Source organism: Pteronotus mesoamericanus, unplaced genomic scaffold, assembly GCF_021234165.1.
Source record: "Pteronotus mesoamericanus isolate MK-2021 breed Mesoamerican mustached bat unplaced genomic scaffold, CSHL_Meso_final contig_64, whole genome shotgun sequence".
Taxonomy (NCBI): domain Eukaryota; kingdom Metazoa; phylum Chordata; class Mammalia; order Chiroptera; family Mormoopidae; genus Pteronotus; species Pteronotus mesoamericanus.
Window position 1 is genome coordinate 5767811 of NW_026555224.1, and position 144179 is coordinate 5911989.

The following is a 144179-nucleotide window of genomic DNA, read 5'->3' on the forward strand; positions in this document are numbered from 1 at the left end:
AAATCTATAACTTAAAAAAAATAAGGCCTAAAAATATTCTGAGGAAGGTATATTGTTTGATGGCAGTCATCAGAACTCCCTGAGAGTAGGTAACTTCAAGTCAGCTGACATGTTTGGCGATGGCATTTTCATGAGAAACCCTGTCATTCTTCAGTCTTCCTCCCACAGGCCTTAGTCTTGTTTCCAAATGATGCTTCAGGGAGGATGTAAAGTCTGTGACCTCAAGGATTAGCGTTGTCTACCCAGGCACGATGGTACATATCATGTGGTGAATACCAATATTTTGAAGGTTTTTAAGAAGATAATTTGAATTTTTGCCTTAATCAAGGAGAAAGGTTTTGTCATCTGATTTACATTCAAGACCTAGTTGGCTCACCATTCTGAGAAACTTTCTTTTGGATTAGGAAACCTCATCATGAGACTTGAGATATACTGGTTTGGAAAGTTTCCTTAGTTTTTCCAGGCTCCGAAGTCACTGGCCTTGTAGTTGGGTAAGCTCCACTGGAGGCAGATGAACCTGAGTAAGAAGAATAAGAATAATGATAATATTAGGAATTACAACCATTGCAGCTACTTATTATTTATTGAAGATTTACTAAATACCACGCTCTCTCCTAAGCACTAAATCTACACTAAGTCATTAATCTTTACAATCCTTACAATCATCTCATAAGGAATTTTATCAACATTTATAGATGAGAAAATGGAGGCTCAGAAGTTACAACTTGCTCAAGATTATACAGTAAGTGGTGGAGCTGGGATTTGAACACAGATCTGTCTGATGCCTGAATTTGTGCTCTTCACCACATAGCCTGTATGGAGGAAAAAAGGGCAACAAACCATGCAGTGTGATGAAAATGCAAAGAAGGTGAGGAAAAAAGCATGTACACAAAGATGTGTGCATAGTGGCAAACTGAGACCTACTTAAATATTTGTCTACCAAAGGGCGCTGGCTGAACGACAGCGCATCTTCACAATGGGACTCAAGGCAACCACATGAAAAGATAGGGGCAGACTTGCCAGAACATGATGTAAGACATGCAGGCAATAACAGCACACTAGGGTTCCACGTACTTAAGTGAAGAAAGTGTATGTCCATGAGTGTAGGAAAAAGACTACAAGGATAGATTGTCAAACTGTTAGGTTGAGCCAATACCATAAAAATTTACTGTTTTTGTAGGTCAAGTGTAGAAAATTGGCAATTACATATGGTCAACTCTACAGTTATAGGCATTACTTCCACAGGGTGTGAATTTGTGACAAATTTTACTTTCTAACTGATGCATTCCTTTAATGTTGGAACTTCATTCTTTTATTAAAAAAACCTGTCTTTTGTAATAAGAAAATCTTTCCATAAAAAAGTGAAAGGAAAGAGAAAGCTATGTAAATGTGAACTGGCTTTCCCTTCTATATGTAGGAAAGTTGTGCAAGTAGGAGAAATCAGGCATTCATTGACATTTTGGTTGGCTGTGATAGGTTAGTAGCATACAAGTATACCTGTTTTCAATGCCTCCTTACAATGGTTCTAGGCTTCTCGGCAAAGGATAAGTACCCACCATGTATTCACTGGGGTCACACTTACTGGCCTTGGATAAGGAATCTGGTAATGCAGTCCTATTTCAATCCTGGCTGTGCATTCATCTACATACTGCTTAATAAGGTCTGAATCTATGAGCTAGTAAAAGAGAAACACAGGCATCTTTCTAATACTACACAGAATATAGGTGCATGTTTTCTGAAACTTTTTCAGTTCGTCAGCTAATACATTAAATATTAATAATTTGAAAACTCAAAAGCAATTTAATATAATATTTACTGTGGATTAAATTTTTAAAATAAAGTCTACCTCTTCCCTCTACCTTCTAGTTCCTCTCTCAAAGACAACAATTACCAGTAGTTTTTTGTTTGTCCTTCCAGTGGTATTCTCTGAATATATCAGCATATATTTATACACTTAGGGGTTTGTTTGTTTTTTTTTTTTGTACGCAAACGACAGCTCACTTTGTTCTGAACCTTGCTTTTCACGAATAAACTGAAGCTCCTTCTATGTTTACACATATAAAACTGCCCCCTGCCCCATTCTTTTTAACAGCTGCATCAAATTCCAACATAATTCAACCAATCTTCTATTGGACATTTAGGTTATCTCCAGGCTTTGCCATTATAAATAATTCTGTTAATGGATACCTCAAATTTTTTATTTTTGGCTCATATGCCAAATTATCTAAAAGATAATTTCCTAAAGAAAGAACTGTGGGTCAAAGGTTATATGTTCATGCATTTTTAATTCTCATCAAATGAAATTAATTCTCTAGATTCAAATTGCCCTGTAAGACAGTGACTTTCAACCTTTTCCATCTCATGGCACACATAAACTAATTTCTAAAATTCTGAGGCACACTAAATAATATATTTTTTTCCCATCTGACAAAAAAATAGGTGTAAGTTTCATTCATTCACACCAATGGCTGTTGTTATGTTCGCTGTTGTAATTTTTATTTGACAATCTAAGGGAAAAGAAGTCAGTGTCCAACTGAATAGTCAGGTAGTGTATGTTTTACAAATTCTTGTGGCACACCAGTTGAAAATTGCTGTTTTAAGAGATTGACCACTTTATATTCCTACAAGCAAGCTATAAATTATATTCCCAAAACACTGACAGTCTTCTTCATATCCTCCCCATGTTGCCCAAATTTTAAAGTTACCCAACTGTCTCAGCAAGTGCTGTCTAGACACCCCTGAAATATTGGAGAATGATTCATCTCTCATTTTGAACTGTGAACTGCCTTGCTCATTAGTAAGGGGAAGAAATGGCTTTTGAAATTCCAAAGTAGTCAAATCATGGTAATTCTATTTCAAGTAAAAGAATGACAAGTACATTCTGAAAAACAGAAATAGGGAAAGACGGGAGACCCTCTCATCCTGAGGATGCCACGAGTTTGTAAGTGGCCTCAAAGCTGAGCTGGGACACATCAGTCCCACATGATACACACAAGGAAGTCTGGGCCACATGGCTTGGAAAACTCCAAGGTGTTCTATGGCACCTCTTGAAATAGAGGAGTTCCAGGAATTGCAATGCACAGAACTCAGTTGAGTCCCTTGAGGGAGAGGCTCAGCTTTCCAACCTCTGTGCTTCTCTGAAGCTGCTGTTTTGATGTCCACCTTGGGAACATGTCCATGCTCCTTCCCATTTGCCTCTTAGGATTCAGAGCAATTCAAGAGATACCCCTGGAGTATTATCAAGCTCTTACAGACAGTGAGGTTATGAGAAACCACTTTTGTCTGCTTGCATGAAGGATGGGGGAGAAAGAAGCCCCTGACAAAGCTATAGTTAAAGGAGTTAAGGGCTCTTGGGGCTCCATCTGATCAAACCTCGGTTAGAGTTCTCCAAATTCCATCTCTCAGAGGCTGCCTGCATGATTTTTATCTACATCCCACTTATACCAACATTAAACTTTTTATTTAAATGGGCTTTCCTAAACATAGTATTTCTGAAATGACCTGATACTCTATTTTCTTTCTAATACATAGTGAAACAAGCACACATGCTAAAATTAAAAGCCCATATACCTGCCCCAACACAACAAAATCTCACTCATGTACCATCACTGGCTCATATGTGGCCTCTGGCTCACACCCCATTAGGCCAATTCAAGGAGAGGCAAATGAATGATTCATTATTGCCATAACTGAAAACTCAATGGATCTTGAGCAGTCCTCAGATGTGTGAGCCAGCAGGGGTTTACTGGGCATACAGTACTGTGATATCCCCAGTAGCAGGCCAGACATTGTGAGGCCACGGTCCCTGCCTTTATTACCTGGGCAGAACAACTCTGACACATGAAGCTACAGAAAAGGCATAGTGGTATATAATCACCTAGAATATAGGAATTCAAAACAGGGTTCATCCTGAGTTTGGGTGAGGGCAAACTGAGAAGGCATCCTGAAGGTCACTTGAATCAAAGTATTTGTAAATGCTTGTTAATTTATGACAACCGCAAGGCAAGGCCCATTGGATATTCTGGGAGAGTACGAATCACGGTCTGTGCATTTAAGGAAATGACAACCTGGTTGGGGAGGCCATACCAATATAAGTGAAACAAACAAGAAAGAGAGACTATAACCATCTCCTCAGAAGTAGACATGTCAGTGGTATGCAAACTTTTTTAATCACCAACTCCTTTCAATAAATACTTTTGAACCCACAGATCCCATATAGGTATATATATTGATTTATATAAGTTCATTATAAACATATACAAAATAGACACTGTGAAAGGATGCAATAAAAACAGAAACAGCACTTGCAATATTTGATTTCTGTTCCTCCAAGGACAGTTTTAAGATCTCAGGGCTACATATACTCTAGTGTGGCATGCAGGATGGCACTAGAAGCAGAAAGTGGAGGAGCAGGAGGAGGGTGAGAGGATAGCGAAGCTTCACATGCAGGTTGGCTTTATAAAGCAGGGAGCTTCAGGGGTTCCAAGAAGGGAAGGTACTGAAGATTGGGTTTCTTTTGTAGCACTTATTCCAACTGTAATTTTACCTTTCTTTCCCTAACTCTGACACATGTTTAAGGGACCATGTCTTGGTTTTGCTTATTTTATATCTCCAATGTCTAGTCTGGTGTTAGGTACATGGTGGACACTCAAATACCTAATGAATGAAGTAATGAGAGCCAAGCATTGTGGAGTGCTGAGAGGAGCCACAACAAAAATGGACAAACCCGGAAGGGGAGGGGAGGCAGTCTTGTGGAAAGAGGAGTTCTACCTTAACCATTATGCTTGGGGTGGAAGTGGGGTCCTTCAAGTGAGTGGTGAAAGACCAAGGCTGAGTTTTCTGATATGGGAGCTGGAACCATAAGGTGGCTGCCGGCTCCTTGGGCCTCAGAGCACAGGGCTGACCTTCAGAGGACCCCTACAGCTGGCAGCAAGGTATGTAGAGAAGACATGGCCAAAAAGGAGATAGTGACAGCGGTCAGAGAGGGTAAAATAGAGAGTAGATGTTAGGAAGTTCATGAGGGAAAAGGAACAGCATTGAATCCATGAGATCCATGCAGCAGAGGGAAGAAAGGTCAGGAGCTGGAAGCCTCTTTCTGGGCTCTGTGCCAGGCAGTCTTCCTAAAGAGCTACCAGATAATGTTTAAGGGTTTACTTGGATGAGTCAAATCGAGCCTCTTAGAAATGGTTTTTGGCTCCCTAGTGTCTGTCTGGGTGTGCATTTCCATTAAACTATTTCACAGGAGCACTATTTCACTCAATTCTGTGGTCCCAGAGGGCAAACTCACCATGCTAGCCAAAGAGGCTTGAGTTCAAAGCTAAGTTATGAAGGAAAGCCTGTGTCTTAATTCTGTTCTCCTCCCTCAGAATGGGTTTACACTTGGAGGCTTTGAATAGTTTACGAATGGAAAAAAAAAAAAATAACTGTGTACCTCCTGTGGGAGTGGCCTGCAACAGGCACAGCATGTGAGGGACTGCTCTTCCCTTGAAAACTTTCACTGGTCTGAGTCATCTCACCTGGCTCAGTAGTCTCAGGACACTGGGATGCCGAGCCAGTAACTAGCTGGACTGAGACCTGAGACAAGTGCAGAGAGACACCAGGGCTGGTCTGTTTTCTGGTGGCGGGGCAGGCTAACCAGGCTGCGCCTCTGGCCCCTGCCTGCCCATGCTCTGCCACTGTGACCATTCAGTCCTCCAGATTTTAGGACAGAAATGAACAAATACAAACAACTGCTCTCCTTGCAATCTCCAATTGAGGCTACTTACGTTTTTGTTTTTCTGGAACAGCATCCTGGCTTCATTTAATATGTACTGTTTTTCTTTAATGGTGTCCTCCATCTGCCCTGATGCTGCCTGCCATTTCCTTGTAAGCCTGAAAATTTGGTGGTAGAGGCCAAGAACTTCTTGTCATGTTGCTGTTGTCATACTCAGGCCCACCAAAATAGGGAAAATTTGCATAAAAATCCAACTTTAGAGTAGGCAGCTAAGAGATGTACACTTTTTTAAAACAATCAAGTTCTTCAATTAGACTAAAAATAATTGTTCTTTCTCAAGCAGTCTGTTTGGTAGTATTGCTGGATCATTGTGGGAGGAATACCAACTATCTCTCAGCTGGCCTGGGCGTCACTGCACAGTTGAGGGCTGCTCAACCATACCATTGCCAAGACAGACATTTTTGTAAACCAAAACCAAATGGCAAAACCAAAATACACATTTACTATTCATTAAATTGCTAAATGCTGGAGAATCTGAGGAATGATGGTTTCAGAGTGTGTTCTGGTAAAATTACATCACTGATCTGAATGCCTAGGAGAAGACACATTTTGAATAACTGAATTTAATACAGGGGTTGCAAACTTAAGTTCCTCTAAGGCTGTCCTGGCAGGAAACCTTGCTGGGTGAGGACAGTGGCCAACTGTAGAAGACATGCCTCCTTAAAAAGGGATAGTTGCTACTCAGCCCCAGCCAGCTGCTGCCATGTAGAAATGAGGGCCTAGTGATGCCAGATTTCCTGATAGCTTAATAGGGGGCCACCCTGGTTTTTAAAATATGAAATTTCAAGGGATATTATTTCATGTCTTTTGGAAATGTGAGTGCCATGAAGGCTAAACAAATTTTGTCTGCAGACACAGTTCTACCTCTTAGTTTATCATAACCCTGTTGAAAATATTTCTTAAAATTGTTGGTCTATTTTCTTGTCCGCATAAGAACTGTGCAATCAATGTAACTGAAAATCTTTATGTTGAATGAAATCCTGTGGCTCCTCTGGGTTTTTACTCTGAAACATCAACATTTTATATTCAAAGGAATTGTGTAAGACTCAACCTAAGTGCACTCCCTAAAGTTAACTGCATTTTTAAAATTAAATTCCTGTTACATTTATTTTTATTATAAAATATTTCAGATATACAAAATGATAGAGTAATACAATTAACAGCCATATATTCACAATGAAACTTAAAGAATAAATTATAAAGTTGAAAACCCCATTGTACCTCTTCCAAATCAAATTCCCTTTTTTCTCTACCAGAAGGAAACATTATCCTAAATTTATCTTTCTCACACATATCTTTACATTTAACATTATATAGTGTTGCTTAGCAAGTTTAAAAACTATATATATGTATGTATGTATACATACATATATATACAGGTATTATGTCTTTCCACAATTTGATTTTTTTTTGCCCATATTTATAAGATTCATCAGTATTGTTCCAAGTAGCTCTAGTGCATATATTCTCACTACTGCAATTCAGTGCATTGTATGAAATTATCCTGTGCATAATCATCTGGTGATGGACATTAGGCAAAAACTTCAGCCTATTTCTTCACTATTAAATTTAAATTCAGGAAAGAGAAAAGAAAGTTCCACCAATGGAAGACTCTGATTGGTCAGACTTAGGAGAATGAATCCTATCCTGCCTTTAACAAGTAGGAGGCAGAGAAGATGACTGGAAGACAGATTTGGAGTGAGCGCAGGGCCAGGCACCAGGACACCTCATCACGAGTTCTTGGTTCTCCTCAAACAAGCTCATCAGGATCAGGAAGTAGACTGTTTATACCCTTTGGGAACATGACCTCTATCCAACCCAAATGGGAGGGGTAACACATGCAGATAGTATGCTTTAGAGTAGTAATGAGTTTATGAGAATTTGGGCAACTAAGGAATGTAGATGGGAGCTGGAAGGAGGTGTGTTCACCCAGAAATTCTAAATACCTACAAGGAATTCACCTGACAGAGAATCTCTTTCGAATATGACTATCTGTCCTGATCCTGGTGAGTTTTCTTAAGCAATGAAATATGAACCAAAGCTTAATCATTTGATGAAAAGCCAGAAAGCACTACTTCCCCCAATTCAAAAGTTAATAGGACTAAAGTTATATTTAACACCAATTCTGATGTCCACGATGCTTCAGAGAAAATGCTTAAAAGAATTCATAAAAACCAGGAGAGAACATCATGCTTTGTGGCTATTTGTTAATAAAAACCCAGATGAGATGATGACATTTTTCCTGTTAAGGAAAGAGGTTTTTGCATTTCTGGCTTGCCCTAAAGTTCCATGGTTTCATATGAAAACCTGTGAGTCAGTTCCTGTGAGAGGCAGGGAGTCTATAACTAACTTCTAGTAATGACTGCCCCACTTCCCTGTTATTACCAAAGGAATGGCCCTGACTCTATTATGACCCAGGAAGAAAGGGAAGTTCTGACATATTAAAACAGCAGCAATCCTCTGCTAAGTCTGACATTAATTGGTTTCCTGCTACTCTTAAGAACCTTAGCTTCAATCTGTAACTGATAATATACCAGAATCTGACACAGGAGCCCTGTAATTAACGTACTCAAGAAAACAAGCAGAACTAACAATTGGTACTTAATAGGCCTATTTTCAAAAACACTTTAATAAATATTTAAGTATTTAGAAAACTAATCCTGAAAGGGAGTTAAGTAATGTCTCCCTCTCCAAATTCAGCTGACCCAGAAAATCTAAATCTGTTACTGGACTAAAGGAATCCATTCGCCTGCATGCACCAAAGCCCAATGAAACGGGAACAGAGATTTGCAGCAAAAGTGGAGGTTTTTTAGTCGAGGAAATGCTGCCAACCCCAAAGTCACAGGTAAGCTAGTGCTCAAAGACCTGGCTCCCGGATGGCTTCCAGGGAATGGGTTATACAGGGGGAAATCATTATACATGGTGGCTAAGGGGGATGGAGTAATGGGCTCTATTGATTGGTTGGACTGAGGTAGTAGTTGGTCATTGTGACAGGTCCTGATGTCAGCCAACGCAGTGTTCTGCCTGGTTTTGTGAGGATGTGGTCTGTAGGGTCATTCTGTGTTCATTGGCCTGGGGCTGAAACACAACTGAAATCAAGGTGTTATCATTAGCTTGACCAAAACTGTTTCTGTGGTTAATAGGTTTGAGGCTTTGTTGTTAAGACAGTTTACTACTGAAAAAATCCAATGTCCTAAGGGCTTAATGATTAAGGAAAGGAGTGGATGGACAGAAAGAAGAGAGACTTCTGTTAAAGAAATGGAGTTTCTGCATGGTTACAAATTTTGTAGATTTCCAGAGAGAATGGCCTAAAGTAGTTTTCCCATGCATGGTATACTATCTATAAGCCTGGCCTTCTACTTCCTTCTAATTCTTGTGCAAAAAGGCAAGGAAAAAATGTTTCTTTTTGTTATTAGAATCTTTCAGTTCTTTGAGGAAATCCTGTTCTTCCTTACTTTTTAGGGGTACGTGCCCATCTATTTCCCCTTTCTAAAAGGGTCTCCCCTGACCCCCTTCCATGTACCTAACCAGCCCCTAGTTATCCTTGAGTTCTCAGTGAAAATATGAATGTCTCAAATGATCCTCTCCCCACTGCCCGAGCCTCACTATATGCACCAGATCGGTTCTCTCTGTTGAACCATCCCTTGGCCCCTTGTATTTCTTCTTTGTAGCACTCATCACTCAAGAAATGGTTTGTTAATGTCTATCTTCGCCAGTAGACTCTAACCTTTATGGGGCAGCAATAACATCCATTTTATTTACTGCTGAATTCTCAGCACCTAGCAAGGTACAAAATCAGTAGTCAATAAATGTTCGCTGAATAAATGAAAATATTTCAGGCTACAGAAAGCTTATGGTTGTGGAAACAAAATCAGTCATATATAGCCCTGACTGGGTGGATCATTTGGTTGGAGAATCACCTGTGCACCAAAGGGTTGCAGGTTTGATCCCTGGTTGGGGCACATATAGGAGGCAACCAATTGATGTTTCTCTGTCTCTCTCAAATCAAGTAACTGTATCTTCAGATGAGGATTAAAAAAAAATCAGCTATATATGAAAGAATTTAAAAAGCTCTTTCTATTTGGTTTATATTTGCCTCTATTCCTAGGAATCTTCCTTCTTATGGATTTAATGGCTTGAAACCAACATTTATTCCTCAAATTATCAGTGACCTCTCATTGATACAGAACTGGGGCAGCCCTTTTCATTCTCCACTAGTTTCAGGGGTTGATTTGATGCAATGGGGTCTGCTAGGATTTTCCCATAGGTGACCCCAGAGATAGGAAGTTGCTTAGAGGACCCCTGTTAAACTGCAGTCTTAAGTGCCTGAGAAGTCTTACAGAACTTTTACAGTAAAAATTTTTATACCTCTCATTCTGAGACTGACATTTCTTTAAACTCTGCTTCCTTTCACCTCCTTAACCCCAAAATCCCAGAATGAGGGAAGATGAGAGAGAGACATAAAGCATGAATGGAAGAAATTGTAACAGGAAAGAAGCCTCTTTTCTTAAAATCGTATCCCATATATAAATAGTCCTAAGCTAAAATTTGTTACCAAGCACCTGCCCTGTGCAACCTGTGCCAGTAAAAACAGGATGACAAGGCTTGCTGCTAGTGCACCTTGGCCTCTGGCCACAGTTGGGAAAAGTTTCCTCTATAGCGGGTGTCCCAAAAATTGGTTGGTGAGGTGATTATTGATGTACAATACAAATATTTATCTTACTGTGATTCTTTTAGTAGCCCAACAAAACCATGATTTAAAGTAACTGATTTTGTAGTGATACAGCTTCCTTTAAATAAATGTATTACAACATATTTTAGGTTAGTTTAATATATAGGTAAATTAATAGTAAAAACTGTGATCGCGGAGTCTGAAAAAGAGAAATTTGGGAGCTGCTGCTTTAAGGGACCTGCTGTGTCCTGTCTTGTGTTTGTCTTGGGCTGAGCCACCCACTTAGAATGACTATTGTCAGCTAACCACCCCACCCATCTAGTATAAACCTATTCACAGTACTAAAGTTTTTCTGGAGCACCCTTTCACAGCCAGCTGCTGCTCTTTTGCAATTTCAATGGGTCCTTTTTTTCCTTCTGAATTTCTGGAGAGCAGGGACTGTTTTGCTGACTGGAACAACAACAATAATAATAATAACTACATTTGCTTTGCACTTACTCTGTGCCAAGGCTTTGCTAGGTACTTTATATATGTAACTCTCATAATCATCACAAAAATTCTGTAAGGTAAGATATTATACCACCAATCCATTTTTACAAAGAAGGACCCCAATGCAAAGAGATCAAGTAACTAGTCCAAGGTCACACAGCTAAAAAGCAGTGGGGCCAGAATTCAAAACCTGACAGTCTGGAGTCAGCCTGAATTTTTTATAACTCAATCTCCGTAGCTATTCTGAATGTCTGTTGAGCAGGGGTGTCCAACGCGTGGACCATGGGCTGCATCTGGCCCAGAATGACTATGAATACAGCCCAACACAAAATCGTAAATTTACTTAAAACCCTTTCTTTGCTTACCAGTTTTTGTTAGTGCTTGTGTATTTAATATGTGGCCCAAGACAACTCTTCTTCCAGCGTGGCCCAGAGACGCCAAAATGCTGGACACCCAAAAGTTTAAACAGTTGCAACAAAGTGAACTAAACAAATCTATTCCCTTCCCACAAAGAGCAAAAGACAATTTTTTGCACCTTGATAAAAACTGCAATTACGTTTTTATAAGATTTCTCATACACCATCTGCCCTTTCCCCTTCTCTGGAGCTGCCTGCCCTCCCTCAATTACATTTCACACCAGTACCTTCAAAGGAGGTGGATATTTGGCTGGACTGTTCTGCTCTTCCATTCCCTGCAGCAATTAAAGGGAGCTGACATCACAGAAGAGATACCAGGGCTCGTTAAGTGTTACCAGCCTGCAGACCTCACAATATTGTAGATGGAAAAGGGATTCTACAGAAAATAACCTCATAGGTGATCTTATCATAAATTCCTAACTGGGCAAGTTATGGCTTGTAGTCATGCCCCAGGTAAATAACTTATTTAGTAGAACACTAGCGCCTTTGAAATACTTTTCAGATCCCTCAAGGGAAACCACCCTCAAAAGAGAGCACATATTTTAACTATCCTATAATCTGATCTCCACCTTACTTTCTTCCACCTCCATGTGATCTTATGTTCCCTCCGTAATTCCAAATGCAAAGAAGGAAACACAAACTGTTATTCTCCTGAGTATTTAGCTTCCCAACAAGAATTGTCACTTTTTCTCAAACTGAGAAAAATTCTCTAAGCTTTGGACATTTATGTTGGCCCTTGCCTCCCAGGCACCCACCCACCCATACATTCAACACTTATTCAGTGCCCATCACATGCCAGGCATGTGCGGTCCTAGGGATAGTGATAAACAAGCAGACATGGTCTGTGCCCTCCTATGCTTATATCCTAGTGGCAGATGATATACAAGAAAAAATTTCTGATAGTGAAATGTGCTCTCCAGGGATGAAATAGTAATATATGAGCGAGCAGAGGTGGGGATTATTTTGAATAGTGACATCTGAGCCACCCCTGAATGCTATCAAAGAGCCTATTAACGGGAAGAGTTAAGAGGAAGGTGGATTAAGAAGAGGAAAGGGCAGGAACAAAGGCTGAAGTGGGAACCAACCTCCATGTTGATGTAGTGAGAGTTTATGGATGAGGTTAGGCCACAGATGGCCAGAACTGCGCACAAGTTGGGAGGGTAGGGCCCTGAAAAGGAGTTTGATTTATAGCCTAAGAGCAAAAGGAAGACACGTTGATTTTGAGCAAGTCGGAGCATCATGGTCTGATTTATATATTTTAAAGTGTGCTGAATTTCAAACTATATCATAAGTACTTAATCTTGCAGATGGTGAAGTCTTGCTGTCAATGTAAGAAATGTACAAACCTGTGAGAATTTGAATTTGAGCCAAACTGATGACAATCACTGGGAAGCAAATCCCCATGGACTGAAAATTGGCAGTTTTGCACCTTATTTTACACATCTGAATCAAAGGAAAAGACATAAGGAGGTTACATGAAATCCTCTGCTGGTAGATTAGGGAGGTGGGAAAAGCAAAGCAGGGAAATCTCTGAGATTGGATAAAAACTAAAACAGATACACACTTCCTTTACATTGATGAGTAAAGCATAGTTAACATTTACAGCACACAGAGATGGCAGGGGGGGAACAAGATAACAATGAGGGGGTTCTGTGGTCTCTGCTCTGGTGGGAGATTGTGCCCTGAACGGTGTGGAAAAGATTACTCTTACATTCCAAAGGCACGTTGCCATAGATGCAAAAAGACAATAGAAGACACTGGCCTAGCACATAACTATCTGCCAAAGCTTGCTTTTAGTGAGATGTTTTAATTTCAGACCATCACGTTGTTACTTTAGGTCTCTTGAGTTTGTAAGGCCACCGAACAGGCCTCCCCTTGAGCTTATCAGGTTTAGTATGTGAACCCTTTTTCATCCACATTGCCTAATGCCACTTAGCTGACAGGTGAGCTGGGATCAGGAGCCAAAAAAGCTGGATGATTGCTTCCCTGACCACAAGTAAACTTTTCCGTTTTTAATTTGGAGTCATTCATGGGAACTTGTAATGGGCAGGGATGAGTCTCCTAAAAAGTACAGAGCCCTGGCTGGATGGCTCGGTTCGCTGGAGTGTTGTACTGTGCCCCAAAAGGTTACAGGTTCGATTCCCAGTCAGGGTGCATACCTAGGTTGAGTTCAATGACCCCCTCATATGGGAGGTAACCAGTATGTTTCCCTCCCTTCCTTTCTAAAATCAATAAATCCTCAAGTGAGGACTAAATAAATAGATAGGAAAGAGTACCAACCACTTACCCTCCCACCCACTATTGAGTGTTGGTACTACAGTGAAAGGGTCTGGGGAGGCTGTGAGAACTCTCTTTCTCCAGCACATGTAGGCACTGGACATATCTAGATCCAGTTTTACAGGAGGCCTAGGGGAGATTTGCTAATACTAGGGGCTTTATCCACTTCACCTTCCCCTCACCTTTAGAAAGATTATTGCAGAATGAATACTGGGAATTTAAGAGCAGAGATGAAAATTCACTTTCTCATGATGAAATTTATAGAAGCATGACTCTGTTCTCAGGAATGCCAAAATTTCAAATGTTGAACTCACAAGGCTTTGCCTTCTATTGAAGAAAAACTGTTACAGTACAAACAAGGAACAGAAAAGGCAAGTTCCAGAATCCCTCACTTTCAAGCCCCAGATGGAAGGAGTTCTTTCCCATTCTTTCAAGATCTGCCCTGGTAGGCTTTTTTCTCATGACTAATGAATGTAATATAGTCAAATTTCTCTCCCAAGTACTTTATGGTTTGGAGAAACAGGTGGAAGGTGGAGATTGTGAAATGTGCCTAATGTGTTCAGTCTTACATGTTCATTGTGTACTAGTAGTGGCTGGTCCTAGGTCCTGCAGCCCTATCTCCTTTGATCTGGGACTCTTTTTGACAAGGGAAGGTCCCAACTCACACAACTTCTTTGCCTAGCTGCTGATTCTCACCCTTTGGCTCCCATCACTTTTAATGATGCCTTCTTCATGCTGAGACTGGGTCAGCATTCTGGCTGTGCATACCTCTGGCACCTCTAGCACACTGCCATCATAATGTTCATTCTACTCAATTGTAATTTTCTGTCTGACTTACCTTTCTTCCTTAACTGTGTCTGTTTTGGAGGGAGAGGGATGAGAATTGGGATTATGTGTCATTCACTACACTCGTAGGTCTGGCACATAGTGGGGCTTGAAATATAGGGTGGGACAAAAGTAGGTTTACAATTGTGAATATGTAAAAGTTTATTCTTGTATCATTATTTATTATTTTATTATTTTCCATACAAACTGTAAACCTACTTTTGCCCCACCCTGTTTGTTAGAATAAAATACACATGGAGAATAATACCCACTAATGTCCATTCTCATCTTGAGATATATGCGGTGATATTTGAACCAAGTTTTCCAACTGAAGATCCCAGAGCATTTAAAAATACTAATTAACCCTCACAATGATGTATTTCAGAGTGGTGCTGTGCATGTCAGGACAAAGAACTGAAGACTCAGTGGTATTTGGGGAGGAGGCCTTATCTGTTCCATCCAGGGCAGCAGAAGATATTTAATACACAGCTATAAAGGAAACCTCAGTCTTCAGTTCACATAAGACCAGTTAGGGTTTATCCACTGGACTAAAGTGATTTACGATGTTTCTGTTAAGCTTAGAATCAAGCACATAGGAAAATGGGTTGTGATTTTTTTTTTTTAAACCAATCCATCTGGGGAATAAGGTTCATTGCACCCAAATGATCAGAGGTCAAAGCTAACCCAGAAAATTTTAAGTTTGTTTTTGGAGAATCTCTAGGTAACTGAAATGCTCATATAATACCAAAGCAAACAGATTTTGGGGCCCTGATACAAGAGTAGAGAATGACACTTAGTTTTGGAGTTTTTCCACATATGTAAGGAAGAGGAGATCTAATGCGAAAAAGGAACTAATAGGCTCTGCAGTAGTCAAACCTGGGCTTGAACCTTGTCTTTATCACATTGGGCAAGTTTTCCTGAGCCTCACTTTCTTAAAATGTGCAATGGGGCAACACCAGAACTTCTTCAAAGAGTTCTTGTAAGGATCATCCATGAGATAATCCATGCAAATTACTAAGCCTAGGGGAGATAACAAAGGCAAATGTTACCTGAATAGAAGGGAATGAAGGCCTCTTTTATCTATGCTATGCTTTGTCTGGTGGGGGGGGGCAGAGGGGTGGAGAATGGATGGCCTGTTGGCAAATTTATTGCTTTGTGTTAGTAATGGATTTTCCTAAAGCTGTTTCCCTTTGATCATTAATAATCTTTGTACATTAAAGGGCTATTGTTCTTTGGTATGTGTAAATAACAATGTTGAAGGCAGTGCTTATCTTTAGACCACAGAGCATCCTTCTTACTGAAAATGTAATGCAAGTGCCAACACTACAGGCACAATCAGGATCACTTCTTATTTTTCTTCCTTCATCTCTTACTCCTCACATGCCCTTTTCTGCATTTTTTACTGGATCCACTACTCTCCGTACTTTCTGACGTACACTCACATCCTATATAGGATCATCTTTATTCAAATACGGTACCCTTCAAGCTAAATTGTGCTCCACACTTTTCTGTCTTCCCTCCCCTACATCAAAAAACATACTCACCCCATGGACTTGTTTCCTGTCCTGGGTTCAGCTTTTGGTTACTAGAATCCAAAAAGGGAAGTGTCTGCCCTGGCTGATATGGCTCAGTGGATTGAGCGCTGGCCTGTGAATGAAAATCTTGCCGGAGTCTATTAGGGTTTTCTATGTAAACTATCATGTCGTCCTCACACAGTGACAGTTTTACTTCTTCCTTTCTGATTTGTATGCCTTTTATTTTTTTCTTGTCTGATCACTGTGGCTAGAACTTCTAATACTATATTGAATAGAAGTGGTGAAAGCAGACACCCTTATCTTATGCCTGATTATAGGGGGAAAGCTTTTTTTAGTTTTTGCCTTTTGGGTATGATGTTGGCTGTAGGTTTCTTGTATATTGCCTTTACTATAGACTCCACCAAAGAACTACTGGACCTAATAAGTGAATTTGGCAAAACTGCAGGATATAAAGTCAATATTCAGAAATTGAAGGCATTTTTGTACTCCAACAATGAAATGTCAGAAAAAGAAATTAGGGGAAAAATCCCATTTACTATAGCAAGAAGAAAATTCAAGTATCTAGAAATAAACAAGGAGGAAAAAGACCTATACTTAAAAAACTACAGAACACTGAAGAAAGAAACTAAGGATGACACAAAGAAATGGAAGCATACACCGTGTTCACGGATTGGAAGAATTAACATCATCAAAACGTCCTTACAACCCAAAGCAATTTATAGATTTAGCTCAACCACTATTAAAATGCCAATGACATATTTCAAAGATATGGAACAAACATATCTGACAAAGGGGGCAGGAACATAAAATGGAGAAAAAATAGCTTTTTCAATAAATGGTGTTAGGAGATACAGACAAGTACATGGAAAAAATGAAACTAGACCACCAACTTATACCATACACAAAAACAAACTCAACATGGATAAAAGACTTAAATATAAACCGTGACACCATAAAAGTCCTAGAGGAGAACATAGGCAGGAAACTCTCAGGTATCCCACAGAGCAGTATTTTTACTGGTATGTCCTCTAGAGCCAGGGATATAATGTAAAGAATAAACAAATGGGACTACATCAAATTAAAAAGCTTCTGCATGTCTAAAGAAAACATCAGCAAAATGAAAAGGGAAACAACCATATGGGAAAATATATTTGTCAATAATACTTTGGACAACGGTTTGATCTCCCAAATAGATAAAGAACTCACAGGACTCCACTCAAGGAAGACAAACAATCCAATTAAAAAATGGGCGAAGGACCTGAATAGACACTTCTCCGAGGAGGACACAGTGAGGGTCCAGAGACAAATGAAAGGATGCTCAGCATCACTAGCCATCAAAGAGATGCAAATAAAAGCACAATGAGATACCACTTCACACTGGTCAGAATGGTGATCATAAACAAATCAACAAACAAGTGCTGGCGAGGTTGTGGAAAAAAGGGAACCCTACTACACTGTTGCTGGGAATGCACTCGTGCAGCCATTGTGGAAAACAGTATGGAAATTCCTCAAAAAACTAAAAATGGAACTATCTTTTGACCCGGCAATTCCACTGCTGGGACTATACCCTAAGAATCCTGCAACACCAATTCAAAAGAACCTACGCACCCCGAGGTTCACAGCAGCACAATGTACACTAGCTGAATACTGGAAACAGCCTAAATGCCCATCAGTAAATGAGTGGATCAAAAAACTGTGGTACATTTACACAATGGAACACTACACAGCATAAAGAAAGAAGGAAATCCTACCCTTTAAGACAGCATGGATGGAACTGGAGAGTATTATGCTAAGTGAAATAAGCCAGGTGGTGAAAGACAAATACCATATGATCTCACTAATCAACAAAACAAACGAGAGCAAAACAGAACCAGAGACATGGACATAAAGAACAAACTGACAGGGACCAGGGGTGAGGGGGGAAGGGGGAAGGGAATGATGGGGGAATGAAGCAGAAGCAGAATACGTACAAAGGACCCATGGACAAGGACAATGGGAAGGGGATTGTCTCTGGGAGTGTGAGTTGGACAGGGCGGTGGGGGGCGAATGAGGGGGGGGAGGAAATGGGGACAACTGTAACTAAACAACAATTAAAAAACAAAAGTAAAGAAAAAAGGAAAGGTCTCTGGTTCCATTCCCGGTCAGGGCACATGCCTGGATTGTAGGCCAGGTCCCAGTTGGGGGTGAGAAGAAACCAACTGCATACCAATGTTTCTCCCCCTCTCTTGCTCTCTCCCTTCTCCTTTTTCTCTCTCTAAAATAACATCTTTTTTTAAAAAGGGGGATGTATAACACTACACTCTTGCAAATCTCAGGATACTGTGGCATACTTAATCATACCACAGCTATTTTCTGAACAGTGTATTTTTACACAGAAAGTGACAATATGGTATGTCAAATAGGGGGCAGGGATTAGGGGACAAAATGTATTTTTATTTTACCCACAGGAAAAGGAATTAATTAGGTTAGGCCCTGTAATATGGGAAATCTTCAGAACACAGGGAAAAATAAAAAATACTGCCATCTGAAAGACTTGAAACTCTTCCAAACAAGATCTTATGGGTTAAGTATACTCATTCTAAATTTTTTTTTTAAAGATTTTATTTATTTTTAGGAGGGAAAGGGAGGAGAAAGAGGGAGGGAAACATCAATGTGTGGTTGCCTCTTGTACACCCCTCCACTAGGGACCTGGCCTGCAACCCAGGCATGTACCCTAGACTGGGAATCAAACCAGTGACCCTTTGATTTGCAGGCTGGCACCCAATCCACTAAGCCACACCAGCCAGGGAAGTACACTCATTCTAAATATACCAACACTGGGGAACACACAAGATTGTATTGGTAAGGGGATCCAAACAGGTTATTGTAAGCATGAAATTTTAGCTGTTCTTCCCATCAGGGATAACAAATCTAAATGAAAACCAACTTTCTAACCTCAAGTCAAAAGAAATGGAATTATTAGGCTCCTTCTCTGCATATTTTGAGACAAAGACAAGGTAAGGGGTCAGAGGAGTTGGGAACCAGTAACCGCAAATAGGAGGAGGTGTTATAGGTGTGTGTGCTAGAAATAAATGGAAACCAGGTTAGGTCCATGCTAAAGATCAATCCTAGTCATTCATTCATAATTACCCAGGATTTCAACCCTTCATAGAAATTAGGCAAGTTGGAGAACACAAAACACTTAAATTTACATTGACATTTAGATCCCTCCTTTAGGATTATTTCTTAAGGAGCTTTGGTTGTAAACATTAGATACGGCTGGAGCTTTCTAGCACCTGAGAATTGATCCAACCATCTGATAAATAACTTCACTGTGCCCAGGGGTTCCTGCCTTCATGGCAGTTCCCAGGTACCCTCCAACTATCAAATAACTATCAAAGAAGCAACTTTTCTTATTTACAGAGGTACCAAGCTCCTTACTACACAAAATTCCTTGAGAGTAGGAACAATGATTAGCACCCAGAGTACCTTCTAGCTTCATTTTCAATGATGGAAGTATTCTGTATGCGAGCTGTTCAAGAGGGAGACCGCTGGCCACATGCAGCTTTTGGGCACTTGAAATATGGTTAGTGTACCTGAGGAACTGAATTTTAAATTTAATTTTACTTAAATTTAAGTAGTTGCATGTGGCTAGTAGCTGCATGTGGCTAGTTGCTACATATGGAGAGCACAGCTCTAGACTGAGAATTGCAAATCGAGTGCCCACAAGGGTCAGGTAAAGTGCAGGGGAAAGACCTTTGGCAAACTAGAGCAGAGCCACAAAGAGGGAAGCAGTCTTTGGCTCCAGGTGACTGTTGCCATGTAGGAACCTCAAGTTGCTGCTGCCAGACTGTCTCATTTTTCAAGTGAAGCCAAAAATCTGGATTTTGATACCAAATTTTATTTATTTAAATTTTTATGAGTTTATTTGAGCCAAACTGACAACATGCCAGGAAACAAGATATGAAAAGCCTCTAACGTCCAATTTTTAAATGTTGGCAAGTAAATTAGAAAATAATTTAAATCACCCTGGCTGGGTGACTCAGTTGGTTGGAATGTCATCCCGTACACCAAAAGGCTGTGGGTTCAAATCCCTGGTCAGGGCTTGTATCTTGGTTACGGTTTGATACCTGGTTGGGAGGTAACAGATCTTTGTTTCTTTCTTATATAAGATGTTTTTCTCTTGCTCCCTCCCCCTCCCTTCCTTTCTCTCTAAAAATCAATAAACACATCCTTGATGAGGATTAAAAAAAAATTCAAATCACTTTGTGAGCTGAACAAAATGTTTACAGGCAACATCTTTCTTTCCAGTTTGCAACCTCCATCCAGGCCAGTCCCTTCTACCCAAAAAGAGCCTTATCCAAGGCCACTCTGCTGGTCAATAGCAGATTCAAGACTGAAACCCAGGTCTTCTGATTCTTCTGATACTCTTTCTCAACTTTATGACATTGATCATATCTATATTGTGTGGCAGTGGTGGCAGCAACAGGGACAACATCCCCTTTGTCAGAAGTCTATGGCTACTATGTTATGAATGCTGTTTGTACCTGGCTATAACCACATGTTGAGCCCTATGGGTAAGGCTCTACACTAGGAGCCAGCACGTTACAAAGAAATAGTCTGTGGGGGAGACAGACATACAAACAATTAGCAACCAAAGTCTGGTTTGCTATAATGGGCCCAAATCACATAGGCACAAGTCCAGAAGCACTGCTCTCAGGAGAGGGAAAGATTTAAGCCAGATCTTAAAGGATGACTAGAAGCCGGCTAGTGGGTGGATGAGTCTCACTGATTATAAGGCATCTTTGAGGACGTGTCTGTGTTGTTAAGTTTCCTTTTCAGGTTTCTCCTTCTCTAGGTAATCTCTAAATATAAAGAGCCCCCCGAAGTTGAGAGGCCTAGGAGATCTAGAAATAAACCCCAACCTACATTTATTATCTCCATGACCTTTCCCCTCATTTGCATATCTAACTTCTCAACATCTTCACCTGGATGGTTAACAGACTTACCAAACTTACATTTACAAGAGCATTTATGGTAATTCGTTCCAGTTTTCCCTTAGGAGCCATCCTTGGTTCATCCTTCTCCTATTCACTGCATGTACAATTCTGCAGCAAGTCCTACAAGCTCTACTTCCAAAATATACTGAGGGTGAGCTCTCCCTCCCAGAGGCACACTCGCGCTTTTCGCCGTCCCCAGCCTCTACATTAAGCGCATTACCTTTGCCATTCTCTATCCTATACTCCCAGGGCCCTTATTTTGCCTCTGTTGATTTCTAACTAAACTTTCTCTTATAACACTGTGAATGTAACTCTCTCGTTTAATTTAATCCACTGCTACTGCAACACTGCCTTCATCTCTCCTTGGTTACTGCAGCAGCCTCCTAACAGGTCTGACAACTTCCACCCTTCTCCATCCAGCAGCAACGAATGATTTTTTTTTTTTTTTGAACCTAAGTCAGATCACGTCGCTTCCCTTCTTAAAACCGTCCTATACAACCAAACCCTTACCTTGGGCTAAAAGGCTCTGCTTGATCAGGCCCTGCCACTTCTCCATCACAAACCACTGTTCCACCCACCTGGCCGCCTCGCATTTTCCTCCTCAGAACACTTCCTGCTGGCTTCTTTTTCCGTCTATAAAGTTCTTTAGCCAGTCCCCCTTTTCTTGGATCTCCGTAAAACCTGGCCTTCTCGGAACAGCCTTACCCGATTTAGAGTGGCGCTCGCCAACCTCCCCCCCCTGCCGCCCCCGCCTAGTCTTTTACGAGTTCACCTGGTGTTATTGTCTTTGGGGGCATTTCTCACTTGCTGATATCTTCCTCATTGATCCACTTTTTAATTTTCTCCTGAACTCGAATAAAAAGTCATGGAGCGAAGCCTCCTTTAGTGGACCGAGGGGATTATCCCTATCCTAGAAAGTCTCTATATTTTGTACGGGCCTTCGTTTGGGTCAACCTTCACAGACTAACTGTTCTCGCCTCTGGAATTGCTCCTGCTATACAGTCGGGGATCCAAAGGATTCAGAATAGTTTCAGATGGGCCGCAATCCGGCACCCCGGTGTCCCCCAACCAGGCCTCCCCTTCCTGGCCCTCCGGCCGCTTCGCTCCGAAGGTTCTTCGGGCCAGAGGCGCTGACCCGGAGCCGCCCTCGCGAGGCTGGCCGGGGGGGGGGGGGTCACACAAAAGCGTCTCCTAGCAACGTCCCAGCCCTCCACTCCCACCCTATCCCTGCCCCAGGGGAGCCAACCCATTCCCCCAGTCTTCCGCGCCAGGAGTCCGCCTCTCCATCCTGTACACTCACGCAGCGTTACTCCTGCCTTCCCCCACCCACAGAAGCGCTACAGCCCTAGGCAGGCTGGGAGGAGGTGGCGCCAGGAGCCTTAGCTGAGCCGCGGCGGCCGACGGAGCTCCGGCCGGTCTTGCAGGCCAGACCAGACCAAACCACTGAGCGGACCTCTGTGGGAGAACTGCCCCAGGTCTGAGGTAGTCTCGAGCCTCCCTCAAACCTCAAACTCTAGCCCACCCTCCTCCCAACAGTATAGCCAACTTCATCCTCTCTCCCTGTTTTCCCTTTATCCCTTTCGCTATCTTTTCCCCTCTTCCAGCCTCCCAAATGGTTCAGTCCAGCTCCTCCTAGCCCTTCCTCCACGGTGCTAGGTCTTTGCCCTTACTTGGTGACGGCTTCGTACGTCTTTGCGTACGTCGTGATGCAATCTTCCCCATTCCCTCCCCGCCTGTCTTCCATTCTTACTCTCGGAGCCGGCTGCCTGCGGGGTTACCGGAAGTGATGATGCAGGAGGGATGGAGGGGCGGGGCTCCGGGGCGGCTGCGGCCGGTGGGCCGCAGATGAAGACGAGGCGGCAGCAGTGGTGGAGGAAGAGGCGGCGGCGGGGACGCCGGCGGCAGGGGTAGGGAGCCTGGAAACGCGAGCGGGGATGGTAGGTGGTTTGGACCCGCCGGGCCGCCGTCGTTTCCAGAAAGGGTTTGACTGGAGGAACCTCTGGAGCAACTGTGAGTTGGGGGGAGGGGTCGAGCAAAAGGGGGGAACATTTAGTGCTGAAGGGGCGGGGGTTGGGTACCTCGGAGAAAGGGGGGGAAGGGGAGGAGTGGAAGTCAGCGCCTTGTCTGGACTGGTTCCTCTGGAAGGAGAGGAGGTGAGGGGAGCCTGTGGCGTGTCAGCCGCAGGTCTCAGAAAACTTAACCTACTGTCCCTGCCTCCTCACCGCCAGCACCCCTCAACCCAGGGTTTGGGGGCTGGAGCTGCCCTGGAAGGGGTGCAGACTCTGGTCCTGTGCCCCGGGTAAGCGCTGGAAGGTGGGAGCCCAGGCGGGAGGTGAACCCCGGGCGGGAAGTGGTGGGTGAATCTCCAACTCCCTCCGCTCTCATTTCCTTCCCCACCCCCATCCTTCTCTATAATCATTAACAGCCCTGGAATTGAGGGGCTCAGACCTGAAGGCCTTTCTCTGCACCTTTGCTATAAACGATAACCATCAGTGCCCGAAGTAGTGGAGCTGGAGGCTTTGCCTGTATCCTGTGTAGGAAGTGGGACGAGGTGACAAATGTATTGTCTTTTTTCCCCATTGACTCTCACTCCTCATCCCCCTCCCCAACACACCCCTTATTTTCACGACAGTTTTCTCTGGTTAGGTGGTAATCGAGAGGGTTTCCTCCCACCCCCCTCTTTGTGGCACTTGATACCTTGGTCCCCCCTTTTGAATTTGGTGTTCAGCCTCCATCCAGATCTTAAATGCAAGCTTTGTAAATACTTCCGTTACAGGCTGTGTCATGTTGAGGGTACCTCTCACAGCCTGGTAACTCCTGCTTCAGATGAACATTTTCTCCAGTGAATACTGGAATTCCAGGGCCCTTGCAAGGATTTCTATATAGCATCATAACCCAGGAATCAAGATCTCTTGCTCTAAATACTTTCATTGTGAGGAATTTATATTTTGTCTACTCTTTTCAAAATGATTTGAAGTTAGACTAATTGTGGATTTCTGTGTTTCTACTTCCACCCACACTTCATGATGTACTTCAGAGAACAGAAAACCCCATGTTAATTTTTTGATTCTACACTTGGACAATAGTTCTTTTATGTATTTCTACATTTGTGTGTCTGGCACTGGAGTCTTCAGTGACACATTCAGCTTGTACTGATTACCATCTTATTTTGCTGATTCTTTTGTATAGGTGGTTTTAAATGGGAAAATGTGATCTGTTCAGTTTCGTTATAAAGAAGAACACAAACTAATAACGTGAAAAAATTATTTGAAGAAAGCAAAGAATGATTGAAAAGGTCTGTTTATTGATGTTCTGTTGGCTAAAAAAAAATCTCCAAGTAGCGTGCTTGCTCCTTCATCCTGTCACAGGGATTTCACAGTGAAATGTGAAGTGTGATGACTCATATTTCGTTGTTGATACTTTCTTTCGAAACCCTCTTTTGAATTTGGAACTCTGTTTTCTGAAGAACTTTAAGAAATAGCTTTGGGATCCTTTGGTTATGAAGAATGCATGAATCCTGACCCTCTGTGACTCGAGTGTAAATGCTTTGATTGTTACTAGTGACAGCATGTTTAGGTGTTTCACAGAAATGCAACAAAAGAATAACTGCTGCTCTCACCTGGAATTACTGATCTGGATCACCTGGAATAATTGATCTGGAATTACTGAATAAAAGGTCCAGAATTATTCATTCAATAGGCATTTGTGAATGGCTACATAGCCGGTTTCGGGCACTGGGGTGCAAAGATGAACATAAGCATAATCTCCATTCTTAGGCAGCTTACATTGGGGTGGTGACACACAATAAAGAAACAAATCATATTTTGATAAGTGCCAAAGAAAACAAGAGTCATGTGATAGAAAATGATGGGGATGCAGTCAAAGAACTTTCTGAGGAGGTGACTAAAAAGTAGCCAGCATGGGGAGGAGCCTCCTGGGTTGGAGTGATTTTGGCAAGTTTCTGGGGACTGGGAGGAAAGGGACAGGGTGGAGATGGGGTGGAAGGTCCAGGGAAGACAGGGAAGGGGCATCAGTAGTAACCAGAGCCTAGTAAGCAAAAGGGAGAGTGAAAAGAACCCAAGTCAAAGAGGTGGAGGCTTGGCAAATAAGGTGGAAAAGGGATAGAGAATGATGTTCCTTTTGAATCTTTCTATTGTTTTTCGTAGAGTCTTATCACTTACTGTTTTGTAGGTACTGATGGGCTATTGTAATCAAAAAAAGAGTCATCCTGCTGAGAGTGGGAGAGGAGTTGGCTATGGTCACCCGAGTCTTTTCTGGCAGCTAAAGCTCAAGTTCTGTGTTCATAATTCAGTGGATGTTCAATTGAGAATATATCTTTTTTCCTTGCAGGATTTTTGTCCTATATACCGCTATTTAAAACTGCTTAACGAGTACCCTGAATGTGTTTTAATATTCTCCTTTGATTCCAGTTGTGTATGAAGTTAAGGTAGAAGGTTGGGCAAGTGATAATAATACGCCCCTGTTGGTCTGTAAAGATGACCAGCAACATCTAAGTTGAAGTTGGTTTTAATAGGGAGGTAGGTTTTATGTTGCAATATTTCCACTCGTGTCTGGTCCACTGATGACCAGTAATACTCAGCTGAGATGTGGGTTGGTGCTAAAAGTTCACTCAGTGGATTACATTAGGTAAATGGCCATTGTGGGCCCATTCCCACTGTATCTGCGTCTTTGGACTGGCATGTAACCATTTTTGCTTTTTGTTGGGGTCATTCATCTCCAATAGTCAGCTACTCTTCAGCATCACCTTGACAAGATTGTCTGCTTGAAAGGACCAGTCTGGACTCCTTGATTTGGTTCTCTTGAACCGTGTTAAAGTGGGCTAAAACAGAATAAGCTGTTTTCTTCTTTTAAACCCCACAACAGTGATTAGTGTGTTCTTTGAGTGAATTGGTTTTTGAGTTGGGGTTAAAAGACTTAAATGTTGCTTGGTCTACTTGTATTAAAGTCAGTATTAGAAATGCTAACTAAAACCTTTTAGTGTTTGGAGAAAACAGTCAGAAATTGAGGACTTGTCACCTGTTGTAGGTTCTAGTGATTCAGTAGCATGGGTAGGTGGATTGTCAGAATGTAAATTAAATGCTTCCTGGGCAGTCTTGAAGGGGACGGAATAGAGGGCCTGGTACTGAATTACTAAATTCCAACTTGAGTGTAAATAGAAAGTCATTTAGTTATCAAGCAAGTGACCAGCGTGTACAGCTAGGGTGAGGCAGACAGTACACTCTACCCTTTGTACTGCAGAGTAGCTCAGAGGAATGGACAATTCCTTTGTGATTCTCCATATGTTGGGGGTGGGGAGGCCCCAAAAAACCCCATAATTTATTTATTCTTACATGTTTAAATTTAAACTTCAGTGACCTTCAGAGTATTCTCCACTTGATGCAGTACTCCTGTTGAGACACATTTTTTCCATTGCTCAGTTTTTGAATTCATCAATTTCGACACCTGTTTTGTTTCACTTCTTCCATGTCTGCAAAATGCGTCCCTTTGAGGACTTTTTTCATCCTGGGAAACAAAAAAAAAAAAGTCATTCGGGCGAGATGAGGTGAATAGGGAAGGTGGGGAAGGGGGGGAAGTGCTGTTTTTGGTCAAAAATTGCTGAACATTGAGCGTTGTGTGGGCAAGTGTGCTTCTAAATCACCCATCATGAAATGTGCAAATGTGTTGAAAGAGTCTTCAAAAAAAATTCACTGATGCTAAACACAGCCTCTCACAACAGTGCCAGCTGTTACACTGATACAGGTAGGTTCCCAGAACACTCCCCTAGTGGGGAAAGCATGTAACTACAAGGGGCCCACCCTTCAGAACATAATTCCATTGTGGGGTTTTTTTGGGGTTTTTTTTGGAGCCACTCTCCCTATATATCCATGAGAATAATTTGACTTTGGCCTAGGTTATAGAATTTTGCACTTTGTGTCCTAAACCTGGGTTATACATGCTCCAGTCAACAGATTATTTTTTAAATACATGTTTTATTGATCATTCTATTATAGTTGTCCCATTTTTTTCCTCCCCTTTATTTCCTTCCACCCTGCACTGCCCCACCCCACAACAGTCCCCTCACCCCCCCTTAGTTCATGTCCATGGGTCGTACATATAAGTTTTTTGGCTTCTCCATTTCCTATACTATTCCTATCCTCCCCTGCCTATTTTGTACCTACAATTTGTGCTGCTTATTCCCCATACGTTTTTCCCCCATTCTTCCCTCTCCTCCTACCCTCTGTTTTACTGTTCATAGTTTTTGATCTTCTTTTTCTTAGGTAAGTCCTTTTAACATTTCATGTAATAAAGGCTTGGTGATAATGAACTCCTTTAACTTTACCTTCTCTGGGAAGCACTTTATCTGCCCTTCCATTTTAAATGCTGGCTTTGCTGGATAGAGTAATCTTGGATGTAGGTCCCTGCTTTTCATGACTTTGAAAACTTGTTGCCAGCCCCTTCTTGCCTGCAAGGTTTCTTTTGAGAAATCAGCTGATAGTCTTATGGGAACTCCTTTGTAGGTAACTGTCTCCTTTCCTCTTGCTGCTTTGAAGATTCTATCCTTAACTTTAATCTTGGGTGACTTAATTATGATGTGCCTTGGTGTGTGCTTCTTGGGTCCAACTTCTTTGGGACTCTGAGCTTCCTGGATCTTCTGGAAGTCTATTTCCTTGGCCAGATTGGGGAAATTCTCCTTCATTATTTTTTCACATAAGTTTTCAATTTCTTGCTCTTCCTGGAGAAAATCAAGAGGGCAGAAGAGTGAATGGAAGTCACACTGACCTCCTGCTAGGACCAATCTGGAATTACAACTAAATTGTGGAGAAATCACCTGGAGCAAATAACTAAACAATAGTGAGAGAAGAACCTTATAACCTCGGACAGAATGAAGAATCAGCATTAGCACAACCTAACTGGTAAGGAATGCGATAGAGACTGGAGAAGGCAGGTAGGGTCCCACAGGCGGCAGCACACCAGAAGGAGATTGAAATGGCCAGTTGGATCCTTCTGAGAAGACCGGGGTCTACACCATAAGCTGGGATCTCCAGCCTACAGCATCAGAGCCCAAAAAGTACAGATAACAGCCAGCTGCGAAAAGCAGCAGCGTTGCTCACTGCCAGAGACTGGTGGCTGGAGACACAAAGAGTCTTTTAATGAACCAAAAGATAAATTTTTATTTGCAGCCACTTACCCTGGTTTCCAACAAAGGCATGGGTAGAGGTGGCAGAGACATCTGAGGGGAGACTGAGGAAGGAGTCTTTGGGGAGAGAATTGAGAGAGTAGGGATCCTGGTGTTCACTCCTCTCCCATATCGCAGCAGCCATCTTGCTCAGGCAGACCACTCCCCCAAGTGGCAGCAGCGTAGGAGGACACAGTAGCCCAGCCCCCAGGAGGGACTCTGCCCAGGCCCAGTGGTGCTAAAGCCTGACTGCTGAGTACAGAATGGCAGCCACAAATAGTAGATCCCTGGCTAAAGCGGGTACAGAGTGGTCTAGAGACACTTGAGGAGAGACCGGAGATGGAGGTTTTAGGGAGAGAACAGAGAGAGAAACTGTCAGGATTCTAGTGCTGAATCCTCCCCTCATACGGCAGCACCCATTTGAGTCAGGCAGACCACTCCCCTGAGCAGCGGCACCATGAGAGGACCCAATAACCCCACCCCCAGGAGAGACTCTGCCCTGCCCTGTGGCATATAAGCTTGACTGCTGAGTGCAGAGTGACTAGATTAACAGCTGAAGGAGACAGCCACAGGCAGTAGATTCCTGGAAGTCTCGAAACACTGCCTGCGGGCAGAGAGGGGAATGAATCATCTGACATCATCAGAGACAGATCCAGAAAGAAAAAACAGTGGTCTTTTACCATAGAAGTTCACACCACAAAGTCAGGATATCAAGACATCAGTTTAAAAAGCAGAAGCAAAAAAGAAGAGTCTCACAAATAATGGGAAGACAAAAAAACACCCCTCAGTCAAAAGGAAAGGAGGAATCCCCAGAAAGAGAGTTAAATGAAATAGAGGCAAGTCAGCTATCGGATATTGAGTTCAAAACAACAGCTCTAAGGAAGCTCAGTGAGCTCAGAGAGAATTACCAACAACTACAGGGAAAGTATGAGGAACTTACTGGAAATCTATTAGCATGAAAAAGGACAGAGAATTTATCAACAAGACGCAAGAGGAAATGAAGAATACAGTTTCTGAATTGAAGAACACAGCAGAGGGAATCCAAAGCAGGCTAGATGAAGCAGGGGATTGAATCAGTGAGCCGGAGGATAAGGTAGAAAAAAGCTCCTAGAAAGAGCAAGAAATCGAAAAAAGACTTAAAAAGAATGAAGAGGCGTTTAGGGAAATGCAGGACAACCTGAAACGTAATAATATCCATATAATAGGGATACCAGAAGGAGGAGAAGAAGAGCGAGAAATAGAAAATCTGTTTGTAAAAGTAATGATGGAAAACTTCCCTAATTTGGGGAGAGAAAAAGCCACTGAAGTCCAGAAAGCAGAGGCTTCCATTCCAGAGGAACCCAATGAGGTGCACTCTGAGACACATCATAATTAAAATGGCAAATATCAAAGACAAACAGAGAATCCTAAAGTCAGCAAGGGATAAACGGGTAGTAACCTAAAATGGAGCCCTAATATGGCTAGCAGATGACTTCTTAACAGATTACTACAAGCCAGAAGGGAATGGCAAGAAATATTCCAAGTCATGAAAAGCAAAGTCCTGCACCCAACACTGCCCTACCCAGCAAGGCTCTCAATTAAAATGGAAGGTGAAATATGGAGTTTCCCAGACAAAAGAAGGCTAGAAGAATACACCTCCACGAAACCAGCATTGAAAGATATGCTAAAGGGACTGCTTTAAGAAGATGAAGAAAAAGTCTATGAATACCCAGTTCCTTTCACAGTCACCAATACTTGATATTACCAATATTTTTAATACTTATTAATCGGATTGTGACAATGATGCGTTTAGTTGTTATTTTTTGAAACTAAACTGTTCTTATATATTTCTTGCCTATTTCTCTTATTTTTAAAAAGCTTTAAATGACTTTTTGGTGTTCTTTATCCATTTATTAACTAAATGTAGAAATTTTCTCTAGAAAAAAACAAACTATTAACCTTTTTTTGGATGTGTTGCAAAAACTTTCATATTCTATTACTTGTCTTGACTTTTTTATATGTATATTACTATATAGTCCTAATATAGTCATATTGTCGATATTTACTTTATAGTTTCTGGGTTTGATTATGTTATATCAGGATAAGAAAAATATTATTTTGTATTTTTCTCCTAAAACTCCTTAGGTTCTACATACTGATTTTTTACTCACCTGAATATTTTTTGTGTAATGTGTGAAATAGTGCTTTACATTTGTTTTATTTCAAGCAATAGTGGTCCATGCACCTTATTTGTTGAATAAGTCTTATTTTCCCCATTGATTTGAAATATCAATTGAATCATATATTACATTGTTAGGCAGATATATTTGTGTGTTTCTAGAATGCTCATTATAATTCATTGATCTACTTGATTATTTCTGCGCTTGTGTCATGTTTTAATTGCTGAGACTTTATAATGGATTTAAATTTTTTAATATTTTATAATGGATTTTGATATTTAAATAAATAAATTCTGCATAAAAAAAGAGAAAGAAAGAGGAACTCCTACCTTTTGCGACAACATTGATGGAGCTGGAGAATATTATGCTAAGTGAAATAAGCCAGTTGGCGAAAGACAAATACCATATGACCTCACCTATAAATGGAATCTATTCATCAAAATAAACTAATGAACAAAATAAACCACAGACATGGAAACATGGAGCAGTCTGAAAGAGCCCAGAGCGATGGGGAAGTGGACCATGTTGGAAAGAAGGGGAAGGGACTAGACAAAAAGGTGTGTTAAAGTCCCATGGACATGGACAACAGTGTGGGAATTGACTGTGGACGGGGGAATGGGTGGAGGAGGGCAAAGGGGGAAAAATTGAGAAAACTGTAATAGTATGAACATGACTTAAAAAAAAAAAAATTTCTTGCTCTTCCTCTCCTCTTTCTGGCACCTGTTTGATTCAGATGTTGGAACATTTAAAGTTGTCCCAGAGGTTCCTAAGCCTCACCTCATTGTTTTGAATTCTTATTTCTTAATTCTGTTCTGGTTGAGTGTTTATGTCTTCTTTCTGCTCCAAATCGCTGATTTGAGTCCCAGTTTCTTTCCCTTTACTGATGATTCTCTGTATATTTTTCTTTATTTCACTTAGCATAGCCTTCGCTTTTTCCTCCATTTTGTGACCATACTCAACCAAGTCAGTGAGCATCCAGATTACCAGTGTTTTGAACTGTGCATGATAGATTTCCTATCTGTTCATTGCTTAGTTCTGTTTTTGGAGCTTTGATCTATTCTTTTATTTGGGCCATATTTCTTTGTCTCAGTGTGCCTCTTAAGTTGGAAGGGGCGGAGCCAGAGGTATTCGCCAGGGTGGGGCAACCGAGGTCCGTGAGTTGTGACGCTGTGTGGAGGAGGGGTCCGAGAGGGAACAATGCTGCTTGCTTCTCTCTCTGCCAGCTTTTAGTCACTTCCCCCACTACCCACAAGCAAATTGGGCCCTTCTAGTGTCCATTCCCAGGTGGGAGGGTTTGTCTATATTCTTGGACCCTGTGGGTTTGTCCAGTGGACTGTCCTGTGAGGCTAGGAGTTTCTCCTGCTGCCACAACCCCCACAGGTTTTTACCTTCAGAGGTTTTGAGGCTTTCTTTTCCCACACTGGAACCCTGGATTGGGCAGTCTTTTTCGCTCCCCCCGCCCCCCAGCAGTTCCTCTGGTTTATCCACATGCGAATTTGTGACCACCTGGTCTGCCACCTGCTGCCTCGCCCTTCTAGTTCTCTAGTCACTGCCTTGCTGCTGGGCCTTTCTGCCCCAGTGGCCAGTCTCACCCCTCCTACCCCTCTGGATTAATGTTTCTTCTTTAGCTCCCTGATTGTTGGACTTCCATGCAGTTCGGTTTTCTGGCAGTTCTAGTTATGTTTTGTTTTTAAATTTGTTGTTGTCCTCCTTTTGGTTGTGGAAGGAGGCAAGGTATATCTACCTATGCCTCCATCTTGGCTGTAAGTCTAGATTATTAAGATGTGCTCTATTCATCTTTATTTCAGTGGTTTATTATAACTCATGTATGAAAATACCCTGTAGGCTGAGATTTATTAGCCTGTTTGGAGACTGGTTGCTCTCTTCTAATTTCCTAAAGGGTGTTGGGTGGGTAGGAGGGGACTTGAGCACCGAGATAAGCCATTGATTTCTACATTGGGCACTAAACGTGTCTGGTGAAAGACTCCACAGATCTAAATGAATTTAGAATCTAGGAACTGGGCTTTATTCTAGGTTACCAGTGAATTTGTTTCTGAAACCTTGAGGGATTTTGGATGAACTTCTGAAAGGTGGACAACCTAGAGCCAGATGATTCCACTTGCTATTAGAGCTGTGGGTATTTTGCATTGCATTAGATGACTTAATTTGATTTTGCTACCGTTTTTTGTAGATGTGCTGCATAATGGAATTGCACACTGGCTGCCAGTTGATCTGAGGTGAAAGATGGGGTAACTCAGATTGAAACAATGGTAATTACACAGTGGTGATTACCTGTTAACTTCCATTTCCCCTGCTCTTGATAACTTAATTACCTCCTTTATCTGTTTACAAATGTTGATACCAGTACACCAGGATCAGGTCTTCCTAAATGTTCTGAAGCTCTTTGCACCGTAGAACATTGTGTGTAATTGAGTTACTGTGTTTGAATTCAAATCAAGTTTCACTAGTTCTTGTGTCTGTTTTTGTAGGTAATGGAGGTTCGTATTTCTTTGGAGGTAACAAGGTCATTACCACAGCATTTGATTGGCGAATGACTACAAAATTGAATTTAACATATTTTAGTGAAGTAACAGAAAACGTTGGAAGTGGCTCAGACTCTAATTCTTTGAAGTTGGGATGTGGAAAGGAGAAAAAGGGAAAGGCAAAATGCCAAGTGATTTTGAAAATGGTGCAAATGAGACCTTATTTAACAGTGTACATCAGAATAGGGAAGCTTAGTAAGCTGTTTTTCCATGGTGATTTGCTTTTGTTGTGGTAAATAAGCCACCTATAGCCAGCACTCTCCCCTATACCAACCTGATTGCAGGGAGTGGTAGGGCATCCTATTGATGACTTCTCCTGAGGGCTTGGCCTGCTCTTGAGTGTCCTGTGAGCTGTGCTGGATTGTTGGGTTTCTGGCTGAATTGCAGCATGGAAGCTTAGGTTGCATAACGGTGGGAAGCCTTATCCATTTCCTCTTCTGCCCTGCTCTGGTGGAGGGCTCAGCCTCAACACCTGGAGACTGGAAATAATTCTGTCTCTGAGGCCTGTAGATACAGACTAGATATGATGACTGACTGAGGATCTTGGATAGTAACACTGCGCATGTAGGCCTTCTCATTTTTGGAGATGTTTGTTTAGCAATTTTTTGTAACCAGTGCTACAGTCTCTGCTTGTTAGTCTAGAGGACTGTCAGAAATATTTGCTCTCTTATCTGATTAGCAGATTGTGTCCATCATATCAAGACAGCAGAGTTTAGTTATAGCTTTTACCTCTCATCAGTTGGTGAAGGGTTTGGACTCTGCAGTTATTGCCTGAAGTGGGTTGGTGTATGACCCATAATTTTGATTTTGAACAAGACTGAAGTCATAGCATTAAGTATATAGAATGCAATTAACTCTTCTTTCTCCAGTTTAGGAAGAAGCAGGAAAAAGATCCTCAAAAAACCTTAGGATATATCTAGTATAATACTTTTTTCAATCTTGGCTTTGGGGACCCCTCTCCGGAGTCATTGCTAGGGAATGCAGGGATGAGAGGGCTTTGATGTCTTCCTTCCATTTCACCCTACTATGCTTCACTCTGAAAATTACTTTAATATTGTTATATTGGTTTTCCCCATAAGATTTCAGTGGAATGGAATATTCTGAAGTTGATTCAAGCATTGCAACACATTGAAAAGCATTGATTTAGTAGGGAAATGGAAATCTAGAAAGGTTAGTAAACTCACTTTTAAAGTTACAGAGCAAGGTACTGTTAGCTACAGAACTAGACTCAGGCCTTCTCTGCATTAATTTTGTTCTCTGATTTACACTGCCTCATATATGTTATTGTTGGTACCTTACAGTTTGTTTGAGTTTAATTGAATCCAAACATTTTAAAACAAACTCTTGTTCTTTTAGAGAAGATTCCCTAGAATCAGCTTTGAAGCATATGCAAAATGAAGTTATTGATGGTAGTGGTACTTAGTTAAGTAGCTGACCTTTTTCCTCAGACCATTTCTGAAAGTGACAGCAGGACTTCCAAATAGGAGTTGAGTCTTTATCACTCCAAATTCTTAAGCTAAACTAGTGAACCTGCTGTGGGGAACACCTTTGCAAAGTGCCAAGTTGAATACTTCTTCCCAGTGACCTGCTCTGGAATCTGAACAGGGAAACCCAGCTTCCAAACACATCTGTGGAAATAACAGTGGCCATGTCCTTTTTCATATGTGAAGCAAATTTATTTTCAGTTGAATACTTGCTTTGTTTCTACTTTATGACTACCTAGTGCTATTCTTTAAACTGGAGGGGAAAGTCAAGAGGACCACTGCCATGAGGATCCTTGGTAGCAGGACTGTGCACATGCTGCAAGTCCTTTTTCCTTGGAGAAGGCATCTTTCCCAATTGTGACATTTTCTTTCTTCTAAGTGAGTAGACTTCAACAGTGAGGAATGATATAGTGAATATTCTGGTGTCGATTTTAAAGACTATTTCCATGGCCCTGGCTGGTGGCTCAGTTTGTCGGATCATTGAACACCAAAAGGTTCCAGATTCGATTCTGGGCCAAAGCACTTATCTAGATTGCGGGTTTGATCTCCTGTTGGGGCGTGTACCAAAGGCAACTGAGCAATGTTTCTCTCTCACATTGATATTTTTCTCCCTTCCTCCCTCTCTTTAAAAAAAAAAAAAAAAAAAAAATCAATAAACATATCCTCAGGTGAGGATAAAAAAGAGTATTTTCATGGTTCTTGTAGTCAGTTTTTCTTTGAAATAACTAGTCATTTCTCTAGTCATTTACTCAAAACAGTTGGTTATAGCTGATGTCTATTATAAGGAACATTTTGCTTGGGGGTTTCCTAACACTGAAAGAGAAAAGTCTGGAGACCTTTCTAGAGGCAGTTTTGTTGTGGGGGAGGAGGAGGAGGAGGAGGAGGTGCTGCTGGTGGTGGTGATGATGGTGGTATTGTGGACTGGGTGTATAGGGTAAAGAGAAATGCCTGTTGTGGTCCAGCTGGAAATGTGTAGACAATGCCCACAATGGCACTTGCTGTGGGAAGAATGGGTGAGGAACAAGTAGGCCTAGAAGATGGCCCAACTCCAGGAAATACCATTCACAAGGAGGGGGTTGGGGGCCTGTACAATTGAGTAATCAGTGGCCCTGACCACAATTGACTTCTTCCATGACTGGAATTGGTATTCCTGATGGGGAGGGGTGTATGCAGGGACTCAGAGGCTGGTTTGAACAGATCGATCTTCAAGATTGACTTGTTACTCATGATTGACAGTTTATGGAGTACTGGCCTAATTTTTTTTGAGATCTCTGGCTCCTTTGACTTCATTTTTGACAGAATTGGTAGACAAGAGGGAGTGTCATGTCCTTGGGTCCATTTGAGTTTGGATTCAAGTACATGTTGAGGCAAATACAAAGTGGTGTCTCTTTGTCATTTAACAATGTCTGCTATCGACAGGGACCAGTTACATGTAAACTATTGAAGTGTAATATACAGTTCTCATGGGAACTGTAGTAAATGTGAAATAAGTCATAATTAAAATTAATAAATCAATTTTAATTTCATACTTATAACAACATTCCTGTTCCCAGTAGCAGATGAAAATAGTTTTCTGGTCCTTTTTACAAAGAGGTGTTTTACCAGTTACTTGCGGATAGGGCAAGAATCCTATTAGTGTTGAAAACTTTAAGCAGGGCTCTGAATTGGTGATAGCAGTGGATTTAATGATTATATCAAGCAGGGGAGGGACTTTTTTTTTTTTTTCTTTTTGAATGAATACTGGATTTTTTTTTAATTTTTATATACCAAACCACATTTTATTTATTCCCCCCCAAGCATTTATTTATTTATTTATTTTTTAAATACATTTGTCTCTGCCTCCGCCCCACCACTTTCCCTTGCCCCCTCCCTCCTTCCCTCCCTCAGCTCTTCCCCTTTGGTTTTGTCCATGAGTCCTTCTATATGTTCCTTGACTTTCCCCTTCCCTTCCCTTTCCCTGCCCCCCCCTTCCCTCTTGTCTCTGTTGATTTCTTTTCCTTTCAGTGTTGCTGGTCATATTTTCCTTGCATCTTTGTATTGTTGGTTAGGTTCCACTTATAGGTGAGATCATATGGTATTTGATTTCGCCCCCTGGCTTATTTCGCTTAGCATAATGTTCTCCAGTTCCATCCATGCTGTCACGAAGTTTAGTAGTTCTTTTTTTTCTTTCTGCTGCGTAGTATTCCATTGTGTATATGTACCATCACTTTTTGATCCAATCACCTACTGATGGGCATTTAGGTTGCTTCCAACACTTGGCTATTGTCAGTTGTGCTGCTATGAACATTGGGGTGCATAGGTTCTTTTGTATTGGCGTTTTGGTATTCTTAGGGTATAGTCCCAGCAGGGGAATCACTGGATCAAAAGGCAGTTCCATTTTCAGCTTCTGAGGAAATTCCAAACTGCCTTCCACAGTGGCTGCACCAGTCTGCATTCCCACCAACAGTGGACTAGGGTTCCCTTTTCTCCACAGCGTCGCCAGCACCTGTTGTTTGTGGATCTGTTTATGATGGCCATTCTGACTGGTGTGAGGTGGTACCTCATGGTGGTTTTGATCTGCATTTCTCTGATGGCTAGTGATGCTGAGCATCCTTTCAAATGCCTCTGGGCCCTCTGTATCTCCTCCTTGGAAAAGCATCTGCCCAGGTCGTAGGCCCATTTTTTGATTGGATCGTTTGTCTTCTTGCAGTGGAGTTGAGTGAGTTCTTTATATATCTTGGAGATCAAACCTCTATCTGATGTATCATTAGCGAATATATTTTCCCATAGGGTTGGCTCCCTTTTCATTTTGCTGATGTTTTCTTTTGCCATGCAGAAGCTCCTTATTTTGATGAGGTCCCACTTGTTTATTCTTTCCTTTATGTCCCTTGCTTTAGGAGAAATATCAGTGAAAAAGTTGCTGAGTGGGATATCTGAGAGTTTCCTACCAATGTTCACCTCTGGGACTTCTATGGTGTTGCGACTTATATTTAAGTCTGTTATCCATCTTGAGTTTATTTTTGTGTATGGTGTCAGCTGATGATGCAATTTCAAATTTTTGCATGTAGCCGTCCAGCTCTCCAAACACCATTTGTTGAAGAGGCTATTATTTCTCCATTTTATGCTTCTGCCCCCTTTGTCAAATATTAGATGTCCATAGACACCTGGGCTTATTTCTGGGCTTTCTATTCTGTTCCACTGGTCTATGAGTCTGTTCTTGTGCCAGTACCAGTTTGTTTTGAGTATAGTGGCTTTGTAGTAGAGTTTGATGTCTGGTATCGTGATCCCTCCTACTTTGTGTTTCTTTCTCAAAATTGCTGCGGCTATTCGGGGTCGTTTATGGTTCCATATAAATTTTTGAAATGTCTGTTCTATTTCTGTGAAATACGTCATTGGTATCTTAATAGGGATTGCGTTGAGTCTATAAATTGCTTTGGGTAGTATGGACATTTGGATGATATTAATTCTTCCAATGCATGAGCACGGTATATGCTTCCATTTATTTGTGTCTTCCTTAATTTCTTTTTTCAATGTTGTATAGATTTCTGCGTACAGGTCTTTTGTGTCTTTGGTTAAATTTATGCCTAGGTACTTTATTTTTCTTTTTGGTGTATCGAATAGTATTTTTTCTCTGATTTCTTCTTCTTCTATTGCATTGCTGGTGTACAAAAATGCCTTTGATTTCTGAATGTTGACTTTGTATGCTGCTGTTTTGCCAAATTCACTTATTAGGTTTGAGGAGTTTTTTGGTAGAGTCTACAGGGTTCTCTATGTACACTATCATGTCATCTGTAAACAATGATACCTTTACTTCCTCCTTTCCTATTTGGATGCCTTTTATCTCTTTCTCTTGTCTGACCACTGTGGCTAGGACTTCCAATACGATGTTGAAAAGAAGCGGTGAGAGCGGACATCCTTGGCGTGTTCCCGATCGTAGTGGGAAAGCTTTCAGCTTTTGCCCGTTGAGTATGATATTGGCTGTAGGTTTTTCATATATGGCCTTTATTACGTTGAGGAATGCCCCATTTATTCCCATTTTGCTGAGTGTTTTGATCATAAATGGGTGCTTGCTTATCGAATGCTTTTTCTGCATCTATCAAGATGATCATGTAAGTTTTGTCTTTTCTTTTATTTATGTGATGTATCACGTTTACTGATTTGCGTATATTGAATGATCCCTGCATCCCTGGGATGAATCCCACTTGATCGTGGTGGATAATCTTTTGAAGGTATTGCTGGATGCGGTTTGCCAATATTTTGTTGAGGATTTTAACATCTACGTTCATCAGCGAAATTGGCCTGTAGTTTTCTTTCTTTGTAGGGTCTTTATCTGATTTTGGGATCAGGGTGATGCTGGCCTCATAGAAAGAGTCTGGGAGTCTTCCCTCCTCCTGGATTTTTTGGAATAGTCTTTCCTTACAGGAGTTAGCTCTTCCTTAAATGTTTTTAAATTCTCCTGTGAAACCGTCCGGCCCTGGGCTTTTGTGTGCCGGGAGTTTCTTGATGACTGCTTCAATTTCCCCAGCTGTTATCGGTCTGTTCAAGCTTTCTGTTTCTTCCTCCTTCAGTGCTGGAAGATTATCCTTTTCTAAAAATTTGTCCATTTCATCTAGATTTTCAAATTTCTTGGCATATAATTGTCCATAGTATTTTCTGACGATCCTTTGTATTTCTGTGGTATCAGTTATTTCTCCTCTTTCATTTCTGATATTATAAATTTGGGTCCTCTCCCTTTTTTTCTTGATGAGTCTGCTTAAAGGCTTGTCAGTTTTATTAATCTTTTCAAAGAACCGGCTTCTGGATTGGTTGATCCTCTGAATTGTTCTTTTCGTCTCTGTGTCATCAGTTCTGCTCTAATCTTGACTATTTCCTTCCTTCTCCTTGCTCTGGGGTTTATTTGTTGTTGTTTCTCCAGTTCTTGAAGTTGTAGTGTTAGGTCTTTTATTTGAAATGTTTCTATCTTTTTTAGGTAAGCCTGTATTGCTACGAACTTCCCTCTCAGGACTGCCTTTGCCGTGTCCCATAGGTTTTGGACTGTTGTCTGTTCATTTTCATGTGTTTCCAGAAATTTTTTGATGTCTTCTCTTATCTCATTATTGACCCATTCATCGTTTAATAGTGTACTGTTCAGTCTCCTTGAGTTTGCAAGTTTTTGAAGTTTCTCTTTGAGGTTGATTTCCAGTTTCAATCCCTTGTGGTCCGAGAAAAAGTTTGGTATTATTTCAATTTTCCTGAATTTGCTGAGGTTTGCTTTGTGTCCTATCATGTGGTCTATCTTTGAAAAACTGCCATGAGCATTTGAAAAGAAAGTGTAATTTTCTTCTTTGGGATGTAAGGTTCTATATATGTTAGTTAAGTCTCTTTGATTCAGTGTGTCATTCAGGGCCACAATATGTTTATTAACGTTTTGTTTGGAAGATCTGTCCATTTTTGACAGTGGGGTGTTGAAATCCCCTACTATCAGTGTGTTGCTGTTCATATCTTCTTTGAAGTCATCCAACAAATTCCTTATAAACTGGAGGCTCCTATATTGGAGCATATAAGTTTATAATGTTGATGTCTTCTTTATATATTCTTCCTTTAAGTATTATAAAGTGCCCCTCTGGGTCTCTCTTTATGGCCTTTGTTTTGAAATCTTCTTTGTCTGATACAAGTGTGGCAACCCCGGCCTTTTTCTCATGCCCATTTGCTTGGAATATTTTTTTCCATCACTTTACTTTCAATCTGTGTAGGTCTCTTGCTCTGAGGTGGGTCTCTTGTAGACAGCATATGTGTGGGTCATGTTTTCTTATCCATTCAGCTACCCTGCATCTTTTGATTGGGGCATTTAGTCCATTCACATTGAGGGATATTACTGATAAAAACTTACTCATCTTTTCTCTTTGTACCTGTGTTCCTCTCTCTCTCATTCTTTTCCTTCATCTGCTTAAACCAGACCCCTTAGCATATCTTGGAGTGCTGGTTTGGTAGAGATGTATTCTTTTAGTCTTCTCTTGTCTGGGAAACACTGTATTTCCCCTTCTATTTTAATGGAGAGCCTAGCTGGGTAGAGCAGCCTTGGCTGTAGGCCCTTGTTTTTCATGGCTTGGAATATTTGTTGCCATTCCCTTCTGGCTTGCAGTGTTTCTGTTGAGAAGTCAGCTCCTAGGCGTATCGGGGCCCCCTTGTATGTTACTTTCACCTTCTCCCTTGCTGCCTTGAGGATTCTCTCTTTGTCTTTGACATTTGCCATTTAATGATGATGTGTCTTGGAGTGGACCTCCTTGAGTCCCTCTTGAGTGGGATCCTCTGTACCTCCTGGATCCATGAGAGCCTTTCTCTCCTCAAACTAGGGAAATTTTCCATCATTACTTTTTCGAGGAGGTTCTCTATCCCTTGCTCCTCTTCTTCTCCTTCTGGTATCCCTATTATATGGATATTATTGCGTTTCAGGTTGTCCTGCATTTCCCTAAATTCCTCTTCATTCTTTTTCAGTCGTTTTTCCATTTCTTGTTCTTTCTGGGAGCTTCTTTCTACCTTGTCCTCCATCTCACTGATTCGATCCCAGGCTTCATCCAGCCTGCTTTGGATTCCTTCTACTGTGTTCTTCAATTCAGAAATGGTATTTTTCATATCCTCTTGTGTTTTCTTGATAGTGTCTATGTCCTTTTCCAGGCTGATACAGTTTACTGTAAGATCCTGGTAGTTTCTCTGCAGTTTCTCATAGTTCTCTTTGAGCTGGCTGAGCTCATGGAGCTTTCTTAGAACCATTGTTTTGAATTCAGTATCTGGTAGTTCCCTTGCCTCTATTTCATTTAGCTCTTTCTGTGTGGAGTCCCCTTCTCCACTCATTTGGGGGGAACTTCTTTTTCTTCCCATTTTTGTGAGAGTCTGTTAAGTATTTTTGTCCTTTACTTTTCTTTCTGGGCCTACCTCTGATGATGTCAGTTGTTGACCCTATAGGGGCTTGTGTTGTTTGTTTGAGCCTTCTAGCAGTCTAATACCTGTGTCTGTCTCCTCCTTGGAGCATCTCTGTGACCTCTTTGGTCAGGGCTGGGCTATTTTTTGGGATCTCTCTGCACTCTCATGCGGGTTCCTTGAGCGCGCTCCCAGTGTGGCAGGATCCCCGGCCTGCCTTGGCTGACATGTGCTTGCCCCAGACCAGGGTACTTACTCGCGACCTCGCTTACTCATCTGGCCCCCCTGGCTGGCGAGTTCCGCAGCACTGGTCAGTTCAGGGTGTTCTATTGTGTATTTTCCCCGCTTTTGTCTCTTTGGGTGCGTTGCTTGCCCTCACCAAATGGGGACTACGGAAATGGGAGGAAGTCAGCTCCAGGACTCTCTGGTTAATCCTGTCTCTGGTCTCTCCTCCAGGGACTCTGGGCAGCTCTACTAATTTTGTGGGCCGCTCAGCAATCGCGGGCGGGCGGGTCAATTTACGCCTGCCCTTGCCGCTCTGTGCACTCCCTCGCAGGCCGCATCGGTGCCAGTCTTTGGGAGGCCTTGCCGGCCGGTTAAAGCATTCACCAGCCCACGTGGGTCACACACACGCTCGCCAACGCTCGCCAACCCTCACCAGTCACTCGGCACAATTGTGCACGCCTGCACTGGGTGTTTTGGGGGTGTCTATGTGTGCTTTTCGGCTTTTGGCTCTTTAGGGGTGTGGCGTCTTCCCGTGCAATGGAGACTAAGACAAGGAGAAGGAGTCGGGACTCCCCGGTTCCTCCTCCCGTTCTTTCCCCAATGCCTCCGTTTCTAGTCTCTCTTCAGGGGCCTCCGGGCAGTTCCTTGACCACTTCGGGCAGGTTCCACCCCCTGTGTGGACTCCGTTTCAATTGCAGGCAGTCTGGTTCCTGTGCGCCCCTCTTCTGCCTCTTTGGGGGCGCGCCTTTCCAGCCCACAATGGAGGCTACAGAACGGGGAGGGAGTCGGGACTCCCCAGTTCCTCCTCCCGTTCTTTCCCCAATGCCTTTGTCTCCAGTCTCTCCTCAAGGCTCTCCCAGCCAGTCTGCACTCAGCCCCGCAGCTCACACCCGTACAAGCTGTGTGCGGAGCGCACAAAAGGCAGGTTAATTGATTCCCTCCTGCTTGAGCCAGATGGTAGCTGCAGAGTGGTAGGCGTGCCATCACTGGGGCTGCACCGGCTGCTGTGTCAGTTCTCTTCACAAAGTTTTCCTCACCAGTCTTTTCCCAGGCACCAGCCCAGCCTGTTGCCGCCTCTACCCAGAGATCAAGGAGGGTGGCTGCCACTGCAACATTTGCGTTTTCCCTTTAAAGGTCTCTTTGCATCCCCAGCCACCTGTCTCTGGCAGAGAGCATCCCTAAGCTTTTTGGGGTTGCGTTTTGTCTGTCATTTCTTGGCTTTAGCTGCTGTAGTTTAGGGGTTCCTGTTTATGATTCAGACCCCGTTCTTCTCAGGGGAAGCTAACTGGCTGTTTCTGTGTCCCTCTGGTGCCAGTGCCCATGGGCACCCAGCCCACCCTCTCGAGCCTCCACTGCACTTCTCACCCGTTGGGATGTGTGAGAGTCGAATCCGCTGTCCGCGGCACCAAGGCTCCTCTCCCACTATAGCTCCTCTCGCACTATTGGTCCACTGCTTTCCAGGTGATAACTCCCTTATTTAGTTGCAATTCCAGTTTGGTTTTGGGAGGAGGTCAGCGTGACTCCCATTCAGTCCTCCGCCATCTTCTCTCTCCGGAAGTGCCTTCTAAGTTATCGGTTGAGTTGGTTTTAATGTGGAACTTTTTTAAATTTTTTTTTTTATGAGGTTGTTGATTATGTCATTTCAACAATTCTCTCACTCCAACCGAGTGTCCAGCAACAATTCAATTCAGTTCTAACACAGACTACTTGGAGTTTGTGTTGACCCCACAAGTTAATCACTTAGTCTCACAAGATTGCCCCACTTCAGATACTAGCTGTGAGTCGCAGATAATGCCAAGTTACCTGGACTTCTGCCTGACAGACTGTTTGGGGGTTCCCACGGTACCTGTCTCCCCGGTTGGATGATTTGCTAGAGCATGTGATACTCAGAACTCAGGAAAGCAAGGTATTTGGGATTACAGTTTCATTGGCAGGGATACAACTCAGGGACAGTCAAATGGAAGAAGGTGCATAGGGCAATGTAGGAATTGGAAGCACAGAGCTTCCATTTCACCTCTGGGCATACAGCCTGCCAGCACCTGGGTGTGTTCATCAACCCCAAAGTTCCCTTAGCCTTGTTCAGTTTCAGCTGTGGTTCCTGTATATAGGCACAGTTGATAAAACACTGGCAATTGGTGATTGAACTTCAGCCATCTTTCCCTCCCCTGTTGTCTGGAGGTGGCACAGAAAGTGTCCACCTTCTAAACCTGTGCCTGCTCTTTCTGGTGTGGTCAGCCCTTCTTTTGGGTCCCACCAAGTCACATCCTTAGCCTGAACTCCATTGTGGTCCTTATGAATATCAAAGGCCTCTCCTATCAGTAAGGAAGTTCCAAGGATTTTAGGAGCTTTAGTTGGAACTGGGGACAAAGACCAAGTATGCTTTTTATTATACCACATTATTACTCCAGAATGGTACATGTTCTTGAACTTCACAATTGCACTAGCTCTAGATCTCCATAATGCAAGAATCTCATTTTATAAGATACTGGGTATACAGCCCTAGCTGGGGTGGCTCAGTGAATTGAGCACAGGCTTGTGAAGTGAAAGGCAGCTGATTCAATTCCCAGTCAGGGCGCAAGTCAGGGCACATGCCTAGGTTGCAGGCCAGGTCCCCAGTTGGGGGTGTGCGAGAGGCAACCTATCCATGCACCTCTCGCACTTCAATGTTTCTTTCTCTTTCTTTCCCCCTCCCTTCCCCTCTCTAAAAAATAAATAAAATATTTTTTAATAAAAGATATTAGGTATACAGAATTCATGTTTTCTTTTAGTGATTTTAAAAACAGTTGGCTATGCATAGTGCATTGGTTAAGAGTGTCAAGCAATAGTCAATTTGAGTCTGAGTGAACTCTATCACCTACTTGTTGCTTGACTTTGGACAAGCTGCTTAACATCTCTAAGCCTCATTTCCTTTAAGTATAAAGTGAGGATAATCACAGTAGATAGTTTTGTTGATTCAATAAGGTAGTGCATTTGAAGGATATGGCACAGTGCCTGGTATATAATTAAAAATTTAATAACATTAGTTCTTATTAGCTACATGCATGCATAGCTAAGCTCGCCTGGACTGGCAGCTCCCAAAAACTTGATCATTTTTTCTCCCTTTGTAGGGGGATGTATGGCACAGTGTATGAAATATTGCTAGGCACACAGTAGACACAGGTTTTCTGTCACTTGAAAATAAAACCTGCTCTGGGTATCTGGGAAATAGGGAAATGGCTCTGTAATGGAAACTTCCAGCCTGTTTTCAAAGCTAGCCTAAAACCCAGAGATGGAAAATCTTTCTCCTGAAATCCTATGGAACATGCAAGGTGTAGAAATAGGGGCAGGACAGGGGACAGGGTGCGGGTTCACGGTCTAGGATTCTACCAAATCAAAAAAAAAATGGGACACTGATTCAGAAGGTGTTTTTGTTGTTGGCAGTGTGCTTTGAGGTTCATTGAGTTGGGCAAAACCACATGAGACTTTGGGAATGACAGACTTATTTCAGCTGGTCCAGACAGTCTTTGAGAATGGGTTGTCCGATACCATGTTGTGTGACTTGCAGCATTTGGGACTACACTGTGGAAAAGCAGTATGGAGTTACCTCAGAAAATTAAAATTGTTCTCTGCCTTATGACCCAGCAGTTCCATTTTTGGAAGTACTTGTATATCCAAGGAAACTCAAAACACTAATTCAAAAGAACATTATTTTTACCACTATGTTCATTGCAGCATTATTTTACAATAGCCAAGATTTGGAAGCAGTCCATCAGTAGATGAGTGGGTAAAAAAGCTATGGTACACAATGAAATTCTGTTCAGCCGTAAACAAGATGGAAATCTTATCCTTTGTGACAGCATGAATGGACCTGGAGAGCATTACTCTAAGTGAAATTAGCCAGTCAGAGAAAGACATACACACATATGATTTCATTTATATGTGGAATATAATAAAAGAATCTAACAAAATAGGAGCAGACACTAGACTGAGACTAGACTGACAATAACAGAGACTAGACTGACAACTGTCAGAGGGGAAATGGTAGAGAGGCTGGGTGAAAAAGGTGAAGGGATTAAGCAAAAAAAAAGAAAAACCTCTTAGACAACAGCATGGTGATGGGGGAAGGTAAAAAAGGGTAAAAGGGGGTTAAATGGTGATAGAAAGACTTGGGGGATGATGAACACACAGCACAACATAGAGATGATGTGTTGTAGAATTATACCCCTGAAAACTATGTAATTTTATTAGCCAATGTAAACCCAATAAATTCAATTAAAAAAAATTGGGACTAACTCAGTTTCTCAGTGCTACATTTTTTGTGTATGTGCTGCTTGAAAGAACACTCAAGAGTGTTCGTTGTACTGTTGATGGTATGTGAGATGATTTTGGGGTGGTACTTGAACACTTTTCATTTACTGTTCTGCATTTTTATGTGTATTAAGGAAAACACAATTAGCATATCAGATCTTTGACCTCCAAGGATAGTGATTCTTAGGATCATACTACAATGGATATTTTTTTAATGCTTTTAAGAAAAGTTTTAAATGAACAATCATTGGGGTGTTAAACGGATATGTAAGATCATAAAGGTTGTGTTGGAGTGGTTAACATTTCTAAGATTCAGTAATTCTGGTGCAGTGCCCCACTTTCATGAAGTCTTCATGGGCATGGACACAGTGTGGAAAGACCAGTTGGATTTATTGAGTGGATTTAAAGATTAGGCCAACTTTAGCAAATGGACAAATTTCTATTTGTGCATTTATGGTGAAAAATACCCATAAGTAGATTATGTAGAATTTAAAATATGGTAGATGTTAGTAGTGTAGCTTTTTTTTATATCAAAAATGAATAATACCGCTTTCACTTTCACTATTAGCAGTTTCCCCATAGCCTGGAGTGATCCTCAGTCCCTTCCATCCTTTGGTGTTAGAACACGCCGTGGTAGAAGTTAGTGTTCTGACTTTTGGGTGGGACAAAAAGCCACTCCTCTCCTAATACATGCCCCAGTACATAATAACCTGTGCATTACTTCTTGTTCGAAACTGCTTTAAAGATACAATGGGATATGAGTCCTAAAGCAAAGTCAAATATTGAGGCAGTCTTTATTTAAAATTTCATTTCATTGTCTGTCATATAACCGATAACAGCATAGTGGGGTCCTGAGAAGTAAAACAAGCAGTCAGAAATGAAACGGACTGTTGTGAGTGATGCTTTCTTTTTAAATAAAGCCCCAGAATAAAATTGAAGTCTCAATTGTGTAATAGTAGTTAAGAAATCTGCTTCCAGACGTAGTCTTAGGTTTCCTAACATTATTTTATTTTAAGCTTTAATTACCTGTGTTCCCTTGACATTTTCTGTGTATCCTGACACTATAATGTTTTATTATCTACATTTGATTGTTGGCCTGTGGTCTACAAGTGATTTTGTTCTATAGTTACATCAGCATTAAGGGCCATGCATCTGGTATAATGTTTCAAATTGTGGTTTAAAAAATTGCTGTAAAGACGGTTCCAGGTCTGTCATCTTTCTGCACCATGTGTTTATCTAGTCAAAATAATTAAAACGGAGTACAGCAGTGACAGTGGTGTGGCCCAAGGTTTTTATCCTCCTTTGTTGATTTAATACAAAATTTCTACATGATTTTATAATGAGAAACTCTGAGTTTTCCCACCTACGGTAGAATCTACTGTTATAAGCCACAAACCCTCCTACTTTCTAAATTTTGGTTTTGTTTTTCATACTGTCTTGTCTCCTGAGAGAAGTGGTGAGCTGTATTATTTGGTGCATTGGGAAAGGGAAAAAGTCTTTACTTGAGGCTATATTTTGCAGGATTAAAAATCTCTTCTCACTAAAATCTATTTCATGACATTCATCCTTTGCACAGACCCACAAGACCTCCTTACAGAAGGTAGATGTCAGGTTTCTGAAACCATTCATTTCCCTTGGCACAGATGTTAGTCATTATTTATAGACAGTTGCTGGTAAGTCTGGAGAAATTGGTGGGGGTTGGAGGGGAATGGGTGGGAGTTGTGACATTTGCCCTTGGTCTGTAGATAGGATTTGCAAAGCCATAGTGAGGTTGTTCATTTCCTTCTCTTCTTGGAAATTGACATGGGGATCAAAGAGTCTTGGTTAAGATCTCCTGTGGGCCGCTGAGTAGTTGGACCTAGGAAGATGAGAGCCACAGGAAAGAATATTCTTTCCCTCTCATACAAATAACTATTTTCATGGCAGTATAATGTCCATGTATAAGTATTCAAGACCACACATTTGAAAATATTAAATATAACTTAGATCAAAATAAGAGATGTACAAACATAGTGGTGGAGTCAGACCTTCTTCAGCCATTCTTACATGTTTCCCACACTACTCGCTCTGGTCTTCTCAAGACAAACTAACCTTGTAATTTATCTGCAGCCTTTTCACTTCTAAAATAAAGCCCTTTCAGGTTGTTGGGAACTGGGGATTTCATGTTTACTCCAAGTAAAAAAGTAAAAATGTGTAATTGAAGACTTTCTTTAACCCTTCCTTTAAACCTCTCCAGGCAAAGAACCTATATTGCTTAATTTATCTGAGTATTTGCATTTCTAAGTTTCCAGCTCACAGCCATTTGCTTGGTCTGGCAGAAAGAGATAATAAAAATTTATGTAACAGGTAAAAACCTGTCTGGTTGCTTTTTCCACATTTGGAGGGGAGCAGTTTTTCCTTTCCTATGAGCAGTGCAGCCTAAGCTCTCCCTCTTTCTGGTTTCTAGCTTTACTATTTGCATACAGTACTTAAATTGACTCATTCAATCCCAAGCTCTGAGGGTCTCCAGTATTTAGTACTTCTGATCACCTGTGTAAGCAAAAAAGTTTTTGATTACAATAGCAGCTTAATAGAACACAGTTTTTAAAAACACACTTTTAACAGTACTCAAACTTTCCCTATAGATACAAGTTTTTTTTCCTAAGAACCAGACTGTTGTAGTTCTCAAGTTCGATGTATGTGAGCAATGAACCAGCTTTCTCAGACAGAATATGGATCATTCATGGGGGACTTCTGAAACTCAAAACCAGCCTTATAAGCTAGAAAAATTTGGCCTCCAAATTTAAGTTACTATTGAATTCAAACTGAAGTATATATATTCTGAATTTTTCTTAAGGACTGATCCTAGGATTTGATACATGATGTGTCAGGAAAAAGAAATATTTTTATGTGTGCTAGCTGTATACTCCAATGAATCTGTGTGCCTCTTGTGGGTCTTGTTTTTAAGGACATTTATGATGTGGTAGGAAAACACACCTAATGATTACATACATAAGAACAATTAGAAAATGAAAAGCCAGTACTAAAAAGTGTAAGTGCTGTCATGGAAGGTGCAGAAGGACAGAGATGTTCTAGGACAGGAGAGGAGTTCTGTAGGAGGTAAAGTCTGAACTGGGCTTGAAAGACAAACACTAGAGAATAAGGAGACCTTCCAAGCAGAGGTGAGGTAACAGCATGTGTAAAACTACAGTGGCACAAGGGGCCAAGGCATCTTGGGAATGGCAGATGTTTCAGGATGCCTGAGGAATGTGGAATGAAACGGAAAATGACAGTAGAGGCCAAATTCAGAAGGGCCTTGTGTGCTTTGTTGATTTTGGATTTTATTGTATAGGTGAAGGGAACTATTAAATAATGGCATACTCCCTTGGAGCATGTGCATGGGTATGTGTATGTTTTACCAGTCCAGTGGAAGAGATTGGAGAGATTGGAAAGGTAGATTAAATTATTTGTCAGGCTACTACAGTAAAGATGGCAGGGGTCTGACCCGTAGAATTACTGAGGAGTTAGAATTTGCAAAGTTTGTCTGAGTTTGATACAAGTTAATTGCTTGCATGTTCCGCATGGGTCAGTAGGCTGACGGGTGCTTGCTTTATACAGTCACTTAGAGAGCCAGGCTGATGTACCTTCAACTGTCATGGACTCTCTCTTGGCCCCTGTGACAGGGAACAAAATGGCTGGGATGCCACATGTCAGCTCTGTGCTTGGTTTTGGAAATTCTTAGGTATCACATTGGCTCAAAATAGGCATATTTCCCTACCTAACGAAAAAGAAGCTGGGAAACTAGGGGAGCAGATGAAATGTTTGGTGAGCTCTGTCTGTGCTACACTGTAGGAACTTGAGTAAGATGCTTTATTTCTGAGCTCATTTCTCATCTGTAAAAGGGAAATATCAGTAGTACCAATCTCATAGAGCAACTGTGGGGATTAACTGCTTTCAACAGCTATAAAATGCCTAGTGCTGTACTAGCACAGTGAAGCCTTTGGAGAAAGTCTTTTAAGTTTGATCTTGAGATTTTCTTACTATGTGTCATTATCTAACTAGTAGGCTATAACCAACAATTAAACATTAACCAAAAAGAAAAAGCATAGAATGCATCATAGAAGCGAGAGTGGGTGCTGCTGCAAGAAACTTAGGGAGTTCTACATGTATTGATATATGTGCATTTGGTCAGCATGTAAAGTGTTCTTCTCACTGAAGGTTGCGGATAGAGTTTGAAAGACACTGATCTAGTTCAGTCTCTCATTTTGCAGCAACCGAAAGACTTATGCATACCACACATACCACACAAATGCATACCACACAAAGTGTACCCAATTCTATTGTAGTACACTTTTTTCTGAAAGTGCCAGTTTAAACTTCCAGATTTTTAAAAAGGATTAACCTTAATTTTTGAGAAAAAGTGAAACATGCATTTGAATTTTAGCTTTGCCACTTGGTAGCTGTATGCCCTTAGGCAAGTTACTTACACTTTCTGTGCCTCTGTTCTCTCATCTATAAAATTGTGATGACAATACCTAACTCATAGGGTATTATTTATTGTTGGGTTGTGGGATTAGTTGATATATGTAAAATCTTTTGAAAACATGCTGGTATATAGTAAACTTTATGTAAATATTTGTGGACATGATCATGTAAAACAGGCTAGTAATGTGCACGTAGGTAGATCTACCCAGTGCATTAGGCATATAATAGGTGTTATTTTTCATTTGATACTTTAGAAAGTGTTGTTTGGTGTCACTTAGCCCTTTTCACGACGTTACCATACACACACTCCCTGCCTTCTTGGGACTAGCAATTTAAGACACTGTCATTGAAACAGTGCCGCTCTTTCTGTTCTCCATACTTGTCATTTTCGACTGTCTGCTTGGGAGCCATGAATGTTTATGTTCTATAGGAGTAAATAATGTACAGCGCATTTAAGCCTTGAATGCATAATAGAAACATTATTATAATAAAATGTCATAATAGATTATTTTTAAAATTCAGTCAGAACTTATTAATGAAATATTTTTCTTTCCTCTATTTATAAAAGTTTTGGGGCTGGAAGAAGGAAGTATCAAAGTTGTTTTTAAGATTGTGAGGTTGACTTCCCTTGCAATGAGTAGTTGATGTCAGCAGACTGATGTGCAGTGAGAATACTGTGCTTTTTGCTGGACCAGTAGGGGATGCTGACTCTACCTTCTACTCTGATACTGAGTGGTACTCTGGGTGAATAGGAGCTAATCCTGGCTGCCTGGCAGAAGTGGATTTGTTACATAATTTATGGTACCCAGAAGCCCTATGGGGAGGTCTTTATTATCTTAATATCATGACGGTATCCATTTAGGCCTGAAGATTAATTTTTTTTCTCATCTAGGTCCACCAGAGTGATTCTCGTAACTGAAAGTGTAGCAACTTACTGTTAAATGCCTGTACTTGGCTCTTGTTTTGACAAAAGGTATGTTAATCAGGAATAGGTGTTAGAAATTCAGAGATGTTTCACTTAGTGATTTATTAATAGCTTAGAAGGTTTTTTTTCCTTGTTAAACCGATTTAATTTCTGAAAAATGAGTCATGTTTAGGGTTTCAAACATTTCCTCTTTGACTAGTCTCAAAAAAGGTATATTAATGTTTCTATCTTGTCGGTTGCTATAGCTATTCATTTGTGTCACTCCTGCCACTCCTGAAGCAAATGTCACTTTGGTTTTCCATTATCTGACACCAGTGGACTACTTAGTTCTATTACTGTGGCTACCCACTATGAAACAAGCCTGCAGTACTTTTTTGACTCACTGAGGAATGTGGTAGTGTGATTCCTTCCCCATCTACCAGTGCTTAAACGTCTAATTTTCAATGTATTGTGCTAAAACAAACTTCTAATTCTGGCTTTCTTCTTTAAGTCTGAGACCTAAAATTCGAATCTTTCTTTTTGTAAAATATTCTCCAGAAAAGTCACCAGTATTGCTATCCCAAATATTATTACTAGGCCAGGGGGTGAGGGGAACAGGAGCTGGTTGTTTCATGGGGAGAGCAGAATGTTGTGGACCTGCCAGCCAGTGGAGGTGGAGTCTGTCCTTTGCTTTTTGGTGGCTGCATCTGGCTTTGATGGCCCTGATTAGGACTTTAGTTCTTGGCCTTTTCTTGCTGTCATCTGAGACATAGCCCATTGTTTCCAGTGGTTCTAAAGAGATGGAGGACCTTGATGGTCCATATCTCTTATCCTCTTTGATAAGGGTGCCTGCTTCAGCCCTTAGTTAAAAGCCTCTCTGTTATCAGACAAATTTAGTAACTATGAGTGGAATATGTTACAATATTTCAGGGTATAAAACTAGCTGTGAGTCCTTTGACTCAGTATGCATTATTCAGAAAAGCTGCTGGCTTTTGCTCTGACATCTGCAGACACCTTGAGAGTGGGCTGCCTTTGTTAACTGAGGTAGAAAAGAGGCAATTCAGACCAGCACCAGAGAGTCTCTCATTGGGGCTCACCCACTGGCAAACCCGGGAGCACCCTGAGATGCCATGTAACCATGGCTTCACTACACTCTCCGGACTTCTCCTTGCTAACAGAGGTGGGACTGATGGCCATTATTAATGTGAATTTTCTCCAAGGGACTGAGGTGCAGGTCAAAGGTGGCATGACAGATGAACATCTCCCTATTTTAACCTCACAGTTTGGCTTTTGCTCTGTTTGAGGTGAAAGTCGGCTTAAGCAAGGAGAGGAGGAACACATACTGCTGGCCGAGAAGCTATGCTGGTATTACATCTGGGAACTGATGAGGTGGGCAGTGCTGGGAGGAGAGGGTCCAGGAGAAACTGAACCTTAGGAACCAGTTCTTGAGATGGGAAATGAGGAACCTTCAGGGCTCCACTCTCTTTGCTGTTGAGTATTTGGTAACATTGTCATATAATCACAATCGGTATGTCATTAAGAAAATCCTAAGGAAGAGAAAATACAGATTTATAGAAAAAAAAATCCAGGTAAGTGGACTCACGCAGTTTAAACCCATGTTCAGTGGTCAGCTATACTAAATAACTGCTAGGAACAGTGTTCATTTATTTAGTCATGAGTTAAGACATTTGAAGTATATTGACTAGTGCTTTCTACAGAAATACCCAGCATATATATATCAGTGATTATTATCTATTTAACAGCTATTTATCAAACTTATGTAGCATAGCTGAGGTACACAGGATCAAGAATAGGACAGATAAAACTCCCTGTTCCTGTGGCACTCACCTTCTGGTAGGAGGAACAGACAATGAGTCATTCAACAAGTAAGAATTTCAGAGACTGAGAGAGGCCTGTGCTATGAAGAAATAAAGTACTGTGCTGGATCAGAGTGAGACAGTTCTTTAAATTCATTGGATAGGGAATGAATGCATCTCAGCGTTTGCTCTGAGACCCATTTGATACCAAGGACCCTCTGCTTTCCCTAACCTCCAGGAAATGGAGGCACAGGGTGATTAGGTGTATGCTGGGGCATGGCAGAGCTTGGCTGGACAAGCCCAGTCATTCTGCACCTATAGCGTGCCCTTCCAGGAGGTGCAGGCCACAGGGCCAACTGGTGTTGAGTGGAAGGAGGGCAGGGCCGCAGTACAGGTGAAGTCCTTCTGCCTCGGAGAAGCTGTGCATTATTTCATGGTCCCCAGTCACAGGACACAAAGTCTGAGTTGTGAGTATGAGTGTGTGTTGGGGTCCAAAGCTGTGTTCACATTTTTGAAGGTATTGATGACCAAAAGAGCTGATGGTACTGCTGCCTGATTTTAGGATTTTCTTTTTTTTCCCTTCTTCTTCAAGTGCATCGAAGTTTATTAAGTAGGGAGTGGAGAAGGTGCGGCAGAAATAGAAGTATGCAACACCCCAACAGAACGGAACTTAAGATTCCTGAAAAAAAAAAAAATCAGGTACTCAGTTGGCCACTTCCTCCCCCATTGACACAGGGGCTTGTCAGGGAAGAAGAGGGAATGACCCCGGTGGCAGGACTGGTAGTTGCTCCTGGGCCTGGGAATGAAGTCTGCAGAGCTTTCAAGGCCAGCCTGCGGGCTCAGGGTCGAGATTTAAGATTAAATGGAGCCAAACCCAGTGCAATGAAGCCCTGAGTGGTGATCCGAGTGCACATCATGAGCTGGGAGAGCTGGCTCTGACCCTGGTGAAAGCAAAAGAGGCCATAGGTGAAGATGGCCACCGTGCCCAGGCAGCCTGTGGGTACCATTGGGTTCTCATGAGTCTTGCAAAGGAACTTTTCCTTGAAGCATTCCTGATTGCTGTAGACACTGGGGCTAAAACCCTTGATGATTGGGGGCTGCAATGGTTCAAAGGGTGCTTTTGGAGTCACAGGGCCAGGAGTCGTGTGTCTGGGTCAACAAGTAGCCTGAGAAAATGGGTATTGTAAACTCCGCTTCCTACTGAAGTCAAGAAAGGGGCTGATTTTAGCTTCTCGGGTTTTTCTTTTTGTTTTTGTTTTTAAATAGGGCCTTGCTGTTGGCACAGAGGGTGTTTTTTAATGATTTTTAAATTTTTTTTATTGTAGTTTTTCCATTACCATTTATCCCCCTACACCGTCTTCCGGCACAGAGTTTTAATAGACAGGATTGCTTGCAATGGCCATTAGGTGGCGGCAGCTTTGGCAGGAATGGGGCAGGGTCTGGGCCAGGATCATCAGATGTCCTACTTTGCCAAGCCTCTAACACCACTGTGCCAGCTGTCGGGTCTAGAGCTCTGTTTTGATTTAATTATCTGCTTATCTTTACACATGTTATTGTACTCTTTAGCCATAGGCGCACACATTTGAGAAGTCAGTAACTGTTCTATTGGGGCCTCAAGTTTCAACCTACAGGGTACATTATTTCCAATAAAGACACAGACAAGAGCATTTCCTGTCACTGACTTCAAAACCTGAATACTTTCTAAACAGCCTTTTTAGTACCTGAAACCAAAGAGAAATTGTTTCAGTAATAGAATTGAAACCAAGAGGGTAGCCAAGTTCTGGTCAGATCTAGTCTTTCAGTTTCATAGGATGTGGCTGAGATCAAATTTACCTGTTAACAGCTGGAAGATTGGTTATATTGTTACTGCACAAGGAGACTTCAAGGAGTTCTTGCTTTACAGCCTTTCATGTGGCATCTGAGTGCTGGGAGGAGGTTTCTCCTTTGGAACCTAAAGATGAGAGAAAATGTATACACAGCAGACTAAAGCAGCTGTATACCTGCTTGAAGGAGACCTAAGACTGCAAATATTGAAACTGGGAAGATTATTTTAGCTCATTTGCTATATTATCTTGTAAATAGCATCCTAATGGCCCAGCTGTAATAGAATTTTACAGTTTGCACAGGTTTGGTGTCACTGGTCCTAGTGTTCAGATAAGGGTTCCCTTGAATGTACTGGGTTGAAATTGTGGCCCTTTATGTTGGTTCCAGTTTTGTGAATCAGAATGTCCAGGTATCAGATCTCTTCTCTTTGTTCTCTAAATAGAAGAGATATGAGTGACAGCACTTGTGTCTTGGTAGGAATTCCTTTTGTTACAGAAAACCTGACATTTGGCTTATGCAGAAGAGGAGAGTTTATTGGCTTATATACCTGAAGTTTAGGCTTTAAACAGACTTTAGGCACAGTTGGATTCAGGGTGAAAATAATGCCTTCAAAACTCATTTTCTCTTTGTCACTTGGTGGTATTTTATTCTTGGGTTCCACTGTAAGAAGCTACCATTTAACCCTTTAATAGGCATTATTTTCCCTGGTGGCTCTTTCTGATGAGAGGAGTGTAGCAGCTCCAACCTCCTGTGCTTGCAGTTCTTAATTCACTCTGGCTGGCTAAGGTCACCTGTCTATCCCTGACCCAGTCATTGAAGCTGGGGGCATGTGAGGTTTTGGTGGGCCTGAGTCACATGGTCCGTAATGAACCCCACCCTACCGTTTGGCCAAGAGTGAGCGAGAGGGATCTTCTGATGAAGAGCTTGGATGCTGGGGAGGCTGAAGAGTCTATGCTGCATGCAGTAGTAGCCCTGGCTTTAGTCTGAAGCTAGAAAGCCCATATAATAAGTTTGTGGGCCATGTGATAAGCTAAGCCAGCATATTAACCAATTCCAGGGGTCCCACAGTTCTATTTTTTTTTTACTTTTTAAATCCAGTGTGAGGATATGTTACTGATTTTAGAGAGAGAGAGGGAAACATCAACGTGAGAGAGAAACATAGATTGGTTGCCTCTCATATGTGCCCTGACCAGGGATCAAACCTGCAACTATTTGGTGTACAGGATGATGCTCCAACCAACTGAGCCACTGGGCCAGGGCCCACAGTTCTATTTCCAGCAAGCCTCATGCTTCCCGGGAATGTGATTTCCCTCAGGTTCTGTCTGGTACATTGGCCAGACCCTTCTATCCCTGATGCTAAACCTATATAATAAAGGGACTAGTGTTCATCAGAACTTAAGGTAGGAATCATCATTTCTTTTCTTTCCTTTTTTCTTTCTTTTTTTTTCTTTTTTCTTTTTTTGTGGGGGCAAGAGGGAGGTTGATTTCCTTTTGAAAGAATAAATTTTGGAAATTCAGACGTAAGTGAAAGGTGTCCTTATGGTTAATCTCTTTCTGCCCCTCCACCCCTGCCCCTATCATTATTTGCCAACACTGCCTTGCATTTCTTGGAGCTAGAACCATTGGATTTGTCAGCCTTTCTGATGTGATTTACAGTGAAGCAAGTGGTTTCCTTCTTTACCTGTTTTTCATCTTCCTTTGGCAGTTTGATATTTTTCCTTAAAGATAATATCTTAGTGTGCTTTGGGCAAGGATTTTTGTTAAATGAAATGTAATTAAGTGGCCAATATTACAAGATGATGTTGGGAGAAATACTACAATACACTGTCTTCATGTGAGCTGTCACTACTTTTTTGGAATTCACTTTGGATTATTTATATAATTTTTTTGTATGTCCTTTGATTTGTTGGTTTCACTTCTAGAAATTTATTCTCAGGAAATAATTGTAAAGGTTTCAGTTTATTAGCTCCATATCCTATTTATTATCCCAGTATTGTCTAATAATGTGATTAAATTAACAAATTGTGGTACCCCAATTCAGTGGAAGACTTATCTGACTATTAAATATGTTTTAAAAGAGTCAACCCTTTTGCACCCCCTTTGCCATGCAGCACCAAATTTTTGACAGATTGAATAGTAGGGTATAGTCTATGGGTTACATGAAATGGCTAGTATTGGTAGTAATGCTAGTACTACCATTGAATTGCTGCTCTTTTGAAAGCATTATATGGGATGAGAATGTTGATATACAAAAGCGTCAGTGGAAAAGTTAGCAAAATAGGATGTACACTACAACCCCAGTTTTGTGTAAAAGTTCCATGTGCATAATATGTACATGCATGGGTGCCATCCATGTGTACTCATAGAAGAGACTGTGTATAGACTCCCAAGTATTTATTGTGGGTGGTGGGTTACTAGGGGACTTTATTTTCTTTATACTTTGTATTTTCTAAACTTTATATAACAACATGGAATGCTTCTGAATTTGGCAGCAGGAGAGAAAGCCTGAGCCGCCTCCCTCCTGACTAGGTTACTGGGGTCGTTGAAAACAGATATTCTTTGATTGTACAGGTCTTTTTTCTGTACCTCTTCTGCTTCCCTCTGACTATGCATTAACAGTCAGCTACCATCACAGGTATCTAGGAAGAAATTGGTATATGTGGCCATAATGGATTTGGGTTTTTTTTCCTTAAAGAATTAGCAAACATTTTAAGAGATTATGAGTTACTGTGTGGTGAATCTGAGGCCTACTTAGAGGAAATGTGGCTCTGGGAATCTGATGGAGACATTCGTGGTCACTCACATACCCCTTTAAGATATGTGGATGTAGGCATTTGTCATCTTTGCGTGGGTTTCCTTCCTCATCTTTTGATTCATTTCACAATTTCATTTCTTTGGCTTAGATGCAAAAAGCAACTGTCATCTCCAGTTAACTAATTTTCAGTCAGTTGCTGACAACTGAATTCCTGAAAAGGTGACTGAAAAGTGAATAGTTGATGTGGTAATTGGGTATTTGAGGTTTAATCATCTGCAATGGGCGTGGCTGGAATCCACAAACTAACTGGAAGCAGAGAATTTGTGCCTGGTCAGTGGTCTCCCTTCCCCTGGGCCCATCGTGGCTGTCTGCTGGGTAAGAAGATAAGCTCCAACCATAAAACCAGAGACAAAGTGTGGCAGATGTGCCGTTTTTATTATGGTGCCATGCAGCACACATGCAGTACAGCCCAGCCCTCTGGTTTTAAATGGGAGTAACAGAAGAGGATGGGGAAGAAGCAAATTGTGACCAGCCTAAGACTCTGTGCCCTCAGTGGGGCTGTCTGCATAGAAGTAGGTAGTGTGACAGCAAAAAATATATCAAGTATGGGTCAGTAAAGTGATATGGCCCCTTGTGGGGTATGTTGAGTTATGTGGGATTAATCATATAGCTCAGTTTTGGAGCCCAGAGACCCAAAAGGCTTTATGATTTGCTATTTGGAAATTTCATAGTGCATGTGTGTGTTGGTTTGGTTGTATTTGGCAAGTAGTATTTGTTTTAGCAGCCCACACTGGCTGCAGCCCTCAGGTCTTAACTGGATAGATACTCTTATTAGTGCATTTGAAGTATGCAAGGTAAGGGACAGTAAGAACATGTTAAAAAGAAAAGAAAAACTACTCTGTGTAAACCTGGTTGGTCTTAGGAACTAAGATTATTTTACAGAAACATAACCAATTGGTTTATCTTCTTCAAAACTTTTCTTCCACTCTCCCTTCATCTTCCTTCTTTCCTTTTTTTTTATTTCCACTTTTAAGATTGATTGTAGAAAGTCATGTGTTCCTACCAACCCTAATTACAACTCCTGCCTTGGCTTGCTGCTGCAGTACATTTTAGAACCAAAAGCCATTTTAAGGCATGAAAATAGCAGCAAATAGATCAATCCTGTATGCTTTAGAAGAGAGAACGGCTTCCCCTCCCAAGTTGCTCTGGGTAAGACCTAATTTCCAAAAATGGTTTTATAAGTCCCAAGTTCCTGGTGAGATCAAGTGACTGCATTTAAAATAGCCTTCCTTCTCCTTACTTTTGCAAATTTACTTTCTAGGAAGTAACTTACAAATAGATACCATCCAGTCCCAACCTTTTATCCTTTGGTGGTTCAGTCTTTGCAGCTGCCTGGTAAGATCAGGAGCTCTCATGATCTTGGCTCTGAGACTCCCCAGAGGCATGGCTGCTGCTGCACTGCTGCCCTGGTGGCCTGAGAAGAGCTGAGGAACTCATGTACTCATGTTTCCTGGCCTTTGAGTGTCTAGCAGATAGAGTAGGAAATAAAAACATGCACCTGAGTGGCCGTAACTGTTTAGTTGAAAGTTGGAAAGATGGGTTTCTTATTGCTGACAAGCACCAGCAACTGTCAGCGGTTCCTTGCTTCTGAATAGACTCTAGGTAGGAACGAATGAGAAGGGTAGATTGGACCAGTCCCTTCTTTCAGGGAAGCCTTGCTGAAACTGACACTGGTGTTTGGTGCTAGAATTTGTCTCCTGCTTTTAGTTGCTCATTTCCCAAGGGTGTTCCTTTAGCAGCCAGCACAACATTCCTCTGAGTGGTTGGGCTTCCTGACCAAACCAGTGGCAGTATGGAGCCAGCTTGCCCTGGTCTGTTTTCCATATGTCAGGGCCTATTGCTGACCCTGTAGAGATCAAACTAAGATGATTAAGGAGAAAGAAGGAAAGTTGGAACAGCAGGGTAATTTTTCATTACTTGTTCAGATTGCTGTATCCCTGCTTTCACTCTCCTTTTGGTCTTATTTTCTGTTGGCTCTGATAGGCTTGGGCATGAAGTGTGAGAGCCGTTCACTAAGTAGGAAAGTGCTTGTCCTCAGAAGGCTTGCAAATTTAGAACTTTATCCTCTTTGGGTGACAAAAAAATAAAAGTAATCCCACAATAGTCCAGACCCCGTATTTCAATGCTAGCATCCCAGAAACTCAGAGAGGCTAAGTGACTTGTTCAAGGGTACACATTGCTTAGGGAGATCCCAGACCAGAGCTGAAGGTTTCCTGGGAGTTGACTCTGTCCCTGTTGACTCAGTACCTCTGGAGAACACCCATGTGTTGATGTATCTTTTCTTTTTGGGCATTATCATCTCCTTAGGGGAAAGGTATATCCTGGCATACATCCTAGCAGACAGAGAACAGAGTAAGACCAGTGAAGTGGAATGGCGAGTTTAGAATCAGACACTTGGGCTGGGATCCTTTTTCCTTTATAGACTGGTGTACGACCTTCAGCCAAATCCCTTAACCTCTATTCAGTTTCCCCTCTGTAAAAGGAAGATTATATTCTCTTCCTCATAGGGTTGTAGTGGGTCAAATATGACAATTTATGTCAGTCTTCTCAATGAATATATGTAATTTAAAAGATACTGCTATCAATACATATTTTAAAATCACCTCTCAACATGGACCAACTGGATATGCCCTTTGCCTCCTTCCTTTTCATTTCTTGCTCCAGTCATTGAAGGATTCGGGATAGGCCTTGGGGTCTGACAGACTGGTTCCATTTCCTAGTCCCAATGCTGAGAAGTGAAGAAACTTGTTTCCTAACGTGTCCAAGCTTTGACAGTCTCAGTGGTTGTGAGGTGTGAAGGTGAGGATGTGTATGACGTGAACAGCCCATGTTCCACAACTGTTAGTTCCTCGTCAGTCCCTCAACCTTTCTGTAACAGGAGTTTACACTCGTCTCTCCTTTTTCTGTCTCCCTTTACACTGTGTCTTTGTGTGGCTTAGCTCTTAATGGTCATTCAGTTCCCCAAGAGGTGAGTCTTTGTCAACAAGAGACAGTAAGTCCTAGAAGACGGGGACTAGTCGGATTGTCACGTCACAGAACTCCCTGAGAGATGGAAGCAGCTTCCTGATTGCTCTTTGGGCCAGACCACTCACAGGGATTGCAGCCTCTGGGACTGCCCTCAGCCCATCAATGCCACCATGCCCAGGAACAGCAACCTGGGCTGGCCCAGGGGAGGAAGGAGGCTGGAGGCTGATTTGCAGAGAGGGAGGGAGGGAAGGAGGAAGAAACCGCTGGAGCTGAAATTGAAAGAGGAAACCTGGAGACTGATCTTGATTCAGCATAGGCTGAGCAGTTACTGTTTCCATCTTTCAGGTAAACCACAAGCTACAACTTTTTTTTTCCTGTATCCTTTCTGCCTTTCCTTTCTCCCCACCCTTCCTTGTCCCTAGCTTCATTCAGCTCATTTTTGCCACTTACAGAAGGAGGGAGCTGTCGGTCACCCACTGTGAGGAGAGCTGCTGTGGGCACCTGGGGAGTCCTGCACACCTGCCTGCCCCGGCAGAGTGGGATGACCACAGAAAAGAGCACTGTTACACAAGGGAGGTTTGCTTCTGTCATAGACTTTCTGATATTAACAACTATAGTAAAGGCTAACAATGGCTGTGTCTTTTCCATGATTCAGGTAGTGCGCAGAGCATTTTACATGGATTATCTCATTTACTGCACCCACCAGTCCTTGAGGTCCAGCTGTCCAATTTTAAACTTAAGCTGCTAAAGCCACATAGCTGGTTCCATCCCCATGACTCAGATCCAGGTTTCTCTGCCCACAGAACACACCCTTTTAATTTTTCTACTCCTCTTTCTTCCTCTCTACATAGCTCCTTGACACTGGTGTGCCACCACCTTTTTTCCTATGAAATGGGGGTAATGGCTTCCCAGAGCTACATATTTTTGTATCTGTTACAATGTACTAACAAATACAGAGTGGTATTCATTAATACTGATGCTGTTACTGATGACATTTCACTCTGGAGTGCTCACACTGTTCACTTCAGAGACTTTGAAGGACTGACTGGGAAGGCATTTCTATTGAATGAGTATAAATGAGTAGCTAGAAATCCTGTCCTCTGCGAACTAACAGCCCTGGGACTAAGTGGAAAGGGAAGGACTCTGGAACTAGCTGGAAGCTTGCCCAACTGAAAAGGGAATGACCAGCGATTCAGAATGTCCATCAGGGATAGCCAATACCTAGCTTGAATTTTATTCAGAATCTGTCACAAGGAGTATTATTCTATGGAGAAATTGATACCCATATATTTCTGGGCAGTGGTGCCTTTGCTCAAAGGGTCAGTGCTATGGTTCAAGGGACGGTTTTTGAATAAGACCCAAGTGCATGAGTCGAGGAGGGGGGCGGGGTTGGTGTCCTGGCAGGGCCTGGGGAAGCAGTAGCCTGAAGCCCATTGTTCAGATGGGACAAGCTGGGGCTTCTATTAGGCTAACCAGATACCACTTGGCTAATAGTTGTCATATTAAATGGTTTTAGGAGGTATGTGACAGGTACCCTTTATTTGCATTTCCTGACTGGATCCTTATAACAGTGAAGCAGATAACATCTTGCAAGTTGAGGAAATTCAAGTTTCAATCAGGGTCAGACACCAGTGGCAGAGCTGGAGCTCTGAACCATACTAGTGGGCTGAAGCTTCACAGAGTTAGGGCCTCTGGAACCACTTTAGTCCCTACCTCTAGGAGGCTGAGCCTAAGGGCATCTGGCCTATCAGGATCACCAAGTGCTCGCCTGGGAGAGGGTGATAAGGAGGACACCTTCCTTGAGCACTGGTCACAGACCACATGTTTGTTCTCTTTCCAGTGGGCTGGCTGATGGAAAGACTTGCTGCTCAGGGATTGTGTGGTCTTTCCTGAGCTCGGGACCCATCTGTTTGTGGGCTTTCTCTAGGTGCACTGATAAAGGTCATGGTTTCTCAAGCTAGACATACTATGTTTTGTGTTTGTGATGTTGGGTAATTAGCTTAGTGCCTCAGTTTTCCTGTCTTTAAATGGGGTTGTGGTAAGGATATATGAGTTTTAATGTCCATACTGTGTTTTCTTAGCATAGTGTCTGCTATGATATCAAGTGTTCAATAATTGATAACTGCTGTTATTAGTTATTAGCCAACAGCTAGTGGGACTAGGGAAAATTTCAACTGTAAAATACTTAAAGAAGTTTGGCCAGCCTGGGACCCAGGGTTGGGCACTGTGGCTGAGCCTGGGGAAAGCATGGGAGCAGAACTAGAAGGTAGACACAATAGAAGCAAGCCAATTGACTAGTCAGGCAGCTGTCCTCACCATCATATCTGAAAACATTTTCTTCTGTCCTGAGCCTACCACTTGCCTCAACACTCAGCTGGAATGGGGGTATTTCAAAGATGGGACCAGGTTGAAAGAGAGGGATGTAATGCTGGCACTTGCTGATTGATCATTTGTTTAAATTGATTCCCTCCCCACCCCCCGCCACCTTTTTCTGATCTGCTTGGCATGTTAAAAGCTTTCGGGTTTCCTCTGGTTCTGCTGTGTCAGATCATCAAAGATGCTCTTAAATTGGAGGACTGAATGGGTAAATGGAATTTGGGTCTTTTTGGTAAGCCCAACTTTTTCCCCCCTACCTGAGGGCCTTGGCACCAGGGTTTGGAGGAAGCTGGTACAATGAAACATCCATCTGGTGGGGGGATGGGTGAGTGGTCTAGAGTAGGTGAGTCAGAGGGAGGCCAGGAAATCCTCTTACCCTGCCTGGTACCTGGGTCTCCCTTAAGTAGCAGGAGCTGAGCAACGAACCGTGGTGAGTCAGTGCTCTGGGAATTAGAGCTGCCAGTCTACAAGCATGGAGGGGAGGGTGAAGTTTGGGTCTTTTGTTTCCGTCTGTGCTGTAGTCTTTGGGAACACAAATCTGGAAACCAGACCCACCACATGTTATATTCCTGCCTGTTTAGAGAAAATTCAGCTTGAACAGTTGCTTCCTTTATATGCTTAATAAGCTATGCTTTTGTCTTAGGTGTTAAACTCTTCTTAAAGCACAAAAAGACTTTAAAAAAATACTTATGAGGGTCTGTCATTTTCTACATCAAAAACGCTTTAAGGATTTCAGTTTGTTTTTTGAAGCCTAAGTGAAACTGTGAGTCTTTTGAGGGCATGCATAGACATAAACATGTATCTGTTCATTTATTCTTTTTGAGGGTGGAGAATTGGACACACCCTTATACAATGACTCTCCAGTAACTACAGGAATGATTCTGGTCTTCATTTTAAACATGTACACTGAGACTTACCCTTAGAATTCCTTTTGATGATAACCTTGAATTTATCCAGGCACTATTTGGAGGAAGCTAAAGTTCTTTCTATAAAGTTCAAAGCTCCAACCTTCCGTAAAAAGCACCCTCTATCCTACTACCAGTTTCCCAAGACCATTGAGCTTGTATCTTGAAGGGTCATAAAAGCTTCTTAAAGCTGAGGCATGGTACTAATACTGGTTGGTCCACTTTCCCTATTATACTTCTGGCTCCTGGTCTAAATTCTGTTAACATTGTAACTTCAGTTATAGTAGGTGGTAAAATTTTATAAATACAGATGCTCCTCCACTTACTATGGGTTAATGCCCCAATAAACCCATCGCAGGCTGAAAATATTTTAAGTCGAAATGCATTCAATATACCTAACCTACCAAGCAGCATAGCTTAGCCTAGCCTACCTTAAACATGCTCAGAACACTTACTTACATTAGCCTACAAACTCATCTAACACAAAGGCTGTTTTATAATAAACTGCATCTCACATACTTTATTATGCATATTGCTTCTGCATTATTGTAAGGTGAACGAGCATAAGTCAAGGACTGCCTGTACTGTTGTAGATGGATCTTATACTGGACTAATTGAAAGTTCAGTATGAGAGTCCTGAGTAGACAAGGTCATCAGAGAAATCATCTCATGCCTGGCCCAGAACTTCTAGCATTCTTTAAATAACACCTTTTAATTACATTACTAATTAACTACCATGATGAGTTTGTTATGTTTCAGAGCAGACTTTTCTTTTTTCATCTTGCGATGTTTCTACCATTTAGAGATTGTATTTGCATAAATCAGCCCTTCTTTTAAGATAAAGACCACCCCATGTTTTTTTGTTTTTTTTTTATCGTAGTTCAATTACATATGACCCAGTTTTTTCCGTGTTACTCTCATCTGCCAGGTACCCTACTCCCACCATCAATCCTCACCCCATTGTCCATGTCCACAGGTCCTTTAATACATGTATCTTGACTTGGCCCTTCCCCTCCTTTCCCCGTTATCCTCTACCCCACCCCGACTCCTCTGGTCACTGTCAGTTTCTTCTCTGTTTCTGGTTCTGTTTGCTCGTTTGTTTTGTTAATTAGGTTCCACTTACAGGTGAGATCATATGGTATTTGTCTTTTTACCCCCTGGCTTATTTTACTTAGCATAGTACTTACCAGTTCTATCCATGTTGTTGTGAAGGGTAGGAGCTCCTTCTTTCTTTTCGCTGTGTAGTATTCATTGTGTAAGTGTACCACAGTTTCTTGATCCACTCATTTACTTTTAAATGGGCACTTAGGCTGTTAATAGCACTTGGCTAATGTGAATAACAGTGCTATGAACATTGAGGTGCATAGGTTCTTTTGAATTGGCGTTTCAGGATTCTTAGGGTATAATCCCAGAAGTAGGATCACTGGATCAAAAGGCAGTTCCATCTTTAGCATTTTGAGGAAATTCCATACTCTTCCACAGTGATTGCACAGTCTGCATTCCCACCAATAGTGTATGAGGGTTCCCCTTTTCTTCACAGTCTCGCCAGCACTTGTTTGTTGATTTGTTAATCATCGCCATTCTGACCAGTGTGAAGAGGTGTCTCATTGTGGTTTTAATTTGCATCTCTCTGATGGCTAGTGATGCTGAGCTCCTTTCATATGTCTCTGGGCCCTCTGTATGCCCTTCTTGGAGAAGTGTCTGCTCAGATCCTTTGCCCATTATTTAAATTGGATTGCTTGTCTTCCTGGTGTTGAGCTGGGTGAGTTCTTTATATATGTTGGATATCAAACCCTTGTCCAGGGTATCATTGGCAAATATGTTTTCCCTTACAGTAGTTTCCCTTTTCATTTTTTTGATGTTTTCTTTAGCTGTGCAGAAGCTTTTAGTTTGATGTAGTCTCATTTGTTTATTCTTTCCTTTATATCCCTGGCTCTAGAGGACATACTGGTGAAGATATTGCTGTGTGGGATATCAGAAATTTTCCTGCCTATGTTCTCCTCTAGGACTTTTATGGTGTCATGATTTATAATTTAAGTCTTTTATCCATGTTGAGTTTATTTTTGTGTATGGTGTAAGTTGGTGGTCGAATTTCATTTTTTTTTGCAGGCATCTGTCCAGAATCTCCCAACACCATTTATTGAAGAGGCTATTTTTACTCTATTTTATGCAGCTACCCCTTTTGCTAAATATTAATTGACCAGAGACATGGGTTTTTTTTTCTGGGCTCTCTATTCTGTTCCATCGACCTTTGTGTCTGTTTGGATGCCAGTACCAGACTATTTTGATTACAGTGGCCTCGTAATGTAGTTTGATATCAGGTATTGTGATCCGTCCTACTTTGTTCTTCTTTCTCAAAGTCGCTGAGGCTATTTGGGGTCATTTATGGTCCCATATAAATTTTTGAAATGTTTGTTTTATATCTGTGAAGTATGTCATTGGTAAATTAATAGGGATTGCGTTAAATCTATAAATTGCTGTGGGTAGTATAGACATTTTAATGATGTGTATTCTTCCAATCCATGAACAAGATATATGCTTCCATTTATTTGTGTCTTCCTTAATTTCTTCAGTGTTGTATAATCTTCTGAATACAGGTCTTTTAACTCCTTGGTTAAATTTATTTCTAAATACTTTATCTTACTTGTTACTCTAGTAAATGGGATTTTTCCCCTAATTTCTGTTTCTGATATTTCATTGTTGGTATACAGAAATGCCTTGATTATGCCTTGAATATTGATTTTGTATCCCACTATTTTGCCAGATTCACTTATTAGGTCAAGTAGTTTTTTGGTGGAGTCTATAGGGTTTTCTGTGTACACTATCCTGTCACCTACAGTAAAACAGTGACAGTTTTACTTCCTTCTGTCCAATTTGGATGCCTTTTATTTCTTTTCCTTGTCTGATTGCTATGACTAGAACTTCCAACCCTATGAGAAACAGAAGTGGTGAAAGCAGACATCCTTGTCTTGTTCCTGATCTTAGTGGGAAAGCTTTTAGTTCTTGCCCATTGAGTATGAGGTTGGCTATAGGTCTTTCATATATGTCCTTTATTATATTGAGGTGTGCCCCCTTTATTCCAACTTTGCTGAGTGTTTTTATCATTAATGTGTGTTGTACTTTATCAAATGCTTTTTCTGCATCTCTTGATATGATCATGAGATTTTTGTCTTTCCTTTTATTTATGTATTACATTTATTGATTTTTGAATACCGTGCCATCCTTGCATCCCTAGGATGAATCCTCCTTGATCATAGTGGATGATCATTTCAATGTGTTGCTGGAAGCGGTTTGCCAATATTTTGTTGAAGATTTTAGCATCTGTATTCATCAGTGATATTAGCTTGTAGTTTTCTTCCTTGTAGTGCCAGCATTTCTCTGGTTTTAGAATTAGGATGATGGTGGCCTCATAGAGTTTAGAGTCTTCCTTCTTCTTGAATTTTTTGGATTAGTCTGAGAAGAATAGGGGTTAGCTCTTCCTTAAATATTTTAGAAAATTCTGTGAAGTCATCTGGTCCATGGTTTTTTTTGCGCCACGAGTTTTCTTATTACTGCTTCAGTTTCACTAGCTGTTACTGGTCTGTTCAGGCTTTCTGCTTCTTCTTGATTCAGTTTTGGAAGATTATATGTTTCTAGAACTTTGTCCATTTTGCCCAGATTTTCAAATTTCTTGGTATATAGTTGTTCATAGTACTTTCTTACAATCCTTTGTATTTCTATGGTATCAATTGTAATTTCTCTTCTTTCATTTATGATTTTATTTATTTGCGTCCTCTCTCTTGTTTTCTTGATTAGTCTGATTAAAAGCGTGTCGATTTTTTTTTATCTTTTCAAAGAACCAGCTCCTGCATTCATTGATCCTTTGAATTGTTCTTTTAGTCTGTGTCATTTAATTCTGCTCTGATCTTGATTAATTCCATCCTTCTACTCGCCCTGTGCTTTGTTTGTTGTTGTTCCTCCAGTTCTTGTAAGATGTAGGATTAGGTTGTTTATTTGAAATTTTTCTATTGCAGACACCCTCTGGGAGGACTGAGCCTGCAGGCCTATAGGACATTAACAGTTAGTGTGAGCTTGGCTTGCATTCTACGTACATACCACCTTGCAGAGCACCTGAGGTGGTGAGGGAAAGCAGCTCAGATTCAATCTAGCTGATTGACATGGACTACAGGTTTTGTGGATGGCTTCTAAGGTGGAGAAAGGGTATTTCACTTACTATATGGGAGTCTCAGAAAGGACTCTAAATAGAGATCAGAGACAAATTTTACTTTGCGATTTGGCTAGGACTCTTCTTACAGTCTTCACTCCGAAAATAAATCCTTTACCTCATCTTTAGGTCATTATGAAACCTATAGTTGTCTTGGATGTGGCCACCCCTCTGTCTACTCATTCTACTTGAAAAGGAAATCTAACAATTTTGACCTTAGAGTCCAGAAGATGAACCTTTTATGTACTCCTTCTAGCTTAGTTTGGGTTCATATAACTCTTATATGATGGCAGATTAGCAAGACAAATTTCCTCTGGAATATTTCTGGCAAAGGTATAGTTTTCCTTGATGCTTTCTGCACATGAATCATCTTCTTTGTAACCAATGTTCTTGTAGGAATTTTAGGAATTTTCTATATTGGTTCTCCATGTGCGCTGTGTAGCCACTGCATTTCCAAGGTGAATATACAGAGCTGCCTTACAGGGGAACTGCTGATGAGCTCAGGGTCTCTCCTGCATTGTGGTTGGCTCCATGTGCTGTCCAGTCCCTGGAGGGTGGCTTGTATAACCTTTCCCCTGTCCAGCGGTGACAGCTCTCTCAATTTCCTTACAGGTTGGCTGACTCCTTTAGCTGATGGCATGTTGAGATTCAAGGGGCAGTGGCAGCGAGAGCATCTAATCCAGAGGGGGCCACTCTAGAGGCCAGGCTACCAGTATCATGGGCCAGTGTGTCACCAAGTGCAAGAATCCCTCATCAACCCTGGGCAGCAAGAATGGAGACCGAGACCCCAGCAGCAAGTTACATAACAGGCGAGGTGCAGGCCACCGTGATGAACAGCCACCAGCTTGTGGCAAGCCAGGTGGGGATATCCTCGTCAATGGGACCAAAAAAGCAGAGGCTGCCACTGAGGCCTGCCAGCTGCCAACGTCCTCAGGAGATGCTGGGAGGGAGCCCAAGTCCAGTGGCGAAGAGTCTTCCTTGCAGAGGTTGGAAGAGCTCTTCAGGCGCTACAAGGACGAACGGGAGGATGCAATTTTGGAGGAAGGCATGGAGCGCTTTTGCAATGACCTATGTGTTGACCCCACGGAATTTCGAGTGCTGCTCTTGGCTTGGAAGTTCCAGGCTGCCACCATGTGCAAATTTACCAGGTTAGTCACAAATACTTTTCCGAGTGAGCAGAGGAGGAAAGAGAGTACCATTGGGCAGTGGTACCCAGCTAGGATAGAACTAAGCTGGCTTCAAGCGGTTTGGGTCTTTCTCTTTGTCTGTCAAATTACGCTAAAGCTATTCAGCCTCTGAATAGCTGGGCACCTGCCATCCTTGCCTGAAGTTAAATGAGGTATAATCCATGTTGAGCCCTGTTGCCAATTTGCTTCCCAACCTCACTGCTGCTTCAGACCTTTCACTCCCCTCCTTGCCAGTTCCCTCTCTTCCTCACTCGATACTTATTGTGCACCTGTCACATGCCAGGCTCTGGGAATGCCTGTAGGGTGAGTGCCTCTGTCATTGCATTTCACACAGTGCCCTAAGCTGGCCCAGTTATCTAGTAGTAGTTGGGCACATCGTCATGGTCATACATCCCTATACAGGTTGTTTGTTGGGGAGGACATGGAAGGATCACCCCAAGGTGTGGTTTGCAAAATGCTAGTTGATAAATAAGAATTTACTTGGAGTCCTGGTGGCTCAGTGGCTTGAGTGCTGGCCTGTGAACCAAAAGGTTGCCCGTTCAATTTCCAGTCAGGGCACATGCCTGGGTTGCAGGCCAGGTCCCCAGTTGGGGCATATTAGAGGCAGCCAGTTGGTGTTTCACACATTGATGATTCTCTCCCTCTCTTTCTCTCTCCCTTCCCCTCTCTCTAAAAATAAGTAAAATCGTCTTAAAAAAAAGAATTTACTTTGAGAACCCCCTCCTATAATTTCTAGCCCCTGGGTAGGTTACTCAGCGGACCTCAGAGGCCTTATATCTTTAGTGGATACTGTAATCTCTGAGATGATGATCAGTGTGAGTCCATATTGTGTGCTCAAAGTTACACAGATATTCAGAATACATACACAATTTTTGTTTTTTAATAATAGAACTTTGATCTATAGTGGCAGTTACCCAGGTTCATGCAGAGTCTTTGGCTTTAGAAATCTCCCTTGGAAGTCACCAAGAATATTCCAGAAACAACACACAGAGAATCAAAAGGAGAGCAGAAAGGGCCCCATCTGGGAGGAGAGTCTGAAGCTCAATCACTATTGCAGAATGGAAAGCAGGGCATGGAATGGGAGTTTAGCTTTGGGAAGGTGAATACATGAATGAATAGACTTATCAACTGCCTGCCATGTGTCAGGCACTATTAGAATCAGTTGACATATATTAACTAGTCTTCACCCAAACCCTGTGAAGTAATGTGGTAGTCTCAGCATTTCACAGATAAAGAAAAGAACTCTTAAGTAGAGGAGTAGGAATTCACACCCAGGCCACCCAGCCCTGGAGCCATGGTACATTCACTACACTATTGCCTCACAGGAAATGATTCTCATTTACAATTATTAATTGTGCCCCTTACTTCCTGTTGCAGGAAGGAGTTTTTTGATGGCTGCAAAGCAATAAGTGCAGACAGCATTGATGGGATCTGTGCCCGGTTCCCTAGCCTCTTAATAGAAGCCAAACAAGAGGACAAATTCAAGGATCTCTACCGGTTTACATTTCAGTTTGGCCTGGATTCTGAAGAAGGGCAGCGGTCACTGCATCGGGAAATAGCCATTGCCCTGTGGAAGCTAGTCTTTACCCAGAACAATCCTCCAGTGTTGGACCAGTGGCTAAACTTCCTAACAGAGAACCCTTCTGGGATCAAGGGCATCTCCCGGGACACTTGGAACATGTTCCTTAACTTCACTCAGGTGATTGGCCCCGACCTCAGCAACTACAGCGAAGATGAGGCCTGGCCGAGTCTCTTCGATACCTTTGTGGAGTGGGAGATGGAGCGGAGGAAAAGAGAAGGGGCTGGGGGAGGTGTGCTCAGCTCAGGGCCCTTGGGCTTGTGTCCCCAGGAGCAGACTTAGTGCTCTGTTCTGGGCAGTCACGAAGGTCTGCCCACTGCCCTGGAGCCACCCGAGGAATTGGACCTTTCTGGAAATTACCCAATATCCAGATATTTTCTACTCTACACCTTTCTCTGCCTTGTATCTGAAAGGGCTCTAAAATGCTGTATCATGTTTTAGGCACTTTCTTCTTTTTTTGGTTATTTCTTTTTGGGGGGATCCCCCAAAATATTTGAATCTGGCTACATGTTGTGTATCTATTTTTTTTTTGTTGTTGTTGTTGTTTTTTGAAGCCTTCAGATAGAATTGGCCTGCCATTTGTTGCACAAATTAATTTTTTTTTTTTTTTTTTGGTTGGGGAGGGCATAAAGCAGGGTTGGGAATGGGCCAGTGAGGTTGAATTAACATTGCGAGCAATGCAGTGCCATTTCTGTTTTGCATATTGTTTTTCAGGGCAGGTCTGTACTGTGTGTAGTGCTGTTTACATGGTTGAATTTGGGTTGTGATAATTATTTTTAAAGATTTACACAGAGTTGATTAGCAGTGTTAACTGTTAACCACATTGCATTAATTCCCAGGTGAGTAAAAGCTGTTGGAGAGCTAAGGCCAGCCGAGAGTGTCTGTAGTCTGGTGACAACCCCCTTTTAAGCTAATTTATCTGAAACCCTTCCTTCTTGCACTTCTTGCTCATTCCTTCTTTGACCCATTGCATTTCATGTTGAGTTTTTGTACCAACATGCTGCACCTGTCAGTCAAGTGAGCAGTGTTTTTAGAACATGTACTAACAACCACTTAAGTATTGAATGCAGAGAAAGCAGTGCTACCTCAGTTTTGCTGGAAGTAGACTTCGGTAGTTTTTTTTTGTTTGTTTTTGGTGAATTTTCTGTGTTTTCATGTTGTAAGTGGAAATACATTTTTTTTTTATTTGCCTCAGAGCCAAAGTTTCTGTTTCTGGTGGTCGGAAAACTGCCTGCTGGCCACCTGACTTGAAGGAAAACTGTGGTATGGAGCTCTGCTTGAGTACTTTTTTTAAAACAGTTTTTTGAGTATCATCAGCTTACTTGTCTGGCAAGTGCAAAAGCCTGGGGCTGGCCTGAACTCTGCCAAACAAATATAAACGTATTGAGTAGTTAAATGTGTGCCCTTTCCCTTTTTGCTGCACCCATGTTGTCACTTACCCCTAGGCGTTATTTATTATCTCTCTGTTAATGTCAGGCCTGTTAATATCAGGCTCATTGGGGGTAATGTGATGACTGTTTAGGTTTACATGACCCTCTTTCCTTCCCCTCCACCCAAATATGTATATATACATATATAAGATATGTATATATTTTACCTATATAAAATATATATATACATGTATATGTATCTATATTCCTGTTTCTTTGCCTGCTAAAATTGGCCATAAAAGAGGGAGCTGCCTTTAATATACAAAGTATAAGAAGAGTGCCAGGGAACATCATAATGGAGGCTTTTGAATCTGAGTTTGGATCATTTTCACTAAAGAGAAGATGAATTTTCTCAGCTTTTCCCTCACCAGAGGGAGGCCCAGTTCCCCAGACTCCTCTGCGTGCTCGCTCCACGAGGCCAGCTTTGGACAAACTGCCACACAGGAGCTGACTCTGGTCCTACCTCGTTGCAGTAGAGGGTCCTCTTGCCATTTTTTCATTTAAAAAAATCCTTAGAAAACTGTACTGGGAGGGTGGGTGGCACGTACTTGTACAGTTCAGCTTCCAACACTTTGGAACAGAGTAAAAAGGGAATCTTTTAAATAAAAACTTATAAAAATATTTATACTTTTGAGGTAACAAGAGTTTGTCTATTGAACATTTGGAGTTTCCTCCCCTAGTTAACACCCATCTCCCTCCCAGGTATGTTTCTCAGCCTGGGCAAAAATTTCTTAAGAGTTTCTTTATTACTAGCTTTATGGATTCAGGCTCCCATCTTTACAAAGATAATTCTTTAAGGAGTTTCTGCAGCTGATTTCTTTCTGAAATTGGCATTGGATATAACTGGAGTTTGAGTTTTGTAATCCTAAACCTGACAGTGGCCCCTTTGCAGGGGGGGTGCGGCGGTGGGAAACTTTAAAGTTAGCCACAGCAAGTTAGCAATACTGCTGGAAAGCCTAAGAGGGTTTGATTCAGGCCACACGTCTGGCTTTGTTCTAGCCTAAGACACAAGATACTCATATAAAGAGTTTCTAGGGACCCTAGCTAGCCCTCTGGGTTCAGTTGTAGTCGGAGTCCCCAAACTGAGTTCTCATCCAGTCTGCAACCCCGTTTTTCCCAATTCTGAATTGGGTAAAGGTTGAGTAAGGCAAAAGGCAGCTGCTTCTAGCCAGGTAAGGCTCCTTCTGTCCCCGATCAGAAAAGTATACAGAAAGAAGTGCAGAAGAGGGAGGCCCCAAGGATCCTGAGGACTCTGGAGGTACTGGATTCCATCCCCAGCCTACCAGAAGGCATTCCATACATTAGGTATAGTATAGTGGGTGGATTTTGTTGTTTTGATTAATCGTTCAGCTTCCCCAGTCCCCACAGAACCATTTAAAAATTATTTTTGGTTATTTTTAATGATATAGTTGTTATAAAAATATAAATGAAACTAGAAAAGGTAGGGACTTGCCAGTTCCTTCCAAGTTTGAGTCCCTGATGGAAGGAGTTCTGTAGTAACTCTGGACCAGTGCTTCATATTCTCATGACCACAGGAAAAGTAGTTTTTGTGCAAAGGGATCCAAGATGGGTGTGTAGGGTTTTCAGTTGTACTTCTGGGAAGTGAAAGAGCCCTGTTCCTCTAACCCTAGAAAACAGGTTTCCTACTTATCGAACGGGAATTGTGTGGGAGAGGCCTAATGAAAGCCCCTCAACTAAGCTGGGCACCTTTCACTTTAACAGTGTAACAGGGTGTGGAGGGGTAGGGTGCAGATGCCTTTTTGAAAACAGGCAAATACCCAAGGGAAGACTACAAATGGAATTCATGTGTTAGCAAATTGCTTGGTTTTGTGAGCTTCTATGGTGTTTCTTTAGCAATTTATTAGAAAACTGTATGGGATGGTGTCGCTTCATTGAACTGCTCTTCCCCATCCCTGCTATGTTTCATTCTTAACCCCACCTTCTGTAATGGCCTTTTGCTAGGCTTCAGCTGTTTGCCTCAGGAGTTCCCCCTCATCCCTGCCAGACGTGCCCATATGTGTGGATTGGTTCCAAGACTCCATACTGAGTTCTGATAAGAAAAATCTAGAGCTGAGTAGAAGATCCATATTTCAACCAAGCTCCCAGGTGCAAGGAAATCCAATTAAAAATGTACAGATATTGTTTTCAATATTAAAAGGCTTAAGCCACAAACTATTAGATGGTCTTTGAAACAGATCATCTCCCAGGGGCTGGAGCCTGCAGGGTGTGGGATGCCATGGTTCATGCGATGGCCTCATATTAGACTAAGCCAAATTGTATTTAACAGTGGTGGGAAATTACGGGGATAAGAACTTGGGTCTAAAAGTTTCAAAACCAAAACATCCATACTTAGGACTGTGTTTGGTATGCCACATTGAAAGTGAAGTCTTTTATGCAATAAATTCCCAAAATAGACCCAATTATACAATTATAGACCCAATTATACAATTATAAAGCAAGAACTGCAAGGAAGGTGCTGCTATGTTAGTTACCTGTGTTTCCTTACATCTCCATTTGCTTAGTGAGGACTTAAGCAACTTAGTAACAGACTCCAGCTGGAAGGACTCTAAAAGTCATGAAGGTGTGTTAATTGGGATTCTCTTGAGGACACAAAATTGACCCTTTTCTTACTTCATTCTGTTTTCTGAATTATATCCGGGGGATTCCCACCACCTCCCTGCAGTGTTTATTCCTAAGGGAAGCTGCAAATACAGCATATATTTAGTGGAACCTGGACTGGGACTGTGTGTCAGTGAGGATCTGCAGATATTTTCCTTATTAAAAGATGAAATAGATGCTTGAGCTCTGGTTCAGAAACAAAGATGGTTAAAAATGGCTTTGAGTAACTGTCAGGTTCTGCTTCTGATTGCAGCCTCCTTGTTCCTCTTGAAAGCTTAGCCTGCTCTCATACTGACCTATTTCCACTGCTCCCCTCCCCTCCCTACCTTTCAACACAGATCTTGGATATTGCCAAAGGAAGCCGTCCAGTAGCTTCTGTGTTCTCCCCTCTCTACCCATCCAGTGCACATTAATTCTGGTAGAAGTGTCTTCCTTCTGACCTGGTCCCAGACCCAAGCCTGTGATTGACTGCTCTTACCTGTTGCACTAATGATTATGATTCTAGTTTTCAAAGGGGGAATTTGAAGCAGTAGGCAAAGGGGGCTTGAATGAGTTGGTCTTACAAGTACCCTGCCTTAGCCTGCTGAGGTGATGGGCCCACTGCTCATGTGCCCTCCACCTTTGTGGATTCCTCTTGGTTTGTGACCAGGGTGTTTCTTGAGATTGTACAAGCTTGTTAACAGAAATCAATACTTTGTCTTCTCTGCATTGTTACACTCTCCAAATGGCCTCTTTAATATTTTTATTAACTTGTTACACATATCTTTGTCTACGTTATTTCTTTTGAATGTTCTCTTATTTGGAAGGTTACCTGCTGTTGGGTTTAATAAATCTGTTTACTTGATTATTGACAATTCTGGGGGGGGGGAAGCAATAAAAAAACAGTGGCTTTATTCTGAGGCAGGATTTACCCACTGGGAAGCTCTTCCAACATGATAATGGATAGCAAGTCCTATGCTTTGGAAAATCCAGATAGTATAGGATCCCCAGACTCTGCCACTCACCAACCTTAATTGCCTTTTAGGGTCCCAGTACTTTAGGCAGAAAGCAAACAAGTCCTCACAGGGCCACTTCCTAAATAGTCTTATCTTAGTAACTGATATGGCTTCCGGTGAGGAATAAAAAGTAAATTTGAACACTGTGCTGAATGGATGACCTCTACATATATCAGACTGGCAGTGATTAAGGCAGAGGAGACAAGCTGAAACTGTCATGTGCCACTGCTGTGTGACCATTGGCAGGTGAGTGGAAATTTGAATTTCTTTTTCTCATCTGTAAAATCCAAAGACTGTTATTTCCATCAGTGTTAGGATTTACAAAGAAAGTGTTTTTGAAGTACCTAAGACATGTAAGTTCAAGATTCTCAAAAGGATGTCAGATGAGTAATGCAGGGAATCCTGAGAATAGGGAAGGAGGGTTGGCATGGTCACACACGACTTTTCCTAGGTCACTGTCTCTCCTGTGGGCCCAGCTTCCCTCTGTGCCAAATTTGGGGGAAGATGGAAGGCTTAGACTAACAGATCCCTGATGGCTCTGTCTGGCTCTTACATAGAAGTCTCATTATGGTAGACTACTTAATGACCCCTAGCTTCCTTTCATTGTATTTTTTGTCTAGTTATTGTTTATATTCAGGGAAGCAATTGGCCAGCCACCCTACTTCTTTGATGGCAGCCCTCATGGCCTTCCCAGATTCCCAGTCTCAGGTTGGTGTCTCCTAAAAATAAGTAAGTACCATGGTGGGATTAGATATGCTTTTCTTTTTCTTTCCAGTTGGAAAGGGCCTAGAGTCATTGGCTATATCCTCTCCACCCAAGAGGGCTATAAAGATTTCTTGATGAACTGGATTTTTTTCTATTTCCTCCATTATTACCAAAGTCAGCAGCTTCAGACAGAGCAAATCTAGAAAGTGATTTTTTCTTTCTCACTTAAAAAGTAAACCTCCAGAACATGTATTTGTTTGGTTCTTGGGCTCGTGCCTTCTGTGCTGTCATCCTTCGAAGGTAATAAGCCCCCTGGGCCTTACAGGTAGAGGTGTGGGGAATAACAAAGTGAAGATACTGATTTAGGTGCTTGTATAGAGCCTAGAGTTATCCAAAGTATTGTCACAGGGTTGTGTAGATTATATATGACTGAAATCTAATTTTCAATTAGATGAGGGGCAAGCAACTTCATACAATTACCACATAAGCTTAACTGCAATGTACTTTGCCTAGCAAGAAAGATATACTGAGTGTAGTGCTGAGGGCTGAGGAGTACAGATGAGTCACCAGAGCAATGACACTCCCCTCAAATCCAGCCAAAGTACGTGCCTGGGTTGGCTCTGGAAGTGATCCTCTTGCTCTGGGTTTTGATCTACATCAGAAGGGTTAGTCTGCCTCGGAAGGAAGGGTAAGGGAGGGCACCAGGCTAACCTTTCCATTTCCTGTCCTTTGGTAAGATTTTTCAGGATGCCCTGTCTTATGAAAGCCTTATGGCATTCACCTGGGTTTAACTTCCTTCCTATGTAACGTTCGACCCTTAGGGGTTCTGAGAAAGTCGTAGTGGAATATGGCAGCAATGCTGTCAGCAGCAAAGCATCCATGCTGACGGGGGCTCTCCATGGGCCCTACCCGTGTTTATCATGAGAGGTGCTACCAAAATTGCTAGTAAACTAAAATACAGAGCTACAAAATAGTGTGGAACTAGTGTAAGACAAGACAAGAAAATACGGACCCAGGCTCTTATATACAGGAACTTATATAATAAAGGAGGCACACTCCTTTATTGGGTAAGAGAGATAATTGAGTAAAATCTAAATATTTGGGGGAAAGTTACCATAGGCCAAAATAAATTCCAGGAGGAATAAAGGTGTAAGTGTAAAAATTAAATCATTAAAAAATACATACCTGTTAGTGGTATATTACATCGATCTGTGGATCAATCAAGACTTTAAAAGCAAAAAGCAGAGAGAAGAAATCATAAAAAGAACTTCTACAACAAAAAAAAAAATTAGAAACATTTTTGTAATAATTGACAAATGGACACAACTCCTAAGACCTTAAAAATTCAATATGGAAAAGTACTTAATATCCTTTGCCCACTTTTCTATTGATAACTCACAGAAGAAAACCAATGAGCCAAAAATCTAGAAAAAATAGATGACAATCTGAAGGGTATTTAAAAACCTAGAAAGTAAACATATAATGAAAAAAATCTGGTTTATCAAATTGGCAAATATTTGAAACACCATGTTAGTAAACACAGGGTAAAAATTTTTCTGGAATTTAAAAAATTGTATTTTTGCTCTAAGCCAGTAATTTAACTTCTAGGAATTTTTCAAGGTATACTATGTGCTAAAGATGTATATGCAAGGATATAATTGACAGCATTATTTTAAGTGTCAACAGTAGGAAACTGTTAGAAATTATGGCACACATTAACATACTGGAATATTATGCAGCTATTAAAAACTCTGTTTTTGAATAATGGGAAAGTATGACAGAAAATGGTTAAATAGTGGTAGTCGCTGACTCTTGAGTGATGAGATTAGATGTGACACTATTCTGTACTTTCCAATTCTTCATTAATGAGTTTCCTTAATAAGACAAAAGGAAATGAAAACAAACATGGCAAAGTAGTCTGAACATCCCCACTGTGGGTAAAGAGGGCAAGGGCAGGGGCAGAGGCAGAGGGCTATGTTCAGAGGTGAATGGAGAGTTTTGTAAAAACCCTCAGAGCTGCTCTTCCCCCCAGCAAGAAGCTGCTTCTCCACCAATGGCCCTGGCAGCTCTGCATGGGTTGTCTAAAGGGTGTGGGAGAAAAAATGCACAAACGCACTTATGAAAGGAATGTGTGTTTTGCAAGAGGCCAGGTTGGCAGTTTTGGCTCCTAAAAGATGGGAGTGTCAGCGGAAAGAACAGTGTGTGCACACTGAGGCCTCATAGAGGCCTGTAGTCCTAGCCCATCTCTGCAGTTCTGGAGTTGAGAGCCGACGGGGGACTTCTGTCCTCACCCACCCAGTAGGAACTGGCCTTGGCTATGACTGGGAGCAAAGGGATCCCTAATCGGCTGTATGATCTTGCACATGGAAGAGAATCCTTAGTAAAATGTCGTTTATTGCCACTTAATGTAGGCTCTCCTTGATTTATGAAGTAGGTGTTAATGTCCTACTTTAAAAGTGAGGAAACAGAGGCTCAAAGAGGGAAAATAATTCACATAGCACACTGTCAATTTCAACACACTGGATCTTTGAATTTTTACAATAACCCTTGAATGTACAGATACTTTCTGATTTTATAGAGCTGAGGAAATAGAGTCAGATGAGAGTCAAGTGATTTGCCCAAGAGCAGAGCCAAAGCACCAACTCTGGGCCTGCCCATATCAAGGCAAACACTTGTCTCTAAGCTCAGCTGGGCAGGAAGGAGTCCAGTAGCACTGTTAGTTTTGGGATGTTCTCAGGCTTTGCAGGGGAGAGGTGGCAGTATACCTAGGGAACTTGCCTCTACAAGGAGCTTCAGGTTGCGGTGTCTTACCCCAAACCCAGCTCTTCAGTTCTGGCCTCTGGCCCAACTTTCACCTAAGGCCAGGTTGTTGAAAAGTCACATTTAAAGGATTAAACACTGCCCGAGTGCCCAACCTTCAGAATTTTGAGATTTTTTTTTCTAGTTATAAAAGCAATATATTCTGATCCTACACACCGAAAGGCATTTAGTAAACCTAATTTGCCAACCCCATAGCTGGAGGTAAATACTGTTTGATTCTGTTGTATACTCTACCAGCTTTTTGTCCCAAGCCCATGCATTCTCTCACATATTTTCTCCTACAAAAATGGGCTCTTTCCAAAACCTCCACGCTTCATATGCATGTACTATGAGTGCATGCTCTTATCTTCAAAACAGTCCTCTGAGATCTGTTTACCATTATCCTAAGCACAGGTATGTTATCTTATTCATGTTCATACAATTAAGTAGGAAAGCTGGGATTCAAAGTGGGGCAGTCTGGGTCCAGAGGCCTACTGCCATTTCTGGCAAATCTCTCTAGATATTTACATGTGTTCACACATTTTCTAAAATGGCTTAGAATTCTATTGTAATGACCCTGTGATACCCCCCCCCCCCCGCCATACATATTTTTATGAGACTACTCTGTTACCATAACTCTAGAAGCGGAATTGCTGGGTCCCATTCTTCACAACAATTTGTAAGGTTTTCTGGTATGATACATACTGTACACCAGATTAGTTTGTCTTTTCTGGAGGTCAGCTAATATCTGTATCAGTTTTCGAACTGTGTGTGCCTGTGCCCATGTCCTCTGTACACAGAATGTTTAACAGTTTGGGAGTTCATAAAACACAGCACAGATTTTTCCTGAGAACTGAAGCTTCCAATTCTAAGGGGACAATCTGTGGTGATGGAGGCACCTAGTGGTGAAGGGCAACACTGCAGTCTCACTGAAGGGAAGGACCACTTCTAAAAATGGACTTGGGAAGGGGCTTCCAGGGTTGGTAAAAAGCCAAGTCATCTACTCTCCGCTTTTTGGTGGACCTGCCAGGTTTTCAGCTTCGTCTTTTTCTTTCAATTCCATAATAGCTGTCAATGAGGAAACAGTTTGCCTTACAGAAATTTGCTTCACTGATACTACAACTCTGACAAACTGCAAAATGGCTGGCGCTTTTCCACAGAGAAGTTACCCCTGGTTTCCTTCCCTATGTATACCATTTACTAGGAGTGCTGCATGTACGGAGCACCTGCTGCAGTGCCTGTGCAGAAACCAACACCAAGAAAGTACAAACAAATGGGTTTCCTCCCCTCACCCTTAGATGAAGGACGCTTCAATTTTAGACGTTTATTGAAAATGTGTACATCATATAAATGGACTAGACTCTAGCTAGTCCATTCCACAAAAGCTGTCTGCTGGGTTAAGAGGGTGTAGCCCAGCCATGTTCTTTGCCTCTGCCCACGAGGCTTCAGAACTGCACCCGGGAAGTGGTGGCCAGGCTCAGGAACACATGTGAGGGATGATGCTTTCCTCTTCATCTTGTATTCCCATCAGTCCTAGGCCAGGGAGTGATCCATGCGTGCTGCAACAATGAAGCAGGAAGGCGCGTTCGTACCCACAGCATTGAGTGGTTAGAAACTTAGGCAGAGGTGGTAAGGTTTTGTTTGGGGTGGGGGAAGGATGTCATGGGGCAGTGGACTGCAAGTGAACAGCTTATGGAAAGCTCCCTGTTGAAAATGTGTTCAATGGAAAGAATACTGATAGTGCCAGAGGCCTAGAATCAAATCCTAGCTCTGCCACTTAACAGATGTGAAGTACATCTCAATCTACAGTGCAAGATCTCAAGCTGAGCCTCAGTTTTGTCAGTTCTCACATATTTAAGTTACTATCTCACAGGGCTTCTGTGGGGATTATCAGATAATCATAATTAACATGGAGGGAGCACTTACCCAATGGCCAGTGTCATTGTAAACATATTTTATGCATTCTCATAACAGCTCATGTACCTAATTTAGGTACTGACAGAGGTACAATTGCTGTGTCCATTTTTCAAATAAAATAGGCTCACAGACAACTTGCTTATTAAGTCATGTACCTTATTAAGTAACAGGTAGTAATGGCAATCTGCCATCTGAATCCTTTTAAATTGCTCTTAAGAGTTTGTTGATATATCACTTGAAGCACTATTTGAAAAACTTTACAAAACATTAACTTATTTAATAACTTACTACTGTAAAATATCTGGTACAGTGCTTAGATTTTACGAGTCATCTAATACATGTTATTTCTCGGCTGCCATGTACTGAATATTCATGGAATTGGGTTAGAGGGCTGAGGCACAAATCAGGAAAAACAAGTCCAGAAGCTGTCTCCACCAGATGCTGGACTTAAGCTAATCAGTACTAAGCCTTCTGCGTCTGGAGGACTGCAGCTCAGAGTGCTGGCATGCTCTGATGTCAGATCAACAGGTTTCAAGCACTAACTGTGCACTTGTGATCGGCATGACCTTATAGGCAAGTTACTTAATCTGAGCCTTTTTCTCCACTTGTTAAATAGGGATATTCAACAAACTCAACCAGACATGCATATCAAAGCATTTAGCATGGGACCTAAGAATTTGATAAATTATAGTAATTATCAGTATTTTCAATATTTTAGCAGGCACCGCTAAGTCAGGTCCCCAAGCATGAGGAAACCTTTCATTCTCTTTGCTGGTCCTTCCTGAGTGACTTTTCCAAGGGTGTCTGCTCGCATAGTGGAGACATAGTTTTGAGGAATGCATGCTCCTGCTGCTGGGCTTCCTCAACATGAAACAGAAACCAGAGGGTTTCCTTACTACAGGATTTGCTATTTCCAGAGTTTTCACCTGACTTACCAAACATCTAAAGACCTTTGTTTCAGTCAGAACCTAAGTCTTTTGCTCCCTGACCATGATGCTCCCTCCTTCACGGCCTCACCCCCTATAGGCTATCTTGACCACTTCCGGAAGAAAGCTTTGGCCCATTCTTGGCTGTTCACCTATACCATGGGGAACATGAAAATCAGGCTCCTATTCTAACCCTAGCTCCATACGCTGGACCTGACAAGCTAGGCCAGGGCAAGTTTGACCCTGGTCCGTGTTCTTAACCAAAACACTTTGCTGGCAACTTTGGGTCACTTTTTTTACCTCCTGCTGTTAGTCTCCCCACAAGCCTGTTTAAAGTATAGCAGTCTAAGATTTTTTTAAAAATATAAATACCTAATGCCTGTTTCTGTGTCTCAGAAACAGCAGTTCTCTCAAGCTGTCCAGCAGGTAGCCTTTCAAACCAGTGGTCCTGAGATGCATGTTAAATTTTTTAGGACAGGAAATTAATTTCTTACACAGGCTTCCAGGCTTGAGGCATTGATGTTCTGTCATCTGGGAGCTTGGGCCTGGGAATCCTTGAATGCCATAATTTTAAGGGACTTCTTAGATATAATATGATTCAGTGATTTTTCAAGCTGTGCTCAAAAGAGCCACTGCCCTGTCTTAATCTCCCTGATATCTCATTCATCCATCCTCTTACTCATTCCAACTGCTTGTCTTTATGCTTTAGGATTTAAAACTTTTTTTTTTTTTAAAGAAAGGGTTTTGTAGTTGCAAGGGTTGCAAATCACCGCTTTACTTCAAATCCCTTATTTTCCCAAAGGGAAACTGAGACCCAAAGTGGGAAAATGGCCATGGGTCAGAGGCAATAGGTGATAGAGCTGGGACTGGATGCTGAGTCCTGCTCCACTTTTCCTCAAGTTTAAAATCAGCAAAACATTCCCTATTAGAAATTAACAAGTGGCACAGGGGGAGAGAGTGGGGAAGGCAGGAACACTCCTCTCATGTGGGAAAGGTAGACTCAGTCACATCTAAGCCTGGGCATTGCCCTCGAACTTGTTGAGCAGTTTTACTCAAGTGGAGTTAGGCAGCTGCCTCTTGTCCCAGAGAAGTTGTAGGAGCTAAGACTTCTCCCTTTAAACTGGGATGAATTGTCTCCCTGAGGGACCAATAAGAATATTTACCTGTAAAATGGGAATACAATGCCTATCTCTGAGAACTGAGACTTAAGGAGATGATTCATGTAAGTCCTCATGTACATGCCTGGACATCAACAAAAGGCCTTACTCTAAGAATAGATTAATCCAGGGGCCAAAATCATGAAGGAACAACTCTTCAGTCCTTACCTCTTGGTTCCTGGCAGCGGGATGAGGCAGAGGGTACCTGAGCTCAGGCTGTGGTAGAGCTTCCCTATCTTCTGGCCCCAGTGCCAGGCTGCTATCTTTGGGTGGTCCTCCCAAAGGTCTAGGATTAAAGGCACATGTTGGCACTCAGCCAGAGTACCCTCTGCTCACCTTTGGAGGGGCTGCAACGTTCTCCGGCTCTAGAGCTGTGGGGTCCCACAAGAAGCTGTGTGTAAATCCTCAGGCTGAAGAGCTGGAATCCACACTTCAGGGCTCCCTGTCTGCCCTAGAATCCCCCAGGCCACCAAATCAGCTAATGACAGCTACTGTTCTTCCCTTCAGATGGGTCTTCCAGGTCCCCGAGCCTAGGGGAACTACAGCACTCATGAAAGCTCTAATCTAGCTTCTGCCATTAAGTAACTCTGACCTGGGGTAGTCACTCACCACCAGCTCTGGCCTCTATTTCTCATCTGCTAAGTGTAGGGGGTTAGACAAGGACACGGGTTCCCAAACTACAGCCATTCACCTTCCACCTGGACGCTTCTGCTCATGTCTCCCTCTAATGGTTTCTCTTAATAATCACTGTCCATGAAATCACACATTCAATGTGTTTGTATATTTTAATGAATGTTGATGAGAAAGCTCGTAACTGTAAAAATGAAAAAAAGTGAAAAATGACCACCAAAGATCGTCTTGTGTATGTACCACACTCTGGGAAACCCTAGATCACTAAAGACTTGTCCACCTCTACCCTCATACATCAGTCCCTCAAAGTCCCTGGAAGTGCAACCAGGAGGACAAAAAAACGATTCTAGCATGTATGCGAGAGCATGGAGAAAAAAATTATGCACTCAGGGATGGAAGAAACTGGAGAGTGAAATAAGACTAGTGCCAGGGGAGTAACAAAAGCCTGAAGGCTGAAGCATCCCTTGAGCAGGACTCCTCTAATTTCCAAAAACATCAGAAGGCCAATGGCCACACCCAGTAAACCAAGTAAACCAACTACCTTTCTCTGACTCCAGGATATACTCCTCCACTTACCTGCAAGACCTGCTGCTCTGAGGGGGGCAGCACGACTCAAAGTCCTGGGGGCCTTGATTAAGGAGATAAGCCCCTGAGCCATGTGTGGTTCAGGGGGGTTAGGGTGTGCCTGCCTTTCAGCTTCCAGTCCTTGCCTGTGAGAAGGTTGAGGGCCTTCCGGGCAGTGCCAAAAGTTTTGAATTCTGAAAGCAAGAATACCCCCTTCTGCTAACGGGCCAAAAACCCAATCTGTTCACCAGCTAGAACCCAACCAGGGTCAAGGAAAAAGGACAGAACCAGGAGCTGCTGACCTGGACTAGCCCAGGAGGCCTTACTAGGGAACACTTTTTTCTTCTGACCTCATGTTATCACCATCCCTAATAATCCCCAAGGCTACATTCAGTGATATACTTACTCAGGAAACAGTATTTTTTCTGCTTTCCACTTTTAAGATCTTTAGGCAAGATCACAGCTTCTAGGCCAAAAAAGAGGTGAGACTGCTGCAACAGATGTTCTTTTAAGGTTCTGCTCACTTCAGAGACATATATGGTACCTTGGTTCTCAGAATCTTGTTCTAGCTCCTTCACAAGGGTGTTGCAACCAAGGGTGAACTATGTCCTAGGCCTCTGTACCTAACCAAAGAAAAGATGGCGTTACTGGTGGAAAGTCACCATTTCAACCCTCAGGCTTGCTACATCCTAGCAAGTAACTTCATTCTGCAGTTTCCTCATCTGTATGAGGAGGCTAATGCTGATAGCTGCCTAAGAAGACTACGGTAGAAACTTAATAGGTAATACATAAGTGTAAATATTTTATGTAAATATACTCTTTCCTCCTTTTTCTCACCCTCACCACCTGGCAATGGAAATCAGTTCCCTGTGTTCTACCTGATGGAGTTCTGTTTACTTGCATAAGAAACTTCAAGATACCACCATTTGACCCCTGAAAGCTAAAGGAAAAGGCAACCACAAAAAAACCACCCTGAATAAATAATCTGGGATCTAAGTAGTGATAAAAACTACAAGGAAGACCCCACGTAGCCCAGGCTGATTTTGACAAAAACAAAAGCTCTCATGTCCGAGGTAACTGTAAACACAGGCTGTGCTAGGCCAGGGCTGCATGACAGTGCTGCTTTTTGCCCTCTCTGGCCACCCTGTCTTGATGCAGTTATCTTCTACCAGAGTGCTGTCCAAGGACTCGATGGCCAGCTGGGCGGCCTCCAGGACTTTGTATTGTATACAGAAATGTGGCTACAGGAAAAGCAAGATTTCCTTCCTTTGCTTTCCAGGCTCACACTGCCAGAGAAGGGGTGGGAAAGGTGGTTAAGCTACAGTGGCCAAAGCCACAGAAGAGATGTCCTTGCTGTGCTGAGGCAGACGGTGATTGAAATCAGGGTTTCAGAGATATCTGTACATCTATGTTCACAGCAACATTATTCAGAATAGCCAAAAGGTAGAAACAATTCATCGATGGATGAAAGGATAAACAAAATGTGGCATATTCATACAGTGGGATAATAGACTTGAAAAGGAATGGAATTCTGACATGTGCTTTAACACTGAAAATATACATGCTAAGTAAAATAAACCAGACACAAAAGGACAAATATTATATTAATTCACTTACATGATGTACACAGAATAGTTAAATTCATAGAAACAGAAAGTAGAATAGTGGTTACCAGGCCTAGCGGGGAGAGGACTGTGGAGCTATTCAGCAGGCACAGAGTTTCAGTTTGGGATGAGTAAGTTCTGAAGAAAATATATTTGGTAGCACTAAACTATATACTTTAAAAAATGGTTAAAAAAGCAAATTCATGTATATTTTACAAAAAAAAAAATGACTTACAGGAAGCAGTCCTTAGACATACCCTTCCCATCCTTCAGCCTTTACTGACTTCCTGCTATGATGATGAAGATGGAGTCTTCCTCATTAAGTTCTTTTAAATAGTATGATTTTTTTAAACCATACACAAGTATAATTCTTTAAAAAGTAAAAGGGTTTTATAGGGTTGTAATGCAAATAACAGAGCAATGAACAAAACTTACTCCAAGAGACTGGAGAACCATAACAGTAAAAAAAGCCCTGACATAATGTTCTTCCCATATCTTAATCCAGCTATGAGCCTTGTAGTTAAGTCCTACAGAGATTTCCCAAGACGTGGAAATTACTGCTCTTTTTGAAAGGGGCATTTTACCATTTAAAGCTGAGGTCACAAGGAGGAAGTCCATAGGCTACATTCAACCAGCAGCCATATTTTTTTGTCTGGCTCACATAATATTTAAGAAAATTGGAGCCAATCTATGAAAATGGGCAGATTTCTCAATTCTCAAAACAAAAAAATTAAGAAGCTCTGTCACTACTGAGTCGATAATCTTGTGGGTCAACAACTGAACTACTGCCCTCAGAGCATGGCTCACACTCCAGCTGGTGACAGTCAGATCACATCACTAATCTTTGTTATCTGAATGGCCCAAGCTGGCATCTAGCACTAACCTAGAAGGTAAGAATCTGAGTTTTCTTGCATCATTACCGAGTGAGTTTCAAGAACAAGGGTCATTGACCAGACTGGGCCAAAGCTCTTAAACAGCCTCTTCAGAGCCCCAAGATTGCAATTTTTGCTAAATGGCCCAGCATAGACACTTGGTATCTCTGTCCACTTGATCCTCATCTACAAGAAACAACAGAATATAGTGAGGAGGTAGATGTGGAATAAGAATTCAGTCAAATCTAAAGAAACCATAACTCAAAACATGGGATAATTCCACTTCAAGGAATTTCCCAACACAAATACCTGGCAAATTTGCAAGGATCTATATACAAGCATTATATTGCTACAGGATTATTTGGAATAGCAAACATTTATAAAGCACAAATGATGAAAACAGATTGGTCTATCATACAACAGAATACTATAAAGTCATTGAAAAAGGGAAATAAGATTCTGTACTCACATGGAAAGATGTACAAGGTATATTGTTAAATGAAAAAAATCAAGTTGCAAAACAGTATACATAGTCTGAATCCCATTTTTATAAAAGTGTATTTTCTAAAACGTTAAAATACACATATAAAATAATTGGAAAAATACAGCAAACTTCATAAAGTATGTATTACTTTCTTTAATGAGGGGAGATTATAAGTCATTAAGTAAATCACCTAGTAGAACTCTTTTCTTAAACTCTCCATTTTGTTCATCTCCTCAGTGGAGGTGAGTGAAAAGGGTTCAAAAGAGAACTGGATGATGCTGAAGGGTACTGGGGGGATTTCCCCTCTGGCCTGTTTGAGGACCTGCACAGGACAGCACAGCCTGGGTGAGGCAGAGACCTAACACTCTCTCTTGTGGCTCCCAGAGGTGAGCCACAGTACTATAAACAGTGCTTATCTTTTTACTCAAATTAAAAAGCAACTTAAGGCTGACTTCCAGGTGTAGAAAACAATGGTGACACCACGCAGCCTCCTAGAAAAACCATATAATCAGTAAAGAGGATAAATAAAATCACATATGACCCATAACTTTAGCATTACTGAGATAACCTTCAGGTTTCCTCTAAGGAAAGAAATACGTTCAATTCCAACAATGCTCCCACCATCTCACACTGCTGCAGACCTGTGAGAAAAAGAGCAAAGAGTAAAGGCTTAAGAAACTTGGAAAACCTAGAACAAGGGCAAGGAAGTCTTAGATGAAGCACAAACAAAATCACCCCCAAAAAGAAAAAGTACAAGTAATGAACACAGGTCAGGACATGACACAGGGAAGAGGCTTGGCAGCCTCAGAAGCAGTGCTTCTGGGAAGCATCAGCTATTGAGAAGAGGTAATAGCCCCTTGGAGACAATGCAGTGAAGGGAAAAAAGAAAGTAAGGGGGGAAATGAAGGATCCTGCAGAAAGATAAGTAAGACGAATGCCAACTCCTCCAAAGGGCATTAAAAACTCTTAAATCTTCCCAGCAGCACAACTTCATTCTCAGAAGAAACAACACTTTAAAAAAAGGAAAAAAGAAAAGAGTGTGACATCAGCAAGATGGTATACAAGGAAGTTTCAGGTCCTTGCTTTCCCATAGACATGGAGTTAATAATACAAAGACCAGTATACCTTTGGCAGAACTCTAGAGACCAGGTGAGAAGCTACAGCATCCAGACTGACATCAAACCAAGAAGGGATTACATCCAAAGGAATAAGAAAATTTGTGGTGGTTTGCACACCCCTCCCCCACCTGACCTAGTGCAGTAGGATCTGGAAAAAGTAAGTTCATGTTTCGATGCATCCCTTCTGTGTTACATATATAGCAATGATAGATAAAAGAGAAAACAGAAAAGATAAAGTCAGGTTAAAACCATGATAAACATCTCCAAGAACCAGAAACAACAATAATTCAAAATGGTGTGCAAGGCCAAAGCCACAGGCCTTCTGGGCTCTGGGGGCAGACATTGGCAACTGACAATTCTGCTCCTATGGGGTAACTGGGATGAAAAGTTCTCCATACAAGATATGAGACAAAGGCCAGATTTGCTAATAGTAGCCAGGGGTGCTGATAAAAAAAAAAGCCTGCCACCTGCATGAGTTGCAAAGGGCTACATTCCCCGCTGCTCTGAATGCAACTTTCAAAGAGAGCATGTCAATCAGCTTTTTATTTGAAAGGCACTTAACAGTTTGACAATTTCTGGCAGAAGAAAGTTCACTAGTACAGTCCTCCCGGGTCAATAAAAGGAGCTTCTGACCCACTGATGCCAAGCATTCTAGAATACTATAAAGAAGAGGTCAAGATAGGAACAAGTTTTCTCAAATTCCAGAGTTATTTTCTCTATACACTCACACTAATAGCAACATATAGGTGTTTAAATGAAATAAAAAGTTCCTCACTTGCACTAGTCACACATACTAGACACAAGTGTAGAACTTACTCAACAGCACACGTATAGCACATTCCCACCATTGTAGAAATCATATTGGACAATGCTGCTCTATATGTAAGGAGAAGGATGACCAATGCCCTGGCTGATGTGGTTCAGTGGGTTGAGTGCTGGCCTGTGAACCAAAAGGTCACCAGTTTGATTCCCAGTCAGGGCTCATGCCTGGGTTTTGGGCCAGGTTCCTCAGCTGGGGGTGTGCAAGAGGCAACCGATCAATGTATCTCTTGCACATTGATGTTTCTCTCCTTCTCCTTTTCCCTCCCTTTCCTTCTCTCTAAAAAGTAAATAAGGAAAATCTTTGGAGGAAAAAAAAGGATGAACAAGAAATATACTCAAAGCTCCATATCAAAGCTCAGGACAGATTCTAAGGATCTGATTTATGTATTACGGTGGAGACAAGCCTCTTGTGAGCCTGAGTTTTGTTTTCCCTCCATGCTAAATACATCAAGGCTGTAAAAGACTTTCAAAGACTTCTGTCTTCTAATCCAGACATGCACCTAGTCATCATCTCCCCTGAAGCTACTTTGTTAAATTTATTTCAATGTCTTCCTTTGTTACAAAGGAAGTCATTTAAAGACCAGAAGGTGCTATTTTCCCCTGCATGATTTTGTAATGGAAGAATGTTACACTATTGGTAGACATTCTCAACAGACCCAAAGGAGAAAAAAAAAACTCCCAGGTACTCCATCTGTCTTTTCTCCTATTTGGAAATGAAAAGTATTACCTTGTGCTTGGCTGCTGAACTGCTCCTTCTGCACTGCTCAGCTCCTGGTCTGCCGTTTGCAGCATTTGGTGACTAGCTAGTGCCTCCAGATTTAGTTCTGCAATCTTGAAGAAAATAAAATGGTAAAAATCATCTAATTTCTTGAAGAGCATCTGAGGTTAAAAATGAAATCCCCCAAAAATCCACTGAAGTGGTGTTCCCTGCTTCTGTAGACAGTGGCTTTGCCATTGCCATAGTCCCAAGCTAGTTATCAGGTGGTTTCTGATGGCTTATACAGAATGGCAATCTGTTACCAGCTGTTGCTGTTGCCACATGAATGGGAACCAGCCAAGTTGGTCTAAGGGATGGCAGTTTTGGCTCATCATTCATTCCAGTCACTTAAAATTTACTCTTCTGCAAACATGCAATGTTTGGAAATGATAAAAGAATGACTTCTGCAGCAACATTAAAAAAAAGACTTTTTACTGGTTTATTACAAAACCATAAAGTCTATTCTAGTTTATTCTGCTTTCATACAGTGGGAGACAACTTGGGAGTTGTAATGTAGAGAATGAGATACAAACGTTTTATTTAGAATTGTATTAGATGAATAGAAAAATTACAGATAGTACAGGCTTTCCATTTTCAACTATGATTAGTATCTTAGATTAATATACTGCATTTGACAATTAATGAACTACTATTGATATGTTATTATTAACTAAGGTCAGATTAATTCAGGTTTCTTTAGGTTTTACCCCAGTGAGATACAATTTTTACTGGAATCAAGTGACAGCATACTAGAACAGAGTGGTTCTCAGAGTGTGGTTTGAGAACTGGGGGCTCCAGAGACCCTTTCAGAAGTTCATGAAGTCCTCCTTCCCTTCTGCAACTACACAACACAACAAACTCACTCATTTCCTATTAAACTATACATGGAGGAGTTTTGCAAAATATGTGAAATAATGATACTTTTCATACTAGTGTTTTTGAAAATGCTTTTTTTCTCAGAAAATTTTTTGCGTTGATATAACTTTTTTGATATTTTAAACAAATTAATAAATATTAAGACTATTTTTCCTCATATTTAATTTCTAAATGGTAAATATTGATAGATGTGGTCCACATAAAAGACTTCTGAGGGTAAGGAAGTCCTGAGGCCAGAAAGTTTAGAATCTCTGATGTGGTTTAGAGCAGTGGCTGGCATATTCTGGTCATTGTGTCAAGTTCAGCCCAATGCCTGCTTTTTGATAAAAGTTTTATTGGAACACAGCTATGCCCATTCATTGACATAAGTTGACTGACTATGATACAGTATGGCCTATATGTAAAGCCTAAAATATTTACTATCTGACCTTTATAGAAAGTTTGCTAACCTCTAATGTAGAGCAAAGACAGTTTGCACCCTGGCTCCACCTCTGATAAGGTGTGGCACCCTAGATAAGTTATCTAGCCTTTCAAAACCCTGGAATGCTCATATATAAAACTGAGATGATGATAATAGTTAACTCATCAGGCTGCAGTACAGGTAAGATCATGAATGCAAAGCATTTTAGAACAGTATGCTTAGTAAGATCTTAGTGAATAGTGGCTATTGTTATTAACATGCCCAATAGATACTTTAGAATGTCTTTGTATAGCCATGACACAAAACACTCTTCTGGCTGTTTATTATCCTACGTGGATTACAATTTATTTCATCATGGAATCACAAACAGAAGCTATCATGCAATGGGACAGTCTAATAGATTAAAACGAGTTACAACAAGGTCAACTAGAAAACTATGTCCTCTTCAAATGTCTCCTTTGTGTGCTGCTCTAATCTACACCCACTGCACTGCTGCCAAAACAAAGGTATGTTCTCCCTACCCAGCTCAAGAAAGCAAAAATCTACATAGATTTTTATATTTATTATAATTATTAGCATCGGCTACAATGACCATAAACATTATGACATAGTATTCAAGGCACTGTGCTAAGAGCTTTTATGCACAGTATCTCATTTACCCTCACCAATGTCCCAGAGAAGTGTGATCCCATTTTACAGACCTAGAAACCGAAGTTGTTCAGAGAGATTGACCTAGATCACATAGGCGGGCACAGTAGTCTATATTTAAAAACAGACTTCAGAGACTACATACTTCACCACTATATTACGCTAGCAATACAGGTCTTCATTCCACATACACGCTCAGCTTGAATTACACTCCTGTTTTTGTAAAGAAAGGTAACAACAGGAGATGGCGGTCCATGATTCATAATTCTAGTCCCATAATTTTAAGAGAAGCCAACACACATGTCAAAGATTCTAACCTTTTTTGGGCCATACTTAAGGAAATACTGAACCAATTCAAGGTTTGTTCAAGCATCTTCTGTGGCATCATGACCAAGTCTATCTAGACTCTGTAATATCCTTCCTGAAAAATCATCGTAAAATTGACATACCTGGGAGTATTTTCTAATGACAGGTTCTTCCAACCACCTTAAATATTCTGGTTACATGTAAAATTTTTGCATTTTGATAATCAGGTTTGTATCACAGCAATCAAGATTTCTTTATTCCTAAGTGCCAGGACCTGAGAGAGGTACTGAGGATGCAGAATGATCAGGAATGACTTTGTCCACATCATATCTTCTAGACAAAGGGCTACCTAATAAAAAATCTCTTACCCACTCTCTGCTCCTTTTATCTCATTTCTTAGATGTAACCATTATTCAAAGTTACATTCCAGAAATTTTCTATTTGTATACAAGTGTCTATATGTACTTAAATTCTTTATTTTTTTAAAAACCTTAAAAATACATGTTTATGTTGAGAGAGAGATGTGTGTGTGTGTGTGTGTGTGTGTGTAAATCTAATCTACATCATATCACTGTCTAGGCATCTATAGATCTTGTTCTGATTTCCATTTTTATTCTCAGTAGTATCTGAGAGATTTCCCTATTAGCACATACAGATTCTGCACATTGTTTTCAACAATAACAAAGTAACACAGATAACCGTAATTTATTCAACCAGTCCTATGGAATAGTTGCAATTTTGGGAGCTATTTACTATACTATAATGAACATGTTTGAAAGTAACTGGATATATTCAATATAGGAATGTCATGTCCTGAAATTTTAGTTAATTTTTATGCTCCTTAGTGTCCAGATCTACTCATCAACCCACAGCTGTGCATATAAAACCCTTCTTGTATTCCCACAATTTTTTCTATTTCTGTGTCATACTCCTTTGAAGAGTTAGGGTCCCAGGAATCATAAGAAATAAAAAGAATAATGTTTACAAACTAAGAAGGAAAACTTAAGACCCCAAATTTTCCAATACAGATTAAGTAAGATACTATATATTAACTTAAGTGCAATTTTGTCAGGACAGTATTATAATGTGCAAACACCTACCCCAAAATAGCTGTGGCTAAGAACTTTAGCTTAAATCTTCTGCCCTGCTCTCTGACATAAAGCAATGATGTATCAATAACATATGGACGTATCATCTGAGGAGGAAAGAGAATAGAATGAGTAGCATCCCATGCTAAAGGAAAAAACAAGTGGGCTGAGGGAAGAAGAGCCCAAGGCTTCATATTTGAGATAAATGGAATATGCATATATACTAGAAATACTAAGTTCTACATCAGTGGGACTCACTTTTAGTGCTTTGAGATCCAAGCCTAAGGAGTGGTGCACTAACACAGCATTAGGAGGAAGCAGTGCTTTTAACTGTCTCTGGACATCTCTGAGTTTGGTTGTTACTGGGTTCAGCATCTTCTTTGTGATTGCTGAGAAACTTTCAATAAAAAAAAAGAAATGGCCAGAATATTAACAAGTTTTCCTCTATGAAAAGCCATTTCAAAAGAATATCTTCTAAACAATTAACATGCTCAGCATAGGAAGGCTGGAAATACAAAGCAAAAAGGAAATTAAAAATTACCCACAACCCTACAACATCGAGATCATCACTTTTTACATTTTGGTAAACATCTTTTCCTATTCCCTATTATATTCATTTATATATTTCTTTATTTTAAGAATGTAATCATAATGCATAAGCTACTTTATGGCCCTGGTAGGTAGTTCAGTTGGTTAAAGCATCTACCAAGCACCAAGGTTGAAAATTTGATCACGGTTGTCAGGGCACGTATAAGAATCAACCAATGAATGCATGAATAAGCAGAACAACAAATTGATGTTTCTCTGTTTCTCTCTCTCTAAAATTCATTAAAATACATACATACATACATACCCTGGCTGGGTAGCTCAGTTGGTTAGAGCATTGTTCCAATAAGACAAAGTTGTGGGTTCACTCCCCGGTCAGGGTACAATAAAAAATAAATTAATTCATTAATTAATACATGTGCTACTTTGTAACATGACTTTATCATCTGCCATATATCATGAACACGTTTTCATATCAACAAATCTATTCCAGCACATTCTTTTAAAAGGTTATGGATATTTACATATTTTAACCAGTCCCCTACTTTGCAGATATTTATATTCCTTAATTTTGCAATGCTGTGACAAACACACACATACATCTTTAACTAGTCCCTAAGAATACTGTCTAATTATGTCCGCTAACAGGATAGTCTTTTTTTAAAATTATTTTTAATTTTTTGAAAGATTTTATCAAATTTTTATTTTACTACTCTCCCATTTTTTAATATATTTTATTGATTATGCTATTACAGCTGTCCCATTTTTTTCTCCCCTTTACTCCCCTCCTCCCTGTACCCCCCATTCTACCAGCATTTCCCACCCTTAGTTCATGTCCATGGGTCCTACATAAAAGTTCTTTGGCTTCTCCATTTCTTATAATCTTCTTAACCTGCCCTTGTCTATTTTGTACCTACCAATTATGCTTCTTATTCCATGTACCTTCTCCTTAATTCTCCCCTCTCCCTACTGTTAATCCTCCAAGTGATTTCCATTTCTGTGATTCTGTTCCTGTGCTAGTTGTTTGCTTTTTGTTTTTGTTTTTTAGGTTCAGTTGTTGATAGTTGTTTGTTGTCGTTTTACTGTTCATAGTTTTGCTCTTCTTTTTCTTAGAAGTCCCTTTCACATTTCATATAGTTAAGGGCTTGGTGATGACGAACTCCTTTAGCTTTACTTATCTAGGAAGCACTTTATCTGCCCTTCCATTCTAAATAATAGCTTTGCTGGAGAGAGTAATCTTGGATGTAGGTCCTTGCCTTTCATGCCTTTGAATACTTGCCAGCCCCTTCTTGCCTGTAAAGTTTCTTTTGAAAAATCAGCTGATAGCCTTATGGGAACTCCTTTGTAGGTAACTGTTTCCTTTTCTCTTGCTGCTTTTAAGATTCTCTCCTTATCTTTAATCTTGGGGAATGTAATTATGATATTTCTTGATGTGTTCCTCCTCGGGTCCAATTTCTTTTGGACTCTCTGAACTTCCTGACTTCCTCGAAGTCTATAACCTTCGCCAGATGGGGGAATTTTTCCTTCATTATTTGTTCAAATACGTTTTCAATTTCTTGCTCTTCCTCTTCTCCTTCTGGCACCCCTATGATTTGGATGTTGGAACTTTTAAAGTTGTCCCGGAGTTCTTACTTAAGCCTCTCCTCATTTTTTTTGAATTCTTGTTTCTTCATTCTGTTCTGGCTGCATGCTTATTTCTTCCTTCTGCTCCAAATTGTTGATCTGAGTCCCAGTTTCCCTTCCTTTACTGTTGGTTCCCTGTATATTTTTCTTTATTTCACTTTGTATAGCCTTCGTTGTTTCCTTTATTTTGCATCTGTACTCAATCATTTCTATGAGCATCCTGATTACCAGTGTTTTGAACTCTGCATCTGATATGTTGGTTAGCTCCTCATCACTTTGTTCCTTTTCTGGAGTTTTGATCTGTTCTTTCATTTGGGCCATATTTCTTTGTCTCAGTGCCCCTATTACGTTGTAAGAGGAGGGGCCTTAGGTATTCACCAGGGTGAGCAACCCACTTTGCTGCATTGTGGGGCTGTATGTGAAAGACGGTCAGAGAGGGAACAATGTCACCTGTACGGCTCTTGGCCAGCTTTCAGTCACTTGCCCCATTACCCACAAGCAAATTGGGCCCTTCTGGTGCTGATTCCCGGGTCGGTGGTCTTGTGTATGTTTTAGGACCCCGTGTGTCTCTCCAACAAACTCTCCTGTGAGGCTGGGAATTTCTCCCATCAATGCAACCCCACAGGTTTTTACAGCCAGAAGTTTTGAGGCTTTAATTTCCTGCACTGGAACCCTGGGTTGCATGTTCTGTCTCGCTCCCCAGTTGTTCCTCTCAGCTTATCCACACTCACTGTGGAACCACCCCAGTTGCCTGTTTCCACCCCCTCCCCAACCAGTCTGGATGAATGTTCCTTCTTTAACTCCTTGGTTGTCAGACTTCCATACAGTTCACTTTTCTGGCAGTTCTGGTGGTTTTTTGTTTTTAAAACTTGTCCTTCTTTTGGCTGTGCAAGGAAGCAAAGTGTATCTACCTATGCCACCATCTGGGCCAGAAGCCTCTCCCTCCCTCTTTTCTAGAAATCTTTTATTTATTAAATTTTTAGAGAGAAGGGAAGGGTGGGAGGAAGGAGAGAAACATCCATGTATGAGAAAAACACTGATGAAACATTGATGAAAAACTAGAGTTGCCTCTCATACGTGCCCTAGCTGGGGACCAGACCTGCCAACCAGGCATGTGCCCTGACTAGGAATTGAACCACTGACCTTTTGCTTTGTGGGACAGCACCCAACCAACTGAGCCACACCAGTCAGGGATGACTGATTTTTAGAGAGAAAGGGAGACAGAGAAATATTGATTTGTTTTTCTACTTATTTGTCCATTCATTTACTTATTCTTGTATGTGCCCTGACTGCGGGTAGAACCTGCAATGCTGGGGCACTGGGACAACATTCCAACCAGATAAACTCCTGGGACAGGTCCTAGAACAGTCTTTATCATTCTGATGGCCTCTCAGTGCCTAAGCAAGCATGAATCTATAGCAACCTCAACAGGCACAAACAGTAATGTTTCACTGGCTTTTCTATGCCTAATCACTGCAGTGTGTACATCTGGAATTATATGCTAATCTCTAGAAACACAGGCAAATTTTTGAGCTTCAGAATTGTTATGAAAAAACTAAATTTTATTTGGTTTTTGAGGTCAGGGTACTCTAACCTTTAAGATTATTCAACTGCCCAACGATTGACAGATTTTACAGATGAGGTCTTACTGGAAAGCAAAGCTCCACCTGTTTGACAGTTGCTAGATAATTATTATAATTGGGAGACTCTATGACAAGGAAGTAGTAACCTGTTGACAGAAGGAAGATTAGAGAGCAAGAAGGATAACAGCATTAAACACTGGCACTGTGCAATTTCAGTATTAAAATTTACAGTTGTGGTGTCCTAGCCTTTTCTTTTACAATATGCAAGTAGGTCATACCTAACTAAACAAAAGCTACAGGCCATTCCTGTGAAGTCTCATTCCACTCTAGCCTGACAGTCCTAGGGAGAGCTAAAGGCAAGGTGAAAAATACCTGGTGAGGTAGTCCAAAATCTTTTTGTCAGGTTTAATTATTTATCCATAACACAGCCACCTCCTTCAGCAACAAGTGAGATGCGTGTTAGTTCTCTCCCCTTAGATGTGGGCCACTGAAAGACCAGGATATAGTCAAGCTGCTCTATTGTGGGACTGTGACACAGCCTGTTATTGAGACTATTTCAACTGCCATCTACCCTCATCTGCTGGGGTCCCTGTGACAATGGCACAGCCTTCTGATGATCTGAGGATCCATTATGAGTGAAATTATTGCTAGGCAGGCTGTTGAACATTATACTCTGGGAAGGGTGTGCTTAAGGGACATGAATGGAAATAGTAACATCAATCATAATTATATCATTTATGGAATGTACACTATATCCCTGTATTCTGCTAAGTACCACTAATCAGTTAGTCTTTTTACCACACTCTATTATCATCTAATGTAGTACTAAGCCAATTATATACACCACCTCCTAATAATAACCCTTTGTGGTAGCCTCAATTATCATCTCCACTCCATAGAGGGAAAAGCTGAGGCTGAGGGGGGATAGGGAATTTGTCCAAGATGACACAGCCAACTAACAGGCAAGGCTGGGGTATACACCATGATATAACAGACTCTAAAACTTTAGCTCTTAGCTACTCTTGTTAAGAATTGAGAAACTGTCACCTAAGCACTAAGTGAGAGGGGATGCACTGTCTTTGAAGGGGGACTTAATAATTAGACAAAGTAAAACACAAAGAGCTTAAGCAGGAAAATCCTACTTAAGATCTTAAATGTGCAAAATTAAGCCTAACTGATGGTAACTGAGGCAGTCTTCAAGACAATAACAAAATACTTGTTCAAAAGACAGGAATAATGTACAAAGGTTTCGTTAAACATAACAACTAGAAAAAACTTATGTATTACTGCTTCATCCTGGAGCATAGATCTGTTTTCTAAAATGTGAGTAAAAGGGTCTACTTTTAGTTATTTAAAATGAATACTGGAACTGAATGCACTGGTTTACTGGTGCATTAGACTCAAGACATCATCTACTAGACCCTAGTTTGCAATACTCCAGTTGACAAAGTAGTACTTAGCATTTCACGGTCACATTCAAGAGGACTTTTGCCTGTTACAGAACCATTACATTTGGTAGGTATAACGTTTTCACCCTATGGAAAACCTAGTATAAAAGGGAATAAAAATATTTGCCTTTAGAGGCAGAAATGGTAAACATCATTAGATTCACCCTGGAAAAAGTTAAATAATGCATTTGCTGGGCACCTTCTTTAAGTGAGACATTTGAAATATAAAGATTAAGTAACAGATAATCTGTCCTCAAGTTTTTCTCCATCCACTCACTTTTAGATTCTGAGAGGATAATGTACACTAATGTTATTGGAAAGACTAGGGCCTGGACTTCCTGACAGTTACCAAGTAACATTTTTTCCTATTAGAAAAGAGATTATAACTAAATTGTGGCTGAATCCAAATTCACTAGACCTTTTCCAAGTAGGTACTAAGGGAGGATGAATGAAGTATGTAAAAGACTGGATGTGGCATTTTTCTGCCCTCAACAAAGCAAGAAAAAATAAGGATGACATTCCACCATAGCAGAGAGCTAAAAAAGGATTTCACTGTAAACACAAGATTTATGCAATATTCACCATTGCACCCCCACACCCAACTCTTCCCTGGAGATTTCTCAAGAGATCTCTGTCCAGAAATGTGCCTCCCTCTTCTGGAATCATAGCCTGGAAAATCCTACAGAAGTTCAGCTATAGGCCTAGGGTACCCTCTGTCAGGTACCCTAATCAATAACTAGGCATATTTAGCTCAGAGGCCCCAAAACATTGAGATAATTGAAAATTCCTACCTTCAGACAGAAGCTAAAACAGTAAAAGTCATATACCTAGATCTTTTTAGACTAGAAGCAAAAGGAGAATTTGAAAAGTTTTGAGCAGTTTCTATGTCACAGTACCATGAAACTTCTAACTGATTATAATTAAAATAATCAAAATATGATCTAGATCAGAAAAGAGAGGTATCCCCAAATCTGGGAGACATTACACTTGCTACCCTTCTCACCTATATTACCAGTGGCAATAATAAGAAAAAACAAAACAAAAATAACATTTTCAGAAAACTCTGTGCTAGGAACCATGCTAGACACTTTTGTACATTAATTCATTTAATCCTCATGACAAGCCTATGATATATAAACCATTTCACAAATAGCTTTTTCATTTAAATAAATTTATTTTAGAAGAAAATTTGTTTTCAGGATATATAAAGAAATCAATCATAAAAATACAGCCCAATTTACAAATGGCCAATAAGCGTAGGAAAAGGAAAGGTGCTCAACATCATCAGCCATCAGAAGAATGCAAATCAAAATCATAATGAGCTACCACTTTACACGCACTGAGGGGTATAATAAAAAAGACAAAGAATAATAAATTTTGGTAAGGATATGCAGAAATTGGAACCCTCATTCATTGCTGGAAGGAATGTAAATGATGCAGCTGCTTTGGAAAATAGTCTGGTAGTTCCTCAAAAGGTTAAATACAGAGTTACCCAAAGAACCAGCAATTCCACTCCTAGGTATACATACCCAAGAAAAATAAAAACATATCCAAACAAAAACGTGTATCTGAATGTTCACAGCAGTATTACTCATAAAAGCTAAAAAGTGGAAACAACCCAAATGTCCATCAACTGATCAATAAATAAAATGTGAAATACTCATGCACAGAATAATTAGAATGAAAATAAATGAAGTATTCATATATGCCACAACACTGATGAACCTTGAAAACTTTAAGCTAAAGGAAAGAAGCCAGTCACTAAAGACCACGATTCCATTTATATGAAATATTAACAGCAGGTAAATCTAGGACCAGAGCTAAGGGCATTGTGGGAGAAACAACAGAATGGGGTGTCTCTGGTGGTGATATACATGTCCTAAAATTGATGGTGGTGATGGCTATAAAACTGTAAAAATACAATAAAAACTATTGAACTGTATACTTTATTTACTTATTTATTTGAACTGTATATTTTGAGTGAATTGTATGGTATAGAAAGGTTACTTATATTTATTAAGTAGGTTACTTATATTTAAAAGAGCTGTTTTTTTAATAGAGAAAAAATGGAAATTCAACATCACTGCTGTGATTAAAAGAGAAGAAAATCAAATCAAATCAAATTGTTTTTTATTAAATTCTTGCTATGTAACTGACCAAGGCTGAGCCCAGGCATGCTCTATTCACTGAAGAAAATGGAGGTGAGGTGTGGTGGCAGGAGGGTTAGAAGTGTTAAAAACATACTGACTTTTTAACATACTAAGAAGAAATGAAAGAAAACCAGAAAAGGAATAACTTTCTCATTACATATTTCAATGCTATTTAAGGTCACATTCATGCACTCCCTCAAACCATCACTTTGCCAACCATCGTACACATCATACACTTTAGGAAACATTGCACTTAGAGTAATTCCCCATTAACAGAAGATGGAGTAAGTCACTTGGATCTTTCAACAGTAGTATTTTTAAATAAACAGCTAGATATGCTTACTTTGTTACCAATGTCAGATTAAATGCAAACCCACTTTGCAATGGAAAGTGAAACACTTCCATCTCTTCCTTAGTGAGCACATGCCATGTCAAGCCCACCTTCTTAGAGCCATACTTCTGAATGATAGGGTCATTCTGTAGGTGGATGCTGGCTTTTGAACTGGCACAAGGTAAAGACCCCGAACAAGAAAGACAACTGCATGTATTTCATTCAATTTGTGTTTAAGAGACCTTAAAGGAGATGGCTCTTAATATTGCAAAGGGTAAGATGGTAATAACCAAAAGATGTGTAAGGCCCAACCCCAACTTTTAAGAAGCTTTCACACTAATACAGTTATAGGAACACAAAGAGTTCCTAACAGTCTATAATAATACGGGCTATGAAAGGAAAAGGAAGAGAATACATTGGTTGGGGTGGTCAGAGATAGCTCAAGAGAATAAAAGATTAGTTGGGTCTTGAAGGCAGAATTCAGGTAACTGGTATATTAGACCAATCTGTTACAGTGCCTGCCACTCCTAACTACCCATTCTAGCTAAATCTACTCCATCCCTAGCCACTTGATAAAGCAACAGCCTAGCTTAGGAGGGACCCATCCATACTTTTGACATTGACATACTTGACATTGGTCATACTGACCAGACTTGCTATTCCTTGTCAAGACATGTTCAAAAGCAACAGTGGTAATCAGCTAGGCCAATCAGATTGGTGGCTTCCACAATTGAACCAGGAAATACAGAAAACTGACCAATTAGAAGAGAACAGAAAACAAAGAAAATGCTATGAAAGAGAGAGTAGCAGCTCTGCAGTAAAGGCACTCAAGATTCCTGATGGCTTTCTAGTCCACACTTTCAAATCATATCCCTTTCACTAAAGGTGGCCTGAATGAGTTTCTGGTCCTTGCAACCAAAAAAGCCAATCTCATAAGTAGAAAGAAGGCATTCCAGGCAAGACAGAATTGTAAAATGCAAAGTGGGTATGGCAGTGACTAGACCAGATGGGGAGAAAACAAGAGGTATGTGTAGAAAAGCAGCACAGGTAACAAGTCTGAGAAGAGGCTAGGAGTAAACTGTACACCAATGTGAATGTCTGGCTCAAGAGCTTAGGCTTTAGTCAATCATTTCATACAAAGTGGGGAGCAGAACAAAGTTCCTGAGAAGGAAAGTAGCATACCCAAATCATATTTTCAGAAAGATACACTTACAGGTACATAGGAGATGGAGCAAAGAGAGGATGGTCAGGAGGAGGAAGGAAAAGGACTGTATAAAAAAGAACAGGACACAGAAAAACTATTAGAGCACAATGACAGCTCAATTCAGTCAATGAAAAATACTGAGTACTTAACATGCCTGACATTGTCCTAGCCTCTAGAGATTCCCCAGTAACCAAAATCAACAAAATTCTCCATGGAACTTCAGTTTTACTTGAGAAGATGAACAATAGACAAATAACATAAAACAAGAGGTGAAGATAAAGACCATGGAAAAAAGTAAAGGAGATAAAGGAGAGGGAGCCCTGGGCCAGGAAAAGAATCACTGTTGTATTATAATGATCATGGTAGGTCTCTCTTATAAGGTGGTATCTGTACAGAGATTCATAGGAGCAAAGGGAATGAGCCATGAAGCCTGGGTATGGGGAACTAAAATAAAATTCTTAAATTCAAGACTAGTGTCCTCTTTTCTGTTGGTACCATTTTGGGATTTGAAGATGGAAGCCTGTTATTGAGGGATAAGAAAAATGCTTTTAGCTATGTTATAATAGAAGGGACAGTGGAACATCCAAGGAGCAGCATCCAGCAGGTCACTGAAATGCAGGTCTGGAATATGAGACATCAAGCCTAGAGATAAATATATCCATTGAAAAGTAATAGGTAAACTTGGAAAGAATAAATGAAGATTCCAAAGGAAAGGCTGAGTGCAAGGAAGATCAAGAGTGCTAAACTATACCTTGGGAACTTTGATATTTAGGATGGGAAAACAAAGCAAAATCTTTTTTTTTAAGGATTTTATATCCTTTATTTATTTTTAGAGAGAGGGGAGGGGAGGGAGAGAGGGAGAGAAATACCAATGTGTGGTTGTCTCTTGCACACCCCGCACTGGGGACCTGGCCTGCAACCCAGGTATGTATCCTGACTGGGAATCGAACCGGCGACCCTTTGGTTCACAAGCTGGCGCTCAATCTACTGAGCCACACCAGCCAGGGCACAAAGAAAAATCTTCAAGGGGACAGAGAAGTGGCCATAATCCTCTGACTCTTCAATGCCTACAGAGTAAACTCTGAAATCCTTCGCATGGCGTTTACTGCCTGCAGAACAAAGTTTTAACCTACCTCTCAAGCTTCATCTCTCACCATTCCCTCCTCTTATTCCATCTCCAGTCCCATTCAATCGTCCCAAAATTCTGTATTCTTCAGTTATATCAAATTTCTTTTTCCTAATTATATCTTTTGTTTGTAAGTCAACATTTTTACATGAGCTTTGAATCTTGTAATGACTACTTTGTGATTTACCATAACATGCACTTTGTTGCCCAAATTTTTGAGGGGAAAATAGAGTGCGCATTATATCTGGGCAGTGCTAAAATGTGGGCACATATTATACACAGGACTACATTATATATGGCAATATTCAGTACTCAAAAATTTTTATAATACAATTCAGGTTAAATGAAACACAGCTGTAACTCAGATTTGAGCTTCTGCTAGAGAGGAGAATATTGGAAGTGTAGTAAATTAGATGCCTTTGAGACAGAGGATAATAGGAAGCGCAGTCCTGGAGGAGATGGGAAGGAATCACTGGTTATTTCTCACCCCTCTTCCATGTCCCTCGAGTGAAACAAAAAAGGCATCACTGAACAATACTTTATGTATAATGAACTCTGATAACTTCTATTCTCTTCTTCTATTCTATTCTATTCTAATCACTCACCTCCTTTCCTCCCCAAAACAGGTTAGCTATACTTTGCTCATAGAACACAACGCACAGATTGAAAAACACTGCTATCATGGATATTTTATCTTTTAGCTGACCAGCAGCTGAAGCTCCTGCTTATTCCCCACTGTGAGTAGTAGCAGCAGATGTCCCTTCTATCAGTCAAAGGTAAGATCCCCCTTCTCATCTGTACATGTTAGTACAATGTACATAAGCCCAGTGACAGTTTAAAAATTATTCACAGTAATCCACAAGAATCCAGTGACAGAGATATCCAGGGGAATCCTTAGCTATATAACATAACCAAGTGGTTCTAAAGCATTAAATCCTAGCTAAGATTTTTGCAGTCTAATCTCCCTGGATACTTACTCATTTTTTTCCTCTAAAAAAATAATTTCTGCTTAAGTTAGTTAGAACAGAATTTTGTTGCTTGCAAGAATAAAAATGACTGATAAACCTACTTACAAGTATATACCTAATACCTTTCAGAATGAGTAAATCATCAAACCAGACTCACTGCCATACCTTTGATTATCTTGGGCAGATACTCATTTGTTTGTTTCTTTTGCAGTCCAATGATACCAGCTAGAAAATCAGATGACGGAGAAGGCAAGCAGGATTTCTGCCAGTACATAACAGGTTTTTGTTGTTGTTTTTCAAAAATGCTTGAAAGCAGTTAAAATACTGTTAAAGACCTGGACTTTCATTTCATTGTTGCCTCAGTGCTATAGAAGGCCTGGATCATAATCACTTAGACTGTAAAATGAGAACTGTTTCCTTAATGTGTAAAAGAGACTAAGTAGGTGAAGCCACATTTATCCCACCCTAGAAATTCTCTTTGCTTCTTCAATTATACATTGTAAGTAATGTAATGTATACATTACAGAAATGTGTAACTTAGAAAAGTCTCATATTTTTCAAAGCACTCCCAAGTCTGTTACTTCAGCAGACATCATGCCAGGTAGGTTAGAACAGATGACAACAAAGAAAAGCAGTTGAGAGCTCCAGCCTTAGGCTCACCTGAGCTTAAATTCCAGCTTCACCACTTGTTACACTTTGGACAAGTCATCACTCAGTTTCCCTATGTATAAAATGGGAGTAAAAGTATCTATCTCTGAGGACCATTGAGAGAATTAAAGATGATATACACAACATGATTAATGTAGGGCCTAACACATGTATTTAATAAATGAAAGCACAAAAGAAAATGGAGACCCAAGGAGATTAAATTAGGACTCACCAACTCAAATACACTCAGGGGTGAATGGATGAAACAGCCCAAAAGAAACTGGTGGAGGCTATGGAAGAAAGGAGAGCACATATCTCTTCTAAGAATGACAGCTGCTATTCAGCTCCAAATACTTTCTAAGGGGGCTCAAGAGAGGCTGAAAAACAGAGCTTATGTAAATTTTCAATTCATAAAAACACCATAGCCCAAATTACACAAAACAAAATGAATATGAGAACTATAGACTGCAATCTGGGAATAACTGTTTTGCCTACATTACCAAAGAAAATCAAAGATAAAAGCAATTTCACCATGAGAGCTCTGCATCTTAGGCATTTCTCTTTCTACAACTCCTATCACTTTTTCAACCAGGTCAACGGAGAGCTCAGTTTGGGACATGTGTACTAATTTCTGAGTGGGATGACTTGATTCAGGCTCCAGTATAAAGTTTTCTTAACTTACATGCCTGAATGTCTTTCAGAGAAATCCAAACTCTAAATAGAACCTGTAAAAGTGTAAGCTGACTCATTCCCTGAAGTACAAAAACCATAATGTTGTTCAGGTGGTTTTGGTGAAAAAGCTGGCATCAGCTGTTGAAAAAAAAAAAATCAAACCAACATAGCTAATGGTGATACTGTCAAGTCAGTTAGTTACAGGCATACAGAAGGGAAGTGTGGACAAAAGTAGTGAGCAACAACAGCTATTGGAGTTTATCCTAACTCATTGACTGCTAGGGAATGGAAAACTGCTATTACTGCCCAGATTTCAAATACAGATCTCTTTGAGATTAATTATTTATTACATTCAAATCTAGTAGAATAGCATGTGAAAAGTAATGTATTCAAATCCAGGAATCTGTTAAAATTTGTTTCAAAACTTCAAATGTTTTTATTTTTTTTAAAGAAAGTATTTTTTTAATAAATTCAATTTTTAAAAGTATATGATTAAAATTACTATTCCTTTTTTTAAATTTATACATGTTTATTCTATTACAGTTGTCTCAATTTCTACCCTTTTACCGCCCTCCACCCATCCTACCCCTACCCCCGCTCCCACAGTCAATTCCCACTTGTTGACCATATCCATGGGTCATTCATACATGTTCTTTGTCTAGTCCTTTCCCCTTCTTTCCACCATTGTCCTCTTTCTCCATGTCCTCTGGTCACTTTCAGTCTGCTCAAAGTTTCCATGCCTGTGGTTTCTTTTGTTCGTTAGTTTATTTTGTTGAATAGAGTTCACTTATAGGTAAGATCATATGGTATTTGTCTTTCATTAACTGGCTTATTTCACTTAGTTTAATATCCTCCAGTTTCATCCATGTTGTCGCAAAAGGTAGGAGTTACATATCTCTCTCTCTTAATGCAGATTGATTTTATTTATTTTTTAAATGTGAAAGTTAATTATACAGTATTTAAAAAATTTAAAACCATTATAAAGTCTCAGCAATTAAACCAACATGACACTACCACAGAAATAATCAAGTAGGTCAATGAAATATGAGCATTCTAGAGACAAACGTATATATCTAACAATATAATATATGATTAAGTTGATATTTCAAATCAATGGGTAAAATAAGGCTTATTCAACAAATAAGGTGCATGACCACTATTACTTGAGATAAAACAAATATAGAGTCCTATTGCACACATTATACAAGAAATATTCAAGTGAGTTAAAAATCAATATGTAGAATCTAAGGAGTTTAGAAGAAAATAGAGCTAATATTTTTCATGCCTGAAATAAAATACTCAAACGCAGAAGTTATAAATATTGACAATATGATTATATTAAACATTTAACTGTATAGTAGTATACATATAAAAAAGTTAAAGGACAAGGAATAGAATAGGAAAGTACTTGCAACACATCTGAAACACTGTCAGTAGGGTGGTCTTTTTTTTTGTTTTTTTAGGGAAAAAAGTTCTATAAACCTTTAATCAATAAATGGGTAAAGAAAACCAAGAAGTCATTTAAAGCGTTTTTTAAAATAATAGAAACAGCCTGGAAATATACTAAAACAGGTTTAGTTTCAACAAATAGTATAGGAACAATTAAAATAATATCATTGTCACAATCAGATTAATGAGTATTAAAAATATTGGCAATATCAAGTATGGGCAACTCTGAAAGGAACTGGGTGTTCATAGCTTTTTCTTCATCTTAAAGCCGTCCCTTTAGCATATTTTGCAGTGCTGGTTTGGTGGAGGTGTAGTCTTTTAGCCTTCTTTTGTCTGGGAAACTTCTCATTTTGCCTTCCATTTTAATTGAGAACCTTGCTGGGTAGAGCAGTCTTGGCTGCAGGCCTTTGTTTTCATGACTTGGAATATTTCTTGCCAGTCCCTTCTGGCTTGCAAGGTTTCTGTTGAGAAATCAGCTGCTAGCCGTATTGGGGCTGCCTCATATGTTACTACCTCTTTCTCTCTTGCTTGCTTTAGGATTCTGTTTGTCTTTGATGTTTGCCATTTTAATGATGATGTGTCTTGGAGTGGGCCTCATTGGGTTCCTCTTAATCAGGACTCTGTGCTTCCTGGACTTGTGTGACTTTTTCTCTCCTCCAATTAGGGAAGTTTTCCATCATGACTTTTTCAAACAGGTTCTCTATCCCTTCCTCATCCTCTTCTCCTTCTGGTATCCTTATTATACAGTTATTATTATGTTTCATGTTGTCCTGCATTTCCCTAAATGCCTCTTCATTCTTTTTGGTCTTTTTTTTATTTTCTTGCTCCTTCTCGGAGCTTTTTTCTACCTCATCATCCAGCTTGCTGATTCGGTCCTCACCTTCATCAAGCCTGCTTTGCATTCCTTCTACTGTGTTCTTCAATTTAGAAATTGCATTCTTCATTTCCTCTTGTCTCTTTTTCATGCTGATATAGTTTGCAGTAAGTTCTTTGTAGTTTCCCTGTAGTTTTTGGCAATTCTCTCTGAGCTCACTGAGCTGATTGAGCTTCCTTAGAACCGTTGTTTGGAACTCAGATATGATAGTTTACCTGCCTCTAATTTAGTTCTCTTTTTGGGGATTGCTCTTTTCTCTTAGAGTGGGGCATATTTCCTTGTCTTCCCTTTATTTGTGAGACTCTTCCCTTTTGCTTCTGATTCTTAAGTTGATCTGTCTTGGTCTCCTGACTTTGTGGTGTAGACTCCTATGGCTGGAGACTGCTGTTTTTACTTTCTGGAGCTGTCTGATGTCAGATGTTGACCCTGTCTGACCGTAGACAGTCTGTTCGAGACTTCTAGTACTTTACTGTTCGTTGCTGTTTCCTTCAGCTGTTAATCTAGTCACTCTGCACTCAGCAGGCCACCTTATACAGCTCAGGGCAGGGCAGAATCCCTCCTGGGGGTGGGGTTATTGGGTCCTCTCACGCTGTTGCACATGGGGGAGGAGTCCGCACTGGGATTCCACCAGCTACTCTCTCCGTTCTCTCCCCAAAACCTCCGTCCCCAGTCTCTCCTCAAGTGTCGCCAGACATCTCTGCATCTTTAACCAGGGATCTACTGTCTGTGGCTGCCACTCTGCACTCAGCGGGCAGCTTAGACAGCACAGGGTGGGGCGGAATCCCACCTGAGGGCAGGGCTACTGGGTCCTTGGACGCTGGTGCTGCTCAAGGGGTGTGTTCTCCGCCTGAGGAAGATGGCCACTGCCACATAGGGGATGAGTCAGCACCGAGATCCCACCAGCTACTCTCTCAGTTCTCTTCCCAAAATCTCCTTACCCCATCTCTCCTCAGGCGTCTCTACCCCACTCTCCCCACCTTTGCCAGAGACCAGGGTAAGTGGCTGCAAATAAAAATTTATGCATTGGCCCTCTAAACAGTTCTTTGTGTCCCCAGCCGCCTGTCTCTGGCAGAGAGCAACCCTGCTGCTTTTTGCAGCTGGCTGTTTTCTGTATATCTTTTGGGCTCTGGTGCTGTGGGCTAGAGATTCTCACTTTTGGTTTAGACCCCGCTCTTCTTGGTCGGGGGGATCCAACAGGCCGTTTCAATATCCTTCTGGTGCTGCAGCCCGTGGGCGCCCCACCCACCTTCTCAGGTTTGTACCGCACTCCTTACCAGTTAGTTTGAGCTAAAGCTATTTCTTTTGTCTCTGACGTTACAAGGCTCCTCTCTCGCCATTGTTCAGTTGTTTGTTCCAGGTGCTTTCTGCACAATTTAGTTGTAATTCCAGGTTGGTCCTTGGAGGAGGTCAGTGTGACTTCCACTCACTCCTCTGCCATCTTCATTCCCTTAAATTCAAATGTTTTAAATAGGAACAAATCTCACTGTACAAATCCCTTCAAGATCCCAACCTACTTGGCAATTCTTTCTAAGCAGGTAGTCATACGACTGGTTGCAAGAAGGATGGTTGTAGATAAACAGACATATCTATAACAATATTTGTTAATGCAGATTATGGGTTTTGAGCTAGCCAACACCCCTCCTCCATGCCCCACACAGATGTGTGCATTTGGGAATCAAAAGAAGGCTAGAGGAAGCAGAGAACTGAATCAGCAAGCTGGAGGATAAGGTAGAAAAAAGCTCCCAGAGAAAGTAAAGAAATGGAAAAAAGGCTCAAAAAGAATGAAGAGGTGTTGAGGGAAATGCAGGACAACCTGAAAAATAATACCCGTGTAACAGGGACACTGGAAGAAGAGGAAGAGGAGCAAGGGATCGAGAACCTATTTGAAAAAGTAATGATGGGAAACTTCCCTAACTGGAGGAGAGGAAAATGTCATGCAAGTTCATGAAGCATAAAGGGTCCCATTCAAGAGGACCCAATGAGGCCCACTCCAACATACATCATTAAAATGGCAAATATCAAACACAAAGAGAGAATTCTGAAGGCAGTAAGGGAGACAGAGGTAGTAACATACAAGGGATCCCCACTACATCTAGCAGCTTCCTTCTCAACAGAAACACTGCAAGCCAGAAGGGAATGGCAAGAAATATTCCAAGTAATGAAAAGCAAAGGCCTACAACCAAGACTGCTCTACCCAGCAAGGCTCTCAATTAAAATGGAAGGCAAAGTAACGGGTTCCCCAGACAACAAAAGGCTCAAAGAATGCACCTCCACCAAAGCAGCACTACAAGATATACTAAAGGGACTGCTTTAAGAAGATGAAGAAAAAGACTGAGAAAGAGAGGTTCACAGGTACAAAGGGAAAAAATGAGTAAGTACCTACCAATAATAACTGTAAATGTAAATGGATTAAATGCTCCAATCAAAAGATATAGGATAGCTGAATGGATAAGAAAACATGACCCACACATATGCTCCCCACAAGAGACCCACCTCAGAATAAAGGACCTACATGGACTGAAAGTAAAGGGATGGAAAAGAATATTCCAAGCAAATGGACAGGGATAAAAACAGGGGTAGCAATACTTACATCAGACAAAATAGATTTCAAAACACAGGCCAAAAAAAGGGACCCAGAGGGACAGATTATAATATTCGAAGAATCCACAAAGAAGATGTAAACATTGTAAACGTATATGCACCCAACATAGGAGCCCCCAAATATATAAGGAAAATCTAAAAGAATTTCAAGAAAGATACAGACAGAAACACTGATAGTAGTGAATTTTAACACCCTGCTGTCAAAAATGGATAGATCTTCCACAGTATCAACAAGGGGACTGTGGAACACAATGACGCATTAGATCAAATGGACTTAACTGACATATAAAGAAAACTTTCACCCCAAACAGGCAAAATACACATTCTTTTCAAAGGTGCAAGAAACATTTTGAAAGATAGACCACATGATAGGACACAAAACAAGCCTCAACAAATTCAGGAAAATTGAAATCATAACAACAATTTTCTTGGCCCACAGGGCTTGAAACTAGAATCCAATCTCAAAGAAAAAACTCAAAAATACTCAAATTCATGGAGACTGAATAGAATGCTGTTAAACAATGAATGGGTCAAGAATGAGATAAGAGAAGAAATTGGAAAGTTTCTGGAACCAAATGAAAATGAACACACAACAATCAAAAACCTACGAGACACTGCAAAGGCAGTCCTGAGAGGGAAGATCGTAGCAATACAGGCTTACCTAAAAAAGATAGAAACATTTCAAATAAATGATCTAACCCTACACCTTCGAGGAGAAACAAGAACAAAGCCCAGAGCAAGTAAAAGAAAGGAAGTTATCAAGATCAGAGCAGAATTGAATGACACAGAAACTAAAAGAACAATTCAAAGGATCAATCAATCCAGGAGCTAGTTCTGTAGAAAGATAAACAAAATCGCCAAGCCTTTAAGCAGACTCATTAAGAAAAAAAGGGAGAGGACCCAAATAAAGAATATCAGAAATGAAAGAGGAGAAATAACAACTGATACCACAGAAATACAAAGGAGTGTCAGAAACTACTATGAACAATTATATGCCAAGAAATTTGAAAACCTCGATGAAATGGACAAATTTCTAGAAAAGTATAACCTTCCAACACTGAATGAAGAAGAAGCAGAAAGACTGACCAGACCAGTAACAGCTGGGGAAATTGCAGCAATAATCAAAAAGCTCCCTACACACAAAAGTCCTGGACCGGACATTTTCACAGGAGAATTTTACAAAACATTTAAGGAAGAGCTAAACCCTGTCCTTCTCAGACTATTCCAAAAATCCAAGAAGAAGGAAGACTCCCAAACTCTTTTTAGGAGGCCAGCATCATCCTAATCCCAAAACCAGATAAAGACACAACAAAGAAAACTACAGGCCAATATTGCTAATGAAAATAGATGCTAAAATATTCAACAAAATATTGGTCAACCGCATCCAGCAATACATTAAAAAGATCATCCACCATCATCAAGTGGGATTCATCCCAGGGATGCAGAGATGGTTCAGTATTTGCAAAGCAATAAACGTGATACATCACATAAACAAAAGAAAAGACAAAAACCACATGATCATATCAATAGATGGAGAGAAAGCATTGTATAAGTACAGTACCCATTTATGATAAAAACTCAGCAAAGTGGGAATAAAGGGGGCATACCTCAACATGATAAAGGCCATATATGAAAAACCTATAGTCAACATCATACTCAACGGGCAAAAACTAAACGCTTTCCCACTAAGATCGGAAACAAGATAAGGTTGTCCACTTTCATCACTTCTATTCACCATAGTATTGGAAGTCCTAGCCACAGTGATCTCACAAGAAAAATAAAAGGCATCCAAATTGGAAAGGAGGAAGTAAAACTATCATTGTTTGCAGGTGACATGATACTGTACATAGAAAACCCCTTAGACTCCACCAAAAAACTACCCAACCTAATAAGTGAATTTGGCAAAATAGCAGGATACAAAGTCACAGTTCAGAAACGAAGGCATTTTTGTACACAAAAATGAAATATCAGAAGCAGAAATCGGGGAAAAAAAAATCCCATTTGCTACAGCAAGAAGAAAAATAAAGTACATAGGAATAAACTTAACCAAGGAGGTAAAAGACCTATACACAGAAAACTATACAACACTGAAGAAAGAAATTAAGGAAGACACAAATAAATGGAAGCATATACTGTGTTCATGGACTGGAAGAATTAACATCAGCAACATGTTCATACCACCCAAAAGCAATTTATAGATTCAACACAATCCCTATTCAAATACCAGTGACGTATTTCAGTCATAGAACGAATATTTTAAAAATTTATATGAAACCATAAATGACCCCGAATAGCTGCAGCAATTTTGAGAAAGAAAAACAAAGCAGGAGGGATCAGAATACCTGACATTAAACTATATTATAAGGACACTTTACTCAAAACAGTCCGATACTGGCATAAGAACAGAGACATAGATCAATGGAACAGAACAGAGAGCCCAGAAATAAACCCATGTCTCTATGGTCAATTAATATTTGACAAAGGGGGCAGAAACATAAAATGGAGTAAAAATAGCCTTTTCAGCAAACAGTGTTGGGGGAGCTGGACAGCTATGTGCAAAAAAATTGAAATTCGACCACCAACTTACACCATACTCCAAAATAAACTCAAGATGGACAAAAGACTTAAATATAAGTTGCAACACTATAAAGTCCTAGAGCAGAACATAGGCAGGAAACTCTCAGATATCCCATGCAGCAATATTTTCATTGATATGTCCCCTAGAGCAAGGGACATAAAGGAAAGAATAAAATGTGAGTTCATCAAAGTAAGAAGCTTCTGCACAGCTATAGAAAACATCAGCAAAATGAAAAGGGAACCAACGGTATGGGAAAATATATTTCAAAAGAACCTATGCACCCCAATGTTTATAGAAGCACAATTTATAATAGCCAAGTATTGGAAGCAAACTAAGTACCCATCAGCAAATGAGTGGATCAAAAAACTGTGGTACAGTTACACTATGGAATACTAAGCAGCAGACAAAAGAAAGACCTACTACCCTTTGTGACAGTATGGATCGAATTGGAAAACATTATTCTAAGTGAGGTAAGTCAGGCAGTGAAAGACAAATACCATATGATCTCATCTATAAGTGGAACCTAGCCAACAAAACAGACAAGCAAGGAAAATATAACCAGCAACATTGAACGTTGATATAACATGATCATAAACAAGTGTTGGCAAGAATGTGGAGCAAAGGGAACCCTTGTGCACTGTTGATGGGATTGCAAATTGGTGCAGCCACTGTGGAAAACACTATGGAGGTTCCTAAAAAGAACCAACAGAAATGAGAGGGAAGGAGGGTGAGCTGTAACAGGGAAAGGAAGGGGAAAGGTCAAGTCAAGGGACATGTATAAAGGACCCATGGACAAAGCTAAAGTGGGGAGGGATTGAGGGAGGGAAGTTAGGGTGGCTGGGACAGGGGGAAGTTGTGGCGGGTAAATGGAGACAAATGTATTTGAACAATTAAAAATAAATTTTAAAAAAAAGCAAAAAAGGAGGAAAAAACACTGGGATTCTTACCATATGATCATATTACTTCATTTTTTTCTTTTTAAACTTAATTTTTTGTTTCTTTTTTACTTACAGTTGACATTCAATATTATTTTATATTAGTCTCAGGTGTAAGCATAGTGGTTAAACATTTATGTAATTTATCAAGTGATCTCCTCAGTTCTAGTACCTACCTGGCACTATACATAGTTATTACAATATTATTGTCTATATTCTTTATGTTATACTTTACATCCCCTTGACTATCAATTTGTACTTTCTAATCTCTTTACTCTTTTCACCTGGCCGTCTAAACCTCCCTACCTTCTGGCAACCATCCATTTGTTCTCTGTATGCATGAGTCTGTTTTGTTTGTTCATTTATTTTGTTCTTTAGATTCCACATATAAGTGAAATCATATGGTATTTGTCTTTCTCTGTCTGACTTATTTCACTTAGCATAATATGCCCTCAAGATCCATTCATACTGTTGTAAATGACAAGATTTCCTTCCTTCTCTAAGCCACATAAAATTCTATTATATATACACACACCACATTTTTTTAAATCATTGGTCCATTGATGGACACTTGCTTCCATATCTTGGCTATCGTAAATAATGTTAGGGTACATATATTTTTTTCTAATTAGCATTTTCATTTCCTTTGGATAAATACCAAGAACAGGGATTGCTGGATTATATGGTAGTTCATCAATATTTAAAATATTTTTTAGGAACCTCCGGTGTTTTCCACAGTGGCTGCACCAATCTGCAATCCCATCAACAGTGTACAAGGGTTCCCTTTTCTCCACATTCTTGCCAACATTTGTTTATGATCATGTTATTTCAACTGGGTCTCCACTGGGGGTTACAAACCAAAATACCTATAGCAACCAGAGAAATACTATAAACATGGGATTCTGGCCAGGTGGGACACTTAAGTACACATGCCCCATCTAAAGGGGAGGCCACTATTCAGTATGGAGAAACTGTTGCCATGTGGGAACAAAGGGACAGTTGCAGATCTTTGAGTTTTTGAAGAAGTCAAAAATTTGGATTTTTATAAAGGAATTCCCAAATACAATTGTTGGTGACTATCACAAAAATTTCTTTTAGGAAATTCTGTATTGCAAACAAATAATGTCAGTTAAGGCAGATATGGTCCTCTAGTCACTGATTGGAAATCTCAGGTCTATTGCCACCAATTAGGTCATCTCATACCTTGGTTAAGGAACACTGGATTTTCCCAGAACTGCATACTTCTGCAATTCGCATAGCTGGTCATGGGTTACTTCACACTGTTCAGCAAATAAAATGGTAGATAAGTGTGCTTTCTATAAAGATTAAATCAGGGCATGTGAAATTATGATTATCAAGAACAGTAACAAAGGAAGGCAAATTATTAAAATATTCTAGTTTCTGATGATTCTAGCATATATTCAAACATGAGGGTTCTAATTAATCGAAAAGGAAGGTCTAAAACCACAACCTGTGATAGGATATTATTAATGGAATACTTAGTATACACTGTTATAGAACCTTAATTACAGGTACCTGATTGTGTTAGGGTTAGCAGGATGAATAAAACATGATTCATGCTCTCAAGGAGTCCAATCTACTAGGGGGAAAAATTCAGAAACAGGTTAATTCCAATACAATGTGGGTAAATGCTGTTACTCAGGTACAGGAGTCAAGAGGTTGACTGCCTTGAGGGTTAGAGTGTTTAGGGTACAGCTTTGCTGAGAACACTGGGGTTGAGCCTTGAAAACAGAGTCAGGCAGGTAGGAGGAAACACTGCATCTAAATATGTAGTTTGGTTTGGCCAGAGCCAAGAATGCATGTTGCAGAGCAGAAGAGATATGAGAGGAGAGAGAATCGGGAGCCAGATCACATAATTTCAATATGGTCTAAGCTAGGGAGTTAAGACTTTATCCTGGGGCAACAGTGAGTTCACTGAAGTTCTGTCCCTCCTTAAAATAGCTTTGCCCTTATATCTTGTTATTAAAGTATATTGTGCTTATTTTAAGAAGAGTCAGATGATACAGAAAGGTAAAATAGATAAAAGACAGACAATAAATGAAAGTAAAAGTCACCTGTCCTGTACTTCTACCACTCAAGAAATAATGCTATTTTCATTTTAACCAGAGAGGCAGAGGGGAGTATAGTGGTAAAGAGCTCATGCTCTGGGCTCAGACAACTCTATTTCAATTATCAGCTTTACTATCTGGGACATATGCCTTAACCTCCCTAAGACACAGTGTCTTCATCTATATAGAGTAATTATACCTCTACCTCATCAGGTTATTGGTAAGACCAGTGAGATAGTGCAAGTACTGACGCTACTGCCTAATGTATCATAGGACTTAATATTAGATATTATTACTATTGCTATTTTTTCCTGTGACTTTTTAATTTTAACAGTAGTCTATTTTCTAAATTTTCCTAAAAACTTTTAATTTATCTGAAAAAAATCCCTATTGATGACAGTGGTTTTTTAAAAAACTATAAACAGTATTATGAGTATACCTGTACACCTGTCTATTTTCTTAGGATAAATTCCTGGTCAAAATAAATATGTATTAATATATTTGACATTCTGACAAATATTGCTAACTCCTGAAGAAGGTACCAATTTATATTTAGCAATCAAAAATGTGTGAGATTGAAAAAGATGGAACTGAGTGAGGTAGGGGTTCAGATGGTTATTGAGCAAGGGATGTCAAGGCCTGAGAAGGGTGAAAAGGACATTCCATAGGGGAGATAGCCCAGGATTAGGGGTAGGCATCCAGTACACACATGTGGGAGGCCCAATGTGGAGTATCAAAGCCTGAGCAGTATGAGGAGGGCATCCATGCATTAGGAAGTAAAGAGTAGTGAGTCCTGGCATCAAATCAGAAACTGTTGAGGGTAAAAAGGGAATCAATGCTGGGAGACAAGAGTGGTATCACAGGATTCAGAGCCTAAACAGAATGAAGGTGTCCATGTGAGAAGCATGAGGGTCTGTCACAGTAGTGATGAGGGCATTCACACAGGAGAATCACCTGGCATAAGGTGCAGAGTAACAGAGCCCAAGTTGGTCACTGAGGAGGGTGTAGGGGGGGGTGTGGGAAGTTGCAGCAATGGGGGACTGATCAAATATACTGAAGATAATGGGAGTTAGGTTTCTCACTGGTAAAGCAGAAAATTATAAATATAAAAAAGGGGAAAATTAGAATGAACCCTGAGAATTGGATTGGAAGTAGAGACACTGATATGAATTCATGGTTTTCCACTATGTATGAATATATATTTAATGTAATATGAATTATACATTTAAATATTAATTTAATTAAATATTTTAATGACTAAATTATAAACTTTTTTTTTTAAATCCTTACCTGAGTCCTTTTCATTGCTTTTAGAGAAAGAGGAAGGGGAAGAAAGGAGAGGAATACAGAGAGAAACATCGATGTAAGATAGAAACATCTATGGGAGAGAGGAACATCAATTGGTTGCCTTCCAAATACAACTGGACCCAGGATTGTACGTGCAACCTAGGTATGTGTCCTGAGCAGGAAACTGAACCCACAGCTCTTTAGCTTCAGGACAATGCCCCAACCAACTGAGCCACACCAGCCAGGGCATAAACAACTTTAATAAATAAAATTAATTTGGTAATATGAATTACAGATTTAAATATTAAATATTATAAAACTTTGACTGTAAACACTTGTATGTCTGTTTGTGTATATTTCCTAGCTCTCTTTTGGGAGTATGACTGGCAATGAACACAGTTAGCAACCAGATCTTGAGTTTCTAAATGTCATTTGCTATTAAAAAGAACCAAGTATCCTACGAGAAATGGCTGATTCCAGGGCTGAGGCAGGAAAAGCACACAAATGTCCTAGATGAGCCTAGAACATCTATGCCAGAAAAGTAAGGAAACGTTCACATAATGAAGTGGTCATGTCAAAAGGACAAAGCAGCTAACTCAAAGGCCAAATTTGGGATATTTGCAGCATCAAAATAGGAGAATGGATTATAACCCATTGAATACAATAGGTAACCAAAAGTTCACAATGAGGGAAAAAATGAGTAAATTGCAAGTTTAATAAGAAAGTATTTCCCCACAAAATTGGAGAAAAAAATTTAGAGAAGTTTAGCATGCATTATCTTAATCAACTAATCAAGGTTAATATGACTAAATGGGACAATTAAAATCATGCGTAAAATACCCTGGCTGGTGTGGCTCAACGGATTTAGCACAGCCTGCGAACCAAAGCATTGCCGGTTAAATTCCCAGTCAGGGCACAGAACCGGGGTTGTGGGCCAGGTCCCCAGTTGGGGGCGTATGGGAGGCAATCACACATTGATGTTTCTCTCCCTCTCTGCCTTCCTTCCCTTCTCTCTAAAAATAAATAAATAAAACCCTGGAAAAAAAATCATAAGTAACCTGATGAAATACAGAGTATCATTTCTGTGATATTCCTGCCAAAGATACATAACCCGAATCCAATCAATAAGCAACAGATAAACCGAAGTTGAGAGAAATTCTACAAAATATCTGTTCCAAGATTCTTCAAAAGCAGTAAGGTTATGGACGTTAAGGAAAAGACTGAGGGTTTCGGTTGAAGGAGACAGGACAACTAACACAACACATCATTCGGCGGAAGGACATTACCGGAATAACTGGAGAAACCCCGACAGGGCCGGAGGGTTAAATGGTAGGTATGAACGGATCCACGTGATTTGGATTGAAAGCAGAAAACACGCTAAAACATCTAGGGGAACACTGTGTTAGCAACTGCTTTCAATGTTGGCCGGGAGAAGCTTCTGGTACTGTTCTTGCAACTTTTCTTAATTTAATATTGTTTCAAAAAAAAAAAAAGGAATGAGAATGTCAATTTCTCCATAATTCTTACCCCATTTACTTTCTAAAAATTGTTTTGATCGAGAAAAAAATGAATTCCACTTTAATAAAAACTTTTCACAGCACTAATACCCTTCTAACCTACTACATGACTTATGCTGTCTTTTCTCTCTTTAGATTAAAACCAGTTTCTTCACGGTTGTCCCTCTGGTGCCCAGGGCGTCCCCCACCACCAAACAGCCGTCTGACAACGGGATATAGCCGGTACCAGGCCGCCCTCGGAACCCAGCACCGTTCCTAAACACAAAGCAACCCAACAGTGGCTGAGGGAACCTTCTTCTCGCGTGCCGGGCACCTACACCAGCTTGAACCACCAGCAGGAGCCCTGAGGAAGGTGCTAGGACATCCCACTCTACAGATCGTTAAGGAGGTCCCGAGAGGCCAGTGGGGACCCTGACTGGCGTCCCGGGCCCCACACGGCGGGGTCGGTGATCTGTGGGCTCAAACCCCCAACCCGGTGACTGTCTCTCACCTTGGCCTCGGGCTACCTCTCATCAAGCTCCGTACCGGCTCTCAACGCCTGGGCCGCCCTGACCCAGCTGGCTCGGGGCCCGCCTCCTCTTCCTGCCCTTCTCGGGGTGCCTAGCGTCTTTCTCTCTCGCTTCATGAGGCTGTGGAAAGGCTACAGCTAAAGAATCCCCGGCGCCAGGATTCCCTACACCGCCTCCAGAGAACCTACAACCTTCCTCAGCTCCTCGATTCAGTTCACAGCTCGCTCGCGCTCACCAGAAAGGGTGCCACCATCGCCCAGTACCCGGCGGCAAAGACCGCGCGCCCACACTTAACGGCTTTACCTGTCGCGCCGTACGAAGGGTTCTAAAGGATTTCCCAACTTCCAATCGCGCCTTTGCCCGTAACTTAAAAGGGGAAAGACAGCAGCCGAGCGGCCTCCCCGCCGAAAACCACGCCCCACACCCCGGGCCCGAAGATCACTGGAAGACGTCAACCAAGGGGAGACGACAGTCTCCGCCCAGTCTCCGCCCTAACCCACGTCTCAGCGACCAACCAGCTGCGCGAGGCGTTCGAACAGACCGGAAGCGGGAGCTTTCCATTTCAATAGGTGGAAATGGGAGACTTCCGGCAGCCGGGCGGTGCAGAAGCAATGCGTTTTGGAAACTGAGGAAAAGGTTGATGCGGCCTGCGAAGGGCGGCAGGGGGAGCTACGCAGTCGGTGCTACGCGGCTGTCCGCCGCAGGGCTGGGCTGGGGACCGCTGCGGAGTCTTCTTCCATCCTCTGCAGCCCCGCGTCTCCCACCGGGGCCTCGAGACCGTGTCTACGCCTAGGGGAACATTTGGACGGCTCCCTGTAAACAGTTCGGAGGTCCCAGGGAGTCCCCACTATCCCCATGAAGCTGTTCACCCCACCACTTCCTAGTGAGACGTTCAGTTCATAATGTGAATCGTTGTGGCTTTGCCCCTGGTTCCTGCACAGGCTGTGCACGTTTCTCATTTCTAGAGGAGGGTAATGTATTAGCGAATAGCGTGAACTTCAGAATGGGAGGATCTTGGGCTCAAACCAAGTGTACTTGGCGAATTACTGAATTCTTTTTCTCATCATGAATTATAGGTAGCAAAAGTGACTACCATGTACAGTTGAGGATTAAATTCGATCACTGTCATAGTTCATTGTCTGCAATGTAGTAAGAATTAGTAAATGTTAACTATTAATTCCAACTCCCAGTCACACCCGTTAAACACAAAACCAAAACAAATGTCTGCCAAGTAGTTTGCGTCACCCTCACTTAAGACCTCAGTAAGCTCATCTCTTTCTGTGGACTCAGCGTATTGCCTTTGGGGATTCTTTACCATCTGTTAACCTGAAGTAATTTACCATTGGTGAGGAGTTTCTTTACCCAGATATTTTAAGTTCCTAGAAGACAGGAACTGTCCTTGTCCTCTCTCCTCAGAACTGTGTTGTGCACATTAGCAAGGGCTTGAAAAATGCAAAGGCAAAAATAACAAGCTTTTCAAAGCACTTTTACCTCTATAATCACTTGAGTTCCTCTGTATTATTGTAAAATAAGGGAGCAGAAAGAATTAGTCCAAGTATGCAAATACGTACTTTAACGTCCATGTAGGTAAAATGACTACTAAAATCAAGAGAGAGTGGCAGTTAGGGCAAGGACCAAAGTCTTTCGCTCTCGAAGTCTAGTTCAATTTCCTCTCTATCACAATACTTTAATAATGAGCCAAGCCATTAATCTATTAGCCTATTCAAATAGGAGTATGATTGAGTTAGTTAAACAAATGGGGTGGTTGTACAATTTTTAGGCAGCATGGATTAATTAGGAGAAAGTCAGTTGCACCAGGGAATGAAAATCTAGGAAGAAGCATATTTAGTTTTTTTATAGTTTGTATCTTGCACTTTTAACATTAATAAAGCAAAAGGACACTGTGATCTTTTGCAGAGCAGTTATTTAACTAAATTGTCACTAACTTCCAGTAGACATGTTGGAATGATGGGGAACTTCACCAGACCCAGGAAATACTAAGTCTGGACTGCCAATGGCCAAAGCTGACATTAGATAAGTCACTTTAAAGTTTATAGATATAAAGGAGTCAACAGTTAAATAAAACAAAATGGTCTATGAATTGGTAGTTTACTATAAAACCTGACTTAACAACAAAAGAAAAGAACAAAAACCTAATGCCTACAAGTGTTATCTTATAAAGTTATTGTTTTAGTGTGGGTGGGTTGAAGGAAGGTATGAGGGGGGATAAATGGTGATGGAATGAGACTTGACTTGGGGTGTTGAACACACAACATAATATACAGATGATGTATTATAGAATCATACACCTGAAATGTATATAATTCTATTAACCAATGTCACCCCTATAAATTTAAAAAAATAAAGTAGTAAATAAGTGTTGTAGAATTACATAGAAAATCTAAATTGCATAGAAAATGAAAAAAATACCTTTGCTAAAAGCAGTACATTTTAACTTCCATGTAGTCTTTGTATTTAAATGTGGAAATACATTCAAGACTTTTAAGTAGATACACTCAACTTTAATATTTTCACTTACTTTTTGGCATGACTTTAATTTATAACCATTACATCACAGTGCTTTGGTTATTTTAATATGTTTTTACTGAAACAATGATTGATTCAGCATTAATTTAACAATTATATGTTTAAGTGTCAATTGATGGTTCTTTGATGTAGTTGAATTTCCAGTAGTATTGCTGAACACATTAACTGGAGAGATTGCCTCTGAATTCCATGCTTATGTTCAGCCTCAGCAACATCCAGTTCTTTCTGAATCTTGCATGGAACTGACAGGCATAAAAGCAGTTATGCCCTTCCATTTTCCCTACCTTTCTTCTCACCTACCCCTCCCCCAACAGTAAACAAGCAGGAATGATGCAGCTATTAAAATTCAGAAATCAGTTTCAAAAAGAATATAATAGCTATATACCATTTGGGAATTAGACTTATTCAGTGTTAGGAGAAATAATGTCCCCTCCAGAAGTCCACTGGAATCTTTAAAAATTAGGAACAGTGTTGTAAAAATGAATAGCAAATTTACTTTACGGAAATTTAATACATCAAATTTTTGGTGGCCTGGATTTAATTATTATATTTCTGTGATTTTTAGATTGGTAACCTAATTTTCTTTGCCTTGTAGAGTTCTAATCATTACATTCTTTCTTTCCCATGTGTTATAACATCTTTTCGCTAGATAAACTCTTTGTCAATAGGACCTCTTTTTTGTTATATTTATGGTGCCTAATTATGTGCTCAATAACTATGAAATTCGATTTTTTAATTCAGATTTTATGACTCCAGGCTCAAGTTGATGAAGGGGTCTATCTGAAGCTTTTCTTATCTCAGTTCTGTAAATGGATTCAGAAGATTCAACAACAGAAGAAAATTATTTTTGCTACTGGGATTTCAGGTTACCTACTTCAGAAGTAAAATTATGTACATTTGTTACTTGGTCAAGTAAAAAATGTTGTATCTGTCAATCATAAATGAGTAATATCATCACTATGTAGTTCTTTATTTCTAGTAAGAATTATACTTGTTAACCTTCTGGGCCAGGAAAAGAAATCCAAGGGCCTAGCAGATATTAACCAAGAAAAGTACATTTATTTGTTGTTTTTTTTTTAAAGATTTTATTTATTTATTTTTAGAGAGAGCAGAAGGGAGGGAAAAAGAGAGGGAAAGAAACATCAATGTGTGGTTGCCTCTCATGCAGCCCCCACTGGGGACCTGGCTTGCAACCCAGGCATGCACCCTGACTGGGATCGAACCAGTGACCCTTTGGTTTGTAGGCTGGCACTCAGTCCACTGAGCCACACCAGCCAGGGCTATTCATATTTCTAAAATTACCATTTTGGGATACTTTAAAATTTTAAACCTTAACTTTAAGAATCTTTCTAGATTGTTCCTCTCTATTCTTCTGAATCCAGGTGATGATTTAACCTGGAAGTAAAAACACTTATTGTTCTATTTTTACAATCTTGAATAAAAAGAGCTCTTGTTCAACTTATATCCTTTGCTTTTATTTCACAGTAATGTAGACATCAAGGGAAAAAATGGGCCATTTAAAGTAGGTCTTTTGTGTGACTGATAAAGCATTGCCGTTAATAGTCATTGATAGCAATGCTGTGCAATTGGCAGATTAGTATTGGTAGTCATATTTGGTTTTAGGTTGCTATGTTTGGCTTCTCAATTACATGACCACATATGACTGTAAAGCATACTGTGATGCGTTGCTAAAGAGCAGAGGAGATCATGTGATGATCACCCTAATGAGAAAATTGAGGCACCATAATGATTTCCCACAACTAGTTAGTACAGAGATTAGGAATAGAATTTACTTCTAATAACCATATAGTGTAGAAGTTATAAGATGTATTTTCTAGACTATGTAAGATATATTTTGTTCTCAAAATATAGATTTATATTTCAATGCAAATTATTTAGTTTACTTAATGAACTTATTCTCAAGCAATGTAATAATAATTTTCTGTTGACTAGAGACTTTACCACCATTTGGAATATTTAAGTCAAATATTAAGGTTTTATTTTGTTTTTTTTTTTAAATTCTTAACAATTATTTCTTTTTATTTTTTCACAATTTTTAATGTATTTTTTTAATTTATTTTTTCAAAAACATTTGTCTCTGCCAACCCCCCATCACTTTCCCTACCCCTCTCCCTCCCTCCCTCCCTCACCTCTTCCCCTTTGGTTTTGTCCATGAGTCCTTGCTATATGTTCCTTGAATTTCCCCTTTCCTTCCTTCCCCAGCCCCGCCCCTCCTTCCATCTTGTCTCTGTTGGTTATTTTCCTTTCAGTGTTGCTGGTCTTATTTTCCTTGCATCTTTGTATTGTTGGTTAGGTTCCACTTATAGGTGAGATCATATGGTATTTGTCTTTCGTCCCCTGGCTTATTTCATTGGCATAATGCTCTCCAGTTCCATTCATGCTGTCGCAAACTGTAGTAGTGCTTTTTTTCTTTCTGCTGCGTAGTATTCCATTCTGTATATGTACCATTATTTTTTGATGCAATCATCTACTGATGGGCATTTATGTTGCTTCCAACACGTGGCTATTGTAAATTGTGCTGCTATGAACATTAGGGTACATAGGTTCTTTTGAATTGGCGTTTTGGTATTATTAGGGTATAGTCCCAGCAGGGGAATCACTGGATCAAAAGGCAGTTCCATTTTTAACTTTTTGAGGAAATTCCACACTGCTTTCCACAATGGCTGCACCAGTCTGCATTCCCACCAACAGTGTACTAGGGTTCCCTTTTCTTCACAGCCTCGCCAGCACCTGTTCTTTGTTGATCTGTTTATGATGGCCATTCTGACCGGTGTGAGGTGGTACCTCATGGTGGTTTTGATCTGCATTTCTCTGATGGCTAGTGATGCTGAGCTTCCTTTCAAATGTCTCTGGGCCCTCTGTATCTCCTCCTTGGAAAAGCGTCTGCCCAGGTTCTTTGCCCATTTCTCGATTGGATCATTTGTCTTCGTGGAGTGGAGTCGAGTGAGTTCTTTATATATCTTGGAGATCAAACCTCTATCTGATGTTATCATTAGCAAATATATTTTCCCATATGGTTGGCTCCCTTTTCATTTTGCTGATATTTTCTTTAGTCATAGAGAAGCTTCTTATTTTGATGAGGTCCCACTTGTTTATTCTTTCCTTTATGTCCCTTGCTTTAGGAGACATATCAGTGAAAAAATTGCTGGGTGGGATATCTGAGAGATTCCTGACAGTGTTCTCCTCTAGAACTTTTATGGTGTTGCGACTTACATTTAAGTCTTCTATTCATCTTGAGTTTATTTTTGTGTATGGTGTCAGCTGATGATCCAGTTTCAATTTTTTGCATGTAGCCATCCAGCTCTCCCAACGCCATTTGTTGAAGAGGCTATTATTGCTCCAGGTTATGCTTCTGCCTACTTTCTCAAATATTAGATGCCAATAGAGACTTGGGCTTATGTCTGGGCTTTCTATTCTGTTCCACTGGTCTATGGGTCTGTTCTTGTGCCAGTACCAGATTGTTTTGAGTATAGTGGCTTTGTAATATAGTTTGATGTCTGATACTGTGATCCCTCCTACTTTGTTTTTCTTTCTCAAAATTGCTTCAGCTATTGAGGTCATTTGTGGTTCCATATAAATTTTTGAAATGTCTGTTCTATTTCTGTGAAATACATCATTGGTATCTTAAGAGGGATTGCATTGAATCTATAAATTGCTTTGGGTAGTATGGACATTTTGATGATATTAATTCTTCCAATCCATGAGCATGGTATATGCTTCTATTTATTTGTGTCTTCCTTAATTTCTTTTTTCAATGTTGTGTAGTTTTCTGCATACAGGTCTTTGGTTAAATTTATTCCTAGGTACTTTATTTTTCTTCTTGCTATATCGAATGGTATTTTTTTCCTGATTTCTTCTTCTTCTCTTACATTGCTGGTGTACAAAAATGCCTTTGATTTCTGAATGTTGACTTTGTATCCTGCTGTTTTGCCAAATTCACTTATTAGGTTGAGGAGTTTTTTGGTAGAGTCTACAGGGTTCTCTATGTACACTATCATGTCATCTGCAAACAATGATAGCTTTACTTCCTCCTTTCCTATTTGGATGCCTTTTATTTCTTTTTCTTGTCTGACCGCTGTGGCTAGGACTTCCAATACGATGTTGAAAAGAAGTGGTGAAAGCAGACATCCTCGTAGTGTTCCCGATCTTAGTGAGAAAGCTTTTACTTTTGCCTGTTGAGTATGATATTGGCTGTAGGTTTTTTATATATGACCTTTATTACGTTGAGGAATGCCCCATTTATTCCCATTTTGCTGAGTGTTTGGATCATAAATGGATGCTGTACCTTATAGAATGCTTTTTCTGCATCTATAGAAATGATCATATGGTTTTGTCTTGTCTTTTATTTATGTGATGTATTATGTTTATTGACTTGCATATATTGAACCATCCCTGCATCTCTGGGATGAATCCCACTTGATCATGGTGGATAATCTTTTGAATGTATTGCTGGATGAGGTTTGCCAATATTTTATTGAGGATTTTAGCATCTATGTTCATCAGCGAAATTGGCCTGTAGTTTTCTTTCTTTGTAGGGTCTTTATCTGGTTTTGGGATCAGGGTGATGCTGGCCTCAGAGAGAGTCTGGGAGTCTTCCCTCCTCTTGGATTTTTTGGAATAGTCTGAGAAGGACAGGGGTTAGCTCTTCCTTAAATGTTTTGTAAAATTCTCGTGAAACCGTCCAGCCCTGGGCTTCTGTGTGCCAGGAGTTTCTTGATGACTGCTTCAATTTCCCCAGCTGTTATCGGTCTGTTCAAGCTTTCTGTTTCTTCCTCCTTCAGTGTTGGAAGATTATCCTTTTCTAAAAATTTGTCCATTTCATCTAGATTTTCAAATTTCTTGGCATATAATTGTTCATAGTAGTTTCTTACACTCCTTTGTATTACTGTGGTATCAGTTGTTATTTCTCCTCTTTCATTTCTGATATTATAAATTTGGGTCCTCTCCCTTTTTTTCTTGATGAGTCTGCTTAAAGGTATGTCGATTTTATTTATCTTTTCAAAGAACCAGCTTCTGGATTGATTGATCCTTTGAATTGTTTGTTTCATCTCTATGTCATTCAGTTCTGCTCTAATCTTGACTATTTCCTTCCTTCTACTTGCTCTGGGGTTTATTTGTTGTTGTTTCTCCAATTCTTGAAGTTGTAGTGTTAGGACTTTTATTTGAAATGTTTCTATCTTTTTTAGGTTGCCTGTATTGCTATGAACTTCCCTCTCAGGACCGCCTTTGCTCTGTCCCATAGGTTTTGGACTGTTGTCTGTTCATTTTCATTTGTTTCCAGAAATTTTTTGATTCCTTCTCTTATCTCATTATTGACCCATTCATTATTTAATAGTCTGCTGTTCAGTCCCCATGAGTTTGCAAGGTTTTGAAGTTTCTCTTTGAGGTTGATTTCCAGTTTCAATCCCTTGTGGTCTGAGAAAAAGTTTGGTATTATTTCAATTTTCCTGAATTTGCTGAGGCTTGCTTTGTGTCCTATCATGTGGTCTATCTTTGAAAAACTGCCATGAGCATTTAAAAAGAATGTGTATTTTTCTTCTTTGAGATGTAAGGTCCTATATATGTCAGTTAAGTCTTTTTGATTCAGTGTCATTCGGCTCCACAATACGTTTATTAATGTTTTGTTTGGAAGATCTGTCCATTTCTGACAGTGGGGTGTTGAAATCCCCTACTCAGTGTGTGGTTGTCTGTATCTTTTTTGAAGTCATCCAACAATTTCCTGATATACTTGGGGGCTCCTATATTGGTTGCATATAAGTTTAAAATGTTGATGTCTTCTTGACAGATTCTTCCTTTAAGTATTATAAAGTGCCCCTCTCGGTCTCTTTTTATGGTCTGTGTTGAAATCTATTTTGTCTGATACAAGTATGGCAACCCCGGCCTTTTTCTCTTGCCCATTTGCTTGGAATATTTTTTTCCATCCCTTTACTTTCAATCTGTGTAGGTGTCTTGCTCTGAGGTGGGTCTCTTGTAGACAGCATATGTGTGTGTCATGTTCTCTTATCCATTCAGCTATCCCGTGTCTTTCGATTGGGGCGTTTAGTCCATTCACGTTGAGAGATATTACTGATAGAAACTTACTCATCTTTTCTCTTTGTACCTGTGTTCCTCTCTCTCTCATTCTTTTCCTTCATCTGCTTAAACCAGACCCCTTAGCATATCTTGGAGTGCTGGTTTGGTAGAGATGTATTCTTTTAGTCTTCTCTTGTCTAGGAAACACTGTATTTCCCCTTCTATTTTTATGGAGAGCCTAGCTGGGTAGAGCAGCCTTGGCTGTAGGCCCTTGCTATTCACAACTTGGAATATTTGTTGCCATTCCCTTCTGGCTAGTAGTGTTTCTGTTGAGAAGTCATCTCCTAGGCGTATCGGGGCCCCCTTGTATGTTACTTTCTCCTTCTCCCTTGCTGCCTTGAGGATTCTCTCTTTGTCTTTGACATTTGCCATTTTAATGATGATGTGTCTTGGAGTGGACCTCCTTGAGTCCCTCTTGAATGGGGTCCTGTGTATCTCCTGGATCCATGAGAGCGTTTCTCTCCTCAAATTAGGGAAATTTTCCATGATTACTTTTTCGAGGAGGTTCTCTATCCCTTGCTCCTCTTCTCCTTCTGGTATCCCTATTATACGGATATTATTGCGTTTCAGGGTGTCCTGCATTTCCCTAAATGCCTCTTCATTCTTTTTCAGTCTTTTTTCCATTTCTTGTTCTTTTTGGGAGCTGCTTTCTACCTTATCCTCCATCTCACTGATTCGATCTTCGGCTTCATCCAGCCTGCTCTGGATTCCTTCTATTGTGTTCTTCAATTCAGAAATGGTATTCTTCATATCCTCTTGTGTCTTCTTGATAGTGTCTGTGTCCTTTTCCAGGTTGATATAGTTTGTTGTAAGATCCTGATAGTTTCTCTGCAGTTTCTCATAGTTTTCTTTCAGCTGGCTGAGCTGGTTGAGCTTCCTTAGAACCATTGTTTTGAATTCAATATATGATAGTTCCCTTGCCTCCATTTCATTTAGCTCTCTCTGTTAGGAGTCCCCCTTTCCACTCATTTGGGGGGAACTTATTTTTCTTCCCATTTTTGTGAGAGTCTGTTAAGTAATTTACCTATTTATTTATTTATTTTTCCTTATGTTTCAATTGGGCCATCTAGATTTCCTGACTTTGTGGATTAAACTTCTGTGATAGTAGGTGAGTATTTTATTTATTTATTTATTTATTTGTTTTCCCCTTTACTTTTCTTTCTGGGCCTGCCTCTGATGATGTCAGTTGTTGACCCTATATGGCCTTGGATTGTTTGTTTGAGGCTGCCGAGAGTCTACTGTCTGTGTCTGACTCCTGCTTAGGGCAGCTCTGTGACCCATTGGGTCAGGGATGGACTATTTCTTTGGATCACTCTGCACTCCAATGCTGGCTCCTTGAGTGCGCTTCCTGGGTGGCAGGATCCCCCACCCGCCTGGACTCGCACATGCTTGCTCCAGCCCTTGGGGCTTATTCACAACCTTGCGAACTCGTCTGGCCCTCCAGGCCGGCGGGAGCCCCGGCACTGGTCAGTTTAGGGTCTTCTATTCTGTGCTTTCCCCACTTTTTGCTCGTTGGATGCGTTGCTTGCCCTCGCCAAATGGAGACTACGGAAATGGGAGGAAGTCAGCTCAAGGACTCTCTGGTTAATCCTGTCTCTGGTCTCTCCTCCAGGGACTCTGGGCAGCTCTGTGACCCCTTAGGCCGGGGATCTGCTAATTCTGTGAGCCGCTCCAATCACGGGCCGCTCGGGTCATTTTACACCTGCCCTCACTGCTCTGCGCAGTCCCTCGCAGGCCATATCAGTGCCAACCTGTGGGAGTTCTTGCCAGCCCGGGCGAGCCCTCACCAGCCCCCGCAGGTCCACACACATGCTCACCAACCCTCGCCGGCCACTTGGCGCCAGTGTGCGCGCCTGCACTGGGTGGTTTTGGGGTGTATATTGTGTGCTTTTCGGCTTTTGGCTCTTTGGGGGTGTGGCCTCTTCCCGCGCAATGGAGACTACAGCAAGGAGAAGGAGTCGGGACTCCCCGGCTCCTCCTTCCGTTCTTTCCCCAGTGCCTCCGTTTCCAGTCTCCCCTCAGGGGCCTCTGGGCAGTTCCATGATCCCTTCGGCCAAGGATCCACCCCCTGTGCAGACTGCGTTTCAATCGCAGGCAGTCTGGTTCACATGCGCCCCTCTTCTGCCCTTTGGGGGCGCACCTTTCCAGCCCACAATGGAGACTACAGAACGGGGAGGGAGTCAGGACTCCCCAGTTCCTCCTCCCGTTCTTTCCCCAACGCCTCCGTCTCCAGTCTCTCCTCAAGGCTCTCCCAGCCAGTCTGCACTCAGCCCCGCAGCTCACACACATACAAGCTGTGTGCGGAGCGCACAAAAGTCAGGTTAATTGATTCCCTTATGCCTGAGAGAGATGGTAGCTGCAGAGTGGGAGGTGCGTTATCACCGGGGCTCTACCGGCTGCCATGTCAGTTCTCTTCACAAAGTTTTCCTCACCAGTCTTTTCCCAGGAACCAGCCCACCCTGCTGCCGCCTCTACCCAGAGATCAAGGAGGGTGGCTGCCACTGCAATTTTTGCATTGGCCCTTTAAATGACTCTGCATTCTCAGCCACCTGTCCCTGGCAGAGAGTGCCCCTAAGCTTTTCGGGGTTGTGTTTTGTCTCTATTTTTTTGGTTTTAGCTGCTGTAGTTTAGAGGTCCCTGTTTATGATTCAGACCCCGTTCTTCTCGGGGGAAGCTAACTGGCCATTTCAATGTTCCTCTGGTGCTAGTGCCCGTGGGCACCCAGCTCACCCTCTCGAGCCTCCACCGCACTTCTCACCCATTGGGATGTGTGAGAGTCGAATCCACTCTTTGTCCCTGGCTCCAAGGCTCCTCTCCCACTATCGTTCCATTGTTTTCCAGGTGATTACTCCACTCTTTAGTCGCAATTCCAGTTTGGTCCTGGGGTGGGGGGAGGAGGTCAGCGTGACTCCCATTCACTCCTCCACCATCTTTTTTCCTCAAGTTTTATTCTAACACAAATTTAAGACTATAAACAAATACAATTGAGAGATAGTAAAGTCATAACTTTATAGTACTCAAGTGTTCTGATACCACTAAGGAGAGAATACCCAATATATGTGTTCAATTTTTTTATTCACTTGTCAAAATTATAAAACCAAAGATAGGAGAGAAGACTAGAAGTTACTTAAAGATATTTTATATTAATTAAATATAGCATTAAAGGCAAGTAACTTTTTTTTAGGTGAATTTATATAAGACATAAGAAATACTTGTTTTCCTTATTAATTTTCAAGATAATGAACGATCCATCCTGCAAAGGTGATCATTTAGTATATAAAAATATAATTTTTATTAATTTAAACATTTGTTCTTACTACTTTGAAATTCAAAATTTCCCATTTTCAGTAAATTGAGGCCTACTAAATTTTTGTCTTGTCTTTTTTATATGACCTAGTAGTCTTTCAGTGTGTCCTCACTATCTGGACTGAGATGTTTTAGAGTCAACCTGTATACATGCTGACTCAGTTACGTAATCTGCCATTTTTTCCAAGAAGTTCTATTTTTTTTTACTGTAAACTGCAAGTTCCAAGAATATAATCTCGATGCTAGGAATGCCCATTAATGCTTATGATATCTAAGCCTCTCTATTGGGTCAAGTTAAGATAAAGCTATATCTGTATCGTTTTATCTATACCTACAACTATATATGATATATACTTCATAAGTTGATACTTTATAAATTGATCATTATAATAGTTTAGGAATACATAATTTTTCTTTGAACTCTTTTATATTACCTTTATGTCAATTTTTCCACCCTGAGAATTTTTGCTCTCAAGGGCACAAAGGATGATTTAGAATTAGCATTATCCCATCCCATAATTGCTCAATTTCTTTACCCCACAACTTAGAGAACACAATTTAAAGCCAACAACTGAATTACAATACCAAAAATATTATCACCTATATCACCGCAATAATTGCTAGGCAAATTCCATTTTCTGATACATTTTTTTCTCCTGTCATTTTTAACAGTTTTATTAAGATTTTACATATATGTGTGTGTGTGTACATAATCAAATTCACCTGTTTCAAATGTATATTTGAAAGTGTATATTTTTAGTATAGTTGCAGAGTTGTATAACAATCACCACAATCAATTTTAGACCATTTTCTTCATCCCACACACAAGAAAATCTGTGCCTTGTTGTCACTTCCTATTGCTACCAGTCTCCTTTATGCCTCTATAGATTTCCCTTTTCTTAGCATCTTACATTCATGGTATTATATAATAGGAGGTCTTTTGTGTAAGGCTCTTTTCTGACTAACTGGGGTTAGTCTATGTTGTAACATATATCAGTACTTCATTTTTAAATTGCTGAATATTATAACACTTTATAGATATGCCACATTTTGTTTATCTATTCACCAGCTGATGGATATTTGGGTTGTTTCTACTTTTTGAGTATTATGAGTATATGAAAATCATTGTGTAGTCACATATTTTTATTTCTCTTGGATAGGTACCTAGAAATGACATTGCTGAGTCCTATGATAACTCTTTGTTTAATGTTTTGAGAAACTGTCAAACTCTTTTTCAAAGTGGCTGCACCATTTAATAGTCCCTCCAACAGGAGACAGATTTCAGTTTCTTTGCATCCTAACCAACACTTGTTATCCTTGTGTTTATAGCCATTTTAATAGCTGTAAAGTAGTTTTGATTCCTTGTATATTATGGATCTCCTCATGGTTATGATTCACATTTCTGTAGTGAATATTGGTATTGCACATCTTTTCATATGCTTATTTCACACTCCAATATCATCTTTCATGAAGTGCCTATTCAAATATTTTGCCCATTTTAGAATTATATTCCTCATGTTCTTATTGAGTTGCTGTTGTTTTTTTATACTATATTCTGGATACAAGTCCCTTATCAGACAAAGAATTTGCAAATATTTTGTTACACTTCATAGATTTTACTTTGACTTTTCCTGATGATTTCCTTTTTTTTTTTTGTTCAGATACATTTGTCTCCATTTTCCTGCCACCACTTTCCCCATCCACCCCCACCTCCACCTCCCACCCTCAATCCTTCCCCACTTTGGCTTTGTTCATGGGTCCTTTATACATGTGCCTTGATTTGACCTGCCCCCTTTTCCGCATTACCCCCTCCTTCCCTCTCCTTACTGTCAGTTTGTTTTTTTCTTTCAATATTGCTGGTTATATTTCTCTTGCTTGTTTGTGTTATTGATTAGGTTCCACATATAGGTGAGGTCATATGGTATTTGTCTTTCACTGCCTGGCTTATTTCACTTAGCATAATCCTCTCCAGTCCCATCCATGCTGTTGTGAAGGGTAGTAGCTCTTACTTTCTGTTGCGTAGTATTCCATTGTGTAAATATACCATAACTTTTTGATCCACTCATTTATTGATGGGCATTTATGTTGCTTCCAGCACTTGCATGTTATAAATTGTGCTGCTATGAAGATTGGGGTGTATAGGTTCTTTTGAACTGGTGTTTTGGGACTCTTAGGATATACTCCCAGCAATGGAATCACTGGATTGAAAGGCAGTTCCATTTTTAGCTTTTTGAGGAAATCCCAAACTGTTTTCCACAGTGGCTGCACCAGTCTGCGTTCCCACCAACAGTGTACTAGAGTTCCTTTCTCTCCACAACTTCAACAGCACTTGTTTGTTGATTTGTTTATGACGGCCATTCTGGCTGGTGTGAACTGATATCTCATTGTGGTTTTAATTTGCATTTCTCTGATGGCTAATGATGCTGAGCATCTTTTCCTATGTCTCTGTGCCTTGCATATGTCCTCCTTGGAGAAGAGTCTGTTCAGGTCCTTTGCCCATTTTTTACTTCAATTGTTTGTTTTCCTGGAATGGAATTGTGTGAGTTCTTTATGTATTTTGAAGATCAAACCCCTGTATGAGCTATCATTGGCAAACATATTTTCCCATATGGTTTGTTCCCTTTTTATTTTGCTGATGTTCTCTTAAGCCATACAGAAGCTTCTTATTTGGATGAGGTCCCACTTGTTTATTCTTTCCTTTATGTGCCTTGCTCTAGAGAACATATCAGTGAAAATATTGCTGTGTGGAATATCTAAGTTTCCTGCCAATGCTCTCCTCTGGGACTTTTATGGTGTTGTGACTTATGTTTAAATCTTTTGTCCATCTTGAGTTTATTTTGGGGTATGTGTAAGTTGGTAGTCAAATTTCAATTTTTTGCATGTAGCTGTCCAGCTCTCTCAACACCATTTGTTGAAGAGGCTATTTTTACTCCATTTTATGCTTCTGCCCCCTTTGTCAAATATTAATTGACCATAGAGACATGGGTATATTTCTGGGCTCTCTATTCTGTTCCATTGATCTATGTGTCTGTTCTTATGACAGTACCAGACTGTTTTGATTACAGTGGACTTGTAATATAGTTTGATGTCAGGTATTGTGATCCCTCCTACTTTGTTTTTCTTTCTCAAAATTTCTGCAACTATTCAGGGTCATGTATGGTTCCTTATACATTTTTGAAATGTTTGTTCTATATCTGTGAAATACATCATTGGTAATGTACATAGAACACCCAATAGACTCTACCAAAAAACTGCTCAACCTAATAAGTGAATTTGGCAAAATAGCAGGATACAAAGTCAATATTCAGGAATCGAAGGCATTTTTGTACCCCAACAATGAAATATCAGAATTATAAATCAGGAAAAAAAATCCCATTTGCTATAACAACAAGAAAAATAAAGTACCTAGGAGTAAACTTAACCAAGGAGGTAAAAGAACTGTACTCAGAAAACTACATACCACTGAAGAAAGAAATTAAGAAGACACAAATAAATGGAGGCATATACTGTGTTCATGGATTGGAAGAATGAACGTCATCAAAATGTCCATACTACCCAAAGCAATTTATAGACACAACACAATCCTGATGGTTTCTTTTAAAGTGCAAAAATTTAAATTCTTGATGAAGTCCAAATTATCTATTTTTTATCATTTATGTTTTTTTAATCTACAATCTATTATATTTAATATATATATTTTATTGATTATGGTATTACAGTTGTCCCATATTTTTTCTCCCTTTTATTCCCTTCAACCCTGTACCACTCCTCCCCGCAGGATACCCTCCCATTAGTTCATGTCTATGGGTCATACATATAAGTTCTTTGGCTTCTACATTTCCTATGCTGTTCTTAACCTCCCCCTACCTATTTTGTGCCTACTATTTATGCTGCTTATTCCTTGAACCTTTCCCCGCTTCTGCCCCCTCCACTTCTCTAATCTCCATTTCTATTAGTCTGTTCCTGTTCTTGTTGTTTGTTTAGTTTGTTTTTATTTTTGTTTTTTAGGTTCAGTTGTTGATAGTTGTGAATTTGTTTTCATTTTATTGTTTACAGTTTTTGATCCTCTTCTTTTTCTTAGATATGTCCTTTTAACATTTGTTATAATAAGAGCTTGGTGATGATGAACTCCTTTAACTTTTCCTTCTCTGGGAAGCACTTTATCTGCCCTTCCATTCTAAATGCTAGTTTTCTTGGACAGAGTAATGTTGGATGTAGATCCTTGCTTTTCATGACTTTGAAAACTTCTTGTCAGCCCCTTCTTGCCTGCAAGTTTTCTTTTGAGAAATCAGCTGATAGTCTATAGGAACTCCTTTGTAAGTAACTTTTTCCTTTTCTCTCCTTGCTTTTAAGAATCTCTCCTTATCTTTAATCTTGGGTAATGTAATTGTGATACGCCTTGGTGCTTGCTTCCTTGGATCCAACTTCTTTGGGACTCTCTGAGCTTCCTGGATCTCCCAGAAGTCTATTTCCTTGGCCACATTGGGAGAGTTCTCCTTCATTATTTTTTCAAATAAGTTTTTGATTCCTTGCTCTTCCTCTTCTTCTTCTGGCACCCCTATGATTTGGATATTGGAACATTTAAAGTTTCCCCCCGAGGTTTCTAAGCCTCTCCTCATTTTTTTGAATTATTGTCTCTTCATTCTGTTCTGGTTGAATGTTTATCTCTTCTTTCTGCTCCAAATTGTTGATTTGAGTCCTGGTTTCCTTCCCTTTACTGTTGGTTCCCTGTGTATTTGTCTTTATTTCATTTTGCATAGCCTTCACTTTTTCCTCCATTTTATGACTGTACTCAACCAATTCAGTGAGCATCCTGATTACCAGTGTTTTGAACTCTGCATCTGATAGGTTGTCTGTCTCTTCATTGCTTAGTTCTGTTTTGGGGGCTTTGATCTTTTCTTTCATTTGGGCCATATTTCTTGGTCTTAGCATGCCTGTTACATTGGGAGGGGCAGACCCTCAGTTATTAGCCAGGATGGGGCCACAGAGGTCACTGTTGTGATGCTGTCTATGGGTGAGGGGTCCGAGAGGGAACAGTGCTGCTTGGTTAGCTCTCAGCAGGCTTCCAGTCACCTGCTCCACTACCTACAAGCAAATTGGGCTTGTCTAGTGCTGGTTCCCGGGTGGGTGGGTTTGTGTACTTTCTAGGACCCCGTGGGTCTCTCCAGTGGACTCTCCTATGAGGTTGAGAGTTTCTCCTGCCTCCACAACCCTCACAGGTTTTTACCTACAGGGGTTTTGAGGTGTTCTTTTCCTTCACTGGAACCCTGGATGCATAGTCTGCCTCGCTCCCTAGCTGTTTTCTCCCAGTTTATCTGCACACAAATGTGGCACCTCCTGGTCCACCAGCTGCTGCCTTGCCATACATCCTCTCTACCCTGGCAGCTTGTCTCCACCCCTCCTACTGGTCTTGGTGAATGTTTCTTCTTCAGCTCCTTGGTTGTCAGACTTCCATACAGTTTGATTTTCTGGGAGTCTGGCTATTTTTTGTTTTTAAATTTGTTGTTGTCCTTCTTTTGGTTGTGTGAGGAGGCAAAGTGTATCTGCCTATTCCTCCATCTTGGCTCGAAGTTATAGTACCTATCATTTATGTTTTTATGTGATATCTGAGACCATTGCCTAACTCAAGGTCAAGATTTACTGCCATGTTTTCCTCTAAGAGTTTTATAGTTTTATTTTTTAATTATATTTTATTGATTGTGTTATAACAGTTGTCCCAGTTTTTCTGCCTTTGCCAAGCTCCATCCCGCCCTCCTCCACCAGGAAATCCCCACATCACTGTCCATGTCCATGGGTCATGCATATACGTTCTTCAGTTACTTTATTTCCTATGCTGTGCTTTACATCCCCATAATCATTCTGTATCTACCAATTTGCACTTCTTAATTCATTCACCCCTTTCACTCATCCCCTTCAACCCCCCTCCCACCTGGCAACCATCAAAATGCTCTCTGTATCTGTGACTCTGTTTCTATTCTGCTTGTTTGTTTATTTTTTTAGATTCAATTGTTGATATGTATTTGTTGACATTTTATTGTTGATTTTTTTCCTTTTTTTCCCCTTCTTTTTCTTAAAGAAGATCCCTTAACATTTCATAAAATGCTGGTTTGGTGGTGATGTACTCCTTTACCTTTTTCTTGTCTGGAAAGCTATCTGTCCTTTGATTTTAAATGACAGCTTTGCTGGGGAGAGTAATTTTGGATGCTTTTTCTCACTTTGAATATTTCTTGCCAATCTCTTCTAGCCTGCAAAGTTTCTTTTGAATAATCAGCATGCAGTCTTATGGGGGCTCCCTTATAGGTAACTAACTGCTTTTCTCTTGTTGCTTTTATGATTCTCTCTTTGTCTTTAAACTTTGGCATTTTAATTATGATGTGTCTTAGAGTGGGCCTCTTTGGGATCATCTTGTTTGAGACTCTGCACTTCTTGGATTTGTATGTCTATTTTCTTCACCAAGTTAGTGAAGTGTTCTGTAATTATTTTTACAAATAGGTTTCCAATTTCTTGCTCTCTCTTTTCTCCTTCCAGTACCCCCATGATGCAACTGTCAGTACACTTGAAGTTTTCCCTGAAGCTCCTTACATTACCCTCATTTTTTGGATTATTTTTTCTTCTTGCTTTTCTGATTGGTTGTGTTTGCTTCCTTAGGTCTTACATTTAGGTGTGTGATGCATTTGGAGCTCATTTTTGGACATGATGTGAGGTAGGGGTCCAAATTTATGCTTTTGATTGTGCATGTTCAACCATCCCAGTGTCATTGTTGAAACACTAGTTTTTTCATTGAATTTTCTTGGCCAGTTTGTTACTATTCAATCAACCATAAATATAAGGGTTTACTTCTGATTTTCAATTCCATTTATCTCTGTGTCTATTTTAATGCCAGTAACCTGTTGTCTTATTATAGCTTTATAGTATGTTTGATATCCAAAAATGTAAGTCCTAAAATTTTCTCTTTCTCAACATTGTTTTGGCTATTTTAGTTTCTTTCATTTTTATATAAAATTTTAGTACCAGTTTATTAACATCTTTAAAAAAAACCACAAGGGTTATGTTAAATCTAAAATTAATTCAGGGAATATTGTCATCTTACAATATTAAGTATGCTGATCCATGAACATGGAAAGTCTTTCCATTTATTTAGATTATCTTTAATTTTTTTCAACAGTGATGCCTAAATAGGAGTCCTGCACTTGTGTTAAATTTATTCTAAGTATTTTACTGTTTTTGATGCTATTCAGAATATAATCTGATTTCTTAATTTCATATTCAGATTGTTCATCGATAGTACCTAGAGATCCAATTGACTTTTGTATATTAATTTTGTATTCTGTGATCTTGGTGAGCTTTCTTATTAGTTCTAGTAGTTGTATAGTGGATCTTTAGGATCTTTCATATAAAAGATCACTATTTACAAATAAAGATAGCTTTTTGTCTTACTTTGTAATTTGGATGTCTTTTATTTTTATTGCCCAGTTATTCTCCAAACTATTTTTAAACAAAACAAATTTTTTAAAAATTCAGTTACTTAGGTTCTATTTTTCCTTCACCTTCCCTCTCTGTTTTATGGAGGAGATGATATTGGTAGATATTATTTTTTGTTGTTCTTTTGAATACTTGCCTGATAGCTTGCCAATAATTAAGGGAGGAAATTATTTTTTTCTATGCACTTACTCTGTAACAAACGTTGGTATCGACATACTTTTTAACCTTGCAAGGTCAATATTACTACTTTCTTATTGTGGATAAAGAACCAATGATCAGGAGGTATATAACTTGACATTTAGGTAGTGTATCTGAAATTTTGATGTAGTGTGCTTCAGACTATAGGCCATGCTCTTTCCAACACACCATGCCAATTCGCTTTTCATGTTGCTTAATATATACTCATTTATTTCCTAAAATAAGTGTTTATCATGAAGCTAATATCAAATAAGCTTTATGCAATGTGAGTTTTTCAGTGTCCAATTATTAAACAGGGTTTTTTTTTCTGTTTTTATTTTTTTCCAAGGGAATAAACTTACTGCTCAAAATTTCAGTACCCTGACCTTGTTATGTTATTTGGTTGTCAGAGTTATTGTTTTTTCCCTTTGTGCTTGAATAGTTTCGTTGCTGTTTTATCCTTCACTAAAACACTACAGCTTTATGGAGATTTTAAGAGGAAATAAAGTCCATTAGATTACTCATTAGTTATAGTACAAAAATTATGGGTCAAAAAAAGCAATAATCACCTGGTATTATTTCATGAGTAGCGGAGCCCAGGAGACTGCGGAATAATAAATTCAATGATATACTACTAATAGATTGTTTTATCCTTGGCTTGCAATAAAATTGTCCTAAGATTTTACAAATCTTTACTAAGTCATTGTCTCCCAGAAAAATGTTTGCATTTGTTTTATACCACATACCATTATAACAAAGCAAAAGAAAAAACAAATGGGAGACAAAGATACAAACGATATAATAACATTAAATATATGAGGATTGAATAAATTTTATTCTTGAAACAAGAATTAAAATATGCCATCTTTCTGTATCATTTATATTCTTTTCCAAGAATATTAGTCACATTTTAGTATATTTGTTTATAAATATTAAGCAACACATTTTGTTTATAAAGATTGCCACTGTATGCTATAATAATGGGTATCTAAAGCTAGTATGACGTGGTTTATGGTGGTTCTTTACAAATTTCAGGTGTTTCCCTGCCAATATTACATTTTTTTTGCCATACTTGTGAACAGTTGTACTATTATTTAATTAAAAACATTTTTTACTTAAATGAACTTTAATGAGTTTAAGTGTATATATTGATACCTACATAAACACATATGCATATACACTAACAAGTTCATACCATAGATATTATTTAGAAAAATAACTCAGCACTTGCTTAAATAAAGTCAAATATTTGGTTTTTGTGAGAATTAGGATAATTTATTACCAGTAGCATTCTATACTTTGGATAAGTACTATTGTATAAATACCCTTTAGTCCAAATAGCTGCACTGCCAAAGAACAGAAAGTCTATAATCAGAGTCATCCAACATATTTTTGGGTATAAAACGGTCATATTTTAAGCAATAGATTAGTCAATAGATGTCTGAGATCATGATAGTGAGTTCAAAGGTAAAAGAAATGCCTTGCAGGGGTAGAATAAGGAAAATGGAGAGTGGCACTGAAAAACATAGTCTAGGAGTATGTCAAACTTTCCTTTTTTCATTGTTAATTGATTTTATTAGTCAATATTAGCTGAGCATATAGCAGAGCATTCCTTTGCTGGTAACTGAGATAGACGAATATAGTAAATGGGGCATTCCTTAAAGCAATCTATGTTTTTAATTCTTGTTCTATTACAATTGTCCAATTTTTCCCCCTTTCCCTCCTCTGTCCCACCCCACCCTCCACTCCCACAGTCCATCACCACACCATTGTCCGCATCCATGGGTCATTCATACCTGTTCTTTGACTAGTCCCTTACCCTTCTTTCCAATCTGTTTTTAGAAAACCCAATTCCAATGTCAGGGAGTATTTGCTTTGGCAAAACAGAATTACTATGACATGTAATGTCTTTTTCCAGGTGTGCACAGGTATGCATGTTATGTTAGTCTATTTAAGTTGTTTCACAAACCCAGGAAAAAACTCAGAAATTAAAGCATAGTTCTTGAATAACTAAAATTCTTTTAAAAGTGCCATTAGGTAGGTAGATACACTTTGCCTCCTTGCACAACCAAAAGAAGGATAACAAGAAATTTAAAAACAAAAAATAACCAGACTCCCAGAAAATTGAACTGTATGGAAGTCTGACAACCAAGGAGCTAAAGAAGAAATATTCAACCAGACTGGTAGAAGAGGCAGAGATGGGGCAGCTGGGGAGGAAAGGCCGCATAGCAAGGCAGAGGCTGGGGGACCTGGCAGGCGAGGCAGCAGCTGGCAGATCGGGTAGTCCCACATTAGTGTATGGATAAACCGTGAGGAACAGCTGTGGAGCGAGACAGACAGTGCAATCCAGGGTTCCAGCGGGGGAAAAGAAAACCTCAAAATCTCTGCATGTAAAAACCAGTGTGGGTTGTGGCAGCAGGAGAAACTCTCAGCCTCACAGGAGAGTCCATTGGACTGAGCCAGGGGTTCCCAGAATATACGCAAACCCACCCACACAGGAATCAGCACTAAAAGGGCCCAATTTGCTTGTGGGTAGTGGGGGAAGTGACTGAAAGCCTGCTGAGACCTGAGCAAGCAGCATTGTTCCCTCTCGGACCCCTCCCCCACAGACAGCATCACAACTCAGCATCCTGCGTTGCCCCACGCTGGTGAATACCTAAGGCTCTGCCCCACCAGTGATTTCCAAGGCACACCAAGACCAAGAAATATGGCCCAAATGAAAGAACAGATCAAAGCTCCAAAAACAGAACTAAGCAATGAAGAGACAGACAACCTATCAGATGCAGAGTTCAAAACACTGGTAATCAGGATGCTCACTGAATTGGTTGAGTACAGTCACAAAATGGAGGAAAAAGTGAAGGCTATGCAAAATGAAATAAAGACAAATACACAGGGAACCAACAGTAAAGGGAAGGAAACCAGGACTCAAATCAACAATTTGGAGCAGAAAGAAGAGATAAACATTCAACCAGAACAGAATGAAGAGACAATAATTCAAAAAAATGAGGAGAGGCTTAGGAACCTCTGGGACAACTTGAAATGTTCCAACATCTGAATCATAGGGGTTCCAGGAAGAGAAGAGGAAGAGCAAGAAATCAAACATTTATTTGAACAAATGAAGGAGAACTCTCCCAATGTGGCCAAGGAAATAGACTTCTGGGAGACCCAGGAAGCTCAGAGAGTCCCAAAGAAGTTGGACCCAAGGAAGCAAGCACCAAGACGCATCATAATTACATTACCCAAGATTAAAGATAAGGAGAAAATCTTAAAAGCAACAAGAGAAAAGGAGGGGGACAGTTAAGTACAAAGGACTTCCCATAGGTTATCAGCTGATTTCTTAAAAGAAACATCACAGGCAAGAAGGGGCTGGCAAGAAGTATTCAAAGTCATGAAAGTCAATGACCCACATCGAAGATTACTCTATCCAGCAAAACTAGCATTTAAAATAGAAGGACAAAAAGAGTGTTTCCCAGAGAAGGAAAAGTTAAAGGAGTTCATCATCACAAAGCCCTTATTATATGAAATGTTAAAGGGACGTATCTAAGAAAAAGAAGATAAAAAACTATGAACAATAAAACAGAGGTGAGGGAAAGGGGGAAGAATGGGGAAAAGGTACAAGGAATAAGCATCATAAATAGTAGGTACAAAATAGGCAGGGGAAGGTTAAGAATAGTATAGGGAATAGAGAAGTCAAAGAACTTAATTTGTACAACCCATGGACATTAACTAAGGGGCTGCAGGAATGCTGGGGGGTGGGATGGTGCAGGGAGGAGAGGAATTAAGGAGAGAAAAAATGGGACAACTGTAATAGCATAATTAATGAAATATAAATAAATACATAATTTTAAAAATTGAAAAAATAAATTATTCACTAAAAAAGAAAGTGCCATTAAAATGTGTTATATGTTTATTTTGCAAGGTGGGTTTCTAAGACCTCTTTTGGTCTCAGATTTGGATCACATATTTCTCATGAGAATTATCTTCTGAAAACAAGATCCCCATAGGATTCTAATGGATACTTCCTAGGATTAGAATGTATTAATTTAGGTGAAAATCTTTTGTTATTTTTAAAATTCTAAATGGACAAGTAGATTTTCCAGTGTCCTCAAGTTTGAATTATCTTTAGTTTTAGACATCTACTAATGCCACAGAGTTTGCCTGTTCTGTTTGTAGTGTCTCATTAGCACGTGGGTGACTTTGGCTTAAAGTTAAATTGGTCTTGCAAAGAATACTTTTATGACTATAATTTATAAATCGTGCACAGATCATACTGGCTACTGCACTTCTAAAATATCATTGGATTATGGTTCCAGGGCTGGGAGAATACTGCTGCAAAGATTATACACTTTTAAAATATTTAATTCAATGTAAAAATATTATACAGGGTCTGTCCAGAAAGTATCCTGCAGCCATGTAATATGAAAAATAGAGATATTTATTGAAGACAATACAAGAAACATTGTACATAGGACAATGATGCTTCAGTCCTCTTCAAAGTGGGCATCTTGAGACCTCACACAGTTCTCCATGTGTCTCTTCTACTGTTCAAAACACTCTGCAAAATCCTTTGTTGGAATCACCATCAGCTTCCCCATTGCATTTACCTGAATCTCATCTATGGTCTGATATCTCTTCCCTTCCAAAGGTCATTTTAGTCTTGGGAAAAGCCAGGAGTCACAGCGTGTCAAATCTGGGCTCTAGGGGGACTGAGTCACCTGGATGATTTGATGTTTCACCAAAAAGCTCTACATGAGACGTGATGAATGAGCGGAGTGTTGTCATGATGAAGTTGCCAATCACCAGTTGTCCATAGCTGCAGTTTTTTTCATCATATTGCATCTCTCAATGGACAAAAAACATTGAAGTAGTATTCCTTATTAATTGTTTAGCCTGGAGGGGTGTATTCATGATGTACAGCATCTTCCCAGTCAAAGAATACAGTTAACATGGTCTTGATCT

At 40.5% G+C, this 144179-nt stretch overlaps 3 protein-coding genes and 1 pseudogene across 5 annotated transcripts; 1 reads left to right on the forward strand and 3 right to left on the reverse strand.

Moving 5' to 3' along the window:
- Positions 1–400: 400 nt before the first annotated feature.
- LYRM1 (LYR motif containing 1) lies at positions 401–5924 on the reverse strand. Its single transcript, XM_054580965.1, is given in 3 exon segments — positions 401–517; positions 1583–1675; positions 5766–5924. Coding segments are annotated over 3 exon segments (369 nt in total).
- A 16878-nt stretch (positions 5925–22802) lies between these two features.
- DCUN1D3 (defective in cullin neddylation 1 domain containing 3) lies at positions 22803–75664 on the forward strand. Of its 3 annotated transcripts, XM_054580926.1 has the most exons (4): positions 22883–22976; positions 68606–69141; positions 70558–70879; positions 75147–75664. In XM_054580926.1, the coding sequence occupies exons 2-4, from the start codon at positions 68711–68713 to the stop codon at positions 75219–75221; spliced, it is 828 nt and encodes a 275-aa protein (XP_054436901.1). In that variant the 5' UTR covers positions 22883–22976; positions 68606–68710; the 3' UTR covers positions 75222–75664. The 3 variants fall into 3 exon arrangements, with proteins under 3 accessions (XP_054436900.1, XP_054436901.1, XP_054436899.1); XM_054580925.1 differs by lacking the exons at positions 22883–22976; positions 75147–75664 and adding an exon at positions 22803–22873 and having other exon boundaries at positions 70558–71318; XM_054580924.1 differs by lacking the exon at positions 75147–75664 and having other exon boundaries at positions 70558–71318.
- On the reverse strand, positions 53742–55686 carry LOC129076785 (HIG1 domain family member 2A-like; annotated as a pseudogene).
- Positions 75665–80704: 5040 nt separating the features above from the next.
- REXO5 (RNA exonuclease 5) lies at positions 80705–120176 on the reverse strand. The gene is given in 24 exon segments (XM_054580939.1): positions 80705–80866; positions 83476–83582; positions 84502–84695; positions 84908–85126; positions 85652–85742; positions 87026–87165; positions 87681–87783; positions 89094–89238; positions 90129–90232; positions 92421–92520; positions 93510–93604; positions 93756–93894; positions 97622–97664; positions 97667–97765; positions 98718–98795; positions 101225–101349; positions 101421–101436; positions 104642–104738; positions 105807–105863; positions 105865–105934; positions 115437–115549; positions 119597–119659; positions 119661–119845; positions 120116–120176. Coding segments are annotated over 24 exon segments (2526 nt in total). The 3' UTR covers positions 80705–80784.
- Between the last annotated feature and the right edge of the window lie 24003 nt (positions 120177–144179).

Bases quoted from the DNA above. Each gene is read 5' to 3' on its own strand.
- DCUN1D3 (XM_054580925.1), top strand. From the start codon at position 68,711: ATGGGCCAGTGTGTCACCAAGTGCAAGAATCCCTCATCAACCCTGGGC. The intron at 69,142-70,557 runs GTTAGTCACAAA...TTCCTGTTGCAG, and splicing joins ACCATGTGCAAATTTACCAG to GAAGGAGTTTTTTGATGGCT.